The following is a 137,015-nucleotide window of genomic DNA, read 5'->3' as shown; positions in this document are numbered from 1 at the left end:
CACCTAAAAGTGTGGAAAAAAATTGACAGCCCGATCCGAGTAGAGGAACACCAATTTTATGACCATTAAAGCGATTTTCGTAAAAAAAAAATTTTCAAAAAAATTCAATTTTTCTTAGGCAGACTATTTTATTGCAATTTCTTGCACAAAATACACCTAATAGTGTGGAAAAAAATAGACAGCCCGATCCGAGTAGAGGAACACCAATTTTATGACCATTAAAGCGATTTTCGAAAAAAAAAATTTTCAAAAAAATTCAATTTTTCTTAGGCAGACTATTTTATTGCAATTTCTTGCACAAAATTCACCTAAAAGTGTGGAAAAAAATTGACAGCCCGATCCGAGTAGAGGAACACCAATTTTATGACCATTAAAGCGATTTTCGAAAAAAAAAAATTTTCAAAAAAATTCAATTTTTCTTAGGCAGACTATTTTATTGCAATTTCTTGCACAAAATTCACCTAAAAGTGTGGAAAAAAATTGACAGCCCGATCCGAGTAGAGGAACACCAATTTTATGACCATTAAAGCGATTTTCGAAAAAAAAAATTTTCAAAAAAATTCAATTTTTCTTAGGCAGACTATTTTATTGCAATTTCTTGCACAAAATTCACCTAAAAGTGTGGAAAAAAATTGACAGCCCGATCCGAGTAGAGGAACACCAATTTTATGACCATTAAAGCGATTTTCGAAAAAAAAAATTTTCAAAAAAATTCAATTTTTCTTAGGCAGACTATTTTATTGCAATTTCTTGCACAAAATTCACCTAAAAGTGTGGAAAAAAATTGACAGCCCGATCCGAGTAGAGGAACACCAATTTTATGACCATTAAAGCGATTTTCGAAAAAAAAAATTTTCAAAAAAATTCAATTTTTCTTAGGCAGACTATTTTATTGCAATTTCTTGCACAAAATTCACCTAAAAGTGTGGAAAAAAATTGACAGCCCGATCCGAGTAGAGGAACACCAATTTTATGACCATTAAAGCGATTTTCGTAAAAAAAAAATTTTCAAAAAAATTCAATTTTTCTTAGGCAGACTATTTTATTGCAATTTCTTGCACAAAATTCACCTAAAAGTGTGGAAAAAAATTGACAGCCCGATCCGAGTAGAGGAACACCAATTTTATGACCATTAAAGCGATTTTCGAAAAAAAAAATTTTCAAAAAAATTCAATTTTTCTTAGGCAGACTATTTTATTGCAATTTCTTGCACAAAATACACCTAAAAGTGTGGAAAAAAATTGACAGCCCGATCCGAGTAGAGGAACACCAATTTTATGACCATTAAAGCGATTTTCGAAAAAAAAAATTTTCAAAAAAATTCAATTTTTCTTAGGCAGACTATTTTATTGCAATTTCTTGCACAAAATTCACCTAAAAGTGTGGAAAAAAATTGACAGCCCGATCCGAGTAGAGGAACACCAATTTTATGACCATTAAAGCGATTTTCGTAAAAAAAAAATTTTCAAAAAAATTCAATTTTTCTTAGGCAGACTATTTTATTGCAATTTCTTGCACAAAATACACCTAAAAGTGTGGAAAAAAATTGACAGCCCGATCCGAGTAGAGGAACACCAATTTTATGACCATTAAAGCGATTTTCGAAAAAAAAAAATTTTCAAAAAAATTCAATTTTTCTTAGGCAGACTATTTTATTGCAATTTCTTGCACAAAATTCACCTAAAAGTGTGGAAAAAAATTGACAGCCCGATCCGAGTAGAGGAACACCAATTTTATGACCATTAAAGCGATTTTCGAAAAAAAAAATTTTCAAAAAAATTCAATTTTTCTTAGGCAGACTATTTTATTGCAATTTCTTGCACAAAATTCACCTAAAAGTGTGGAAAAAAATTGACAGCCCGATCCGAGTAGAGGAACACCAATTTTATGACCATTAAAGCGATTTTCGAAAAAAAAAAATTTTCAAAAAAATTCAATTTTTCTTAGGCAGACTATTTTATTGCAATTTCTTGCACAAAATTCACCTAAAAGTGTGGAAAAAAATTGACAGCCCGATCCGAGTAGAGGAACACCAATTTTATGACCATTAAAGCGATTTTCGTAAAAAAAAAATTTTCAAAAAAATTCAATTTTTCTTAGGCAGACTATTTTATTGCAATTTCTTGCACAAAATTCACCTAAAAGTGTGGAAAAAAATTGACAGCCCGATCCGAGTAGAGGAACACCAATTTTATGACCATTAAAGCGATTTTCGAAAAAAAAAATTTTCAAAAAAATTCAATTTTTCTTAGGCAGACTATTTTATTGCAATTTCTTGCACAAAATTCACCTAAAAGTGTGGAAAAAAATTGACAGCCCGATCCGAGTAGAGGAACACCAATTTTATGACCATTAAAGCGATTTTCGAAAAAAAAAATTTTCAAAAAAATTCAATTTTTCTTAGGCAGACTATTTTATTGCAATTTCTTGCACAAAATTCACCTAAAAGTGTGGAAAAAAATTGACAGCCCGATCCGAGTAGAGGAACACCAATTTTATGACCATTAAAGCGATTTTCGAAAAAAAAAATTTTCAAAAAAATTCAATTTTTCTTAGGCAGACTATTTTATTGCAATTTCTTGCACAAAATACACCTAAAAGTGTGGAAAAAAATTGACAGCCCGATCCGAGTAGAGGAACACCAATTTTATGACCATTAAAGCGATTTTCGAAAAAAAAAAATTTTCAAAAAAATTCAATTTTTCTTAGGCAGACTATTTTATTGCAATTTCTTGCACAAAATTCACCTAAAAGTGTGGAAAAAAATTGACAGCCCGATCCGAGTAGAGGAACACCAATTTTATGACCATTAAAGCGATTTTCGAAAAAAAAAATTTTCAAAAAAATTCAATTTTTCTTAGGCAGACTATTTTATTGCAATTTCTTGCACAAAATTCACCTAAAAGTGTGGAAAAAAATTGACAGCCCGATCCGAGTAGAGGAACACCAATTTTATGACCATTAAAGCGATTTTCGTAAAAAAAAAATTTTCAAAAAAATTCAATTTTTCTTAGGCAGACTATTTTATTGCAATTTCTTGCACAAAATTCACCTAAAAGTGTGGAAAAAAATTGACAGCCCGATCCGAGTAGAGGAACACCAATTTTATGACCATTAAAGCGATTTTCGTAAAAAAAAAATTTTCAAAAAAATTCAATTTTTCTTAGGCAGACTATTTTATTGCAATTTCTTGCACAAAATTCACCTAAAAGTGTGGAAAAAAATTGACAGCCCGATCCGAGTAGAGGAACACCAATTTTATGACCATTAAAGCGATTTTCGTAAAAAAAAAATTTTCAAAAAAATTCAATTTTTCTTAGGCAGACTATTTTATTGCAATTTCTTGCACAAAATTCACCTAAAAGTGTGGAAAAAAATTGACAGCCCGATCCGAGTAGAGGAACACCAATTTTATGACCATTAAAGCGATTTTCGAAAAAAAAAATTTTCAAAAAAATTCAATTTTTCTTAGGCAGACTATTTTATTGCAATTTCTTGCACAAAATTCACCTAAAAGTGTGGAAAAAAATTGACAGCCCGATCCGAGTAGAGGAACACCAATTTTATGACCATTAAAGCGATTTTCGAAAAAAAAAATTTTCAAAAAAATTCAATTTTTCTTAGGCAGACTATTTTATTGCAATTTCTTGCACAAAATTCACCTAAAAGTGTGGAAAAAAATTGACAGCCCGATCCGAGTAGAGGAACACCAATTTTATGACCATTAAAGCGATTTTCGTAAAAAAAAAATTTTCAAAAAAATTCAATTTTTCTTAGGCAGACTATTTTATTGCAATTTCTTGCACAAAATTCACCTAAAAGTGTGGAAAAAAATTGACAGCCCGATCCGAGTAGAGGAACACCAATTTTATGACCATTAAAGCGATTTTCGTAAAAAAAAAATTTTCAAAAAAATTCAATTTTTCTTAGGCAGACTATTTTATTGCAATTTCTTGCACAAAATTCACCTAAAAGTGTGGAAAAAAATTGACAGCCCGATCCGAGTAGAGGAACACCAATTTTATGACCATTAAAGCGATTTTCGAAAAAAAAAATTTTCAAAAAAATTCAATTTTTCTTAGGCAGACTATTTTATTGCAATTTCTTGCACAAAATTCACCTAAAAGTGTGGAAAAAAATTGACAGCCCGATCCGAGTAGAGGAACACCAATTTTATGACCATTAAAGCGATTTTCGTAAAAAAAAAATTTTCAAAAAAATTCAATTTTTCTTAGGCAGACTATTTTATTGCAATTTCTTGCACAAAATTCACCTAAAAGTGTGGAAAAAAATTGACAGCCCGATCCGAGTAGAGGAACACCAATTTTATGACCATTAAAGCGATTTTCGAAAAAAAAAAATTTTCAAAAAAATTCAATTTTTCTTAGGCAGACTATTTTATTGCAATTTCTTGCACAAAATACACCTAAAAGTGTGGAAAAAAATTGACAGCCCGATCCGAGTAGAGGAACACCAATTTTATGACCATTAAAGCGATTTTCGAAAAAAAAAAATTTTCAAAAAAATTCAATTTTTCTTAGGCAGACTATTTTATTGCAATTTCTTGCACAAAATTCACCTAAAAGTGTGGAAAAAAATTGACAGCCCGATCCGAGTAGAGGAACACCAATTTTATGACCATTAAAGCGATTTTCGTAAAAAAAAAATTTTCAAAAAAATTCAATTTTTCTTAGGCAGACTATTTTATTGCAATTTCTTGCACAAAATTCACCTAAAAGTGTGGAAAAAAATTGACAGCCCGATCCGAGTAGAGGAACACCAATTTTATGACCATTAAAGCGATTTTCGTAAAAAAAAAATTTTCAAAAAAATTCAATTTTTCTTAGGCAGACTATTTTATTGCAATTTCTTGCACAAAATTCACCTAAAAGTGTGGAAAAAAATTGACAGCCCGATCCGAGTAGAGGAACACCAATTTTATGACCATTAAAGCGATTTTCGAAAAAAAAAATTTTCAAAAAAATTCAATTTTTCTTAGGCAGACTATTTTATTGCAATTTCTTGCACAAAATTCACCTAAAAGTGTGGAAAAAAATTGACAGCCCGATCCGAGTAGAGGAACACCAATTTTATGACCATTAAAGCGATTTTCGTAAAAAAAAAATTTTCAAAAAAATTCAATTTTTCTTAGGCAGACTATTTTATTGCAATTTCTTGCACAAAATTCACCTAAAAGTGTGGAAAAAAATTGACAGCCCGATCCGAGTAGAGGAACACCAATTTTATGACCATTAAAGCGATTTTCGAAAAAAAAAAATTTTCAAAAAAATTCAATTTTTCTTAGGCAGACTATTTTATTGCAATTTCTTGCACAAAATTCACCTAAAAGTGTGGAAAAAAATTGACAGCCCGATCCGAGTAGAGGAACACCAATTTTATGACCATTAAAGCGATTTTCGAAAAAAAAAAATTTTCAAAAAAATTCAATTTTTCTTAGGCAGACTATTTTATTGCAATTTCTTGCACAAAATTCACCTAAAAGTGTGGAAAAAAATTGACAGCCCGATCCGAGTAGAGGAACACCAATTTTATGACCATTAAAGCGATTTTCGTAAAAAAAAAATTTTCAAAAAAATTCAATTTTTCTTAGGCAGACTATTTTATTGCAATTTCTTGCACAAAATTCACCTAAAAGTGTGGAAAAAAATTGACAGCCCGATCCGAGTAGAGGAACACCAATTTTATGACCATTAAAGCGATTTTCGTAAAAAAAAAATTTTCAAAAAAATTCAATTTTTCTTAGGCAGACTATTTTATTGCAATTTCTTGCACAAAATTCACCTAAAAGTGTGGAAAAAAATTGACAGCCCGATCCGAGTAGAGGAACACCAATTTTATGACCATTAAAGCGATTTTCGAAAAAAAAAATTTTCAAAAAAATTCAATTTTTCTTAGGCAGACTATTTTATTGCAATTTCTTGCACAAAATTCACCTAAAAGTGTGGAAAAAAATTGACAGCCCGATCCGAGTAGAGGAACACCAATTTTATGACCATTAAAGCGATTTTCGAAAAAAAAAATTTTCAAAAAAATTCAATTTTTCTTAGGCAGACTATTTTATTGCAATTTCTTGCACAAAATTCACCTAAAAGTGTGGAAAAAAATTGACAGCCCGATCCGAGTAGAGGAACACCAATTTTATGACCATTAAAGCGATTTTCGAAAAAAAAAATTTTCAAAAAAATTCAATTTTTCTTAGGCAGACTATTTTATTGCAATTTCTTGCACAAAATTCACCTAAAAGTGTGGAAAAAAATTGACAGCCCGATCCGAGTAGAGGAACACCAATTTTATGACCATTAAAGCGATTTTCGAAAAAAAAAATTTTCAAAAAAATTCAATTTTTCTTAGGCAGACTATTTTATTGCAATTTCTTGCACAAAATTCACCTAAAAGTGTGGAAAAAAATTGACAGCCCGATCCGAGTAGAGGAACACCAATTTTATGACCATTAAAGCGATTTTCGTAAAAAAAAAATTTTCAAAAAAATTCAATTTTTCTTAGGCAGACTATTTTATTGCAATTTCTTGCACAAAATACACCTAAAAGTGTGGAAAAAAATTGACAGCCCGATCCGAGTAGAGGAACACCAATTTTATGACCATTAAAGCGATTTTCGAAAAAAAAAATTTTCAAAAAAATTCAATTTTTCTTAGGCAGACTATTTTATTGCAATTTCTTGCACAAAATTCACCTAAAAGTGTGGAAAAAAATTGACAGCCCGATCCGAGTAGAGGAACACCAATTTTATGACCATTAAAGCGATTTTCGTAAAAAAAAAATTTTCAAAAAAATTCAATTTTTCTTAGGCAGACTATTTTATTGCAATTTCTTGCACAAAATTCACCTAAAAGTGTGGAAAAAAATTGACAGCCCGATCCGAGTAGAGGAACACCAATTTTATGACCATTAAAGCGATTTTCGTAAAAAAAAAATTTTCAAAAAAATTCAATTTTTCTTAGGCAGACTATTTTATTGCAATTTCTTGCACAAAATTCACCTAAAAGTGTGGAAAAAAATTGACAGCCCGATCCGAGTAGAGGAACACCAATTTTATGACCATTAAAGCGATTTTCGTAAAAAAAAAATTTTCAAAAAAATTCAATTTTTCTTAGGCAGACTATTTTATTGCAATTTCTTGCACAAAATACACCTAATAGTGTGGAAAAAAATAGACAGCCCGATCCGAGTAGAGGAACACCAATTTTATGACCATTAAAGCGATTTTCGAAAAAAAAAATTTTCAAAAAAATTCAGTTTTTCTTAGGCAGACTATTTTATTGCAATTTCTTGCACAAAATTCACCTAAAAGTGTGGAAAAAAATTGACAGCCCGATCCGAGTAGAGGAACACCAATTTTATGACCATTAAAGCGATTTTCGAAAAAAAAAATTTTCAAAAAAATTCAATTTTTCTTAGGCAGACTATTTTATTGCAATTTCTTGCACAAAATTCACCTAAAAGTGTGGAAAAAAATTGACAGCCCGATCCGAGTAGAGGAACACCAATTTTATGACCATTAAAGCGATTTTCGAAAAAAAAAATTTTCAAAAAAATTCAATTTTTCTTAGGCAGACTATTTTATTGCAATTTCTTGCACAAAATTCACCTAAAAGTGTGGAAAAAAATTGACAGCCCGATCCGAGTAGAGGAACACCAATTTTATGACCATTAAAGCGATTTTCGTAAAAAAAAAATTTTCAAAAAAATTCAATTTTTCTTAGGCAGACTATTTTATTGCAATTTCTTGCACAAAATTCACCTAAAAGTGTGGAAAAAAATTGACAGCCCGATCCGAGTAGAGGAACACCAATTTTATGACCATTAAAGCGATTTTCGAAAAAAAAAATTTTCAAAAAAATTCAATTTTTCTTAGGCAGACTATTTTATTGCAATTTCTTGCACAAAATTCACCTAAAAGTGTGGAAAAAAATTGACAGCCCGATCCGAGTAGAGGAACACCAATTTTATGACCATTAAAGCGATTTTCGTAAAAAAAAAATTTTCAAAAAAATTCAATTTTTCTTAGGCAGACTATTTTATTGCAATTTCTTGCACAAAATTCACCTAAAAGTGTGGAAAAAAATTGACAGCCCGATCCGAGTAGAGGAACACCAATTTTATGACCATTAAAGCGATTTTCGTAAAAAAAAAATTTTCAAAAAAATTCAATTTTTCTTAGGCAGACTATTTTATTGCAATTTCTTGCACAAAATTCACCTAAAAGTGTGGAAAAAAATTGACAGCCCGATCCGAGTAGAGGAACACCAATTTTATGACCATTAAAGCGATTTTCGTAAAAAAAAAATTTTCAAAAAAATTCAATTTTTCTTAGGCAGACTATTTTATTGCAATTTCTTGCACAAAATTCACCTAAAAGTGTGGAAAAAAATTGACAGCCCGATCCGAGTAGAGGAACACCAATTTTATGACCATTAAAGCGATTTTCGAAAAAAAAAATTTTCAAAAAAATTCAATTTTTCTTAGGCAGACTATTTTATTGCAATTTCTTGCACAAAATTCACCTAAAAGTGTGGAAAAAAATTGACAGCCCGATCCGAGTAGAGGAACACCAATTTTATGACCATTAAAGCGATTTTCGTAAAAAAAAAATTTTCAAAAAAATTCAATTTTTCTTAGGCAGACTATTTTATTGCAATTTCTTGCACAAAATTCACCTAAAAGTGTGGAAAAAAATTGACAGCCCGATCCGAGTAGAGGAACACCAATTTTATGACCATTAAAGCGATTTTCGAAAAAAAAAATTTTCAAAAAAATTCAATTTTTCTTAGGCAGACTATTTTATTGCAATTTCTTGCACAAAATTCACCTAAAAGTGTGGAAAAAAATTGACAGCCCGATCCGAGTAGAGGAACACCAATTTTATGACCATTAAAGCGATTTTCGTAAAAAAAAAATTTTCAAAAAAATTCAATTTTTCTTAGGCAGACTATTTTATTGCAATTTCTTGCACAAAATTCACCTAAAAGTGTGGAAAAAAATTGACAGCCCGATCCGAGTAGAGGAACACCAATTTTATGACCATTAAAGCGATTTTCGAAAAAAAAAATTTTCAAAAAAATTCAATTTTTCTTAGGCAGACTATTTTATTGCAATTTCTTGCACAAAATTCACCTAAAAGTGTGGAAAAAAATTGACAGCCCGATCCGAGTAGAGGAACACCAATTTTATGACCATTAAAGCGATTTTCGTAAAAAAAAAATTTTCAAAAAAATTCAATTTTTCTTAGGCAGACTATTTTATTGCAATTTCTTGCACAAAATTCACCTAAAAGTGTGGAAAAAAATTGACAGCCCGATCCGAGTAGAGGAACACCAATTTTATGACCATTAAAGCGATTTTCGAAAAAAAAAATTTTCAAAAAAATTCAATTTTTCTTAGGCAGACTATTTTATTGCAATTTCTTGCACAAAATTCACCTAAAAGTGTGGAAAAAAATTGACAGCCCGATCCGAGTAGAGGAACACCAATTTTATGACCATTAAAGCGATTTTCGTAAAAAAAAAATTTTCAAAAAAATTCAATTTTTCTTAGGCAGACTATTTTATTGCAATTTCTTGCACAAAATACACCTAAAAGTGTGGAAAAAAATTGACAGCCCGATCCGAGTAGAGGAACACCAATTTTATGACCATTAAAGCGATTTTCGAAAAAAAAAATTTTCAAAAAAATTCAATTTTTCTTAGGCAGACTATTTTATTGCAATTTCTTGCACAAAATTCACCTAAAAGTGTGGAAAAAAATTGACAGCCCGATCCGAGTAGAGGAACACCAATTTTATGACCATTAAAGCGATTTTCGTAAAAAAAAAATTTTCAAAAAAATTCAATTTTTCTTAGGCAGACTATTTTATTGCAATTTCTTGCACAAAATTCACCTAAAAGTGTGGAAAAAAATTGACAGCCCGATCCGAGTAGAGGAACACCAATTTTATGACCATTAAAGCGATTTTCGTAAAAAAAAAATTTTCAAAAAAATTCAATTTTTCTTAGGCAGACTATTTTATTGCAATTTCTTGCACAAAATTCACCTAAAAGTGTGGAAAAAAATTGACAGCCCGATCCGAGTAGAGGAACACCAATTTTATGACCATTAAAGCGATTTTCGAAAAAAAAAATTTTCAAAAAAATTCAATTTTTCTTAGGCAGACTATTTTATTGCAATTTCTTGCACAAAATTCACCTAAAAGTGTGGAAAAAAATTGACAGCCCGATCCGAGTAGAGGAACACCAATTTTATGACCATTAAAGCGATTTTCGTAAAAAAAAAATTTTCAAAAAAATTCAATTTTTCTTAGGCAGACTATTTTATTGCAATTTCTTGCACAAAATACACCTAAAAGTGTGGAAAAAAATTGACAGCCCGATCCGAGTAGAGGAACACCAATTTTATGACCATTAAAGCGATTTTCGTAAAAAAAAAATTTTCAAAAAAATTCAATTTTTCTTAGGCAGACTATTTTATTGCAATTTCTTGCACAAAATTCACCTAAAAGTGTGGAAAAAAATTGACAGCCCGATCCGAGTAGAGGAACACCAATTTTATGACCATTAAAGCGATTTTCGAAAAAAAAAAATTTTCAAAAAAATTCAATTTTTCTTAGGCAGACTATTTTATTGCAATTTCTTGCACAAAATTCACCTAAAAGTGTGGAAAAAAATTGACAGCCCGATCCGAGTAGAGGAACACCAATTTTATGACCATTAAAGCGATTTTCGAAAAAAAAAAATTTTCAAAAAAATTCAATTTTTCTTAGGCAGACTATTTTATTGCAATTTCTTGCACAAAATTCACCTAAAAGTGTGGAAAAAAATTGACAGCCCGATCCGAGTAGAGGAACACCAATTTTATGACCATTAAAGCGATTTTCGTAAAAAAAAAATTTTCAAAAAAATTCAATTTTTCTTAGGCAGACTATTTTATTGCAATTTCTTGCACAAAATACACCTAAAAGTGTGGAAAAAAATTGACAGCCCGATCCGAGTAGAGGAACACCAATTTTATGACCATTAAAGCGATTTTCGAAAAAAAAAAATTTTCAAAAAAATTCAATTTTTCTTAGGCAGACTATTTTATTGCAATTTCTTGCACAAAATTCACCTAAAAGTGTGGAAAAAAATTGACAGCCCGATCCGAGTAGAGGAACACCAATTTTATGACCATTAAAGCGATTTTCGTAAAAAAAAAATTTTCAAAAAAATTCAATTTTTCTTAGGCAGACTATTTTATTGCAATTTCTTGCACAAAATTCACCTAAAAGTGTGGAAAAAAATTGACAGCCCGATCCGAGTAGAGGAACACCAATTTTATGACCATTAAAGCGATTTTCGTAAAAAAAAAATTTTCAAAAAAATTCAATTTTTCTTAGGCAGACTATTTTATTGCAATTTCTTGCACAAAATACACCTAATAGTGTGGAAAAAAATAGACAGCCCGATCCGAGTAGAGGAACACCAATTTTATGACCATTAAAGCGATTTTCGAAAAAAAAAAATTTTCAAAAAAATTCAATTTTTCTTAGGCAGACTATTTTATTGCAATTTCTTGCACAAAATTCACCTAAAAGTGTGGAAAAAAATTGACAGCCCGATCCGAGTAGAGGAACACCAATTTTATGACCATTAAAGCGATTTTCGTAAAAAAAAAATTTTCAAAAAAATTCAATTTTTCTTAGGCAGACTATTTTATTGCAATTTCTTGCACAAAATTCACCTAAAAGTGTGGAAAAAAATTGACAGCCCGATCCGAGTAGAGGAACACCAATTTTATGACCATTAAAGCGATTTTCGAAAAAAAAAAATTTTCAAAAAAATTCAATTTTTCTTAGGCAGACTATTTTATTGCAATTTCTTGCACAAAATACACCTAAAAGTGTGGAAAAAAATTGACAGCCCGATCCGAGTAGAGGAACACCAATTTTATGACCATTAAAGCGATTTTCGTAAAAAAAAAATTTTCAAAAAAATTCAATTTTTCTTAGGCAGACTATTTTATTGCAATTTCTTGCACAAAATTCACCTAAAAGTGTGGAAAAAAATTGACAGCCCGATCCGAGTAGAGGAACACCAATTTTATGACCATTAAAGCGATTTTCGTAAAAAAAAAATTTTCAAAAAAATTCAATTTTTCTTAGGCAGACTATTTTATTGCAATTTCTTGCACAAAATTCACCTAAAAGTGTGGAAAAAAATTGACAGCCCGATCCGAGTAGAGGAACACCAATTTTATGACCATTAAAGCGATTTTCGAAAAAAAAAATTTTCAAAAAAATTCAATTTTTCTTAGGCAGACTATTTTATTGCAATTTCTTGCACAAAATTCACCTAAAAGTGTGGAAAAAAATTGACAGCCCGATCCGAGTAGAGGAACACCAATTTTATGACCATTAAAGCGATTTTCGAAAAAAAAAAATTTTCAAAAAAATTCAATTTTTCTTAGGCAGACTATTTTATTGCAATTTCTTGCACAAAATTCACCTAAAAGTGTGGAAAAAAATTGACAGCCCGATCCGAGTAGAGGAACACCAATTTTATGACCATTAAAGCGATTTTCGTAAAAAAAAAATTTTCAAAAAAATTCAATTTTTCTTAGGCAGACTATTTTATTGCAATTTCTTGCACAAAATACACCTAAAAGTGTGGAAAAAAATTGACAGCCCGATCCGAGTAGAGGAACACCAATTTTATGACCATTAAAGCGATTTTCGAAAAAAAAAAATTTTCAAAAAAATTCAATTTTTCTTAGGCAGACTATTTTATTGCAATTTCTTGCACAAAATTCACCTAAAAGTGTGGAAAAAAATTGACAGCCCGATCCGAGTAGAGGAACACCAATTTTATGACCATTAAAGCGATTTTCGAAAAAAAAAATTTTCAAAAAAATTCAATTTTTCTTAGGCAGACTATTTTATTGCAATTTCTTGCACAAAATTCACCTAAAAGTGTGGAAAAAAATTGACAGCCCGATCCGAGTAGAGGAACACCAATTTTATGACCATTAAAGCGATTTTCGTAAAAAAAAAATTTTCAAAAAAATTCAATTTTTCTTAGGCAGACTATTTTATTGCAATTTCTTGCACAAAATACACCTAAAAGTGTGGAAAAAAATTGACAGCCCGATCCGAGTAGAGGAACACCAATTTTATGACCATTAAAGCGATTTTCGAAAAAAAAAATTTTCAAAAAAATTCAATTTTTCTTAGGCAGACTATTTTATTGCAATTTCTTGCACAAAATTCACCTAAAAGTGTGGAAAAAAATTGACAGCCCGATCCGAGTAGAGGAACACCAATTTTATGACCATTAAAGCGATTTTCGTAAAAAAAAAATTTTCAAAAAAATTCAATTTTTCTTAGGCAGACTATTTTATTGCAATTTCTTGCACAAAATTCACCTAAAAGTGTGGAAAAAAATTGACAGCCCGATCCGAGTAGAGGAACACCAATTTTATGACCATTAAAGCGATTTTCGTAAAAAAAAAATTTTCAAAAAAATTCAATTTTTCTTAGGCAGACTATTTTATTGCAATTTCTTGCACAAAATTCACCTAAAAGTGTGGAAAAAAATTGACAGCCCGATCCGAGTAGAGGAACACCAATTTTATGACCATTAAAGCGATTTTCGTAAAAAAAAAATTTTCAAAAAAATTCAATTTTTCTTAGGCAGACTATTTTATTGCAATTTCTTGCACAAAATACACCTAAAAGTGTGGAAAAAAATTGACAGCCCGATCCGAGTAGAGGAACACCAATTTTATGACCATTAAAGCGATTTTCGAAAAAAAAAAATTTTCAAAAAAATTCAATTTTTCTTAGGCAGACTATTTTATTGCAATTTCTTGCACAAAATTCACCTAAAAGTGTGGAAAAAAATTGACAGCCCGATCCGAGTAGAGGAACACCAATTTTATGACCATTAAAGCGATTTTCGAAAAAAAAAAATTTTCAAAAAAATTCAATTTTTCTTAGGCAGACTATTTTATTGCAATTTCTTGCACAAAATACACCTAAAAGTGTGGAAAAAAATTGACAGCCCGATCCGAGTAGAGGAACACCAATTTTATGACCATTAAAGCGATTTTCGTAAAAAAAAAATTTTCAAAAAAATTCAATTTTTCTTAGGCAGACTATTTTATTGCAATTTCTTGCACAAAATACACCTAAAAGTGTGGAAAAAAATTGACAGCCCGATCCGAGTAGAGGAACACCAATTTTATGACCATTAAAGCGATTTTCGAAAAAAAAAATTTTCAAAAAAATTCAATTTTTCTTAGGCAGACTATTTTATTGCAATTTCTTGCACAAAATTCACCTAAAAGTGTGGAAAAAAATTGACAGCCCGATCCGAGTAGAGGAACACCAATTTTATGACCATTAAAGCGATTTTCGTAAAAAAAAAATTTTCAAAAAAATTCAATTTTTCTTAGGCAGACTATTTTATTGCAATTTCTTGCACAAAATTCACCTAAAAGTGTGGAAAAAAATTGACAGCCCGATCCGAGTAGAGGAACACCAATTTTATGACCATTAAAGCGATTTTCGTAAAAAAAAAATTTTCAAAAAAATTCAATTTTTCTTAGGCAGACTATTTTATTGCAATTTCTTGCACAAAATTCACCTAAAAGTGTGGAAAAAAATTGACAGCCCGATCCGAGTAGAGGAACACCAATTTTATGACCATTAAAGCGATTTTCGAAAAAAAAAATTTTCAAAAAAATTCAATTTTTCTTAGGCAGACTATTTTATTGCAATTTCTTGCACAAAATTCACCTAAAAGTGTGGAAAAAAATTGACAGCCCGATCCGAGTAGAGGAACACCAATTTTATGACCATTAAAGCGATTTTCGTAAAAAAAAAATTTTCAAAAAAATTCAATTTTTCTTAGGCAGACTATTTTATTGCAATTTCTTGCACAAAATTCACCTAAAAGTGTGGAAAAAAATTGACAGCCCGATCCGAGTAGAGGAACACCAATTTTATGACCATTAAAGCGATTTTCGTAAAAAAAAAATTTTCAAAAAAATTCAATTTTTCTTAGGCAGACTATTTTATTGCAATTTCTTGCACAAAATACACCTAAAAGTGTGGAAAAAAATTGACAGCCCGATCCGAGTAGAGGAACACCAATTTTATGACCATTAAAGCGATTTTCGTAAAAAAAAAATTTTCAAAAAAATTCAATTTTTCTTAGGCAGACTATTTTATTGCAATTTCTTGCACAAAATTCACCTAAAAGTGTGGAAAAAAATTGACAGCCCGATCCGAGTAGAGGAACACCAATTTTATGACCATTAAAGCGATTTTCGTAAAAAAAAAATTTTCAAAAAAATTCAATTTTTCTTAGGCAGACTATTTTATTGCAATTTCTTGCACAAAATACACCTAAAAGTGTGGAAAAAAATTGACAGCCCGATCCGAGTAGAGGAACACCAATTTTATGACCATTAAAGCGATTTTCGTAAAAAAAAAATTTTCAAAAAAATTCAATTTTTCTTAGGCAGACTATTTTATTGCAATTTCTTGCACAAAATACACCTAAAAGTGTGGAAAAAAATTGACAGCCCGATCCGAGTAGAGGAACACCAATTTTATGACCATTAAAGCGATTTTCGTAAAAAAAAAATTTTCAAAAAAATTCAATTTTTCTTAGGCAGACTATTTTATTGCAATTTCTTGCACAAAATACACCTAAAAGTGTGGAAAAAAATTGACAGCCCGATCCGAGTAGAGGAACACCAATTTTATGACCATTAAAGCGATTTTCGAAAAAAAAAATTTTCAAAAAAATTCAATTTTTCTTAGGCAGACTATTTTATTGCAATTTCTTGCACAAAATTCACCTAAAAGTGTGGAAAAAAATTGACAGCCCGATCCGAGTAGAGGAACACCAATTTTATGACCATTAAAGCGATTTTCGTAAAAAAAAAATTTTCAAAAAAATTCAATTTTTCTTAGGCAGACTATTTTATTGCAATTTCTTGCACAAAATACACCTAAAAGTGTGGAAAAAAATTGACAGCCCGATCCGAGTAGAGGAACACCAATTTTATGACCATTAAAGCGATTTTCGAAAAAAAAAATTTTCAAAAAAATTCAATTTTTCTTAGGCAGACTATTTTATTGCAATTTCTTGCACAAAATTCACCTAAAAGTGTGGAAAAAAATTGACAGCCCGATCCGAGTAGAGGAACACCAATTTTATGACCATTAAAGCGATTTTCGTAAAAAAAAAATTTTCAAAAAAATTCAATTTTTCTTAGGCAGACTATTTTATTGCAATTTCTTGCACAAAATTCACCTAAAAGTGTGGAAAAAAATTGACAGCCCGATCCGAGTAGAGGAACACCAATTTTATGACCATTAAAGCGATTTTCGTAAAAAAAAAATTTTCAAAAAAATTCAATTTTTCTTAGGCAGACTATTTTATTGCAATTTCTTGCACAAAATTCACCTAAAAGTGTGGAAAAAAATTGACAGCCCGATCCGAGTAGAGGAACACCAATTTTATGACCATTAAAGCGATTTTCGTAAAAAAAAAATTTTCAAAAAAATTCAATTTTTCTTAGGCAGACTATTTTATTGCAATTTCTTGCACAAAATTCACCTAAAAGTGTGGAAAAAAATTGACAGCCCGATCCGAGTAGAGGAACACCAATTTTATGACCATTAAAGCGATTTTCGAAAAAAAAAAATTTTCAAAAAAATTCAATTTTTCTTAGGCAGACTATTTTATTGCAATTTCTTGCACAAAATACACCTAAAAGTGTGGAAAAAAATTGACAGCCCGATCCGAGTAGAGGAACACCAATTTTATGACCATTAAAGCGATTTTCGAAAAAAAAAATTTTCAAAAAAATTCAATTTTTCTTAGGCAGACTATTTTATTGCAATTTCTTGCACAAAATACACCTAAAAGTGTGGAAAAAAATTGACAGCCCGATCCGAGTAGAGGAACACCAATTTTATGACCATTAAAGCGATTTTCGAAAAAAAAAAATTTTCAAAAAAATTCAATTTTTCTTAGGCAGACTATTTTATTGCAATTTCTTGCACAAAATTCACCTAAAAGTGTGGAAAAAAATTGACAGCCCGATCCGAGTAGAGGAACACCAATTTTATGACCATTAAAGCGATTTTCGTAAAAAAAAAATTTTCAAAAAAATTCAATTTTTCTTAGGCAGACTATTTTATTGCAATTTCTTGCACAAAATTCACCTAAAAGTGTGGAAAAAAATTGACAGCCCGATCCGAGTAGAGGAACACCAATTTTATGACCATTAAAGCGATTTTCGTAAAAAAAAAATTTTCAAAAAAATTCAATTTTTCTTAGGCAGACTATTTTATTGCAATTTCTTGCACAAAATACACCTAAAAGTGTGGAAAAAAATTGACAGCCCGATCCGAGTAGAGGAACACCAATTTTATGACCATTAAAGCGATTTTCGAAAAAAAAAAATTTTCAAAAAAATTCAATTTTTCTTAGGCAGACTATTTTATTGCAATTTCTTGCACAAAATTCACCTAAAAGTGTGGAAAAAAATTGACAGCCCGATCCGAGTAGAGGAACACCAATTTTATGACCATTAAAGCGATTTTCGTAAAAAAAAAATTTTCAAAAAAATTCAATTTTTCTTAGGCAGACTATTTTATTGCAATTTCTTGCACAAAATTCACCTAAAAGTGTGGAAAAAAATTGACAGCCCGATCCGAGTAGAGGAACACCAATTTTATGACCATTAAAGCGATTTTCGTAAAAAAAAAATTTTCAAAAAAATTCAATTTTTCTTAGGCAGACTATTTTATTGCAATTTCTTGCACAAAATTCACCTAAAAGTGTGGAAAAAAATTGACAGCCCGATCCGAGTAGAGGAACACCAATTTTATGACCATTAAAGCGATTTTCGTAAAAAAAAAATTTTCAAAAAAATTCAATTTTTCTTAGGCAGACTATTTTATTGCAATTTCTTGCACAAAATACACCTAAAAGTGTGGAAAAAAATTGACAGCCCGATCCGAGTAGAGGAACACCAATTTTATGACCATTAAAGCGATTTTCGAAAAAAAAAAATTTTCAAAAAAATTCAATTTTTCTTAGGCAGACTATTTTATTGCAATTTCTTGCACAAAATACACCTAAAAGTGTGGAAAAAAATTGACAGCCCGATCCGAGTAGAGGAACACCAATTTTATGACCATTAAAGCGATTTTCGAAAAAAAAAATTTTCAAAAAAATTCAATTTTTCTTAGGCAGACTATTTTATTGCAATTTCTTGCACAAAATTCACCTAAAAGTGTGGAAAAAAATTGACAGCCCGATCCGAGTAGAGGAACACCAATTTTATGACCATTAAAGCGATTTTCGAAAAAAAAAAATTTTCAAAAAAATTCAATTTTTCTTAGGCAGACTATTTTATTGCAATTTCTTGCACAAAATTCACCTAAAAGTGTGGAAAAAAATTGACAGCCCGATCCGAGTAGAGGAACACCAATTTTATGACCATTAAAGCGATTTTCGAAAAAAAAAAATTTTCAAAAAAATTCAATTTTTCTTAGGCAGACTATTTTATTGCAATTTCTTGCACAAAATTCACCTAAAAGTGTGGAAAAAAATTGACAGTCCGATCCGAGTAGAGGAACACCAATTTTATGACCATTAAAGCGGTTTTCGTAAAAAAAAATTTTTCAAAAAAATTCAATTTTTCTTAGGCAGACTATTTTATTGCAATTTCTTGCACAAAATACACCTAAAAGTGTGGAAAAAAATTGACAGCCCGATCCGAGTAGAGGAACACCAATTTTATGACCATTAAAGCGATTTTCGAAAAAAAAAATTTTCAAAAAAATTCAATTTTTCTTAGGCAGACTATTTTATTGCAATTTCTTGCACAAAATACACCTAAAAGTGTGGAAAAAAATTGACAGCCCGATCCGAGTAGAGGAACACCAATTTTATGACCATTAAAGCGATTTTCGAAAAAAAAAAATTTTCAAAAAAATTCAATTTTTCTTAGGCAGACTATTTTATTGCAATTTCTTGCACAAAATACACCTAATAGTGTGAAAAAAAATAGACAGCCCGATCCGAGTAGAGGAACACCAATTTTATGACCATTAAAGCCATTTTCGAAAAAAAAAAATTTTCAAAAAAATTTAATTTTTCTTAGGCAGACTATTTTATTGCAATTTCTTGCACAAAATTCACCTAAAAGTGTGGAAAAAAATTGACAGCCCGGTCCGAGTAGAGGAACACCAATTTTATGACCATTAAAGCCATTTTCGAAAAAAAAAATTTTCAAAAAAATTCAATTTTTCTTAGGCAGACTATTTTATTGCAATTTCTTGCACAAAAATTACCTGAAAGTGTGGAAAAAAATTGACAGCCCGATCCGAGTAGAGGAACACCAATTTTATGACCATTAAAGCGATTTTCGTAAAAAAAAAATTTTCAAAAAAATTCAATTTTTCTTAGGCAGACTATTTTATTGCAATTTCTTGTACAAAATACACCTAAAAGTGTGGAAAAAAATTGACAGCCCGATCCGAGTAGAGGAACACCAATTTTATGACCATTAAAGCGATTTTCGTAAATAAAAAAATTTTTACAATTATACAATTTTTCTTAGGCAGACTATTTTATTGCAATTTCTTGCTCAAAATACACCTAAAAGTGTGGAAAAAAATTGACAGCTTGATCCGAGTAGAGGAACACCAATTTTATGACCATTAAAGCGATTTTCGAAAAAAAAAAATTTTCAAAAAAATTCAGTTTTTCTTAGGCAGACTATTTTATTGCAATTTCTTGCACAAAATTCACCTAAAAGTGTGGAAAAAAATTGACAGCCCGATCCGAGTAGAGGAACACCAATTTTATGACCATTAAAGCGATTTTCGAAAAAAAAAAAATTTTTTTTAAAATTAAATTTTTCTTAGGCAGACTATTTTATTGCAATTTCTTGCACAAAATTCACCTAAAAGTGTGGAAAAAAATTGACAGCCCGATCCGAGTAGAGGAACACCAATTTTATGACCATTAAAGCGATTTTCGTAAAAAAAAATTTTCAAAAAAATTCAATTTTTCTTAGGCAGACTATTTTATTGCAATTTCTTGCACAAAATTCACCTAAAAGTGTGGAAAAAAATTGACAGCCCGATCCGTGTAGAGAAAGACCTCTATTACCACCAAAAAGACAATCATAATCGTAAAAAGTATTCTAAAAAAATCACTTTTTTTTAGGCAGACGATTTTATTGTAAATTCATGCAGAAAATACACTTAAAGGTGTAGAAAAAAATTGACACCCAGATCTGAGTAGAGTAAGACCCCTGTTACAACCAAAAAGTCTACCATAGCCGTAAAAAGTATTCTATAAAAATCACTTTTTCTTAGGCAGACGATTTTATTGTAAATTCTTACAGAAAATACACCCTAAAGTGTAGAAAAAAATTGAAATTTTTATAAACGAAAGGACAACAAAGTTTCCCTACGAGAAGGCAAAACATTCCTGCTTTCTTCTTCACTTAGATATAGCTTGTACAAAATTTTTGTCTGCGTTTCTATGGTGAAAACCCGGTAGTAAACTCTCAGAGAACCGGTGAAAATTATACATTTGCTTTGACAACGCTTTTTCTTTCAAAACGACAAAAAGTAGTTGATTGGTAATTCAGTTTGTAATATTTCTTAAATTTTTTCAGGTCCTTGAAGAAGAACAATCAAAAATGTAAATTGAAGTTATTTTAACAATAATGCAGCACAAATAATAAAAAATTGGAAAACAGGTGTCTAATATACTAAATTTTATCAGGGAGTAATTCAAGTATCGAGAATTGACATGTTAAAAATTATGTCAACATCAAAATCAAAAAGATAATGGAATCAGATATATTAAACAGAGCTAGTTAGAATGTGTTATAACTACGGAAGATTATTTTTTATTTGGTCGTCAACACGTTAATGAGAGGGAATTAAAATTCCGCCTAAGGTAAAAGGTCATTATTTCAATTTTTGTATCCTTTTTTTCATTTGTTATTTTTCTTCAATTAAAATTTTACAAATTTTTCTCCCTTTCTGAGGTGAAAACCCGGTAGAAATACCCTCAGAGAATCAGTGAAAGATGTACTTTTAGTTTGTACAAACATATTTCCTTGATAACTAGAAGAAAATATTTCTGCTTTTTTGTTTTCTTAGATATAACTTTTACACAATTTTTGTGTGCCTTTCTGAGGTGAAAGGACGGTAGAAATACCCTCAGAGATCCAGTAAAAAAAATACTTTTTAGTTTTAAGTGTCTAACCAGAAAATGCGAGCACTCAGAAACCATGACTTCTGGTTTCTGAGTGCTTGTTTAGTTATTTTATCTTTCGAAATATTTAACTTTCGATTATTTTACAATTCGCCTAAATACACATTCGTCCAATTTCATAATATGACAAATCAAAATTCGATTATAATACAATTCGTTCAAATGAACATTAGGTTGTATTGAAGGAGCTTCTACAACAAATTGTATCATTACTTGTATCTGCACTTGCTTTGCATTTGATCTTGTATGTGAGCGCGCACATCAATTACCAGATATCGAATATAGAATTAATTAATTAATTACTAATTAATTAAATGCTATTAATTAGTAATTAATTATTTAATTTAATATATAATAGGATTACTAATTAATTACATGTAATTAATTAGTAATTCATTAATTAATTTAATATTCGATAACTGAAAATTGATGCGCACATGCAGTAGCAAATGCAAAGTAAGTACAGATACAAGTACCGATGCAAGTTGTTGTAGAAGCTCCTTCATATTCGTCAAAAATACTTTTCGTCCAATTTAATGTTTTTTCAAATTAACTTTAGCTCTTTTTGATATTCGGCGTTTGTAAATTCGCCATAATGCACTTTCGACTTTTTAACTTTGGGGAAAAAGATTCCATCTCAGATTGCCGACTAATGGAAAAATAGACCTTTTTCTTATTCCACAATCAAAAAAATAAGAATCTTAAAGAAAGTTTTATTACTATTTATTTAAATATTTTAATAATATTTTGATATTCAATTTTTGAGTATGTATAACAATTTTTTTTTTTTTGAATTTTTCAATATACGTATTAAGGGTATGTGGGCAAAGGACGTTTTTTTGTGGTTTGAAATTTACTCTGAAATAAAAAATGATTTTGGGTTAAAATTTTGGAGAAATGATTTTGTTTGGTACAAGGAATCTCGCTGTTCTACTCATTTACCATAACTTAACGCAAAAATAATAAAAATAAAGCAATGAATAGTAAAATAATGTATTATATCATAGTTCATTCAGCGGCCATTCGCTCGAATTGGCGCTGTTTGCTGGAGCACTGACACACTTCAAGCAACGTCTGTGTATGCGCCGCCATTTTTGTTTTCATTTTCGTTTAAAAATGCCACTTTTTAAACTTCATTTTTTAATAATTTTACTCAAAATTATGTATTTTTCGGAGAACAGCGAGATTCCTTGTACCCTAATCTATCATCCCTCAAAATTTTAGACAAAAATCTTTTCTCATTTTAGAGTGAAACGTATACTACCAAAACACATTTTCCCATACTAGGTCACGTGGGAGGTTCCCACATAACATTAATGATTAAAAAACTAATCAACATTTTAATTTAATTTTTTTTCAAGACGATTATTGCATTAAAGACAAATTTGTTTTATTTTTGTGTTTAGATTTTTTTCTGATTTAATTCAACTGGAATCGATAATAATTTTTTTTTAAAGTCTTGTGACAAACAAAAAAAGCTAATTATTTATAAATCAAATTTGTCTTTTTATACATATTAATGTTTCTTTTCAATTACTATAAAATATAGTATAGTAAATATACAATCATTAAATTTTTCAATTTAATATAGTATAGTTATTATTAATTTAACATAATCTTTTATAGACAAAAAATATTTTGATTTATTTTTTAACATTCTATTACAAATATGTAAATAATTACAATTTTTCTTTTTTTTATACATAAATATTTTTTATTTCATATTTTATTAATATATAAATTAATATATAAATAATAATATATTAATATATAAATTGATAAACGATAAATTTTATGTACGTAAATATAGTTTACAAAATATTTTATATTAAATAATAATTCAACATTTTTAAAACGAATATATGAATATATATTTCTGTAATTGAAATATTCATAAATTTTCAAGTAACCGACATCATATCATCTGATAATAATGTTATATTTACATCTCGTGTATTTTTTTTATGAGTCGAATGAATCATAGGAACTGTATTTCTCACTTTTTGCCTTTATCCATTTAAAAAAATAGATATTTTAAAAATTAAAATTCTTTTTACATGAAATATTTAGATATTTTAATTAATAAATAATTAATTAAATTTTTTTGCAGAATATACATAAGGATTTAAAAAAAAAAAAGCTTACAATTATTTAGGTTCTTCTGTTCCATTTTTAATTTTCCCAGGGAAATTTTCACCATCATTAACATCATTATCATTATCAGTATAGATAATTCTTCGTCGTTTCCTTAATGCATACAAATGAGATCTGCGAGTATTCTGTAAAAAAAAAAGAATACAGTAATTATTTTATTCAAATTAAAACAATAATTAAATTATTCAACGTACAATAGTTTTCGTTTTTTCATCTTTGCTTTCGTCTGATTCAAATTTTAATTTTCGCGCGACTTTATTTTTAGCGTTTCGATCATTTGCTAAATTTAAAACATCTTTCTCTGTTTCATTAGTAGTTACAACTTTTTCCGGTGATTTCTGTAAGTACAATATATTTTAATCATTAATAGGAACAAAAACTAAAATTAATGTTTCTTTTGTCTTTTGTTGTGAAATAAACTTTTGTTTGGGATAATTTTTTTTAGACCTAAATTTTGACTTTCTGTATAAAAAGAAAAAAAAAAGAAATAAAGGTAAAAAAGAGAATTGATCATCGATCGTTTAATAAGAAATATTTTTTTTCAAACGTATGTATTGAATAATCGTAATTTTTAAAGAATTTTTAAATTCACCCGACATTTACTGGGACTACCAACCATTGAAGTTACAAATTTTTCCTTAAGATTGCCTGATTTAAAAACAGTATCTCCGTCTTTCATTATAACTCGTTCATCGTCTTTGGAAAAAAAAAATCATTTTTATAATTACCATTTTATGATTTTTTAAATGAAATAAATTAAAATTAAAAGAAAAAAAAATAGAAAAAGGTAGATTTTAAAGAAAAAAAAAAAAAATTAAATTATTGTAAATTTATCCTTTACAAAATATTAATTTAAATTAAAATAATTGATCTAGAAAAAAAAATATTTTTATTAATTAAAATTAAAAAATTAATTAATAATAATAATAATAATAAATATTTTTACCTCCTTTTAGTTTCAACCAAGTTGCACAGAACTCATCAATATTTACTGGACAACCGGTTCTGCATTGAGGCAAAAGTTCTTTAGGCACAACTAAAACAAAATAATTACTAATAATTAATAAATTATAAGTTAAAAAAAAAAAAAAAAATTCTAATTATTTTTTTTCCTTACCATGTTTTTTAATATTTATCTCTCCAACTAATTTATAAAATTTATAATCTGCAGTCTTGATAACAAAAGATGAAATTCTTTTTATAATTTGACTCGTGGTGAATTTCTTTTTCATTAGTTGGCCAGCCGTTCTAAAAGTTTTCTAAATTTTAATATTAACTAATAATATAATTTATTAATTATCTCTAATTGATAAATAAATATAGTCATTTAATAATAATTAATAAAAATTTTACTTCAACAAAGTTCCCTCGAAGGTGAGATAACATTTTTTCCCACCAAATGTGACAAGTGGATTCCAATTTTTTAAGAATTTTGGATTCTCCTGTGAACCAAATGAATCTTGATTCGAATTTTCTCCTCTAAATTTTGATCAATTATTTGTGAATTCGTTGCTTTACTAGATTGATCTACTTTTTGTTTACTGCTTGAAAAATGATTAAGAGATTTCCTGAAATTAGAGAAATTTACTATTTCTGTGTTAATAATTCTTGGCTTTTGTTGTAATTTATCTTTATTTAAATCATTTGCTGGCAAATTTTGTTGTTGTACAGCATTAATTTTCTTCTGTTGAAAAATATCCGTAAATTCATTATTATTGTCATTAATATTTTTCTTATTGATAATTGTTGATTTTCTATTCTCATTATTTTGTATTGTATTTGATGGTAATTCAGAGAAAATGGAAATTTTAGTTGAACTTTCATTATCATTGATAATGCATCGATTTTCCTTGAGTAAATCTATTCTTCTTTCGATTAAAAAATCATCAATGATTTTTGTTTTAGGAAGATGTTCCTTTGGTTTTGAATCTATTCGTAATATTCGATCATTATCTGATGAAATTTTATTAATTTCATCATTGAAACTTGAATCATTGAGTAAATCTTTTTTACGATTTTGACTTTTATTTTGTGTTCTATTTTTTTCATTAGTATCATGTCTTCTGTATTGTTTCTGATAAATTTTTGACTTTAATATTTTCTCCAATATTTTAGGCATACCGGCATATATTTCACTTCCTGAATTTGTTTCTTTCATTTCGTTGCTTTCAGAATTTTTATCAAATTTCAAATTTATCGATTTTTCATTGTTAATTTTTGGTTTTTTCATCAATTTCTCATTAATTTTATTTTCACTATTTCTTTGTACAATTTTATCGATTGTTATTTGTCTCATTAATTTTTTATTAATTTCGTTGGAATCATTTTTTTCATTACTGTCGACAGCATTGATTGTTGATAAAGAAAAGGATGTTGAACATTTTCTCTTTAAATTAGATGGTTGATCATATTTTAATTCACTTTCATCTAATTCGTCAATTTTTACAGAAATAATATTATTTAAATACTCAATTGTTTTACTAACACGTTGAACATATTTTTTGGGACATTTTTCATGTAATAAATTTTGTGTGATAATTGTAAGTTTATCTTGGAAAATAATATCTTTTAATATTAGAGCATAATTTAATGCCGTGTACAAATTACCAGAATATGAACGATCGGCAGTGACATTAAATTGATTTTGATTTTCATGTAAATTTTTATTTTCTTTTTCGCTAAATTGTTGGGAATCACTATTTATTTGAATTGATTGATTTTTTTTCATTTTTATATTATTTCGATGATTTTCGACAATTTTTTTATTTCCCTCGTGTTGAAAATCAGAATTATAATCAGATGATTGTTGTGATGTTGATTTCTCCATGAAATTTAATTCTTGAAATTTCTTCTCTCTTTTTTGCATTTGTTTATTATCTGTTATTTCACTATTGTGATTGATATAATTAACGTTCATTAGCCAGTGAAAATTTTCTTTGCTTCCTTGAGCAATGTAATTTTTCCATATTGCATGAACGTTACGCCAATCGTCAGGAAAACCGTTATAGAATTTTTGATAAATATATTTTGGTAATTCTGAAAAGAAATATATATTTTTTTAAAATGTTTCCTCAAAATTACATTTTTTTTTTTTTTTGAATTACTAAAATGAAAAATAAAAAAAATCACCATTCTTTTCGTCGATAATACATCCATGAAGATGATAAATGTGTTGATATTTTGATTTAAGTTTTTTTGATGACAACATTTCTGCAACTGGTTTACTCCGAGACCATATTTCACTAAAATAATAAATTAATTAAAAAAAAAAATTTTTTTTTCCAATATTAAATAATAAAAATTTATTTACTTATTGAGTGATCCTTTAATCAATAATTCTCCCCTATCATTGAGAAAGACTCTCCATTGATAAAAATGTCGTTCGACAATTTTCTCTTTTTCCATATCTGAATCGAAGGAAAAATGTTCCGAAAAATTGTTATATATGATTACAATCTATGAGAATTTATTTTTCTCGAGAAAAATAATTATTTTCGTTAGTTGATTGTCGATGAAATTTAACTCGTTTTTGTTGAGAATCAGCGGATGCAAATCTTTTATTTTGAATCGCATAAAAAACTAGGTGGTGTCATTAATTGCCTTATCATTTGTATTTGTTTTAGAAAACTTTTTTTTACACGTCTTAACGTTGCTTTTGATACATGCGATGATGTGTAATTTAAATCTGATGGACTTTCATTTATACTGAAACAATTGAACCATCGAATAATTGTTTGTTTATTTTCATTTGCTTTCAAACCTTTTCCTAAATTCTTAAATCGTTCTTTCTTTTGTAAATCGCCAAAATCATTCTAAAAAATAGAATTTCTTAATTTTCTGTTCATTTATGAAATAAAAAAAAATATTTAAAAATTGCATATATTAAATGTAAATTTATTTCCATGGTAACGTAAACAGACGTCACTGACATGACCCGCGGCAATAGAAAAACTGTCATAAAAAAAAATTCAAATGTAATTCTAATTAATTAATAACGATAAGTATTATTCAATGTTGTATTCACAAATATTCTAGTTTTTATATAAAATGATTATACAAACTTGATCTGTTTGATCCATTTTTCTAACATAAACATAACCTCAATTCATTCATAACGATCGCCAATCAAATTGTAAATAATTATTTGAAACTTCAGCATTAAAACTATTTTTTAATATTAAATAATTTTATAATTTACATTCGAAATATAGTAGAAGAATTTACTGTTTTTATATCAAAATTAGAAAACTACTTTATATATTGAACTAAATTCATTGTGATTGGCTGACAGTAGGTGATTGTTAAGAATAACTTGTCCATTAAAATTTCCATTCATTTGAAAAATTGTTTCTATAAACAAAGCAGACGATATACAAATCTCATTGGTGAAACGTCAACCTGGAGCACATTGTGACATGTGTTTATCAAAAATAGAACATAAATATATATATTCTAATCGCGCTAATTTTACAATTTAAGTAAATTACAATAATAAGAAATAAATGTTAATTATTATTAATGTGTTTTAACTTTTAACCTCAAATCTGTACTTTCTCGATGTATATACGTTGATGAAACTTTGGGTTACATTTTCATATATATACAAAAAAGAAATTAAATGTCTTTGGTTATTTATTATTTTAATAATCTTTTTAAATAAGACTTCAAAATGAGTTATATTTTAAGAGTTTATCAGAAATTATTATCCCGGTTTCCTCTGGGAATGCAAGCCGTTCAAGCAGGTGATTTAATAATTATTTTTATATAATAATTTATTTAAATTACTTATTAAAAATTATTTACATATTATATAAATATTAATAATTTATTATCAATAAATTTTTTAGGCACTTTAATGGCACTTGGAGATCAAATAGCGCAAAATTTAGTTGAAAAACGAACATTTGATTCTTTGGATTTTAAACGTACAGCAGGATTCGCAGGAATAGGTTTTTTTCTTGCTGTAGGTAAACTTTTAATTTTGAAATCTACGAGGATAATTTTTTTTTTAAACAATTCAAATTAAAAACTTGCTTTAGAATTTAATAGAAGAATAATTATGCGAAAATAAAATATTGATTTTTTCTATACTATTTTCAGGGGCCAGCTACTAGAACTTGGTATGGAATTCTCGATAAATATATCGGTTCCAAAGGGGGAATAGTAACATTAAAAAAAGTTGCATTCGATCAATTACTTTTTGCACCTGTTTTCCTTTGTGCTTTAATTGTAGTAATTGGAATTTTACAGGGGAACGAAATCGATAATATTAAATTGAAACTGAAAAATGAATATCCCGATATTCTTGTTAGCAATTATAAGGTAACAATTTTAATATCAATTTTATTTACTATATTTTTTTCACTCTTTTTTTTTTATTAATACTAGGAAAATATTATTTCAGTTATGGCCTGCAGTACAATTATTAAATTTTGGCATTGTTCCACTACAGTATCAAGTATTAGTTGTTCAAACAGTAGCTCTTTTGTGGAACACTTATATTTCTTACAGGACCAATAGAGATAAAAATTAATCTTTTAAATCGTCATATTAACTATTCAAAATAAAAGTTTTGCCATATATTTTTAACTGTCTTCCTACATTTGAATTGTAAGTGTACAATAAAATAGTATTTTTTTTTTCAATTTTGGAAATTAAATTTCCCAAAAGAAAAGCGATTTGAAAATTAATTTACAAATACAAGAACCTTTTTTTATTAATAATAATTCAATTATCACTAACAACCTCTGTTTTCGAATAATAATCATTTTAACGGGGGACTCTTTCACTTTTTACAATTATAAATATTGATAAATATGGAATGTTCTTTACAGATTCAATTATAATTTACTATAGATTAATAAAGTATGAAGAAGCACCCGTTCGTTATTTATATATATATATATATATATATACTGAATAAGTACAATTTGTGGTATTTCATTTTTTTTTAAAAATAATTATACACAATTCAAAAAATTTGCTACTCTAATTAATACGTGACTCAATTACAACACATTTCGGCTTTCGCTACTGCCGTTGGAACACTCTCAGTGGTTTTAGATGTAATACAAGGTCCAAGTAATTCCGGACATGATAATTTGTTGCTTTCAATGTCGTGCACTTTTTTGAGCAAATCGTAATTGATAAGTTGAGTGATTTTCGAGTCTTTTCTGTAATTAGACATTGAATTAGTTTAAAAAAAAAAAGAACTGAACATGCAATTGTAACTAAATAATTATTATAATTATAATCCTTAAAATTAGGGTAAATTTTCGATTTTTAACTGCAAAAATGAAATTTTTGAAAATAATTGAATTTCAAAAGATTGTGTTAAATTTCAGACAATAATATTATAATCAGAGAAATTTCTAGTGATTTCTCTTGATGAATAATTTTATTAGAAATCACATAAAAAAAAATTGAATTCCAAAAGTTTTTAATTGAAAAATAGTTTCAGATAATTGAATTTTCAAAGAATATTATAAAAAATCATTGAAAATAATTGAAAATTTTGCAAATAATTAAATTTCAAGTGATTATGAATTAAATTTTTTTTTGTAATTTTACTTGTTAATTTTTTTTCAAATTATAAACAATTATTAAATTTCATATATTTTATTATTAATTTCTTATTTAAATGAATATTGGAAAATTACATTGAATTATTTTTAAATTTTATAAAAATTTTAATTGAAAAATAGTTTAAGATAATTGAATTTGTGAAGAATTTCATTAAAATTATTAAAAATAATTTAGTGAAGAATTTTTTAGTTAAAAATTTGTTAAATAATTGAAATAAAGAAGATCTGCAAAGAAATATAAAAAAAAGTCGCATTTTATTAAAATAATTAGGAAAAACTCGAAAAAAATCGTATAATTTTAGGCCTGAACACTTTATCATCGGGGACAAGAAACTTTAGTTCATTAGTTTTCCAGAGAAATTTGTTTAAAAATATATAAAATTTAGTTTTTTTTTTTTTTTTTAAGAAAAAAGATAATCCCGAAAGAGTTAAAAGAAATTTAAAATACTAACTTATACTCGGGATGAGTGGTGACTTCTTTTCGAAGCCAGGCAGCAGTGGTTAAAAGCTCTCCAGAAGCTCGCCTTTGTATCAATTTCAAGTATCTTTGAACTGTACAATGTGTGTCAGCATCCGTATCCATACTCGCGAGATAAGAATTTACCAAAGGAATCAATCCAGGAAATATTCCCTCCTATAAATAAAAAATTTCAATAAATTTTTTTCTTAAAAATTGCTAATTAACATTTCTTTTTGGTAAGAATAATTCTAATAATGAAAAATTTATTATTATTATAAGAAATAATATTTGTGAATAGAAAAGAAACTAACTTTTCCATTGATAATTTCATTGATTGTAAATTCTGTGTACTCTTCTTTATTGTTTTCATCTTGTTTACTCGAAACAATATCACGACGGAACCAAAATTTCTCATTTTTCACAGCGTCTCTTTTTTGCGCTTTAATCATATTCTCATCGACTTTACTAATTGGAATCAATAAATTGAGTTTGTAACTTAAAATCACTCTCGTCAAGAGTACAACAAAACAAACAATAGCTGCATTTTCAAAATCAGTTATTTGCACTTCACATGGTCGAAATTCAACTCTCCATCCAATTGAAGAATTTGGCGGTGGCGGTTTAAAACGCATCGTTTGCCAATTTGTCGACTGAATATTCTGCAATTATCACAATTTATTGATAATGTAATAATTTTATTTAAAAAATTTTAAAATAGATTATTATATCTCACCTCAAAGTGATCGGTGTCTTCTAAATCATTTTGATAGACTTTTTCTGAAAAAAGAGAAACCGTGTCTCTAATAAATAAATGTGCTACGTGTTGTGCAAGTAATTTGTCGATTCCATTTTCCAATAATTGCTTGTAAATCTCGTTGTCATAAGTTAAAGGCACATCATTATAATTTTCCCCCTGTTCACTAAGATAAGAATCAATGGAATCGTATCGGGATTTACTAATTCTAAATTTATTCTCCTTCAACGATTTAAATCCACGTTCTTCTTGGGTACGACAATCAACGGAGCAGGATATTACATTCCATCTTGAATCCACTTCCGTTATGTAACCGCGATAAAACGGCGACGCTGCAGTTAATGCCAACTGAAAATCATTCAACATTTATTTCATTCTCTTCAAATTTATAAAGTTAAGAAAAATATTTCCTAAATTCAGTTAGTTTTCTTCTAATTAAAAATTTCATTATTATTTTATTAATTAATTTTTCATTTAATTAATTATTTTTAAGTAATATTGAGATATTTTTGTTTTCTTACCATAATGGGACAAAGTGGAGTAAGTTGATCATATAATGTTCGAGCTTCTTGAATGTTACAAGCTTGAAATGTTAATTGTAAACAACAACAGCCCATTCCAAATCCCATAGCATCCATGTAAATGTGATCTTCTTTTGCTGCTTTCTCACTTGAACCATCATCGCCTAATGCAGCTAAATTTTCCTTAAATGGCGTAGGAACATTTTCATCCTTGTAAACTGAAAATAATTTCAAATTTTTTAATTTAATAAAAATTGGTTAACTTTATTTTTTCATCTCTTGTAAAAATTATAATTACTCGGAATGTTAATAGCAACTTTTTCTCCTCTTCTATGACGAATATTTCTTGTGAGAGTTTTAAATCGTGGATGACCACCAAAAATTGCTTCATCGGGGAAAAATAAGCTTCTTGATGCTCCTGAATTAGGTGTTGGTTGTGCAGGTGGATCAGTGAAATCAGGTGAGCCCAATCTATAGTGTAATTGAAAAATTTAATTTCAATAAAATAATAATTTAAGAAATTTAGTGAAATTCAAAAAGAAGAGAAATAGGTAAATTATGTAATGATGATATTAGCATAACTAAAGAATATAATGAATAATATAAAAAATCGAACCTGGGGAAGTTTGTTATTTTCATTAAAACCTCGCCGGGTAGAAGTAATTTTGCTGCTTCTTGCCTTCTGTACTGCATATTTGCCTCGACGACATTAAAATGTGCTAGCAGTCCTCCATAAGGTTTTCCTGGAGTTCCTTCAATCATATAAGCTCCATATTCTGGCCGCCAAAGAGATTTGACTTTGCTAAAGAAAAATTTCAAAAAATTATTCAATACAAAAATATGAATCTTAATAATACAAATTTGTTAAAAATTCATAAAATACAAAAGATTCTCTTTACATTGTTTATTTTTATTCAAAAAATTTGAAACATTAACTAAAATTAATTTTTCAAGGTGTTCAGATTAAAAATTGTGAATAAAATTTAAGATTTTCTCCTGATTTCTTTCCGCTTTATAAAAAAAAAAATTTTCTAGATTTTTTTTAAATACAGAAAAATAAAGAAAAGTAAAATTAAATACGAAAAAAAAACTTTTTGGGCAAGGAAAACCATTTTATTTGAACATAAAATCAAATAAGGTGCTCTAGCTATATAATAATGTGCTTCAAGAAAATTAAGAATTAAATTTTCAACAATGTTTGAGAAATCCTTGGAATAAGACAATCGCCCAATTTTCAAATAAAACAAAATTTTTTTTTAAATTCAAACTTTAAATTTAATTTTAAAATAAATTAAAGAATTTATCATGTAACTAATATTTATAATTATATTAATTAACTTTTAAAATTAAAACAACATTTTTAAATAATTTATCTTCTTTTTTTAACAAAATAAATAAATAAAATAAAAATAAAATCAATAAATTTTTTTTACAAAATTTAAAAACTAATTAACGCTATAAATTTATTAGCAATAAAATTCACTTATTTAAAAATTCAATGTTTTGTTTACATTTAATTACATATTTTCAAATATCAATTATTCAATTATTATTATCTTAAATTTAATTTTGTTTAAAATTAAAATTTTTTTATAAACTCAATAATTTTTATGTAAATTCAATTTTTTTTTCAATTTTTATTATAAATTAAATTATATTATAAATTTTGTAACTTCAATTATTTTTATTGAATGTAAAAAAAATGGTGAAATTATCGTCTTGCGATTATGACCGCGAAATCGGTTTAACATTGTTTCTTAACTTAGAAAGTGTTAAAATTTTTTTTTTTTTTTTTTTAAACAAAACTCTTTTTCCTATGTACAAAATAGACAAAAAAAAGGAGGGAACGTCTTAATTTAGAGAAAATAATTTATAAAAAATTGTATTATAAAAGTTATTAAATTTAAAAATATTAAATTTTACAATAAACCTAAATTTTTTAAATAGGTAAATGAATTTTTTTTGTACATTTAAAAAATTTTTTAAAATAATTATATACGAATTAAGAACTGTATTAATCATAAACTTTTGTAAATGAAAAATAATAATTATTTATTATCCGTACAACACATTTTTGTTCATTATTTTTTGGAATTTAATGTATTTGACTAAATTTTAATTTTCATTCTTAAGGTTTGCATTTTCAACAAATTAGATTTATAGAACACAAAAATTTATACATTAGTGCTCATTTTTTCAATGTAGCATCTGCAGCTTCACCTGTACATTTCCAATTTTAAAATACGTTTCGGCCCTTTATTGAGATTTTATATTCTCAATGTTTAAAATAGTTCAATTTATATTGAGAGTATTTTTTTTAGAAAAGGATAATATTTAAAATAAATTTTTTTTAGTTTGTTCAAAAAATAATTGTGAGAATCTCTGAAATTTGAATTGAGTTAATTATTTTTTTTTTTTAACAGAGAAACGTTTTTGTCTTTCAATATGTAAAAAAAAAAAAAACTTATCAATTGTGCTATAATTGAAATTTGACCAAAAATCGCAAAGAATTGTTGAAAACTTATTTAATAAAATTATTTATCAGAATTAAATTAAATTTGCCTTAGATAAAAAGTCAATGATTATTGTGAAAAATATTGATATTTTTCAAAAATTTAAGACTTTTGTTTAAAAAATTAATTCTAAAATTTCTAATTACAATTCTTTTTAATTGTATACAAAAAAAACTTACTTTGGATTTTTTCGCTCTTCTTCAGTAAGTTGATCAAGTACTTCTTGTGCTCGTAATGAAACTTTTGCTGTTTTTGCTTCATCATCGAATTTCACTAAAATATACTCGACCTTGAATAAAAAAAAAAATAAATAAATAAATAATTTTTTTTTCAATTTTAACTGTAAAGTTAAACTCAAGTTATGTATATGAAAGAGTTTGAAAATCGATTGCTGTGTCGCTATATTGTTATTGTTAAGTCCATTCAATTGTACTCTAATTAATGGTCATAGTTGATCTTTTAATATTTAAGTAAAAAGGAATGTAAAGCTTATGAGTCAGCAATAATGAAATTTTTATTGGGGATTGACATTAATATCAATCTTTGTTTCAAATTCTTTACTATGTTCAAACACTTATAACAGCCGCACCAACAGCGTTAAACGAATAGTCAATAGATTTTTATAGCCCCTTGTATATATATATATATATATATATATATATATATGATATATCATATTACCTATGCCAATTTGATAAACTTTTATGACTGTAAAAGAAATCGATTTTATTTATTCTCATTTTAAACTCTTATCTTATCGTTTTTAATTATCAACATAATTTTTTAATTGAATCATCTCTTTACTACTGAGTAATACACAATAAATAATTTTGATTTTAAATTTTATTATTGTAATAAACAAAGAATAAAATTTCAATTTTCTATTAGTTATTGGTGTTATTTTTATATATATATTTTTTTTTTTAAATCAAAATAACAAATCGCTAAGGTAGAAATTAAAAATAAATAATAAGTAGAAAGTAATAATAAAATAACTTTAAAAAAAATTAATTTAATTAAATAAAAATCTGTAAAATTTAAAAATAAATTTAAAATAATTATGACAATTCATTTTTAATTTTTTAATCAGCAGTTTCAGAAATATGCAAAATAAAAAAAAAGGATTTAAGTGGTGCGAAAAAAAAGGAAGTTCTAGGAAAATGTTAACAAGTATACAATAAGAGATGGTAATAAAAGGAAAAAAAAAAAAAAGAAAATACAAGTCATATTTTGTTTATGCAATATTACCTCATCACCCCATTTGAGAACGTCACCTTGTCTATCGCGAAGTCTTTTGTATAGGTTAATAAATTGAATAACTCCATGCTTTCTCACGTGATCAGCAAGATTTTTTGTTTCTTCCCAGCTGAGTGGACTACCCTCAGACAGTAGGCCCATTATATATTATTTTTCACAAAATTATTTCAATTTTACCGCAGACAAGTAAAATTCTTGCTAAAACGATCCGATCCGATCGAATCCAATTATTTTTTTCGATGAACATGCGAGAATATAACTGCAATATAGACAGACAAAAAGAAAATATAGAAAAAAAAAAAAAAATTCAATAAGCAATAAGAAAAAAAAAAGAAAAAAAAATCAAAATAATTAACACTAAAATAAATTTTTATCTTTTAATATAATATTTTTATTTACCTTTCACTGAGATTTTCGTGTAGAATTTCCTTGAATTTTTCACAATGTAAATTTATATTCTCTTGATATTTATATACTTTTTCAACAATAACAATTTATAATGATAAAATTGACACAATATTAAATGTGTCAACAATTATCAAATTTCAATTATATATCTTTTCTAATTAAAGACAAATATAATGATGTAAATTGAAAAATTCCAGTGTAATTGTACTTTCGAGTATTGCGGTTACCAATGTTGTGAATGGTATAAGAGCAGACTAATTTCTATATGAGACGTTCGACAGTAAAAAAACAGGAGCGGCTCTTTAAGAATTTCTAAAAGGTGCATGAATTCAACTCTATATAGTCTTAAATAATGAAACGATCTCTCTTTTGTCTTCATTTAAATAATCAAAATATTTTATAGATTATCAGATAAGAATTTTTTCAAAATATTTCATTTGAAAAATTGTTACACCAAAAAAAAAATTTTTTTTTCAAATTTTAATTATTAAAAATATATATTGAATATTGCAAATGTATTATATTTAATTTATTTCACAATAATTAAAATTATTTATTAAAAAATTAATTTTTTAAATATTTTTTATAAGCACGGTAAAAAAAATCAAAAATCTTAGTTTTTATCTAAATTTTCTTCTTTTTACTTAGTGATAAACATTTTTTTTTCTTTTTTTTTTGTATATAAATAGCGTTCATGCGAAAGAAAAATGATTTATCTTTTATTGATTATCCTTGCGTAGTTTCGTTTCATAAAAATCGATTTTTTCTAATGATAAGGCAAAATTTTCAATGATCTTTTGTGTTATATACTAATATTATGTATATATGAAATTATGTTTACTTCTTTTTTTTTTCTTTATGGTTTAAATTAAGAGTTTGTTATATTAATTGCTTTACAATGAAACGAATAATTTTATGATGACTAAGCGGAATTTTTTGTCACCCAAACCTATAATTTTCAAAAACTGGTTTTCAAGTAAATTCATGCAGCTACACTTTAAAGACTTTAATTTCTCAAGGTTAACGGAGCTTTTTTTTTTTTTTTTTTTTTTTTTTTTTTGAAAAAAAATATATTACCGTCAACCGGGGAAATTACAGAACTAAAAACGCGATTTTTTTTCTTCACCAAAAATCTAATTATTAAATTTTTTTTTTTAATTATTCAAATATATTGCAAAAATTCTTCCGAAGGTTTCCTCAAAGTTTCATTAAAAAAAAATTAATTTTTTGACAGAGCTATTTAAACTTAAACATGGTTCCATAATTGTCTCGTAGTACGGAACAAATTATTTTTAAAAATAACAATAGCAAGTATAACATATTTTCTTTGTCAGTATAAAAATAGAAACATTTAAGTTACTTTGTAACAATTTACTATTAAAAAAATTTTACATAAAAAAGAATTACGCGTTCCATAATTACCCCTATCGACGGTATGTAAATTTACCAAGAAACACTTTGCTTCAAAAATTACTAATTTAAATTATTTTACTAATAATAATTTAACCCTTTCAAAGATTTAAAAAATCTTTCATCAATACCAGAATTTACAGTATTTATGGAATTTCAAAACAGTATGAATTTTTGTTCCACTTTTATTTTTTTAAAAAATAAAATTGATCATAATTTCAATTAATTAAAATCATGGAAAAAAATCCATTCCAATAATAAAATAATTTCTAATATTTATTTTTTATCGTCAATTTTAAAGTTTTTTTCTTTTTTTCATTTCTAAATAATAAAAAACTAATAATTTTAGATCCTAAAAAAAAAATTCAGAAATAAATTGGTTCCTATCAACAATTTGAATTATTAAAAGAAATAAAAAATTTGCTTTACTTTAACATTTAAAGAAGCAAATTAATAATTTAGAATTATTTCAAGTCTTGAAATTATTAATTTTAAATTAAAGTAACTTGAGAAATGTAATTTATTGTAAAATTTCACTTTACTTAATATATATATATATATGTACCTACTTAAAAATAATAAAAAAGGAATTGGATTGAGTGAAAAAACATGAATTATCATCACAACTGTACTTTATTTGGACGTCGGTTAAGAACATTAACAGCAAAATACAGTCATTGTTTTCTGCAACAGAAAAATAATATTTCCCGTTTAATTTCATAAAATTATTAAAAATATTTGTGTTTTATTAATTTTAAATTCAGACAGCATTTTTATGCTCTATTTCAACTGAGAGCCCGACGTATCAGTGGGTTCAGCTATTTCTAGCTCTGACACGTGGATCGGGTCTTTAGACGCGTTATATTTTCATCATTATAATCATATTAAAAGCATTAAATAAAAGTTTCTAAAATTAGAATTATTAAATTGCTTTCTTAATTTAATCAGAACATGTCCCTGAAGTTCTGAACGTTCAAATGAACAAAAAATTTATTTACTACTTTTTTAATTTCAAATTTTATTCTAAAATATTGCTTTCTGTACTCAAAAATACATTCATAATTTATTAAATGTTTAATATACTTTTTTATTTTTCGTTGTTGTATTAATTTTTAAAAAATTTATAAACCAAAAAAATTATTTCGTTCATTTGAACGTTCGAAACTTCAGACACATACCAGAACATAAACTCAAACTAAAAATGTTGTTCTACATTATTTTGTTGAAAATAATTTCTTTAAAAAAAAAAATATTAAATATAACAAAAATTTGTCACTTTTACGTTTAATATTTTTTTAAAAATAATTTTCAGTAACATTCGATCAATAGAATTTATTATTTATAAAATTCAAATAAAATGAAAAATTCTTTATAAAGGTTAAAGAAAAATTTCAAAATATGGAATAATTCTATTCATATTTGAAATTATATAATAATAATCCATATTGTAACAAATTGTTTGGATTTTTTCAAAAAATATTAAAATTATTGACCGAATATTTCCAAAATTTTTTTTTTCCCCTAATTTTAAGATAAACGACTATTCCGACTTGGAAAATTAAATTCGTTGTAATTTCGTGAAATAAATTTTTTCAGATAAAAAAAAAAAAATACTTGTCTAAAAAGCTTTAAAAAACATTTCGGAGAAAAAATTAATTTTCAGCTCCTATAATTAAAAAAAAATAAGTTAAAAATATTTTTTTAGATTGTAAAATAATTTATGTATTTTTTTTTTTTTTTTAGGGTCAATCCATTATATTTCGACTGAAGTCGTCGCTGACTAATTTTTAAAAATTATAATACTTTGCAGGAATGATTTTGAAGTTATCAAGATCACGAAATGAAAAGAATTTTATTAAAATTTTAATTATTTATTGCAAAATATGAATTTAAAGTATATGAGGTGCTGAAAACTGTCAATTTTTTAGCCATTAGAAAATATGCAAAAATACGTAGAATTCACCATAAAAATAAAAAATTTTTTTTGTAATTTACTAAGAATGAATAAATTTATCATTATCAATTGATGTAATTATTTAAATATGTGAAATAATATATAAAATATGATTTTCAAGTTCGCCTGTCAAATAACCTAAATTTGCAAATTTCATCTATTAAGTGTGAGAAAGAGAAGTCATTAAATTGAAAAAAACCTTACCAAATATAAAGTACCTGTGACTAACTTTTAGTTTTTCTTAGCACTTTTTTCCTTTTTTCTTCATAAATGTGAAATAAAAAGCAATAAAAATTGGCACTTGGCTTATTTTCACTATTTTCAAATGTAAATAACTTTCTTGGAGAGAACTGAAAAATTACAAAACTTGGGCAATATCTAATTGATCACTAACTACACATACTGGAAAAAAATTCGCTTTGGTCCCGAAGATACTTTTTGAGATAATTATGTTTAAATTTTTCACAATTTTTATCAGGTTAATACATGTGATTTTTATAAAATTGAAGTTAGTTCAAAATGTTTAACCAATAAAACCTAACTTCGTCCTTAAAAAACTACATGTATTAACCTGATAAAAATTGTGAAAAATTTAAACATAATTATCTCAAAAAGTATCTTCGGGACCAAAGCGAATTTTTTTCCAGTATGTGTAGTTAGTGATCAATTAGATATTGCCCAAGTTTTGTAATTTTTCAGTTCTCTCCAAGAAAGTTATTTACATTTGAAAATAGTGAAAATAAGCAAAGTGCCAATTTTTATTGCTTTTTATTTCACATTTATTAAGAAAAAAGGAAAAAAGTGCTAAGAAAAACTAAAAGTTAGTCACAGGTACTTTATATTTGGTAATGTTTTTTTCAATTTAATGACTTCTCTTTCTCACATTTAATAGATGAAATTTGCAAATTTAGGTTATTTGACAGGCGAACTTGAAAATCATATTTTATATATTATTTCACATATTTAAATAATTACATCAATTGATAATGATAAATTTATTCATTCTTAGTAAATTACAAAAAAAATTTTTTATTTTATGGTAAATTCTACGTATTTTTGCATATTTTCTAATGGCTAAAAAATTGACAGTTTTCAGCACCTCATATACTTTAAATTCATATTTTGCAATAAATAATTAAAATTTTAATAAAATTCTTTTCATTTCGTGATCTTGATAACTTCAAAATCATTCCTGCAAAGTATTATAATTTTTAAAAATTAGTCAGCGACGACTTCATTCGAAATATAATGGATTGACCCTTTAATGACCAAATTAACTTACAAATTTAGTCAAAAAGACCGAATCCCATGTCGTCATCTTCTGATTCCGACTCTTCTTTCTTTTCCTCCTTCTTCTCTGCTGCGGGTGCGGCAGCGGCAGCAGCAACTGGAGCAGCGGCGGCAGCGAATTTACTTGGGTCCTATAAAAATATAAAACAATTTTCTTTTTTAATCAAACTAAAATTCCTCTCCTTTCAATAAAGCAAATATGTGAAAAAATCATTAAATTCAGACAGCATTTTTATGCTATTTTTCAACTGAGAGCCCGACAAATCAGTGGGTTCAGCTATTTCTAGCTCTGATTTGTGAACCGGGTCTTCAGACGCGTTATGCTTTCATCATTATGAAAAAAAAAAAATTATCATCTAAAAATTATTATAATCAAATAGAAAAAAGTAACAAAAACAATAATTTTCGATAATATACCTTGATGTATTCCTTGATGGTCTTGGCTTCAGCGAATTCAACTTCAGTCACAGCAGCAATAGCCAATAAGTTCTTGAAACCATTGGCAATGCTGTGCGGTGCACTGGCAATTGTTGGATAACCAATAGCCAAACAAACTGATGCCAAATTAGCAACTCCAGCCAAGAATTTCTCACGAAGATCCTCAGGCTTGATGTCCAAAATTTCTGGCGCAAAAATAGTGCCAGAGTCATAAACTTGTTCAACCAACAAACCATATGAGAATGGAGAGATGTTCAACATATTCAAAAGAGTTGCTTCTGAAGCACCAACTTTGTCGCCAGGTTTTAAGATGTGCACATCGTTCTGAAAAAACAAAATTCAATTAAATTTCTCATTTTCTTCTTCTTCTTTAAATAAAATGAAATATACATACGATAATTTCAATGGTACCCTTGGAAATTTTTGTTGGAATGCTGAGAGCTTGGAAGAAGGAAGTTTTTTCAGGTCCCAATCCAGTGTTTTGAGCGGGAATAATAACACTCAATGGAGCAATAGCTCCAGCTCTGGCGGGTGCACGAACTTTATTTTCAACAAGTTTGTCACGGACCTCAACTAAATCTCCACGTGTGAAGACAAAGCCAACATTTCCTTTGATGTGCATAAGAAGTTTTTCTAATGCGGGATTGCGCTCAATATGGCCACGAATGGCTTTGCGCATCATGGTATTTTTTCCCATAAGGACGATGGCACTTCCTCGTAATGACATACGAATTTGTTGCATTTGTTTTGAACCGACATTGTCCGCGCCCACAATAAAGCACTTGGGGTAGTCGTCCAAAAGTTGCTAAAATGTGAGAATTTTTTTTTTTTTCATTAAAACAAAATTCTTCTAATAAATGAAATATTTAAAAAAAAACATTGGATTCAGACAGCATTTTTTATGCAATTTTTCAACTGAGAGCCCGACGAACCAGTGGGTTCAGCTATTTCTAGCTCTGGTCCGTGAACCGGGTCTTCAGACGTGTTATGTTTTCATCATTATTAATTTTTTAAATAAAGCCTAATATAATTAAGGGGAGGGACCGGTGAAATTTCAGCCTACTGAAGTTATTATTGTTAAAGAGTGTCAATTTTTTTTCTGGCATAATTTAGGATCCAAAATTATTATAAATTATTAAAATTTAAAAAAAAAATTTTTTAGCCATTTTAGAAAATTTATTTTTTGGAAAAATTAAATTTCTTTAAATTCCATACGATTGATTGTTTAAAATCGTGAAAAAAGCGTAAAAAAAATTCGACAATAAAAAATAATGAAAATTGTGGAAGTAGTTGAATTTTTTCAAAATTACCACTAAAATTGAAAGCAATCAAAATTGATCTTGTTTAGGGGTAATAATTTTTTTCAACATTTTTTTTCAACCAAAAATCTTATTCTACTGAGAAAAACAACAAATAGTAATTTTTAACAATTTTACAAATATTTTTATTTTTCAAAATTTTCCTTTTTTTTAAAAAAATTGAAATTTTTCAAAATCCATACGCTTGATTGTTTAGAATCATGAAACAAGCGTATAAAAAAATCGGCAGTCAAAAATAATTAAAATTGTGAGAGAAGTTTAAATTTTAAATTTTCGAGAATTTTGAATTTGATTTTAAAAATTATTAACAAATTTATAGTTTTTCAATTTTTCATGATATATTATACATTTAAATAATTAATATTGTCAGAAAAAAAATTGACCACCCTTAAACAGCTTTAATTTTGATGTGTTAAAATTTCAGCGGTCCCTCCCCTTAAATAATAAAGAAATTTATTGTGAAAAATTGGAATATTTATTTTCACAGGTCTTGGATCGACTTTAAGAAGCAAAAAAAAAAAGTCGTTTTAGTCGATTTACAATTTCAAAAAAAAAAAAAATCGAAAAAGTCGACTTTTTAACCTCCATGAAGTTGGCGTCGAAAATTATTTTTAACGGGACCAAAACTATCAAATTATTTTTTAAAAAGGTTTTGGGTTCATATAATCCATTTTAGAAGTATTTTTAAAGGTATTATTTGAAATGAAAAACTTTAAAAAAAATAATTTGAAATTTTTGATCCTGTGAAAAACAATTTTCGGCGCTGAGCGTCGAAGCCAACTTCATGGAGGTACTTTTTACTTTAAATAACTACTGTTATTAGATATTAAATCCATTTTATTATTTCCTCAATTTTAAATGAGAGAAATTAAAAAAAAATTCTGAAAATAATTCAATTTTAGAGTTATTTGAAACTTTTTTTTAAATAATTGAATTTTTGAAGAAATTGAACTTTGGATGAGTTATAGTTGAAATTTTAAGAAATAATTAAATTTCAAAAGATTTTGTTAATTTTTAGACAATAATTAAATTTTACAGAATTGATATTAATTTATTAAATAATTTTAGATAACATTTTTTTTAAATTAATTGAATTTTCAAAGATTTATAATTCAAATTTTTGAAATTAATTGAACCTCAAGTGATTTTTAATTGAAATTTTTGTCAATTTCAGTTGATAAAGAATTTATTATAAATTACAGTCAGAAAATTTAATTTCAAAACTTTTTAATTGAAAAATTGCTTTCAAATAATTGAATTTTTGAAGAATATTATAAAAATTATTATTATAAAAATAATTTAAAATTATTAAATTTTGTAAGAGTTACAGTTGATATTTTTAAAAATACTTAAATTTTAGAAGGTTTTAAATGAACCAAAATTTCTGAACGTTCAAATGAACGAAATATTTTTTTGAATCTATAAATTATCAAAAATTATGATGTCAATGTAAAATAAAACAGTAAATTAAACAAGTATTAAAATAATAATTTCTTTTTAAATATTTAAAACAAACTTTTGTAATAAAATTTCTACTTAAAGAAGTTGCAAAAAAAATTTCCTTCATTTGAACGTTCAAAACTTTTGGCTCATGTTTTTAAATTGAAATTTTTGAAAATAATTGAAGTCAAGTGAATTTTAATTAGAATTTTTTAAAGGTAATTTCTGTTGCTGAAGAATTTATCAAAAATTAAAGCCAAAATTTGTATTTTTAAATTTTTTAATTGAAAAATACTTTCAGATAGTTGAATTTTTGAAGAATACTATAAAAATCATTCGAAAAAATTGAAAATTCCGAAGAGTTATAATTGAAATTATTAAATTACAAAAAGTTTTAGATAAAAAATTTTAAAAATAATTAAATTTTAAGAGGTTTTAAATTAAATTTTTTTTAAAATTTTTAACAATTATTGAATTTCATAAAATTTTTAATTAAAAAATTATTTAAGATAAGGTCAGTTGGGGTAAATGGGGACAAAATTGTTCTTTTTCACAATTTACGTAAGTAATATACGAAGCTGAAGTACGCAACGTTTATATAAACGATTTTTAAAGAAATAATTTTTTAAAATAAAAAATTCTATAATTTTTTGCCTAAAAATTATTTTTTTATAATTTGTTGATTAATAAAAACTACAAGAAATATTTTTTAAACAAAAAATTATAGAATTTTTCATTTTAAAAAATTATTTCTATAAAAATCGTTTATATAAACGTTGCGTACTTCAGCTTCGTGTAATATTTGCGGGTTTATATTTTTTTAAATTGTTATTTACGTTCCCAGGATTAATTTTATGCATCAGAAAAAATTTTTGATAAGCTTTAAACTCATGAAACTGACTGTCCCCATTTACCCCAAAATTTAGAAAATTTCATAAAATTCGGGGTAAATGGGGTTAGCATAGTTTCTAAGAAAGTTTTAAGAAAAAAGATTCCATAAGTATATTACTGTATTAAGGAATGAAAAAACTTGAAAAAATTTGTAGTAGATAGATAGTTAACTCAATTAAAATTTTTTTATTTTTTTTTATTTTCAGTATTTTGAAAACACAGGGTAAATCGGGACAGCTTGTTATTATTAACCAAATGGACAAAAATAAAAAATTCAAGTGAATTTCTGTTATAGGAGTCATAAGGAATTAGAAAAAGATTTGATATGATTTTTAAGTCTGTTTTCTTTGAAATGCTCGACAAAATACTGAAACAGTTTGACTTTGATTTTCAAGTTTTTATGCATTGAACGATAATTTTTTAAATTTGTTAAATAATTTAAGTGAAGAAGATTCAAGATCTGCATTGTATACTAAAAAAGACGTACATATTTTGTTTAACAATTTTGTAAAAAAATGTAAAAAAAAAATCGAAAAAGTCGGATCTTATTAAAATAAGTCGAAAAAAGTTGTATTTTCGAAAAAAAAAGTCAGAAAAAGTCGTATAATGCGAGGTATGTTTTTATAATGGAAAATCTTTTTTTTTTTTTTTTTTTTGTGGATCGAAAGTGATATTTTTGAACAAAAAAAAAAAATTAATAATTAAAATTCTAAATACAAAAAAAAATAAATTTAATTGAAGAATAAAAATAAAGTTTTTCTAATCTTAATTTTTTCATTTTCAGATCAAAAGTGATAATTTTTGAAGAAAAAAAATCAGTTGAGGTACAAAAATAACTTACGATGAGTTTGGTGAAGTAGCTTGACTTCCAGGTAGCTTTGTCCTCTCTACCCATCTTTGTGACAGTAGAGACCTAAATTGAGATTTAAGGACTGAAACAAAATTTTTGCATATTTAATTATTTAAATATTTACAATGTCTAGAAATAAATTATTTTCTTTTATTGTAAATTACAAAAAAAAAAGAATGCTGCAGATAATGTAAAAGCTTGTCAATTTTAAGTAGGGTTATGTTCCACGTGTTTGCTTATAGTTGACAAAAAAAAATTCACAAAAATAATCATAATAACAAATTTGTCAATTTAAGCTTTTTTTTTTTGATAAAAGACTTACTTAATTGTAATTAAATAATGTTTTTAACCAAAAGACGCTTAACGGGTTGGATAAAGCACATGTCAACATAACCTAACTTTAAAATTTTCGCAAAAAAATGGTTGAAAATAATGTTATAAAATAATGAAAATTAGAAAATAATAAAATACCTTCTTTACTAATAATATTAACAATGTTTTATATTGAAAAATATTAGTATTTAATGGTTTAAATTTATTTCGAATCACAGAAATAGAACACTCACCTTAGCACAATTGTGGCAGAATGGAAAAAGAAACGGATGTTAGTAACTGGCAACGTTTACAACTTTCTAACCGGAAGTAATTAAACGCGCTTGCGCGATCGCCATTTTGGAGTATTTAAATTCAAATTTGACAAGTTTTTTGATAATATATTTCAATGTTGATTCATACATCAAATATATTATTTTATGAAAATTTACAATTTCAATATAGTGTAAAATACTCTAAATTTGCAATAAATAAATTAATTAAATGTTATAGATCATTTTTTTAAGTTGCAAGTAGCTAATACAAATTGCTATGCTTCTACGTACATACAGTAATCTATAAACAGGGGCAACTTTGTAACTAGTCTGTTTAAATTTCTTTTGTTAATAAAATTATTACTACTTTTTCTCTGTAAAAAATAAATTATAACGGTTTTGTTTGATGAAATAATAAACAAAGTAAAGAACGATAAAGTCTCAAATAAAATTGAAATAAGATCAAATAAAAAATAATTAAATAAATTTGAAATAATTAGTGCTTAAAGAAATGTTTAATTTTATGATTAAAATTAGTTCCTATTATTTCATTCATTTATGGCAATTTTTTATTAATAAACTAATGAATTTATTATTTTTAGTTTAAAATTTTTTTTAATAATTTTAAATTTTAATGGAGTAAACTTTTATTAAAACAACAATGGTCCGAATGTTATCGTTTTTATTCATACGAAACCTTCTAATTAAATTTTAATAAATTTAAAAGTTTTGAAAAATCTAATTATTTAATTAAATAGGTATGCCCCAGAGAAAAAAAATATATTTTTATTTAAAGATAAATATTTATTTGGTTTATTAAATAAAAAATTTTATTTCCTTCAATTAAAGTTTTTATTTGAACAAAGTATAATTTATCTGAAAAAATAAAAATTTTTAAAAATAAAATAAAAGATTTTTTAAAACACTCAGTAAAAAGGAAATAAGTCTTATTTTAAGATGAGTCCTATATAAATTCAGTACTGCTAATCAGCATGCAAAATCAATTGCGTAAATTCAGCAACAACTGAAAATGTTGCATCTTAAAATAAGAATTCTTTTCTACTTTTGGGTTAAGTAAATAATTAATTGAATCTAATAAATAATTTTTTAGACAAAATAATTAATTTTTTCATATAATTTATTTATTTTATGAAATTATTTTGTTCTTTGGTATGTAATTAAAAATTATTTCACACTTAACAATTTTATTTTATTGATTCAAATAAACTAAATTATTTAATGAAAATAATGTATTATTCAATGTTATTATATTAAATTTTTAAAATAAATAAAAAAAATATTTCGATCAAATAAATAATTGATTTTAACCAATATAATGAATTATTTCAAAAAATTTATTTATTTCACTTAAATAAATGGTTATTTTTGTGATATTCAAAGTTAATTACATATATAGAATAACTTTATTTTATTGATTTAAGTAAATTAAATTATTTAATACAAGAGATGAATGTTTTTAATGTTAATAAATTTATTTTTTGAAACAAATAAAAAATATTTCAATCGAAATTGTCAGAAAAAAGTTAAATTTTATATTAAATTGAAAATTTCCATCAATTTATTATATTATTATTTACATTTTACTCTTCATAAAATATTAGTTTAAAAAAGTTTAATATATATGTACAAGAAGTTTTAAATAACTATAGACCTTTAAACAACAATTAATTAATTAATGTAACTTAATTAAAATAAAAAAATTTAATTTTATACTGTAAAATAATAAAAAAAATTTTTTTGTAATAAAAAGGTAAGAAAAAACATTATTTTACATTAATTAATTTATTAAATAGTCATGTTAATTATGGTATAACTTAAAGAAATAAATAAACTAATTAAAGGTTTTTTAAAGGCAATAAAGACAGTAATATAAAAATGTTTATAATAATAATAATAAAGTAATCTTTTCAATAAAATAGAAAAAAAAAATTTCACGTTTCCATCATTTATTACACTTCGAAACTGTTTTCTAAGAAACAAACAGTTTGTATTACTTCCGCGGTGACCTCGGATCATTAAGGTACCTGCAGGTATACTTCCTCGAGTCTCTGCATGCGCACTTATGCGTCCGTAGTTCTCAGGTGCAAGGTACGTGCCAGAGTAAATAAGGTGCGTATTGTGCTTACACTAGGCTTATATACCTATATATATATAATAGTTTAAAAAAATACTTAGAGTACGTGAGTATTGATGTGCGCACACCATGCTTATCTATGAAACAGGAAAAAAAGCATTACACGAATTAGCACCTTCCTTATATGTATGTGTGTAGTCAATACGGAACAAGTAAATATATATATAGAAATAGGAATTGAAAGATCAATTGGCAATGAAAGAAAAAGAAAAAAGGGACTAGAACAAAGAGGAGGAGAAAGAGGAGGATAAAAAATTGATAATGGACAAAAAAAAATATTAATAGGGTCAGTTGGGGTAAATCACAAAAAAAAGGTGGGTAAAAAGTTGTAAACATAGAGGATAAAAGTCGTTAGGATACAGGGTAAAGGATAAATTTGTGATGGATAAAAATGTTACTAAAATATTACTACAAAAATGGATGTCATATTTGAGTAAACTGTCTAATTTTAATAAAAATATTAGACAAACTTTTTATAAATAAATAATTGCATGTGGAAATATTTTGCCTATAATTATTGTCTATTAATAAAAATATCTTTGATTAATACAACTGACAGCTGACGACAGTGCGTAAATAATCAGAACTGGGAAATTACAACTCAACGTCTATATTGCACGAAAGCAGAGTTGGGTAGTAACTGAATTTTTTGTGCATATTAGGCTGTGTCAGTTCATCGAGATATTTCGAGTTCAAGATATGACGTCAGAGGCCTGGAGGGACAACAAACAGACGACACAATGTTATTCTTACGGGGAAGAAAATTTGTTTCCACTATCATCAATTTTATTCATACTTTAAACACATGCAATTACTTATTTATAAAAAATTTGTGGATTTAATAAGTTAAGTGTAAAATTACTAATATTTTTATTAAAATTAGACAGTTTACTCAAATATGACATCCATTTTTCTAGTAATATTTTAGTAACATTTTTATCCATCACAAATTTATCCTTTACCCTGTATCCTAACGACTTTTATCCTCTATCTTTACAACTTTTTACCCACCTTTTTTTCTGTGTGATATGAGGACAGGGGGTAAATGGGAACAAGAGGTTTTGGAGCTTAATTTAAAGTTTTAAAATGAAGTTCAACGTCAATATTTTAACCTTAGATCACTTGCAAGAGTTTTTGAGTATTGCCAAGCTTTTATCTTGACAATTGACAGCAAGATAAAAAAAGTTATCGCTCAATGCATAAAATCTTGAAAATCAAAGTCAAACTGTTTCAATATTTTGTCGAGCATTTCAAAGAAAACAGACTTAAAAATCATAACAAATTTTTTTCTTATTCCTTATGACTCCCATAACAGAAATTCACTTGAATTTTTGATTTTTGTCAATTTGGTTAATAATAACAAGCTATCCCCATTTATCCTGAGTTTTCAAATTTTTGGGGTAAATGGAGACAGCTTGTCATTATTAACCAAATTAACAACAATCAAAAATTCAAGTGAATTTCTGTTATGGAAGTCATAGGGAATAAGAAAAAAATTTGCTATGATTTTTAAGTCTGTTTTTTTTCAAATGCAAGACAAAATACTGAAATAAAAATAAATAAATAAAAAAATTTCAATTGGGTCAACTATTATGTGTCTACTACAAATTTTTTTCAAGTTTTTTCACCCCTTAATACAGTAATGTACTTAAGGAAACTTTTTTCTTAAAACTTTCTTAGAAACTATGCTATCCCCATTTACCCCAAATTTTAAATAACAACTTAAAAAAAAAAAACCTGCAAATATTACGTTTTAAAGGAAGAAACTTACGTAATTTGTTAAAAAATAGCGATTTTATCCCTATTTACCCAAACTGACCCTATACTGACAAAAAATTTATTTGATTCAAATAATCTGTTACTTGACTATTATCAAATAAAAATTTACTTGAACAAAATAATTTTTATTTGAATTAAATAAACATGTATTTGAAACAAATACAAATACATTAATTGAATCGCAAATAATAAGTATATTTGAGACAAATAATTATTTGATAATACCCAAGTAACAGATTATTTCCCTGGCGGATTCGATTTGCGTAATGTCTACTTAACTAAGTGGAGTTTAGGTAGACATTAGGTAAACATGTAAAAAAACGTATAGAAAAGCTATTAATCGACTTATTATGATAAAAAAAAGTTGATAAAAGGGTAAATGAATGTTTATAGAGTAAATTCGTACAAAATTTGTAATTAATAAAGCATTAAATAATTAATAATGAATGGAAATGTGCGCGAGGTACCTGATCAGTTCAGCTGTACAATTATTGTCGTGCTATTTTCATGAAAAGAATATAAATTAACGGCAAAAACAATTGATATTTATAAAAAAGTGTAAAATTGATTTAATTTGAGTGTTTGCAATACGAATTATTAAATAATAATTAAGTTTTTATCAAATGTGAATAGTGTTGTAAAAACCTGTGAAAACTAATGAGTTACTACATTACCGATCGCATATGATAATAAAAAGTTCTCGATGAGTGTAACAAAAAAGCTCCAATTTAACCAAGTACATAATTTCCGAGATTGCCAGAGATGGCGCCACCAGTTTTTACAATACAGTGCGAGCATGTTTTCTTCCAAGCTTTTGCTTTGAAAGAAAATAAAAAGTGAATTTTAAAATGCAGAATAAAGTTATACAAATAATTATTGATTTCATAATTGTTTCTCGTCCAAAATTACGGACATGATTGCAGCTTTTTTGTTACACTCATCGAGAACTTTTTATTATCATATGCGATCGGTAATGTAGTAACTCATTAGTTTTCACAGGTTTTCACAACACTATTCACATTTGATAAAAACTTAATTATTATTTAATAATTCGTATTGCAAACACTCAAATTAAATCAATTTTACACTTTTTTATAAATATCAATTGTTTTTGCCGTTAATTTATATTCTTTTCATGAAAATAGCACGACAATAATTGTACAGCTGAACTGATCAGGTACCTCGCGCACATTTCCATTCATTATTAATTATTTAATGCTTTATTAATTACAAATTTTGTACGAATTTACTCTATAAACATTCATTTACCCTTTCATCAACTTTTTTTATCATAATAAGTCGATTAATAGCTTTTCTATACGATTTTTTACATGTTTACCTAATGTCTACCTAAAGTCCACTTAGTTAAGTAGACATTACGCAAATCGAATCCGCCAGGGATTTAATCAAATAAATTTTTTTTCATTGTAAACACCCTATGGGAAATTGCTGATGGTTACGATTGGCATAAAATAATGGGCCAAGGATGGTTCAATATCTTTGTAGCTAGATTGATATTTTAAGGCGAATAATTTAGTTTTAGAATTCTATATTAAAATTTAAATATTGAGTACTAGGATTTTGTATTGAGTCCTAAAAGTCTGTGAATACGAATTCAGGATGAAATTTGATCAAGTATTCTAAAACTGTTTGGGATTCAGTCCAAAAGTTTTCGAAACAGTATAATCGACACTTGTTTACGTTCATAATTTTTTGTTAATAAAGTCTAAAGCTACTGGTTTATTACGTTCCAAATTTCTACTTCTAAATACAAAACTTTAGGACTCTTCTCCTAAAATTCATCGTGGATTCGCATTCCTCAATTATTAGGACTGAATTGATAATTTTCAAATTTCATTTTTTTCCGTGAAAGAATTGGATTTTTAAATAATCTCAAAGTTTTAGGTATATTTTTAAAAATAGTATCAACCCTATATTTACAACGAAAAATAAAGTATTATTATAACATCAAAAAATGGTGTTAAAACATTATAAAACACTTTTAAGCTATATGTTCTTATGATAATAAAAATCTATTGTTTTCTTATGTTATGTTTAACATATAAGTAATATAGAAAAAGAATCTATTGAGGACTTAACACCAATTGAATAGGCGCCACTGTCTGATGGTTATAAAATAACAAAAAGAACACATTTTTTCCTATGTATAAGAATATTAAGAAAATATTTTTGGTATTCTCAACATTGCATTAACAACTTTTATTCTTCCACTAATAGATTCTAAAAATTGCCAGAAACCGATTAAAATCAATTGACCCATTTTTAGAATCATCATTATGGGTCTGATTCATTCAATATATTTTGGATTTAATTTATCTAAACTGAAATGGATTGAATCACAGTTTCAATGAGATTTCATAAGGTTTTACAGAATTCTATTGATTATTTTTATGCTACCAAATTATTTAGTTTACCATATGCACATATAGTATAAAAATATTAAAAACATTTTAAGTGGTATATACCAAAATAAATTGGTCCTTTTAAATGGCTTAGTACTGAGCTTAGTATTTTACAAGAAAAGTGCTCGAAAAAATTAACATTGTGGACCTAACAATCATATGCTGTTAAGTGATACCAAAACATTTAATTTTTTAAAGGATTCCAATAAGTATATACGTAAATGACATCCAATATTTTGGTACTATTATTATACTCAGTACCATCAAAGATAGTACTCCGTACAATCTGGATTGTATAACTAATAGAATCTAATAAGATCAAATATGGTACCTCTGATACTATCTAGATGGTACCCCCGCGTACCATCAATTTCTCTCCGTATTTTGGGACTTTTAACCCATGCGTGGCTGAGCTGGATCACTCGGACCCAGACAATTTTCTTTTTTATCTACTTTTATTTAAGAAAATATTTTTTCAAAATCGTTATCAAATTGGATAAGCTGATGCAATAACGTACATTTAAAAAAAGAATATTTTTTATGAAAAACTCTTTCTAATACATTATTTTATAGCTCTTTTTAAATGTATAATCATTTTTTTGTACAACTCGGTGTAATATACATATTATATTGTCCCTCACAACACAAGGATATTCAGGATATCCCTGGGACGTCCTGGGGATATCCATTTGCTTTTGGCGATTCGGATATCCCTAAGATATCCTCTGGATATCCTTGGACATCTCTAAGATATCCCAGGGATATCCAAACCGCCGAAAAAAAATCGATATCCCCAGGACGTCCCAAGGATATCCTGAATATCCTTTTGTTGTGAGGGGTAGTTCTGGTATTCGTGGTATTTAGAATTTTAAAAAATTCGTCTGCCATATTAGATCCTTCATTTTGAATTTTAAAAACGGACACCGGACTTTTCATCAGCGACTCCAAAAACCCCCGTCGAGTAATGATTTTCAAGCGAATATGTTTAATTTTTGAAAATTCGTCCACCATATTGGATCTGCCATTTTGAATTTTCCAAATCTGATGTCTGATTTGTAATCAGCGACCTCAACAACCTTAGAATACCCAGTAATACTCAAATTAAATTAATTATTTCTTTTTGGTGTACACTCAAATTCGCCCTGTTGAAAAAGCTGACACGCGACGCGACTTTTTGTGTGCCATTTATGTATACCCTAGACTGTCAAAAGATTAAATATTTTTTGCAATCATATTTGCAAAATATTACAATTATAATTTAAAATTAAAACATTGAATATCCTGCTATTAAATCTTGTTTTTTATGGAATTTAAGCAGCTGGGTCTCTCGCGCACGTCAAAAAATAAACTCAGGCCTGCGATAGGGTTAAACGGTTCCAAAATATTAGGTACCACCAAAAATACTGTATTTAGTTTATTTACTTTATTTATTATACATATTATTCCCCCACAGCACCGAAACTTTCTTAAAGATTTCCTAAAGATTTATTTGAAATGTTCGAAATATTTAATTGCAAAAGTTTAGTGAAAATTGTGTAAAGATTTAAATGTCCCAATAAAATAAATGTTTAGCGAGAAACTTTCCTGAACATTATTATTTAATCGGGACATTTAAATCTTTACACAATTTTCACTAAACTTTGCAATTAAATATTTTGAAAAATTTCATAAAAATCTTTAGAAAATCTTTAGGAAAGTTTCGGTGCGCTGTATAGGGGTTTTGGTAAGAAATTATTAGGAAAAATAATTTAATGGAAAATTTGTAATATAACATTAAATTGGTGAGAATTTTAAGACCAGAGTTTTTGTTAACAATCTTTTGGTTCACAAAGTACCAACATATTAGTATAGTACCAATGTATATACCATATACATATATAGTACCAAAGAGTATAACAGATCTTTATTAAAAATTCCTCCTAACATATCACACATTTTCATTTTTTTCAACATTCCTCTATACTTCATCTTCATCATTTTGCGGTTAGATATCCATACTATTGTTGATCATCAAAACAAAACAATTTCATTTCCCTGGAAATTTATCAAAAAGCATAATCACTTGATGTAAAAATTACAAATGTCACATAAATTCCGTCGCTTAATCAGCAAATCACAACTTCCGTCAAAGACAGCTCTCGAGAAATATATAATCTAAAAGGGTAAAAAGAGTATTGCTTCGACGAAACAGGTGATGCATATGTGATCATCAGAGAAAAAGAGAGAGAGAGAGACTGGTATATCAGAGACCACCAGATGCCCATTTCTTATCCCGCCCCTAAAGCCGGACCTGCCCATACTCTCACAAGTTGTAGCCAAAGGAGGATGGATGCTACTACTGGTGAGAAGAGTAGGGAAAGAGAAGGCCGCGGTAGTCCTACTCTCCTATACAAGTTGGTGAGATAAGGACAAACGGACAAACGGACTGACGGAATCAAAGGTAGGGGATTCAGTCTTGCAGCCACGTGCTACATGAGCGCACGCCCTGCTCACGTATACCGGCCGGCTCCATACAGGTCCGGAATCTGTTCCGTTTCCTCTTTTGATGCCAATTCCGCATCTATATATTATGATTATTTAACCACGACAATAATTATTTATTTAATATTATTTTGAATTTTATATAAAAAATAGAACTGTTTGTGTTTCATATATATATACATGAAAAATTTTTAAAATCGCGTTGTGAAACAGACATATTGGTTAGTGATAAAATTTAGTAAATCTTGATTGATTCAAGATCTATATATAAGCAGTGGACATTTGAATATCATTTGTTAAATGATAAAATTAATAAAAAAAGAAGAAGGAATAGTGTTTCTTTGGTGTTGATTCAGTGAACATGATGGATTATTGATATACATATTGGATTAAGTGAGTAGAGCTTTTCGTAGATTGTTATGCGGTTTTAATATCCATCAATAATTATTGATAATATTTTGAAACGGTATAAATGTTATTGTTTTTTATATTAATGTTGCCTTTTATCTATATTGGTAACTGAGGGAAATCAATCCAATCCACATCAGTGGAAGATACAAATTTTGATGTGTACCAATGTTGTTAAATTTGGTACCAATAATGTTGTTACATATATATATCAATATTCTTGGTACCAATGTTTCTATGTATTTTCCTGGTACTAATTTTACTAATATTCAAGATTCTAATCTTTTCCTAGTTGTTGCAATATGTTCTGTCTTATAGCTTTTCTAAATGGTACCAATATTAACCACAAATGTTAAATGTTGTGTATATGAATATTTCTTGTCAGCATCAAAATTATACTGCAGCAACACACTGCGCTGTTTTGAAGTATCATTCTTATAAAAAATTCTAAAATATGTGTGTCCAACCTCATGAAAAGGGACTATACTTTAGTTTCTTTCATAAGAGCTATATATTCGCACTAATTTCACACAAAAATAATCCTTACAGAAAAGTCAACAAAGTTGATCCTTTTCATGAGGACGGCCACATATTATATATAGGCTTAATTCTTATATTGATATTTAACACAATTTGTTAAATGACTATATTGTTATTCCATTATTGTGTTAAAATACTACAGTAGTTTACCATAATTGTTTAAAATTAACATAGTTATTTGTACCAACAATGTTGTTGTACTCTATAAATTTGAATCAGCTAAAATCCGCTGTTTCGCAGCGAATAGTCGCTGATTGAAAAAGCTATAAGTATGCAGCTGCGAATCAGCGACTAACAACTATTTCAATCAGCGGAATACTCCATTTTAAAATAAATTTATCTTCCGACGAAAATGACCGACGTTCGCCGATTCGTGATTCGCTATTTTATTAGCTGTAACCGCTGATTTGCAGTAAAAACTTTATTCGCTGATTCAAACAGTGAAATTTTCGCTAATTCAAATTTAGAGAGTACAGGGAAAGAAATCTTGTTAGAATATTTAATATTTTGACACTCATATTTAGTATATTAAGTTACAATTGCGGAAGATTTTGCAGATTTTGGGGTGTTTATAGATTTCATTACTATTTTTTAAGAATGCCTAAAATAAAAATAATAAAGTTTAATATATTTAGAAACAGAAATTAGAATAGTTTTTGCGAAATTCATGTTTGCATTATGAAAACTCCAAATGTTAAATTCTAATACGCCCTGTAACAATAAGTATTAGAATAAAATATTTCCTTTTCTGTATTTAGAATTCCGTTAACTGGTATAATCATTTTACATTTTGATATAGTCGATAAGAAAGTGGATTGGTGTTAAATCCTCATATTTACATATAATACTAATAGAAACTTTTTCTTTCAAAAAATGATAGAAAAATATTAAAAATCACCCAACTTTGACGAAGTTAAGCGAGTGAGTCCGACCGGGTTTGACCGATCACTAACGAGTATAGTCACGAAAGAAAGACTCCCACTACCCTCGAATAGAAAAGGAGAGAAAATCTTAGAAAAGAGCCATTGGTGGTTCCGACGTTCTTCTTTTTTTAACGGCTCCTGTTTTTTCCTATAGTTTTTTCAATATTCGAAAATTGTAGATTTGAAATAAGAAATAATAATTTCAATTTTCGTAAAATGTTTTCAGTTAAAGGAATTCGTAAAACTATACCAACACTTTTATTATCAAACCAGAATGTTTCGCAATTGAAAAACAAAAATATCAAAATTTCTATTCAGATTTATTAAATATTCTAACAAGATTTCTTTTCGTGTACCGTTACATTATTATTATTATTTTTGTGATAAGCCATCATTATTGTATATGGTACCATCATATGGTACCAATAACGTCGTTCTTTTCACCATTGTTATTACCACTGTTATTTTGATCAATACTATTGATATTTTAGTGGTGCCAACATTATATTTCAATGGTACCATCATTATTATAAAATAGTACTATGATTATTCTGATGATAATCTAATGTTTTTCAATAATTTATTAATTTGATATTCATTTTAATAAATTATGCTAAAGGTATACGTCATGCCGTTATTCGAATGGTTATCGATATTTTAATATTTGTCGAATGGTACTATATATACTATATGTTTCAATGGTACCATATAGACACACTATTATAATGATATAATTATTGTCATTCCATTGGTATACAATCGCCTATTTTCTTGTACTATTGTTATATTTAAAACCCATTGTTTATTCTATGGTATCAGCATTAATTTAATGGTATTGTCGATTTTCTAATATGGTATATCATTGCTATATTAAATGACGCAATTGGTTTTCTATACCATTACCACTTTATTGATACAATTTATAATACAATACAGCTATTTCAATGACATATATATATTTAAAAAATATTCTATTACTATTTTCTGATACCGTCGTTATTACTTGATGATACTATAGTTATTTTTAAGTTTCATTAACTTGTAACACTATATCATTAGTTTATGCTAATATCGTTTCTGTATACAGTATCATCATCCTCATCATAATTATTATTGTATAAAATATACTGCCTCCTTATTCTCTTCGACCATGATCAATTTTAAGATATATCATATATATATATATACTTATTCTTTGGTATATAATTGTTGCTTTATGGTGTCATCATTATTATTCTATATGGTACCATTGTCATTTTATGGTATATATCATTATTATTTTATGATACCATTGTTATTCTGTAATACATACAATTGTTGTGGTACTACCTGCGGTAACATCATCATCATCCTCAGAATATATTTAAGTGATCTATTAACATTTCCAAAACGAAATTAAGTATTCAAATTGATCAAAATTCAAAGCATAAATATATATAGTTATTCTTTATGAATGTTGTAAAAGAGCCAATGTTTATAGTTTTACCGCATCAATGAAACATATATATATATATATATATGGTGTACCATCTTCTTTGCATCATTGTTATACAGCAAGTCGTATAATTATAAAAACTTCTCTTATATTGTTACTTTAAAATTTACATATATATATATATATAATTGCATATATTATAGCCAAAAGATCGGGAAATATACACGGAAAAAAAATGTCTTGTATTATCTATATAGGATCTCATGTGTTATCTACAAACTGGAGTTGCAGTCTCCACAAAACACCTGATTTTGGGAAATACACAAATTGGAATATTGTGAACAAAACAAAATTTTTTGGCGCACTCGAAAATTATTTGTAAAAAAAAACAGATTGTTTTGTAATTTACACAAATCTGCCGTGTTGGAAACACTATTTTCTTTGTACACTGATTTCCTAAAAAAATAACATGAGAAACATGAAATAAGTAGGATTCTATACTGATTGAAATAGTCAAATCTGTTTTACCAATTAATGATAATGCAGATTTGACTGTATAAATAATTAATAATTAGATTGATTTTTAAGTCAAATTTTTGTTACTCTATTATGTCAATAAGTGCACTTCATTAATTGGAGTCTTCATATATAACTGGAGAATTAATGATGATGTACCGTCGCATAGATTGTTTCTTTTTGAATAAATGAATGTTCTGATTGTTTTTAAGTTATTCGACTTATGTAAATATATATCTTTTAGTTTTCCTGATATGTCTTATTGACGCAGATAGATCTATTGCTTTAAACACAATAATGTATAGTCACGTTTCATGTCAAAAACAAAAGCGTTAAAAACGACAAATAGTTGAATAACAATTTGTCAGCAAAAAAAACAAAATACGATTATAGTTTCAGTTTGAGTGATTTTTCTCAGTTAATTTTTTCTTCGTATTCTTTTTTTTTAAATTTATTTAATATATTATGCATATTTCAATCTATGGCGTTCTTTTTAATATCAAAATTAGTCTATGCTAATTAATAAATATATTTGTTGGTAATAATTTCTACTAATTTGAATTAATGAACGAATTGTTATTAATTTAAATTTAGAGAGTGCAAAAATTTTTTCTGTGACTTTATGAAACTGAAAATAAGTTTAGAGTTATAAAAATTTCCTCAACTGAAATATATATCATTAAGAACCGATCGCGATTAACAAAGACCTATTGAGAATCGAAATATATACGTGATTAACTACAATGAAAATTCGACAGGAATAAGAGTCGAATAATATTTCTGACACCTTAACTCTTTGATGATTTTGATTTTGACAGATCCACTTTATTCTTCTTTTATATGAATTGCCATTGGTTTTTAATATATATAGCAGGAATGAGATCGCTTTCGGAAGATGAGATAAATTATATATATTATATATCCTATATATATATATATATATATGGATTCGAATTATTCTACATGGAATGCATTGAAAGTTTTGTTAAAGTTTAACGAACTAGCGATAGAGGAGTTTATGGTTTAAAAAAAAAATATATATATACATGTATTCTATTCGCGCGCCAACGATTAATTTGTCACGGAGCCGTGAACAACAATTTTAACTGTCAGCCGTCGATGATATCTGAGTGACGTGCCGTTCACAACCGGTTCATTAAGTTGCAGTCGCCATTCGATCGCTTGTCACTCATTGAATTCTGCAAACGATCACAAGAGAGAAGCTCACAAAATCGATTCGCATTTTTCTCTTTTCCGTCAGCTTCTTTTTTTTAAAAAATTACTTTACAAAACGTTCAATCATTATATGCAATCTTACAAGATATTCATACAACTAACATGTATATACAATGCAAGAGAGGTTATACTTTCTGTCAGGTGACTCAGCCTGGTATCATTATATTTTTGTAAATTAAACTAAAAAAAAAAAGTATTTCCCTCAATATATAAACGAAAAAAGAATTTTTTATTTAAATATAAAGATCAGTTTGAACGAATTATATATATATCAATCATTTAAAAATATTATTTAGTTTATGACTTTATTGAGGCTATCTAGGTTGATAATATATGAGCTAATAGCCGGTCTTCTTAGAGGTTATGTTAAACTTTAATGAATTAGCCAAATTAATATCTAACAGAAGGAGGATTTAGGAAGTTAATGATAACGATAAAAACTAATCAATTAATATATATATATATATATATATATTTCTCTTTTTATATCACAGTAATGGTACACTCCAATTAACACAACCACACACGTTCCAGTCTGAGTTAGATCTAATCTCATACATCTACGTTCCCTAGCGTCACCAGGTTCAGTGCGCGGGAGAATCCATTTTTGGTGCGTTTACTATATACTAGTGCGAATTAACATTTCTTACGTTGACTTACGACGGATTCCCCACAGTTTGAATGAAAAATTTTAATTATAATTGGGATCAGAAATCACGCGAAACTGACCCATCCCTGAGCTTTCTTGTGACAACCATTTTGGTTTTTTATCTCTTTCTTTTGCATATGTTAGAGAAAGACGTAATGAAAACATGGCCACCACAACAAGGCTCTCACCAGATGGCGTATCGCAGTATTTCAGATCCCAATATGCTTGAAGTTTGATTAAAACTTAAGGGTTACTTTAAGGCGCTTGTACACCACACAAATTCTAAGTATACTCGGAATTTGTCAAAAGTTATACTAATTTTGATTGGCCCTGCTCATGAAGAATTTCCAAAAGATAGAAAAATTTCGAAATTCTCTATGAGCAAAGCCAATCAAAGTTAGTGAAACTTCTGACAAATTCCGTGGATACTCAGAATTTGTGAGGTGTACAAACGCCTTTAGAATGAACGCATGTAAATTTCTACTATGGGAATCCAGTAAAACGTTCGAAATATGTCATGTATTTATATTTTTTATACCTACCTCGCCCTGCTTATCTCTATTCGGATGGTTTCCATTGTCCCCACTGGCGAAAATCTTCACTCGTCATTTGTCATAATTCTCGTCAACTAACGCACTCTGCTCTAGTGAAAATTTTAGTAACTTTTACTTTTAACAATAAAGTCACTAAATTTTCACTATAGCAGGGTGCGGTAGTTGATGGAATTCTAGTTTCTTGCCATGTAATGAAAAAAGGCTACCATTCCCTGCAAAGTGTCACAATACAGATGTTGACATGATTTTTAGCATAAAAAAAAAAAATATTATTCGGAGATGATTTTTAATTCAACAAGTTTATTTTGTTTATAATAAATTTATTATATTTTTATCCAGTGCATGAATTATTTTTCAATTAAACTTAATATATTTAACTGTACCGTGGATGTCCCAGTTACCGTCCACCTAAGACCTAGTTTCCGTCCAGTTTAATTTTCAAAATAACATTTATAAAAAAATTATTTTCTTTTATTTGTTTACTTAAACTAATAAGTCGATTGTGTGACAAAAGGAATAAATTATTGTTAAAAAATAATTTAAATTACTATACGAGATATTTGTAAAATGGACGGAAACTGGGACATGGACAGTAACTGGTACATCCACGGTATATCAAGAATATAACTTGAAATATAAATCCAAAATTAAAATTTTTTTAGAAAAAATATTCACACTTTTTTTGCAAAACTTTTCATTTCTTGAAAAAACATTGATTAAAATCAATAAAAATATAAATTAACACTCAAGATATAGTAATTTTACCTTCGGAGTAATTAAATATTGCAATTTACTCTCATTAGTGTTTCAGTAGTATGTATCGATAATAAATTTTCCTTATCTCAAACCACTATCGAGGAATTAAAATTATTTCTTTTCCTATTTCAATTATTTGTGTATATAGATTTAATAACTTAATTTCTCAATTACATTAATTTGTTATTATTAAGAAAATAATGGTTAACATCTTTACCACAGGGATTTTTAAACAAATGCACTGTTTTTTAAATTTTATTGTTATTTATTTAAGAAAAATGAAAATTATTTTTTAAATATAAATTTCAACAAAAGGTGCATGCTGTTTAAAAATCCTTGTGGTGAAGATGTTAACAATTATTTTCTGAAGAAAACCCGATTCATTCAAAACGGATAATTTATCAAAAATTTAAAAAAAAAAAAAACAATTTGAAGAAAACTTTTATAATATGCAAAATGTATAAATAAATAATTTTTGTAAATTTTAAATTGTTTTCTTAAAATTTAGTATCTGTTCTTTCAGAGGATATTATTAATTATAATTTTTTAAATATCAAATAAATATTGTTTTCTCGAAATCTGCATTCCCGGGTATATAAACGTCCTTAAAAAAAAAAAAAAATTCTAAATGCTTTCACAATTTCACAATCTAAAAATTATTTGCAAATTAACAATAATAAATCTAAATAAAAAGTAAGAGTTACAAAATTTTATATATTTCATATACACTGGATCTCAAACAACTTTATACGTTAATTGATTTCCATTTAATTAAACTTACGCATACAAATTAGTTGTATTTTAGTTTACTTTGTATAGAATTATATATTAATTAACCTTCCTCTACATAATATACTACATAGTTTTGTAAGAATTAAAAATGAATTTCAAACATTGTGTTTACTATTTTTTGTAATTAGGGAAGAAAATTACCACCGCTGGCAGGATAGCGCTAGTGTTTCACAACAAATATGGCCGAACTGGGTGTATAAATTTAAAAAAAAAAACTTTATAATAACGTCTTGTTTTTAATGTTAAGTAGTTTTTTTTTCATAAAAATGTAAATAATGTCCGAAAAACTTAGAAACTTTTTCTTTAAAATGTTAATATTTCAAATGTAAACCCATGGTGGCCATGTTTTTTAGTTCACTTTGTTATCACTAGTGTCACATTGCAATTTTAAATCCCGAATAATTTAATTTTCTATGTGCTTGAAGCTCTAAACTTTTTCTTTTTCAGGTCAATAAATTTATTAAAAATTACTACAACAATGAAAAATAAAAAAGTACATATTAAATATTTAATAAATTATTATTAATTAATTTTAAAAAAAATTATTTCGTTTTATTTGAAATGAAATAATTTCATTATTTCATGATATAATTTCATTTCATAATTTTACTTGACTGTTATAAAATAAATATTTATTTGTATTAAACAATTATTATTTGAGTCAATTATTTGTGTTTGTTAATATCTCTATATTTATTTTAAATACAGAAATATTATTGATTCAAATGCAGTTTATTAAATTCAAATAAAAATTATTTGGTTCAAGTTAATATTTATTTGATAATAATCAAGTAACCAATTATTATTTGAATCAAATAAAATCTTTTTCAATATATATATATATATAGTAAATAAAATTAAATAAAATTTTAGCCAAAGCATATACATATAAATTTGCGAATCCTATAACAGTAAATTTATTATTAAACTATTTTTAATAAGATAAAAATAAACTCATCTGTATAGCTATTAATAAATAAATTAAAAAAAATCCCGATATAATCAAGGAAGCTCTTATTCTTTGCGCGCGAGGTCACGTGAAAGAATGTTATGTTCAACCTTTTAGAACGACAATAAATAAAAGCTAGGAGCCTCACGTCACGAAAGCAACTCCCACACGTTTACAAAAAAGCGCTAGGAATTTCACTTTGCAAAATACAAATCAGTCCACGATAATTATTGGTCATTTAATATAAATTATTGCCGAATATGGTGATTATTATTTGCTTCCTGTCATGTTTTATTGCTGCGCATTTGCCAATAACTTTTTTTCTCTCTCCCGCAGCTATATGTTTAAAATTTCAAAAGCACATCTTTGGTGTTTCGACTAAAGACATCCTTAATATTTAAGATGATTATTAGTCAAGAGATGACTTTGAGTGATATGAGATCTACATCTTCACACGTAAATCTTTTTTGTGCAAAATAAAAAAAAAAAACTGAAATAAAACGGATATTACACATTATATGTATATATAGAAAAACAAGATTAAAAATCTCATCAATTTTTGAAAGAAATTTTTTTCTTTTTACATCATAATATATATAGAACAGCAATATAAATATCACTGTTGTCTTTTATTTTTAATGTTATTCTGTTATTTTTATATTAATAATAATTTTTGAAATATTTTTAAATAAATTAAAAAAAAAAATTATGTAATGTTAATATTGTAATATTTAATTATTTCATTTACATTTTTTTGCATGAACCTAAATTTATGATTCACGATTAGATACATAGTTATTCTTATCACATGAATATTTCTTTGTGAACCAATTTCATTGTAAGTAAATATTTACATTTATATATAATTCGATTAAATTAGGCAAATTTGTTTTCTCAGTTGACATTGAATTAATACTCTAATTTACTGTTCATAATCATTTCTTTTCTCGATTTTAAATTAACTCATATCATTAAAATATTCGAAATTAATCGAAAACAGTTTAAATATTATATAATTTAAATTTGACATTAAATTATTTCAATTTTTTCCTCTTGATATGTATAACATTTTTTAAAATAATTTATTAATTATAGTTTATATATGTAAATAATATAGTGTTTTACTTATTTTTTTTCCGCAATATTGAAAATATTGGTAAATTCAATTTAAATATTTGTTAATTTTTTTTTTTTATTTTTTCAATACTCCCACTGAGAATATGATATATATAACTTTAAATCAAAATCGAATCTCGCAGTATGATTATAATCCAAATATGAAAATTATGCTTATAGAGTCAATTTTTTTATTTTTGAAAAATAAGATAACATAAGTAACTTAAATTATGTAAAATCATACATAATTATTTTTAGAAACATAAAATGTCGAATTAAGAATCGATTATTTTTTTCTCTTCCTAAATATATGTATCTCAACGTTGCTTTAAATTTTAATAAATAAATAATACGACATAAACCTATTTGTTTGCGTCATATTTTGTCTTTCATCCATGGGTCGAATTTGAATTTTTTCAATTTTAATTTTTTGTATAAAAATTAAAATTTCCTTGTGACAACATTAATCAAAAAACAAAATTGTGTAATTTTGAAATATTTAGAGAGAAATAGATATAAAAAAAACAATTTTTCGAAAATTAAGTTTTATTCTGAAAAAAAATGTATTTTTTCTTGTTAATATTTTCGAAATTAAAACACCCGGACAATTTTGATATTTATATCCGCTAGATCCGAGTATAAAAAAATTGTTTTTTCTGTTCAATTTATATTTGATATTGATAAAAAAATAATGGAGATAATTAACCTTAGTTTTATATATCTTTTTATACATTAGTGACATTTAATACATTTGTTTTTATATGATTAAAAATTATTAGAGTGGTTTTTGTCCGACTTTTTTTTTCGAGACTGTAAAATATCAAGTGCACCATTTTTTAGAAAGTCGAGATATTATAATGGATGGCTCGATTACTAATTTCCTCGCACATTATTCCCATTTCTTTTTTTCTCATCTCACAAATTTATTTCGGAAATTCGTTTCATAATTATATAAATATACGATAAGTTTAAATATTTTTATTTTTTACTCTTTTTTTTAATAATACAGAAAAAAGTTAGACTGAAATAAAATAATTCTCGTACGATACTAATTTTTAGATAAAAAGGTTTAAGGTAAAAAGTTTAATTTTTAAAATTTTAAGATTAAAGTAAAAGTTATCATGGAAAAATAAATAATTATATCTTAAACAAAATAAATAATAACTAAAGTAATAATTATTTTCAATAAACAGGGACGGACCGATGTACATTTTCTATCCGGGCAAAATACATTTTTGTGCACCCCTCCTCTTTTATTTTAATGTTAAATATAATATAAAAAATTAATTGTGTATATAATGAAATATAGTGTATACTGAAAAAACAAAAAAAACTTCCTATTACATATATTTTTTACTTATCTAAAAGCTTTTGACGAACACAGTTTTGCTCATGATAAAATGATACAATTGCAAGCTACAAATATGTAGCAGCATTATTCTAAATTAAATAGGCTCATTAAATTAACAATATGTAATTAAGTATTTTTCAGGTAAAAATGTAATTAAATTTAATTAACCTCTGATGATTCAAGCGATTTTTGATTTGTAACATTGAATAATGAATAACTCTGGGTGTTTTCGACGTCGACGCTCTGAGTGTTCTGAAAGTGTTAAGTGGTTCTCAACCAATATTAAAAATTAATGATTAAACGAACTTACAAGTGAAGTTCGATCATAATTATATGAATTACTTGTTCGAAGATACTTAGTTACTTGTAGTACCGCAACTTGTTGCCAGATGACGCCACCTTTTAGAGATAGAAGCGAAAAAGTCGGATGCTCTACCCTCTCCTTCTATCTTTGCCCCTTGACTTCATTTAGTTCAGAGTGTTATGAAATTTAAAAAAGGGGTTGGGTTTAGTTATTTTTATAACTATCTTAAAGAATAAAAAATTATTTTGTTATCTTTATATTTACCTATTTTATTTTTAGTTATTTATCTTTATTTTATTTATCTATTATTATTTATTTATTTTTAATTAGGGTGGGAAATTAGTATCTTCGAACAAGTAATTCATATAATTATGATCGAACTTCACTTGTAAGTTCGTTTAATCATTAATTATATTTCATTCTACTTGTTCGAAGATACTTAGTTACTTGTAGATGTTTAGAGAAAAAAATTTTTAAGAATATAAAAAATTTTATTAATTAATCAAACATTCTTACAATCTTAGCTTATAATATTACTGTTTAAACTTTGATTCTAACAGTCTTTTTCATTTTAAACGATTAAATTAACATTTTTTTTTTTTTTTTTACAGAAATTAAGACAAAACCGTATTGCTAAAATTCTTCTCTGAGCAGGCTACTGGTCTGTTATAAAATTTACTAAAAACTTTCGAGGATTCAGACCATCCTGCGGCCTTTTTAATACTATTAATATCAAGTCCTTTGGCTAAGGCTCTGGAGGTTGAAGCGTGCCTAGTGCTATGAGCCTTAAATTCTTTCTCCAGGCCTGACCTATTCATCACAAACTTTAACCAGCGGCTAATAGTTTGTGTACCTACTTCCTTATGAGGCTTTTTAAAAGAAATTAAAAGTTGCTCTGCTTGACCTCTCAGGTTTTTGGTTTCCTTTATATAATGTAATAAAATTCTGGCCAAACATAAATCACGATCATTAAAGTAAGGAAAAAATGCATATGGTTGCTCAGCACCGGGTTTGGAAGTTTTTACCAACTTAGAAACTCTGATTTCTACTCCGCCAGTGAGAGTTTTAATATTGTCCAAACTGATTAAAGATAGGGTTTGAACCCTGAAAGCTGAGCCCAATGCTAACAGCATTACTAATTTTAATGTTAGAGTTTGCAAATCTAAAGTATCCGTAGGACTCCATTCCTTTAACTTAATTAAAACCTTGTCTACGTCCCATGTTGAGTCGTATCTGGGGATTGTTGGACGAAGCTTGAATACTCCTCGAAAAAAGCGGTTAATGAGTTGGCTATCCTTATTTTCGTATATATTAATCAGATTAATTGCTGATCTTAAGGAATTTAAAGTTCCGTAATTAGCTCTCTCGTTGAATTTTTTCGTTAAGCACCTGAGAATAATTTTTTCATTAGCGTGAAAAGGGTCCTGCTTTTCCAGCATGCAAAAATTCCACCAATAGTTCAGTGCTGTATTATATTGTTTTTTCGTACCTGGAGCCAAGGATGCCAACATTATTTCGATTGTGTCTTCGTCCAAGTTCTTTTTCTGGAAAGCCTCCCGGATACAATTCCCGAAACCAGGATAAGATCTGCTGCTAGCGGATGAGTGAGTGTCCTGCAAGGAGAAAGTAACAAATTATTACTTGGATTGAATTCAATTAATTCGGAAATAAGTAATTGTTTAAAAATTGGAAACCAAGGTTGCCCTGTCCAAAATGGTACAACTAAAATGCCTTGAGAACCCTCTTCCCGGATCTTTTTTAAAATTCTGCTTATTAAAGCGAATGGAGGAAAGGCATACCAAAAATCATTTTTCCAGGAGATCGTAAACGCGTTAATTGCTAGGGCATCAGGGTCTCGGTCCCATGAGCAGTATCTAGCGCATTTTTTGTTAATTCGAGAAGCGAATAAATCAATAGATGGGTTTCCTAGTTTTTTGACTAACAACTTAAAAGCAAAATCGGATAATTCCCACTCAGTATCCGGATTTGAAATTCTGGACCCTTCATCGGCTGGATTTTCTTTGGATGCAATATATTCAGCGAATAACCAAATTTCTCGAGTTTTACTCCATTCCCAAATTCTTTTTGACATTATGTGCAAGTCCCTATGTTTAATTCCTCCCATTTTGTTAATATAAGCCAATGCCGTGAGATTGTCTATTCTTAAGAGGATCTGTTTGTTAAAAAGTGAAGAGGCAAAACATTTTAACGCTAAAAATGCTGCTTTGATTTCGAGATAATTAATGTGCATCATTCTTTCTTCCTTACTCCATAAACCCCTGGCCTTCTCATTTCCACAAGTGGCTCCCCAGCCAGACTTGGATGCATCGGAAAATATCTCGAGATCAAAAGTGCTAGTTCTAATTTTGTTTTTAGTTACAAAAATCTGAGAGTCCCACCATTTTAAATCACTAATTGCACTGTCCGATAAATTTGTAATCTTATTAGGGTTATTGTCAAAAAGATTTAGCGCTTTTCTTTTAACTAACTCGAGTTCCTTATAATACAACCAGCCATAAGCCACGGCAGGACAAGCTGCGACCAAGACACCTATGCTTTCAGCTAAATTTTGAATTTTTATTTTCCTGTCTGATAACAGCCTGGACAACATGTTTTTAATCTTTTGTCGTTTTTCTATGGGTAATTCCAAAGTCATATCGACCGAATTAATAATCATACCCAGGAAAATACAAGATCTTTTTGGAATCAAGTCGCTTTTTTCCCAATTGATGAGTAGACCGAGAAAGGATAATAATTCAATTAATTGATTTGTGTTTTCTATACATTCCTGTCTAGATTTACCAAAAATTAGAAAATCATCGAGATAAGCTACAATTCTAATCCCTCTTTGTCTCATCAAATTCAAAATTGGTTTAACTAATTTTGTAAAAACAAACGGAGCGGAAGTTAAGCCAAACGGAAGCGCATTAAATTGATATAAGATACCTCGATATCTAAACTTGAGATATTTCTTGTGATCCTCGTGAATCGGCACAAGTAAATATGCATCCTTCAGGTCTAATCTACACAAAAAATCACCCTCGTCAAGTAAATTGACAGCTGTTCGGATGTCCTCAATTTTAAAATGCTCTTTTTTGATAAAAAAATTTAGCCCTTTTAAATTTAATATGAACCTGTGAGATCCGTCTGGCTTATCTACCAAAAAATACGGGGACAAAAATTGATCAACCTCCTTTTTGCATTTTTGTATGGCACCGGAATTTTCTAATTTTTCGATTGAAATGTCCAAACTATTATTTGGACTTAGAGAATGAAGTTCATCATTTTGAAAAACTATTTGTTCAAAATTTAGCCGGTAACCTTTAATGATTCCCAAAACAAAAGTATCTTGAGTGATTTGTGACCAATTTTTAAAAAAATATTTTAATCTAGCAGCAGAACTTACTTTGTCGATTACTTCCTGCTTCTCTGTGGTTGAGATTGGGAGTAATATTTCTTTGCCGGATTTTTCTGGCTGCCGGAACTGCTCTGTTGATTCCTGGAGGTGCTGTATCGCTGGTTGTAGTTTGAGCTCCCCCGATTTCCCTCCTTTTTGATCGTGGGGCTGCGCCAGTTTAAAGACCTGCTCGGCGGGTTTTTAAAAGTTGGTTTGGATTTCGGTTTTAGCTCCTTAGAGACTTTTTCCATAGCTTTTGAAGTCTCTATTAGAGCTTTTAGATTGTCGCCGAATAAGAGAGTAGTGGGTTCGACATTTCTGAGAATTTTTTGAATTCTCTCTTCGTATCTGCCGAGAAGGAAAGTTTTGCGAGCGAGTGTCAAAGCAGAGTATAATTCTGATAACAATTTTAAAGAGTTCGAGAGATTTTTTAAAACTTCATCGTGATCGAGATGAACCTTCGCATCGTCAAGAATAGCACTGAAAACTGATGCACATCCTGATAAGGCTGCTCCTGTTAGGTTTTGATAACCTTTGAAGTAATCATCTCTTGCTAAAACTCTCGGAAGAACGTCGACAGTAACCTCATCGTTAAGCGCAGGCGCTATTAAATTTAATGCTCCCTTTCGTGGAACTGATGCTATCAAATTTTCTTTTACTTCTTTTTTTCCGATTCCGTCCTTAATCCAGGCTTTAATTCTGTTTGAAATGTCCTCTCTTAGCTTCAGTTCCTCTGGTGATTTGACGGGTTCACTTCCCAAGAACAATTCAACCTCATTTTCTGACTCGCTTTCCTCCATTGGCGATTCAACTCCGTCCGCCATATTTTGTTGGTCGTGTTGCAACACGTCTGAAGGGGAAAATGAAAATTCGTTTATTTTATGAAAAGAGTTATAAGAGTCAGAAAATAATTTGCATTCCGTCCTTAATTCATGATTAAGGATCAGAGTTTTATTTTGACCCACGGCAACAGTTCCAGACTGAAGCTCGGTCTTTTTGTCAGGAGAACTTGTCTGTGACCTGGATCTGAATTCTAAAAAATTACCTTCGTAAGCTAATTCCTCTCCGGATTCCTCCATTTCCGCTAACTCTCCATATACAGCATTCATCTGTTTCTCTAATTCCCTCAATTGTTGCTGTTTTTGTTCCCTCGATGTTCCTGCGTCCGCGTTCATCTTGAAAAAGTTTTTAAAACAAGTGGTCGTCACCAACGCCAAGAAACGAATGAAGTCAAGGGGCAAAGATAGAAGGAGAGGGTAGAGCATCCGACTTTTTCGCTTCTATCTCTAAAAGGTGGCGTCATCTGGCAACAAGTTGCGGTACTACAAGTAACTAAGTATCTTCGAACAAGTAGAATGAAATATAATTATGATTAGCCATAACTTATTATGATTGGCTAAAGCATGCTAAAAGTGACATGTTTGTGATACGAGCTGCAGTTTTAGGTGATGTGCACAAAAAAGGGTGTGTTATTTGCATGCTTTATTTGAAATTGGATGCGTTCCGGCTGTGCTCGTGCTCTGGTTTCTCAATCTTGTTTAATAAACCGAGCGTATTTTCTGAGTGCGAAAGTAAATAACGGAAAATTTTCAAAAATGGCAAATTTAAACCCTGAAGTCAATTACGTTAACGCTATAGGAATTGTACAAAATCTTGTTGAAATATAAATAAAATAAATAATAAATAAAATAAATAAAATAAATAAAATAAATAAAATAAATAAAATAAATAAAATAAATAAAATAAATAAAATAAATAAAATAAATAAAATAAATAAAATAAATAAAATAAATAAAATAAATAAAATAAATAAAATAAATAAAATAAATAAAATAAATAAAATAAATAAAATAAATAAAATAAATAAAATAAATAAAATAAATAAAATAAATAAAATAAATAAAATAAATAAAATAAATAAAGTAAATAAAATAAATAAAATAAATAAAATAAATAAAATAACTAAAATAAATAAAATAAATAAAATAAATAAAATAAATAAAGTAAATAAAATAAATAAAATAAATAAAATAAATAAAATAAATAAAATAAATAAAATAAATAAAATAAATAAAATAAATAAAATAAATAAAATAAATAAATAAAAAATATAAATATTACATTAAAATTAATACTTACTCGTATCAACGTTCGTTACGTCGCATAACATGCGACCATTATTCTTGAATAATGTTTTATTGTTCTTTAAAACTAAACCATTTAAAATTATTCTTTCCTCCATGATGCAACAGCGTGGTCTTTACCGGTCTTGAAAGCGTAATGAGAAAATTGCATTGGATTAGGTTAGGTTAAATTAGGTTAAATACACTAAAATAATAAAATGCGGTTGAGAACCTTTTCGAGCGCTCAGAGTGCCAACGTCGAAAATACCCTATGGCTAGAACCAACTTGAAAAAAATACGTTTGAAAGCAGAAGTTTGCATTTGCAACTCTGCAGTTTCTTGCAATTTTCTTTTTCTGTAGTAGGACCCAGAATGCTTTTTATTTTCTGACATATCTTATTACGAAACAGTTCTTTTAAAAATATCAAACAAAATCAATACTTGAAACAATTCGAATTCTATTAACTGTCAACGCTGTCAACAGTCATGTTAAGTTGGAATCCAATGTATTTCAGGGTTGCGTGACATTAATAAATTCAGAAGCTCAAGTCAGGGTACGGACACAATTTACATAGGATGGTTTCTATTGTCTCCACTCGTCAAACTTTGGCGATGTAAATTGTGTCCGTATCTTGACTTGAGCTTCTCAATTTATTAATGTTACGTAACCCTGAAATACATTGGATTCCAACTTAGGGTACGGTCACACGACTTTTGGAAAAACCATTCTTGTTTTTCTCTCTCCTAAGACAGACGCATAAGTTTGTCTCACTCTGCATTTTACGTCTTTGGGAAATGTAAGAAAATGCAGAGTGAGACAATCTTATGCCTCTGTCTTAGGAGAGAGAAAGACAAGAATGGTTTTTCCAAAAGTCGTGTGTGACCGTACCTTTAACATGACCGGCCAAAGTCCCCTCAAAAGTTACTAAATTTTTACTACCCTATTGAAAATCCCCACATGGGAAACCACATGGGATCCTATGTCAAAAACTATGTAAAACCCCATTCCCCATATGGGAAACCACATGGGATCCCATATAAAAACTCATGGGAAATTGGGACAGGAATTGGCATAGGAAAATATCAAAACGAGGTTCCTCCATGTCATTTCCTATGTCAAATCCCATGTCAAATATCATGTTAAATACCATGTTAAATACTAATTGAGATCCTTTATCACTTTTTTGAAAAATTTTCCCATGTCAAACCCCATGTCATTTCCCAAGTAAAAACCTTTATCATTTTTTTGAAGTATTATTATTTGATATTTAATCAAATAATTAATTTTTTTTGTAAACTGCCGCCTGCATAAAGCAGCCAACTAAAAAATTCCCGAATAAAATCCTATATCGTTTCCTATATGTAAATCCATGTGAAATCTTAGGTTGAAATTTCAAAATCTATATGAAATCTTATATGATTTCCTATGCTTAAATCTATTTGTTTTATCATTTGGAAGAATGCACATGAAATCGTATTCCATTTCCCATAGGGATTCCAATATGGTGTCCCATGTGGATTCCCATATGCTTTCCTATGTGGGTATTTTCGATAAGGCGAAAGAGGATTTGACATGGGAAAATTTTTCAAAAAAATGATAAAAGATTTCACATGGGAAATGACATTGGAAAATTTATCAAAAAAATGATAAAGGTTTTTACTTGGGAAATGACATGGGGTTTGACATGGGAAAATTTTTCAAAAAAGTGATAAAGGATCTCAATTAGTATTTAACATGGTATTTAACATGATATTTGACATGGGATTTGACATAGGAAATGACATGGAGGAACCTCGTTTTGATATTTTCCTATGCCAATTCCTGTCCCAATTTCCCATGAGTTTTTATATGGGATCCCATGTGGTTTCCCATATGGGGAATGGGGTTTTACATAGTTTTTGACATAGGATCCCATGTGGTTTCCCATGTGGTTTCCCATGTGGGGATTTTCAATAGGGTAGAGCAGGGTGCGGTAGTTGACGAGAATTATGACAAATGGCGAGTGGGGAAGAAAAATTAGAAAAGCTGTTGAAAAAATGTAAAAAAAATTTTTGCATTATAAAAATTTTGGCCACATGCGCAAGATAAAAAAAATTTTGAAAAAAATGGGGGTAATGACCCCAATAAACTTAAAGGGTAACTTGAATCTAATTTTTTTTTTAAATTTCAAAATTTTGTTTATCTTGCGCATATGGTTTTCGGAGACTTTACTCCCACTTTACTCAAAATCCTGATGTGTTACGCAATTTTGGAATCTGGGATCGTGTTCAGCACACAAAAATACATTGGAAACCACCATATATCAAAAGAAAAAAAAATCTTGTAGACCTGTGTCCTTTCTTAAATCCTTTATTTAAAAAGACAGTGCATGCAAAGCACATGAAAATCACCTTAAATTATTGTTCCACATATATATTTTGCATAACTTATTTAATTGCAATAAATATACACTTGCAAAGCATTTATTTGTTGTAAATGATTGCAGCTGTTATGAATCAGAAACGAACATAACCTAAATGTAGTTGAAATCACCTTAGGGTAGGGTCACACTATCACAATCATGCACTGTGCATGCATGCAGAAACATTTAGCTGGTCACACTTCAACGAAATCTAGTGAATGTTTAGTAACTTTCTAGTAATTTTCCAAAAATTTCGGTTGTAACTAGAAAGTTACTAAACATTCACTAGATTTTGTTGAAGTGTGACCAGTCAAATGTTTCTGCATGCATGAGATAGTGTGACCGTACCCTTACTGGCCCAAGATAAAATAACGCGCGCTTTTTAAAAATAATAAAATTTATTAAATTATAATAAAATAATTGTTAATAAAATAAATTATTACAAAAATAATATTACCTTGAATAAAAAAAAAATTTTCAGTTTACAAAAAAAATTATTCAACAATTATTATTATTTTCAAACTAATTTTACAAATATAATAGATTATTATTTTTCTGTTTGAAACTTTTTCTATAATTACATGCCATTTTGCATTTTATCAACAATATTATTAAATATTTAATAAAATAATTGTAATAAATTATGAAACATAAATTGAAAATTAAATTGAATAGACAAAGAATAGAAGTAACGGAGACAGCCAAAGGCCATCGGAGGTGCTATTTATTGAAATAAAGTTAGACATTTTATTCTACCAGAATAAGATACATAAATAAATAAAAAAAATTAATACAAAGGACCCCGCACTAAATACACAGAAAATAGCTTACGGTTAAATTTGGCTATATTTTGAGAATTTTTAGTTGACAGTGTCCTGATTGAAAAAAAATTGTCCGGAAGTCACTGAATAAATAGTTTAGCTAAAAAAAAAATGTCGAATCAACGAACTTGCGTATCTAAGTGGGCAAATCACTTGTTCGAAAGTCTTTGTTTCATCGAATATTATAAAAAACTATTATTAAAAAAATTAATTCAGTGACCTCCGGACAATTTTTTTTCAATCAGGACACTTTCAACTAAAAATTCTCAAAATATAGCCTAAAATTAAATCGTAAGCCATTTTCTGTGTATTTAGTGCGGAGTCCTTTCTAAATAATAAAAATTATAAATTTCTTACAATAATAAACAAAGTCGTATCTACAAAGTATTTTATATATACTTTCTAAATAACTTTCTATACATACTAGCAAAAACAAAAATGGTTTTTGAGAATAATTCTTGAAGATGATGATAATAAAAAAAAGACGTAATTCAAGGTAAATTGTCATTATTTGCGTTGGTTTTTTTTTACAACTAGCTGGGCAATTCTGTGAAATTAATTTGTGTCCGACAAAGTAATTAGTGGTTGTATTTATGTGCCCCAACAAGTGGTGATCTTCGTTAAGTTGCTAATGGTGCGCTGTATTACCGTAAACACGAGTGTTACGAGAGAGGAGGGAGGGAGACCTTTGGAGACGAGTCGATAAGTCTCACGCGGCAAAAAGATCGCGACCACTCGCAGTCCTTACTTCTTTGAGATGGATTTTATCCTCATTTAGCTTCACTCATGTTATGTTGTATATGTTTGACCGTGGAACGTGGCTTTCCACTGTAAACATCCACATCCATAATGAAGCGCGTATTCTTTGTGAAAAACGTTTTATATTATTATTACTCTCATAATCATGTATAACGTGACGCTTCACGAAAAAAGGGACCTTAGAAGCAAACAATTTTAGGTTATATTGTTTATTTTTAATTATGTAAAATCAAAATCGATTTTTAGTCAATTATCTTTTTGTAGCAGCATCACTTTAAAAAACACAAACATAACCGACAATTTGTTTACAGCTAAGGTCCGTTTCACCGTGGAGCATCACGTTGGCTGTTTTCGGCGTTCACCCTGGGTTAACCCAGAGTTAACGATGGTCCAATCATCATTAACATTCTGTTAGATCTACCAATCACAATTAACTCAGAGTTAACCAAGGGCGGACGCCGAAAACAGCCATATTTATAAAGGAGAGTAGGCCGTCGGGTTAGCGCAATAAGGTGCCTATTCAGAAAACAAAGCAAGAACGTCCCAATTCAGAAACAGAAGCAAAAAGGTGCCTATTCAGAAAAAGAGGCAAGAACGTCCCAACTCAGAAGTCATATTTTCCTGTCAATTTTTCAGTTGGCAACACTGTCAATAATTCAATATTGACATTCATACAAGCCACAATTATAATTCTGTACAATTTACCGAATAAGATCCAATTGAACATTTTCAAATCACATTTTACCTATTGCTTCCTCATGGAGGAAGCTTTGTTTTCGTGAAATTTTTGGAATTTGATTTTTTGATGTATTTTTATGTTTTGCGACCTCAGGAGTCCAAAAATCACATTTTTAAAAAATGTCATTCCGTGTGTGTGTGTGTGTGTGTGTGTGGACGAAAATGTGATGTTTATACACACACACACACACACGGAATGACATTTTTTAAAAATGTGATTTTTGGACTCCTGAAGTCGCAAAACATAAAAATACATCAAAAAATCAAAATCCAAAAATTTCACGAAAACAAAGCTTCCTCCATGAGGAAGCAATAGGTAAAATGTCATTTGAAAATGTTCAATTGGATCTTATTCGGTAAATTGTACAGAATTATAATTGTGGCTTGTTTGAATGTCAATATTGAATTATTGACAGTGTTGCCAACTGAAAAATTGACAGGAAAATATGACTTCTGAGTTGGGACGTTCTTGCCTCTTTTTCTGAATAGGCACCTTTTTGCTTCTGTTTCTGAATTGGGACGTTCTTGCTTTGTTTTCTGAATAGGCACCTTATTGCGCTAACCCGACGAGGCGATCTAACATAACCTCAAACTAAAAAATAATTTTTAATGGAAACAATAATATTGAAAATATATATATATATACTGTTTTCGAACTATAATAATCTAAGAGAATAATATTATAAATATTGAGTTCTTTATTAAATTAATTGGAAAATAATTTGTTTTTGTCACAGAAGAATCAGTGGAATTAGGGGCCACTCAATTGATGGAATGTCAACGAGGATGTAAATAGTTTGCAAAAAAAGAAAAATAGGTTGTAAGGTTTTTGATAGAGTTAGGGAAAAAATGAGGGAGATTCTGTGGAAGATGAGAACTCAACGAAGAGAGAGGAAAATGTTACCACAAAGTAAATAAACAAGATCGGATGGACGTGGGCGAATTGTCGAACGTGGCTGGATTGGCTGGAACTGGCAACCACTGTTCACCAGGAGTTGGTACTACTGGCTGGTGGACATCTCCTCCAACAATTGCAACGACCCCGGCCAATACTGACGTGGTGAGTCGTCTTTTTTTTTTTTTTTTTTTTTTTAAATTTTTTCTTTTTACGTCTGCATTTTTTTTTTCAAAGTAAGCTTATTTGGCAACCTTGCACCAACCTTGCTACAAGTTTACCGTGCAAGCTTACTGAGCAATCATGCAATAATCTTATTGTGCAATCTTGCAGTAATCTTACACTGCAATCTTTCGGTAAGCTTACCATGCAAGCTTGGGTCAGGTGGGACATTTGAAGCTTGCAGTAAGCTTGTGGTAAGTTTGCCATGCAAGGTTGGCAAAATTGCGCGGCAACCTTGCCGCAAGGTTGCTGCAAGCTTACGTGCTATCTGGGAAGGTTAAATTTTTACGTTAAACTAAGATTTCCAATACTTATAATTTGTTTTTAAAATTGGGAAAACATTTGAATTGGGGTTCAACTTGAATTGAATGTGTGAAGTCTTCGTTGTGGGTTGTCAGAATCAGCTGCTTTGATCTAATTTACACTAACACATTTAATTAACACCCTTTATATCATTGCTACTAGATCGCATCACCTGGTTTAAAAATATTGCAAACTCACCGTTTTGCTCCATATGTTGCCCTAAAAATTTTTTATACAAAAAGTGAATATTTTATAATAAATTTTGAATTTAAATTAGTAAACAAATTTTTTGTTCATATAAACGTTCAGAAGTTAAAGAAGATTTTTTTTACATTGATTTAAAATATAAAGATAAAATAGTAAAATCGGTTTTTTTATTTGGAACTTTTAAAATTCTATTGCAATTTTAAATATGATAATGCAATAATAAGTTAATGTATAAATGTTTTAAGGAAGTGTTTAAGAGATTTAATTTTAAGACCTGTACAACACTCTAAATATAATATTTAATTAAATCTCACACGAGAGACCTATTATTTTAAAGACCTTGACCTTTGTATATATATATATATATATATATATATATAGTTCTTTGACAGTACTTTGCTTGGAAATATTATGTTAATTATTTATATAGAGGCACTTAACTCACATGCGAATGAGTAATTAATGTCTTGTTAAGAATTATAATTATTATTTGCTGTGTATTGTTCATTCAGATATTACTTACGTTAACTATAGTAAACTTTATATAGACAATCTTGATGCACAATGGAATGCAATAAATAATATTAAAAAAAAAATGTTTTTTCACATTTGTCATTTAATTGCATTTCACTTATAATTAGTGAAATTTAATGACTTTTGGATTCATTTATTTACAATTTTTTCCTAAAACTATTTTTCTAAGTTAAAAGTATATAATTAAAATTAATTATAAAATTAAATAAAGTGTTTAAATTTTATTATTATTTAACGAACATTTTTTAAGTTTCTTTATCAAGTAATATTATCGAATAATTTGAATGCTTTTATTTTTTTTTTTTTTTAATAATTTCTAGTTCGCTTTTAGATTTTTGAGTTAAAATTTATATAATAAATTGCTGTCTCATATAGCAAACACGCTTTAGATATTTGAAATTCAATCTCCAACAGTGTTTCCCACAATTATTAAACACTCTAAGAACATATCAAGCCGTTATGATCCCGAAATGTGTTTTAAGCGCAGAAAATCTTGTTATATATGCTTTTACGAGCCAGTATATTCCAAGGATCACGCTTGCACTTGAAACATTTACAAATTCTCATTCCTAATGCAATCCACCTTGGTAAGGATGGGAACTTTCAACCATCATCTTTGTTAATCGCATCTGTGTGGGACTTAAGTTTATGATTCTTAAACCCATGTCCACTTGCCGTTATTTCTTGCTTTCAATCCTCGCGCTCTTTCTCAGAGTCGCGTAGATTATAAGGGAGGTCAATATAGTTTTGCGTTTAAAATATAAAAATCCCTTTTGAAATCTTGCAACATGCGAACAATAAGGAAACGAAGAAAAACTACGCATTTCAAATGAAATAATATATACATCTTTTGCCCTCACTGTGGAATATGAAGTATCTTCTTCTCATAAAGTCTTTCATCAGTGGAAAAAGACATTCGCGGTCAGACAAATTATTCAAGAGCTATACAAAAATTTTACGACGCAAGCTCAATAGAAAATTCTTGCATATTAGATTTAATAATTATATACATATTATAAAGGTATGTAATAAATGAATAATAAATGCTTTATAAATATGTTGTAAAGAATTAAATAAATCAAAATTTATAACAAGATTGTGTGTGGAACTTTTTTATGAGTTTAGTGTACTAGAAAAATATTTTCATGGTCACTTAAGTACAGTACTACCTGTGTTTTTTAATTTGCAAAATGTAAGCAATAAATTAATAAACGTTTTTGTTTCATTTAATTAAAATTTTTTTAATTGTTTCCCACAGAAACTGACTAATATCGGCACAAAAAGTCTTTGCCCCTGAGAATTGGTCGACATTGCAGAATGATAACTCGAAAAAAAATCGTACAAATTTAAGACGGAGAAAAAAGAATTGTTGTGGTTACTAAAAATTAAGTCCACACAACAATTCCAGATTGTAAATATAGAACCAGCAGTTCTATTTGTTTTTGGGACAAAAATAATTGTTGAAATGGGATATTGATATTAAAACTATTCGGATTGTTCGGTAAACAAACAGAATTGTTTGATGAACAAAGAAAATTGTTATGGAACAGTTGAAATAACAAAACTAAATTGTTAAATCGGCAATACAATTTGTTGTATTAACAAAACTTTCATCCGTCTAATACAATTTGTTCAGTTTCTTCGCCTTCTAAAATAATCAATAGCAGATTTCCGAATAATATACATTTTGTATTTTTCAAAGTGAGGTTATGTTCAATAGTAACTGAGTATAACTTACCGATAAACGATGAAATTGTCTCTTCATCCATTCACTACACTTGCAATAGAACAACATACATTTTTATTGACAACAATTCGAATTGTAATATTAACATTTCGAATTGTAATATCAACAAATCTACTAACAATCCAATTTTTCTCCGTGTTAAGATAATCAATGAAATAAGTCTTGTTTATCTGCGCGTAAATTGATATATGTAATTCATGTAATGAACATTTTTTTTTTCTAATTTATTAAGTAATTTGCATAAAAATGTCACCTAAAAATTGGACTTTTTAAAATCAATGCACTTTCACCTGTTCCTTCAATAATAATTATACTCATAAAAAATTGTAAATTTTATAGCAAAATTGTCAACTTCTTCCCTATACACAGAAGTTTATTAAACTTAAAAACATTAATCCAATTATCACAGAAAAAAAGGTGGGTAAAAAGTTGTAAAGATAGAGAATAAAAGTCGTTAGGATACAGGGTAAAGGATAAATTTGTGATGGATAAAAATGTTACTAAAATATTACTAGAAAAATGGATGTCATATTTGAGTAAACTGTCTAATTTTAATAAAAATATTAGTAATTTTACACTTAATTTATTAAATCCACAAATTTTATATAAATAAGTAATTGCACGTGGAAATATTTTTCCTATAATTATTGTCTATTAATAAAAATATCTTTGACTAATACAACTGACAGCTGACGACAGTACGTAAATAATCAGAACTGGGAAATTACAACTCAACGTCTGTATTGTTGCACGAAAGCAGAGTTGGGTAGTAACTGAACTTTTTTTGCATATTAGGCTCTGTCACTTGTGACGTCAGAGTCGATTCCAGGTGTGACGTCAGAGGCCTGGAGGGACAACAAACAGATGACACAATGTTATTCTTATGGGGAAGAAAATTTGTTTCCACTTTCATCAATTTTATTCATATTTTGAACATGGAAAACGCTTGTTGACAAATAATAAAATTAAAATGTGTGTTGATAATTAATTTTGTTATATATTTGATTCAATTGCATTGATAGATTCTTGGAATTCGTGATAAAATATAAATATTGAGGTTAGAAAAGTTTGTTTACTATTCAGATTTTACATTTTAACATTATTAAACAATATACAGTATGCATGTTATTAAAAAAGATATAAAATATATATTTTAAGTGGAAATTACCGCAGCAGTAAAAGATTTCAAGTTAGTAAACAAACTTTTCTAAGCTCAATATTTATATTTTATCACGAATTCAGAGAATCTATAAATGCAATTGAATCAAATATATAACAAAATTAATTATCAACACACATTTTAATTTTATTATTTGTCAACAAGCGTTTTCCATGTTCAAAATATGAATAAAATTGATGAAAGTGGAAACAAATTTTCTTCCCCGTAAGAATAATATTCTGTCGTCTGTTTGTTGTCCCTCCAGGCCTCTGACGTCACACATAGAATCGACTCTGACGTCACAAGTGACAGAGCCTAATATGCAAAAAAAGTTCAGTTACTACCCAACTCTGCTTTCGTGCAACAATACAGACGTTGAGTTGTAATTTCCCAGTTTTGATTATTTACGTACTGTCGTCAGCTGTCAGTTGTATTAGTCAAAGATATTTTTATTAATAGACAATAATTATAGGAAAAATATTTCCCTGTGCAATTACTTATTTATATAAAATTTGTGGATTTAATAAATTAAGTGTAAAATTACTAATATTTTTATTAAAATTAGACAGTCTACTCAAATATGACATCCATTTTTCTAGTAATATTTTAGTAATATTTTTATCCATTACAAATTTATCCTTTACCCTGTATCCTAACGACTTTTAACCTCTATCTTTACAACTTTTTACCCATCTTTTTTTCTGTGTAATTGTTTCAGAAATATTAATGTTTAAAAAATAATTGTAAAAAAATTCAATATGGCGTAACTTTTACAATTTTGAAAATTTTCAAAAATCCTTTGGGACTTTTTTTTTTATATCCAATACTACAATTTTACCAAATTATAAACGAATTCAAAGACCCCTTGCAAATCGTGATATTTCTGACGGAGTCTTACTATATCTATATTTTCTATATATCTCGACCTTTCTCATAGTAAGTCGTATTCCCCCTCCCCTTTTTTTTCTTATTGTGTGAGGCATTGCAACCTGGTACACACCGGTCGTCCGTAATCACTGACTAAATAGGTTTTAATAGGAACTCGGGTCTCGCAACCGAATCTCATCATTCTTATACAAGTGACAGGTGAAGAGAGTGTGTAAATTTTTTTTTTTTTAAAGTACAATTTCATTTCTTGAGAACACAGTCAACGGTATCTAATGTATCATCAAAGTATAGAATTTTAATAATCACAAATTACACTCAAATAGGATAATGTTTAAATAGATCTGCTTATACTATATATATATGATAAATTATGTTATGTGTCTAATAGCACGTTCCTTTCTACACAAAGCTAATTTTATTATTTTCTATTTTTCTTCTTGTTTTTATTATAATTTCTTCAATTTTTTTTTGTTGCACACGCAGATGAATCAACTCTGCAGGGTTTGCGGAGAACCGGCTGCCGGCTTCCATTTTGGTGCTTTTACCTGCGAGGGATGTAAGGTAAGAATTTATTTAAATATATATTATATTAAGATCATTAAATTTCACTAATTAATGACTTCCTGGTTTTTTTCTCGTTTTAAGTGCGTTTTTTTTATATCATCAGTCACTTTTAATTATCGAGAATATTCTTAAATGGCTCTCTTCGAGGTTGAAGACGTTGAACTTATTGTAATAAAAACAAAGACCGAAAAAATTAATATTTTTTTTTCATTTCTTATATTTATGTTATTTATTTTTTTAAATAAAACTTGTATTATATAATACTTTATATAATAAGTCCATATAAAAAGTCTCAGGCATGGGAAACATAATCTCTTAACTACATGAGTCAAAAGTAATCGTGTTAAGGTGCTTCTACAACTTGAAATTTGCAAAACTTGTACAGATTGTAAGTTATTGTAAAAGCACCTTTAAAAAACTAGTTTCTTATAAAAGTATTAAATAAAGTAACTAACATTTTATAAAAAGTACTAGAAGTTATTTGCGCATGCGCGGTAGTATTTATAACATTGTTTGCTATAAAATGCAATTTTTGGCACGTTTTTCAAGTAGATTCCACAATAACTTGCTTTTAAATTGCATTGGCTTTGACTAACTGGGTTATGTAAAAATGGTGCGCGCGCAACTTCCGAAATTGTCCGAGAGTTTCACGTTCAGTTATTCGAGAGTTGCGCGCGCATCTATTTAATATACTTAAGTAAGTTAAAGCTAAAGCAATGCAGAAGCAAGTTATTGTGGAATCTCCTTTATGCCTCAAAATTGAGACTTTTTATGAACGTATTATATAAACTTTCTTAAAATTCTTTAAAAAAATTTTCAACTTATGCAAAATTGAATTTTCTTTAAATTTCCACTGCTCTTTTTATATGGTATTTTAACAAAATGTACTTTTTCATCTTCTAATTACAGTCCTTCTTTGGAAGAACCTACAACAACTTGAGCAGTATATCAGAATGCAAAAATGGAGGTGTTTGTGTTATAAACAAAAAAAATCGAACAGCCTGTAAAGCTTGCAGATTAAGAAAATGTCTAATGGTAGGAATGTCCAAATCGGGTTCACGTTATGGCCGTCGTTCAAATTGGTTTAAAATTCATTGTCTCCTACAGGAGCAAGCACATCAGCCACTATCACGTTATAAGGAACAAAAATCCCTTTATGAAAAGCCCTTCTCGTCTCTTGATGCGGCAAATAACAATAATAATAATAATACAACAACATCGAATAATAGTTCAATAATAAACAATTTCCCGGAAAGAATGACAAAACGCGATGAAAGTTCATTGAGGCCACAGGATATACCAGTACTTCGACAATCGGACATTCCAACTAGACCTCAGGAGATGTTGAGGCCACCATCGGATCTTGTGAGACCTCACGAGTTACTTAGGCCGGAAGCAGCAAGATTTCCAATGTGGCGTGGACCTCCTTTGTTTCATCCAGCTCTCAATCACATGCAATTGTTGAACACACCCTTCTTTTTGCAACAACGATTTATAGTGCCTTATGTGAATCAAGTGGGTGCAGCACAAGCTGCAACTAGTTTATCGAGTTCCTCCAGTGACAGCATTAGTTCGAGGACCACTCCATCTCCCAAGCATGAGGTGGAAGAGGAAGAAGAAGAAGAGGAGGATGATGACGAGACGGCTAATAATGAAAATAAAGACACCAATAATGGAGAAAATAATAGTAGACAGGAAATATCATATGACAAAAGTATTGCTTTTCTTCGATCATTAGGTCCCGAGCAAGAAGAACCAATTGATTTGAGTTTTAAAAGTCATCAAAAAGACATTGAATCACATCATCTTGTTCTCAGTGATGAGGAAAGATCGTCCGAAAGTGAGGATAATGACATGGAACTTGAACCAGAAACTGGTCCACCACTTGATCTCACTCGGAAAACTTGACCTTAAACGATTAATTGCGAAAAATTTTGTTTTCTAGACACTTTTTTTCTTCTTCCGTGAAGTGCCTTTTTCTGCAAATTTTGTGCCTTCTTTTTTTTGTCGTGAAGAAACAAAAAAAAATATATATATGCGAGTGATATCGTATATTACTATTTTGGGAGAATAGTGACAAATACTTTTTAGAACTTTTTAGAAACGAAGAAAATTGCTCAAACCTTCAGATATGTAGTTGGCAAAAAAATTGTTTTTTTTTTTGAAAGGGATTAACTCTGATATATATATATATTTTTAAAACTTATATACAACGAACAATTTTGCATGATTTTTTTATTACATAGTGTGAAAAAAATATCATCGCGCGTGCAATTTCGAACGGTGCCTTTTAAAAAGATTCTTGTACCGCAGTGCCAGTAAAAAAAAATTCGTGATTTATTTGTTTGTGAGTATTTCTATATACATATATACTTTCATAGAAAAAGTGAAATTATATAAATGTTAAAAAATCACGATAATAGTGTAAATATTTATATATATACAATATATATATATATATACATAATATATGCTGATGCGATTTATCAGCAACAACCAAGGCCAGTCTTGCAATAATTTTGTCTATTTTCATTTTTCTTTTTTTCATTTTTTTTTTTTTTTTTTATTAAGTTGACAAAACGTTCAATGGAGGTCTTCTTCTTGTAAAATTCATTGATTCTTTAGGTTGGTTTCCATTGTCCTCACTCTCCATTTGTCATAATTCTCGTCAACTACCGCACCCTGCTCTAGTGAAAATTTAGTAACTTTTAATTTTTACTAGAGCTTTTAAAAAAAATTTTAATGTTAAAATTAAAAGTTACTATAAAGTTACTAAATTTTCACTGGAGCAGGGTGCGGTAGTTGAGGAGAATTATGACAAATGGAGAGTAGGGACAATGGAAACCAACCCTTTAGAAATTAGAAATTTTATATGCTTGTGCATATAAAACAAAATCTTGAACATGACAATATAATATAATTATATTTTTGAAATTTCAACGCGTTGGTGAAGTTATAATCTACGATTGTAAAAAAAAATTTTTTGCCTACAAATTATTTTTTCTTAAAAATTGTTAATCGAGAAACGTTATAAAAATTTTTTTCAACAAAAAATTATAATTATTTTGCATAGAAGAATATTTTTTCTTCTAAATCATTGATTATAAACGTTGAGAACTTTACCGACGTGACAATCATTAAAAATTTCTGTAAATTTATTATTTGTAAGTAAATTTACGATTTTTCTTTTTTATATAAAATATATGAAAGTATTTATTTATATAAAGTATTTGATATTTAAATATTTAAAGATATTTATATATAAATTTTTTTTTTAAAACTTGAAAATATACTTATTTTTTGTTTATTATATTATTTTAAATTCATGTTTCAATTGAATGCAAATATTATATTAAAATAAAATGTTCTAAATTACTCTCAAAATTTAATTCAGTGAGAGTTTACTAATGAAATTTGTTTAGTGTAAATAAAACTAGAATAAAAAATGACGTTTTTGTGATTTTTTAATTGAAAACTACATAAAAAAATTTGAGGGTCCAGTTTTATTATTGTTTCAAACAATCAAATCTGCTTTACCGATTACCGTTAAACCAGAATTATCACGGATTTAGAAAGAAAATCTGTTTTACCGATTGATGATAAAACAGAACAATCACTGATTTAATTAGACGAATCTGTTTTATCTATTGTTACTAAAACAGAATATTTACTGATTTAGTCTAATATGTTTTTACCGATTTTCGATGAAATAGATTTTATTGTTTAAATTTGTAACAATTGTACTTTTCAGTTGCTAAATTTCAATTATTTCATAAGTAAAATCTTACTAATTAAAAATTAACTGAGTATTGAATTAAAATTTTATACGATTTGTTTTAGAAGAACTTTAAAAAAGTTTTCTTTCCTATAATTTCATGAGTCAAATCTGTTTTACCGATTATCGTTAAAAACATAATCATCAAGGATTAAAAAAAAAAAACTTTACTGATTTTCAGTGAAAATTATTACCAAATTTTAGTGAAAATCTTACTGAAATACTTTTCAATTGCTAAATTTCGATTATTTCATCAGTAAAATTTCACTAATTAAAAATTAAGTGAGTGACTGCATTGAAATTATATACGATTTGTTTTGGAAGAACTTTTAAAAAAGTTTTATTTCCATAGTTTTTCTTGTCAACATTATTTATTAATGCAGCAAATTATATAATTAATTTGAGCATTTTCGGAAAAATAATTTTATTTTCTTGCATAATTTTGGTTTATAAAAGAACTTTATCTGAATTGCATATAAAATACACCCTCCAATGAACGTTTGAGTAATGTATGGATTTTGAGATCTATTATAAATAAAATGTGCGTTCACAAATATGGGCCAGTACAAAGATTATAATGAGAAAATAAATTAAACCCGAAAGATGTGATTTCATGATGCCAGCTGATTTGTAAATATTGATAAAGTGGTTGACAATTTACATTTAATAAATATGGTGTATCTTATTTGACTTTTTTTCCTTTTTCTTTTAACAATAATTCCCTATAATAATATGCATTTTTTTTTATAAGTTTCAGTAATAAAAATATTTATATTAATTTACAGTTTTTCAACTATAATTTTTTTTTTTATATAATTAATAAATATATTCATCCTTTAGTTAAGAATATAATATTTTGTATATGTATATAAATATTTTATCTTGTAAATTTATTAGTCTTTCTTGTACATTGATATAGGACAGTGAATAATTTTAAACCAATCGTTTTTAACGAGCGCGTACGAATAAATTATATTGGAAACATTTATTTCTTTTCATTTAAGTCCTTAAGACTTCTTTTTTTTTATAATGTAAGTCATATTTTAAAAGATTTATAATTTTCAAGCTTTGACTTTAAGAGCGTATATCAGAAAATGGGGATAATTAAATTGAAATCGACCAAAAAAAAAGGGACATGATGAAAGATTTTCTGCATTGTAACACATCCTCTATTATATAAAAGATACATTTCAATGATAAAAGTTATATTCTATTGCAAAATATATTAACTATGAACTGGGAGTTATAATTCTATCATGAATAATCATCACCTTTCTCTCATTTTCTTGAATATGACCTTGTCAAGAACAATTGTGAATAAATTAAATCAAGTTTCACCCCCGCTGATAAACTATTAGATTCTGATAAAAGAATACGTTCGTTTCACTTGCCATTTGAAGAAACATTTATCAAGGATTCACTGTCGACCATTTGATACGTATCTGTTTATATATTTTTTTTCAATCTTAAGTAGTATCTCTCAATGCGCCTTGTTTTAAGATAATTGTATTTATGTGTATATATATATATACAAAAGGAGAATAATTGAATTACGCACACCTTGACATTTATACACAGTCTCTTTCCGATGGAACACGTTCAATAATAATTGTTTGCATCGAGAGACACATCTTCGTGTGCGCAAAGAGCGGATCTTCTTACCAGTCGTTATGTTTTTATCTCCGACAGCAATTAGAAGATGATTTTCTCGTTACAATATATGCAAAACTAGTTCGTGACGCAGACATATACTTGACTAGTTCTTCAAGACCTCCTTCGTATAATAAATTGCTCGTAATTTAGAAAAGGAAATCATTCAGGGATTTGTACGACAATAAATTTTCTTTAGATGTCTCAGTTTTTTCATCTCTACGAATGAAGGACATGAAAATATTGCACGTTTATTTTATACTGTATATATATATACGTTTTATATTATATATATATATATACATATATATATACTGGGGATCGTTGTCTAAATAGAAATTAACAATATATATTTCAGTTGTAAAATAGTAAAAAGGTATTGGGATCTGAAATCATAGGGAATTATGGGGAAACTGACCCCGTTGCGTCAGCCATCTTGATTTTTTATCTCTTTCTTCTACTATTTTAAAAAGGATGAAACGAAAAATGGCTTACCTGCATTATCTTCTGTTTTTTTGAATAATTTATTTAATTATTTTTTTTACTTTCTTTTCTTTTCATACTTTATTTTACTTTTAAATAAGTAGAGGAATAGTGTCAGGGTTGGGCACAGTTTTGGTTTTTTGTTTATAAATATTTTGTTTAGATAAATTCAGTCAATTGTGGTATATGGGTGGAAAGATCTACAAAAGAGGAACACTTTTGCTGTGGACCCTAAATTGATTGGTCCAATATTAAAAAAGTTATAAACATTTAAAAAAAAAAATCTAGTCAGGGTTGGACTTTTCAGTCAGGGTTGGACACTTTTTGAAAATCGAAACGCATTATTGGTAAAAACGTAAAATAACATTTGTAATGTTTTTTATTCTTATTTTTTCATTTTTATCTTTACTTATTCCCAAGAAGCACGTAATATATCCTCAATATCAAGGTAATATTACACGTGAGATTCGTAATATAACGCTGTAATATTACAGTAATCTTACAGTGATCTTAAAATGTCCGCCTCAAGGTAATATTACCGGGAATGTTACTGTAATATTAACGGTAATATTACAGTAATATTACAGTAATATTACAGACTGATTTGAGTTATTCATAAAGCATAAAAAACGTAAATATATTATAAGTCAATTTGGCTTGTTGGTAAAACTCTGGACTCGTGTGCTTTGAGTTCGGGGTTCGATTCCCTGGATGGGTAGATTTTTTTCGTAAAGAAATGTTCCCATAATATTACTGTAATATTCTCTTGTAATATTACCTTAATATTACGGTATAATATGACTGCAATATTACCTTAATATTAGCGCGTAATATTACAGTAACATTACCGGTAATATTACCTTGAGGCGGATATTTTAAGATCACTGTAAGATTACTGTAATATTACTACGTTATATTACGAATCTTACATGTAATATTACCTTGATATTGAGGTTATATTACGTGCTTCTTGGGTTGTTTACAAATTGTAAAGCTTCATGGGTTTACAAAAGGAATGAACTCAAATAACAAAAAAAATAACGCTTTATTGTTCCAAATAATTCAATGAAATGATGAACAAAATTTATACAATTTAATTATTATTTTTCTAATACCTTTGGCACAATTTTGCACTGAAATATCAATAAAATAAAATTTATTTGTATATTTATTTACAAATTGTGTCAAATTCATAATTAATATGGGTGTCCAACCCTAACTAGAAGCATCATTTTCGAATTGTGCTAACCATAACCAGACATGTGTCACGATTCGATTTTTCACTTTTTTTCTTCTTAAATTATGTAGGTACCCCACAATACATTCAATAAGCTTACCTTGCCGAATTCTTGCTTTTTTCCATGAAGTAGGATAAGGAGAGGTAACGGCGTATATTCATTGGCCCTCAGATAGACGGACCACAGTAGTAGGCTTTCTTTTTTCCTAATGTCGCGAGCGCTCCTTTGGGGAAAGCGAAGAATTAAAATTTATCGTCAGCAACATGGCTGCAAGTCAGCTGTTTACAGAAAATGTAAATACTTTAATATTAAAGGGTAATTTAATTTTATATTTTGCAGCAGTAATTTTTCCATTCGTAGAAGCAAATCACGTTAAAGAAAAACAGCAATGGACCAAATCAAAGGAATATGTACATTTGAAGAGTACAAAAGCTGCTTACAGGAGATAAAAATGCCTTCAGACAAGTGGTGCTTTGTAAAAGGTTCTGAACGTTACTTTGGTTTTCTAAAAGTAGAAAATTTAAATGTAACAAAGAAATTAATAATATTAAGTGATTTAAGTGTCAAAATTGTTATTGGTGATAGAGTTAGTTTGTTATCGAAATTTATAAAAATTTCAAGTGTTGATGAACTGATAAGTCTTTTAGAAAGTGTGGACGAAATGTAATTAATTATTCAATTTTGAATAAGTTATTGTAATTTAATTAATTTAATTAATTATAGATTATATATATATATATATATATATATTTATTTATTTATTTTAATTTTTTATTCAATTGTGTATATTAATAAAATATTCTTGATTAAATTAGAAATTGTCATTATTGATTCAAATCTTCGAATAGCCTCTGACCATGTTGCTAACATTTTCTATCGAAATAAGAAATATAATTAACATTATTTATTATTTACATAATAATATCATGAGTAATAAAAAAATAATAAACAATTTCATTCTACTTACCATGGAAGGTTTAAAAAAACTTCGAACACAACCATCTCTTTTTATTTGGGTTTTCGAACCCGAATCGCAATGCTTTATAAAACAACTCTTCATTTTTCAAAACACTAACACATTACTGAAATACTTCATGTGTAAAACAAACGACTGAATTTTAACAACAAAAACACCATGTGAAACATTCAGGTTATGTTTCTCTTTTCGCGGTAGGTCACGTGATAAAATATAATTCAAATATTTCCCACCGCAAGCGCTGTCAACAGTAGGAAAATAGAAAGTCGTACTACTGTGGTCCCCCCTATATGGTGTCAAGTTTTCTAGCGATTGGCTACAGGCGTTACCTCTCCTTATCCTACTTCATGCTTTTTTCATACATTTTTTAGGTTTATTCACAAGTCAAACAAAACTTTTTTTGTCTCTTCGATTGCACCGAAGTCACAGGAGACGCTACTTTTGATTCTCCAAAAATGTAATGCCACAAAAAGTTAGGTTACACTACTAGAAGATTCGTTACGTACGTACACAGGTGGCGCTAGTATTCTTATTTAAAAAAAAGCCAAGTGTCCAACCCTGACACTATTCCCCTACGTTCATGAAGTTGGCGTTGACGCTCAGCGTCGAAAATTATTTTTCACGGGACCAAAAATATCAAATCATTTTTAAAAAAGTTTTAGGTTTACATAATACCTTAAAAAGTATTTTTCAAGGTATTATTTGGACCGAAAATCTTAAAAAAAAATAATTTGACATTTTTGGTCCTGTGAAAAATAATTTTTGGCGCTGAGCGTCGACATCAACTTTATGAAGGTAAATAATAGTGTAAAAATCACTGATTTCAAATTCAGCGATTCTCATTAAAAATTACTGTTCGAAAACAATGAAATGTGAGTTATTACTGAATTGAAATAATTATATGAATCTTTTTTGTTTTTTATTTCTTTTTTTTCCATTTTATTGAACTAATAAATAAATGTAGATTTTTTTTAAACGTTTGCTAAAAACATATTCTTGAATTAAAAAGAAATTTCTTTGAATTTTTTGTTTATAAAATAAAAATATGTATCCAATATTTTTCACGACGATAGAAAATTCATGGAAATAAAAAATAATGATCGTAAAAGAAAGTTTTGAATAATAATAGTAATGTAAAATATACAAGAAATATTATTAATTAGATATATCATTTTTTTTTATTAAAATGACGATTTATAAATATAAACATAACCTAAAAAATTTTGTTTAACGTCTCTTGTACCGTGATGAAATGAATTGGCAACAATGCCATATATCTAGCTTGATTAATTGTTGAATTCACTTTCAATTAATTAGTTATTATTTTTATAAATTGACTATATGTCAGGCCATTTGGAGCGCATTTAGAGGAATAGAAAATATGGAGAATAAATGAGGCATTTCTATATGTATTACAATTGACTGCGTCAGGTTGTTAAGAGGAATATATATATATATAATTTAGAGTATAAATTTTGTACAAGTCAATTAAGAAGAATACATTTTTCTACTTTTTTTGCTTCATCGAGGAATTAAATAAAAACGTAAATTCACCCATTCAAAAGAATTGGAACTCTGAATTCTTTACAATTATTCGCTTCTTACCAGGAATACATAAAAAAAAATATTTGTTTGACATAAACCATGAACCGGAAGACAAGATACAATATGAAGTTAGTCGAAAAGGTTGGGTAGTGAAAATTATCTTATGGAGATTCCACAATAGGTGCAAAAAACATACACTCGTGGTCATTGATGCCTTCCCCTTTTCTGTCCTTATCTTACACACGTGTTGCCATGACAACAAGCTATTGTGCGTTGGCCCTTAGTCAAGTCTAAAGGCGCTCTCACACCTTTTTGGCTGCTTGCAGGTTACCATGGCAACGCACGAGAGTGAGTGCGACAGAAAATTTAAAAAGAACCCCGCTCTATTTACATGGGAATTTGGGGTCCTGTGAAATTTTCTGCAACTTTGTAATTTTGTAGTTTTTGACCTCCTGAACAAAAATGTAAATGTCAAATTTCCAAAAAATGGACAGATTTTTTTAAAATTGACGTTTAAGTTTTAAAAAATAGTGTTAAAAGCGAAAAAAATTCAAAAATGAGTAAAACCAAAAGAACTTAATAAACTTTCTTAAAACTCGTTACTCGGAGGTTTTCGGGGTCGCTGATTACGAACCCGAGGTCAGTTTTTAAAAATTCAAAATGACGGAATTTTTTTTTAAATCGTTTGGATTTGCTTGAAACTCTCTACTCGGGGGTTTTTGGGGTAGCTGATTAAGAATCCGAGGTCAGTTTTTTAAAATTCAAAATGGCGGATCCAATATGGCGGAATTTTTTTAAAAAAATCGTTCGAATTTGCTTGAAACTCTCTACTCGGGGGTTTTTGGGGTCGCTGAAAATGAATCCGGAGTCAGTTTTTCAAAATTCAAAATGGCGGATGCAACATGGCGGACAAATATTAAAAATCACTGGCAACTACTTACTTCAGACGAATATATTAAGTTTTTTCAAAATTTGTCCGCCATATTGGATCCGCCATTTTGAATTTTGAAAAACTGACGTCGGATTCTTAATCAGCGACCCCGAAAACCCCCAAGTAAAGAATTTTACAAGGATATCTTAAAAATTTAGTGAGGATTATTGGAAGTTGTTGCAATACATAAGCCTATAAAAGAATCAAAAAATAATATTTTTTTCAAAAAAATAGATGCCAGCCGAATGAGAATTTGTCTGGTCACAACGCAATTTTGGTCACAAATTGAGAAATCTTGGTTAATAGAATAACAAATTAAATAAAAGGCGCGTGGTATTACATTTAGTTTAGTTTAATTAACAACAATAACGAACTGTAACTTCATTAGAATGTTGATTTTTAATAATTTTAACGTGTTTTCAACTGTCAGACGAATGATGACAAAATTCAGGGACAAAATTCAAGAAGATATTTTATAAATAAGGTATAGAGTAATGTCATAATTATTTCCACATTAATAATCTACAACTATTCAAAATTACTAATCCAGTATGGATTTTCCGCTAAATACTTGAAAAATAATAGTTTTTCACAATATGAACTGTCGTTTACACTGCGGGACATGCCATACGAATGAGAATTTAGCACTTTGATGTGTATTTTTTTCAAGAAATATTTTTTTTTCATCGACTGCTTTTTAGTGCCACAATAGAAACCATTAAGATTTACAATTTTTTTAAAAAAAATAGTTATTTATGATACAAATGCGTAAAGTGAGTGATTATACAAGTGTGTATCATACAACATTTTTTGCAACACCCACCTCTAAAATTAAGTACCTATTATGAAGAATTTCAACTCTCTATTAGAATAATTTCGATTGTATAGAATTAAAAAAATCAATTGAAGATCAGGAAAAATATTAGGGGCCATCCATAAACTACGTGGCTCGCTTGGGGGGAGGGGGGGGTTGGTAAAACGCTACGTTAGACCACATGGGGGTAGGGGGGGGGGTTTGAGTTCCGACTACGTAGCTTTTTATTTTAATTTTACAAATACCTTTTTGAAATAGCGCGGGAAAAAGCAACGTGTAAGAAAAATCATCTTGAAGCGAGAAACAGAAGTTTTGTGCGAATTAGAAGCACTAACGCCAGTGATAGAGTGGATAGAAGAAGAAGACTTAGATATTTTGGATAGTGATGTTGTGCCTGAAGTAGTCACTAATAATAATTTTCCCGTGATTGAAAATTTAAATGAGTGGCTTATTTCGCCATTTCAAGATTTGGATAACTGCGACTGAGTATTAAAAAAGACGTTTAAAATGTTACCAAAGAAGCATCAGTATCAGTAGAAATAAGTGAAACATTATAATAATTAATAAAAAAATTATGTTGATTATTTTTACAACAGGTATTTCATTCCTTGATTTATTTTTAAAAAAAGGCTACGTTCCAATTGACGGGGGGGAGGGGGGTCTGTAATGTGCTACGGTAAGCTACGTGGGGGTGGGAGGGGGTCAAAAATGGCCAAAATAAGGGCTACGTAGTTTATGGATGGCCCCTTATTAAGCAGGAGTGTATAAATTTAAAAGTAAAGTTCGTTTTTTAATTTTGTGGTTTTGTTTGGTATAAAACAATTCTTATATTATGTGAAAGAAATTTCGGTGCGTAAAGTAAATTTCAGTGCGTAAAGTGAATCACTTTACACAACGTTTTAAAAAGAGCTTATTTACACACACTTTTCGGTGTGTAAAATTTAACTTTAGAGGTTAGTGTTGCAAAAAAATTATTTTTTTCAAAATTAATATACAAAATAAGCTTGACCGCTCATAATTCCCTCGTTTGTAGAATCACCCATATATATATATTTAAATTTGATGCGTTTGAGTTAAAATTTTGATTTATGCGTAAGGAAATACTAAAGTATACTAAGTGTTCGTTGCAGTATGGATAAGTGATTCATTTTGAGTCTCGCTTTCTTATACATTAGTCCACTTTGTATAAGAGAGCGTTCTTAAAGTCTTTGTCAATATACCCTTGGAAACCAGTTGGTCCATCTTTGAATATGCTCAGAGTCCTCAAACACCCGTTCATATTGCTATATGACCACAAATATGTGAATTGATCAAAGAACTTGTGCCACAACGTTAAGATTAGACGTTACATTTCCAACATTTTTATGTCTTCTTTTTTTTTACTTGATTTAACATTCTTCCATTTTATGAGAGTACTCTGTTTTCTTAATATATATAATAAGCTTTCATCCACAAATATACAACATATTGACGCGTTCCAAAAAGAAAATCATTGCAGCCTTGCTAACATTTTCTTGTAAATTATCGTTTAAAATTTTTCTCGTATTTATTATTAAATCAGACAAGATTATACATTTATATAGACGTGCACTGTCTATAGCGTGCGAAAAACATTCCCTTTATTAGGAATGAAAATTCACCATCCGCGAAATATTTCATTTATCAAGATTATTAATGATACTTAATTTTTTACAGGTATGTAAAATGCATTTTCAAGTCGTTTTTTCTAAAAAAAAAATTTCTTACTTTAATATTCTAGGAAACGTTAATAATAATTAAACGAGAATTAATCAATCAATTTTTTTTTTTTTGATTTTATATATCAGTATTTTGTTTTTTCTACACGCATAGAAAAAATTTACTGTGGTAGCGAATTATTTGCTGTCAAATATCAAATAACGTTATAGCTAATATATAGGGACAGTGAACAAATTTTGCTGTGGGATTAAAAAAGTTTGCTGTGTCAGTAAATTTTTAAAAATTAAGACTGATATTGTTTTTATTACAGCAAACTTTTTCGTTGTCATAGCAAAAAATTTAGTTGTGGTTAATAATTTTGATAGATCTGATAGCAAACATCAGTTAGCATCTGTAAGCAATTTCTTTTTTTCCTTGTATTGATTAAAAATTATAGACACACTGTAAAAAGAAAGTTCTAAAATAGTACCGATTTTAGGTATCAAAATAGAACTAAATGACAATTTAGTACCTAAAGTCGGTATTAAATTAATACCTTTCGTTTTACAGTGCAGCAAATATTTCTACAATAAATATTAGTTTAAAAATAATAATAATAATGATAATAATAATAAGCAATAATAATATTAAAAAAAATTTTCAATTAAAAATTGAAAAACAAATAAAAAATACAAATTTATTTTTATATAATGAAAGTTTAACAATAATTATTCATCAATTTCTTGAAGAAAATTTTTTTTTTGTAAATTAATTGTTTTATGGAAATATATTTTTTTGTTTATTGACGTTATATGTGCTTTTTAAAAGATCATATTGTAATAGCGCGAGAAACACTCGACAGCTTCTGGTTCCAAGAATCAGTGAAGGATATACATATATATATATATATATGCGAGAGAGACGTTTTGCTTCAGTTCCAAGACTCTTGGGTAAAATTATGGATTCCAATTGATATTTGTAGATGGAGAATTTAAACTTGAACCTCGCGCAACGATCTGACAGAAAAGCACTCGAGTTCGTTTGCTGGCCTCGAAAGTCCCCTCGTTTCCTCTTGTCCTACCTAAGTCAACATATTGTAAATGTATTTAAAGTATAGATGTAGACGCAGGTGCAGGCAATAAACTGCGTGAAGAGAATAAAAGAGAGAGAATAAGATTCTCGCTTTCCGACGTATCTTTTCGCGGTATATGAACAGACGGAAATAATGACTGAAGATGCAGTAGCTTGATGTCATAAACACGGAACTGCACCCAACGTGGGTGGTACAAATGTCATTCAGTCATTACTCATATAGGCACAACAATTCTACCTATTAATTCAACTTTTACTTATTTTTAAAAAATAATTTTACAGATTTAAAAAAAAAAATTTAAAGATTAAAAAAATTTCAAATTTTATTTTAGTACTATATTGCTTTTTAACTGAATTTATAAAAACAATGTTGAGTATTAATTTTATGTTAATTTAGTTTGATACTGATTTAACGAAGCTATTTGCACAAAAGGAAGTATAGTGAAAAAAAAAAAATTTATTCGATTCAAATAATCGGTTACTTGACTATTATAATAAATTGTTCGGAATATATTTTCAAATATTAACGATTTACGCGCGACACTTAATTCGATAATTATCCGCTCTGTCAATGAGCGCCCTCTTTAATATCTTTATATGGTTGGTTTCCATTGTCCCCACTCGCCATTTGTCACACGGAAAAAAATAAATCTCTGAACTTGAAAAAAACATTAATCTTATATCCAGTGAAATATAAGTATGTCTAAATTAGACATTATAGTCATAATTACGGTGATAAGTTGTGTTTTATTTTGTCAAACTTTATACCTAAAAACGCCATAAATTCACATCTCTAATTTAGAGATTTGTTTATTTCACAACTCTTCTATAATATGGATTACATTGTATTTCCCATTTTGAGTCAGTTTTCACTTTACGTATTTGTTATCACGTGGGAGATATTTTCTTTATGTTTATTAAATTTATTTATCACAATGGCTGTCGATTTTTTCAAAAACTGTTTAATTAGATGGAATTTAACAGAGTATTTGCAGGTAATAACCTAACCTAACCTATAAAAAGTTGTATTGAACCGTGTTTTTTTATTATTAAGAAATGAGAGGCTGATAGTAAAAATGATTTAAAATAACATTGGGAGCAAAAGTGGGATAAGTGACTTGGGAGCAAAAACGGGTTAAAATGATTCGTGTAATTTATTGATAAATTCATTATATTATGGATTAAAAAATATTAATTATAATAAAATATGCATTTTTTCCTATTGTTAATATTTTTTAATCGATAATATAATGAATTTATCAATAAATTACACGAATCATTTTAACCCGTTTTTGCTCCCAAGTCACTTATCCCACTTTTGCTCCCAATGTTATTTTAAATCATTTTTACTATCAGCCTCTCAAATATATGTTCGATATCATAAAATCAGAGATTTCTAATATTATGATTTTTAGCCATAAGAAATATGTGTTCTTCATATTACTAATATTCCGATTAGATATAATCCCAAATTTCAGTTCTAGAAATCTTCTCAAATCCGACGTCCGATTCCAGAGATAGTTTATGCCTAAATCTCATATTAAATCTCTAATTTAGAGATTAATTTTTTTCCGTGCATAATTCTCATCAACTACCGCACCCTGCTCTAGTGAAAATTTAGTAACTTTATTGTTAAAATTAAAAGTTACTATAAAGTTCGTCGGTTGGATGCAGAAACGTGCCACTTCAGAGCAGTCTTGAAAATCGAGTCATTTCATAAAACATTTGAGAAACCTGCCATTCCAGCTGAGATTTGGAAAACATGCCAATTCAGAATTGATGTTCGTTTTTTTTTTAACTTTAGGTTGACACTACTGAAAGGTTATAAACTTGTACGAAAATGACTTTTCGTGTTGTATTTTACATGTTTGTTATTATTGTTTGAAAAAAGAGTATTTTAATGAATTTATTAAATAAATTTGTTAATTATTCATTATTTGATTAATAATTTCTAAAATCACAAAAATATACAAAGAAATTTATCTCAAGAATAATTTTATAGTTACTCGTAAAGCAAATTGAATGAAATGAATTGTAAGTATTACGTAAATTTTAATTATGTATATTTAAAAAAAAGTTATAACACTCTCAATAAAATTAAAAAATGTCCTAAGAAGTGTTTACAAAATAATAAATAATCTAATTAAATAATCCGTAATTCAAAATGTTTAAAAATATTATATTTTCAAAAAAAAAGTAATAACTAATAAAATTAATAAAGAATAATTATAATAGAAAAAAGTTAATTAATTATAATACAATTAAAATAAATAAAACAAAGAAATAAATAAAATAATTATTAAAAATAGTAATGAAAAAATTTTTTTGTAAAAATTTATAACCATTCAATACTGCCAATCTAAAGAAAAAAAAACGAACGTCAATTCTGAATTGGCATGTTTTCCAAATCTCAGATGGAATGGCAGGTTTCTCAAATGTTTTTTGAAATGACTCGTTTTTCAAGACTACTCTGAAGTGGCACGTTTCTGCATCTAACCGACGAGTTACTAAATTTTCACTAGAGCAGGGTGCGGCAGTTGACGAGAATTATGACAAATGGCGAGTTGTGACAATGGAAACCAACTATATATTTCTATTGGAATCAATTAGTATAAAAAATTTAGTTTGAAGATTAAACTTCTAAATATCTTAAAATTTGTCTGAATTCTCATTCAACAGAATTTTAAATGATGCGAATTTCCATTTGTCCAAAACTGTAAATATGGACGAAAAATAATTGGGATCTGAAATACTGCGATACGCCATCTGGTGAGAGCCTTGTTGTGGTGGCCATGTTTTCATTCCGTGTTTCTCTAACATATACAAAAGAAAGAGATAAAAAACCAAGATGGTTGTCACAAGAAGGCTCAGGGGTGGGTCAGTTTCGCGTGATTTCTGATCCCAATTGACAGAAAGATTTTGGCGTGCGATTCTTAAAATGCACCAATCACAAAATTATTAAAAAAATTGTAATTGGTTAATTTTTCAAATTCGCGCCAAAATATTTATGTCCATATTGTTTGTCGGACATTTGCAGCTTATCGAACAAATGGAAATTCGTCGTTTTAATAATTCTATTAAATAATAATAATTCGTGAATATAAAAATTCTAACAAATAAAGATTCGATGAATTGAAAATTTTGAAATTGAAAAATTCTAAAAATTCTGTTAAAGCAAAAAATTTGTTTATAGAAATCGTTGAAAAAAGATTATTTTATCAATGAAGAAAGAGAAGAAGAAAAAGCGATACGATTTATTTCTTCAGTCCGATATTTTTGCGTCTCATCTTTATCATAATAGAACAATAAAAATGAAGTCATGTTTTTGGTTATTTTAGCAATGATGACACGTTTCGTTGTGAATACATATATTTTAATGCTTAGCAGCCACACGAAGATGATAATAATTTGTCGAACGTCTCTGATTTTAAAATCATATTTGTAGGATTCTGATTCACGGCGTGTAAATATGAGCGTGATTCTTTGGGTAGTAGACATTCGTCAAATAAACTTCACGCACATATGTTGGGAAAGATATGTATATGTCTGTTGACATTATGCAAAGTGGACAGTAGAACTGTCCACGTAATACATATGCTATAAGTATACATATATATAGTGGAACATCTCATTTGAAGATACGAGTTAGTCTAAAGAATAGACAGATCTTTTTTCCGCGTATAAGTGCACTTATACATATACATTAGGCTAATATGTCTACTCGAGAAACGACTTTGTTGTTGAAGCGTTCGACCCATTAATCATTTCCGCACCTTATAGCAGTTTTCGAAGCGATCGTTTCGTCGCCATTATCTACGTCTTTTCCTCTACTCGTAGGAGGTTTTGTAATGGGTGAAACCACAATTTTTTTTTTCAACTTTTTATAGAGGCAAAAATTTTATATTTATGACAAATCAGTTAACTAGTTCGAACTCTGTTATCTTGTTTAATGATATAAAATATGTATTTCAAAATTTCTTCTTTTTTAAATCTTCAAATATTTTGTGCGTCCCTGCATACGAAAATATAATGAGGTCGTATTTTATTTTGATGATAAAATGCAATTTTAACAAATTTATAATTTAATAATTTAATTTCAAAATTTTTCAAAAATATATGTTAGATCAAAAAAAATTTATTGTAAATACAAAAAAAAGGGAAAAAAATTCCAAAACGTTATTTATATAAGTACTTTTTATTATAATTTCGTATAATATTAAAAATACTATTACAAAAATAAATTATCATAATTTTTTTTTTTATCTCAAAAAAACATTATAATGCACTAAGCAATTTAAAGAAAATGATTTTGTAACATGAAATAATGATTAAAGTTAGATCTAAATGTTCACATTTCTCTTTTTAATATATCTCCAGAATTTTTGAGATGCCTTTGATTCTAATAGCTATAAATTTTATAAAATCACATAAAGATAAAGTGTGTGCCTTGATTTAACTGACTCACATCTATTTTTCATTCATCCTCATACACCTTTATCTCATCTTATTTTTTTTCCTCTCTCACTCTCTTTTTCTCATCGAGTATGCTAATATCGAAAACATCATCCGATGTGCGTGGATGTGGTCGTCAAAAGTCACTACGTCGTCATAAATTAATAAAGGTATATCTTTTCTGTGACCGAAAGAAAAAAAAAGGACCGGTTCATTGATACGGAAAGAGAAACTTATTGAATGGTTGTTAGTTGTTTGGATTATTGTCACGGGATTCAAATTTCACTCTCTACCGTTTATATATATTTTGAGGACGTTTATTCACGGAAATTCAGATCTCCAGAAAAAAAATAATTAATTAACATTTAAATAATAAAAATAATATTATATTAATTGTACTTTCTGAAAGAATAAATATCAATTTTCAAGAAAAAAAATTTTAAACCTACAAAATTTATTTGTTTATATAATTTACATATAGGATAAAAATTTTCTGTCATATCGCTTCTACCGAATTTTTAAAAAAAATTATTCGATTTAATGTAATATGCCTTATACAAATAAATTTTGTAGTTTTTAAATTGTTTTCTTGAAAATTAATATTTTTTCCTTTCAGAAAGTACAATTAATAAAATTATTTTAATTATTTAAATCAAATAAATTTTTTTTCAGTGCATTTATTTTATATAGTTCATATAATTGAGTTAATTTAATTTTTAAAGTTTTCTTCCACGTTGATAAAGAATACATTTTACGAGCAGTGCATATTTTGTTGTAGTAGAGATTATAATTTTCCTTTGTTTTCTTTCCCTAGGAAAAATCAATAATATTGTTAGCTATATTTGCAAGGAACCCTGGAGATATATATATATATTTATATATCCAGGGTAATATTGATTACTTTATTTCTATAAGTTGTATGTTTCAAGTAAATTTTGCTCAAATTTAGAATTTCGTTTGTTAAAATTCTGCATTTTACCATTTTTTTTTTTGCTTGTTTTTAAATTACTTAGGAAAAAAATAATTTATTATACTTACAATTTAATTTCAATGAGTTCTTCTATCCTTCATTTAATTGTTGATCTCGTTAATGAAGAAATTTAAAAAATTTCGTTTAATTTACTTTTGACGCCGGGATCTTAAAAAAATAATATTCAAATATATTTTATGTAATAATTAGAATAATAAATATATTTCATTATATAAAAGTATAAAATAAAATTATAAAAGTTATTATATATCTCCTTTCTGTCATTAACTTTATTAAATACTTTACCTTTGTAAATATTTAGCCATCTTGAAATTACGAGCAATATATTTCAATCTGTAGAGTACGAACATTTCCAAAAAAAATGTAAAAATAGATAACGAATATCCAATGATGAGAATAAAAAATATCTTCCAAAAAATTTCTTGTAATTCCATACTTCTGTTCAAGCAGTTAAAATCCGAAACTTTATTTCTAGACAATTTTCTCTCATACCAGAGCTTCCATTTTTCAATAACACCAGACTGGATTAATCTTAGTAATAAAATGTTTACTCTTCCAACGTATGGCGATCTTGCTCCCATAACTGTACCACTTATTGTTCGAGCTATGTAATCATTTTCCAATATTTTAGCAATTGGCATATCACATCGATCCCTTTGATTTTGTAATACAAATTTAGCATTCCTTGAAAATACTATACATGTTATGTTTTTCATTGTATAAACTTGTTGTATCAAACTTGTGGGATCATTTGTAACTACTAATAGCTTTTGCAATAACAAATTGCTCATATTGCTGATAAAATTTTTCAATAAATTTAGAAAGACCAGAGGTATTACAATTGAAAAGTTTGATGATAAAACATCATCGATTGTTTCAAATGAATAAGTTGTCTGCTTATTTAAACCAACATCTGTAAGAGCTGTGTATATCATTGAAGAATATAATGTAGATGTAATAAAAAGAACAGCGAAAATAATTCTGTCCCTTGATTTTTGAGGCTCTCGAGGTACAACAAACCCTAGCATAATTTGGATTAAAGACAATAATTGTAGATTTTTAGATTGTAAGCGACATAAACGCAAAATTAACCAGATAATAAATGGAAAACCAGCGGTAGAAATAAATCTAAAAATAGCCCACTTATCATTAAATACGTAGCTTTCTTTGGCCAAGACTGGAACAACTAAAGCTAAATTCGTTTCTATTATGCCAACGGCCCATTCGGAAAATAATCCATCGCATGCTCCATTTCTTTGGAATTCTAAAGCATGAAATTCAATTTTTCTATGAAATAATGCCGAAAAATCTCCTGTACTATTATCTATATTTAAACAATCTAAACGTGATGAAACATTACCTAAATTAATGATAATTCTGAAATTCATAGCTTTCGATAAAGATTCAATTTTTAACCAATTTATTCCTGAAATTTTTTTGCTTTCTAATGGGTTTGTTGGTAAAAAGATTTCAGGAGGATAATGATCAAAAAGTACATTTATCGGATATTTTTGTAAATTTTGTGATTTGTCTGGGAACAATTGAAATTTTAATTTACGCATTTTTTTCGTCACATTTGTATGTGGATTATAATGATAAATGGCTCTTATCTGATGATCATGTTCTGACAAATAATAATTTGTTTTTACTGACAAAATGGAAATTACAGTGACATCCAAAAAATCATAAGACCACATTCGACGTAATAATTTTCCATATTTGACGGAATTGCCATTTTCAAAACATATAATAAGACATTTTGGACGAGTTCTAGCTTTGGAAATGTTACTCACGAAATTTATTGGCTCTGAAAGTTGTGAAAAATCTTGATTTTCATTTTGATAATGTATCAGAACAAATAAGGCTGTTTGAGGTTCATCTATTGATAATTTTGAAAGTTGGTCTTGTACACTTTCCGACTGGAAATTGATAACTCTGCTAGGATAATTTGTCAGCATGTCAAACAGTATATCCTCGATTTTCCATTTTTCGTTCTTCCCATGAACAGATTGTATGATAACAATCTGGTTCACCAATTTTGCTTCGTTTTCAATAAGTTTTGACAAATTTTGCATCCAATTAAAACTTTTGTTCAACGCAGTTGGGAGTAGAAAAAAAATTATTATACTCTTTAAAAGCATTTTCTAAACTTTGAAACTAAAGTTATTATTTTTAAATTTTGTAGCTATAGTTAATTTTTTTTAAATTAGAAAATCAATTTGAAAAATTTGTTAAGTTTTTTTAATTATGTAGATCTTTATATTTGAACATAGTCTAACAATTTTTTTTTATAAAATGTAAGTAACTAAAAATGTCAACAACAACTGTGTCAGAATAAAGAATAAATCGAAGAAATATGAAATTTCAAACTTTTCAAATATTTTGAAACAATTTTCATGATTATAATATATCGTACGAAGAATTCTAATATAAATTACACTAAATCACAGACATTGTGGGAAGGTAGTGCATATTTTTCAAACTCGTCCTTCTATAGAAAATAATTTAAATTCAGAATTTTTGTAAATATATTTTACATATATACCACTCATATATATATATTTAAATTTACAATTTTTTTAATTTTCTCGCAAAAACCTTGACACATTTAGCTAAAATTTTATTTTATAATTTTAATTATTGTTTTATTAATTATTACATTTCATCGCAATAATTATACAATAATAAATAGTTTTAAAGGTAAAAATCATCTCGCACAATTTTAAATAATCTCCAATGGAAAAAAAAACAAAATTATACGAAACATTATGTTCGCGAAAAAATTTTTAATATAAAAAACAATAAATAACAAAATAGAATTATTTTTCACACTACATTAAATTTTATGTCACCATTTAAAATTTTATCGTGAATAACTTCTCAGAAATTTATATTGTTCCTCATATAACGCACATACTTCTCTCTAAATGGAAAATCTATTTTATCCCCAACAATATGTGAACTTTTACCTAATTTATATATATATATATATATACGAAGTGAAATATTGCCATGAAAGATAAAAAGGATAATACGGGCACGAATCTTGTCGTGGAAGCAATTTTCATTAAACCGCGAGCGCTCACCGTTTATACGCCGATCGGTGTGAAATTTACGATCAGAGGCGCCATGATTGTACTTATTCTTATGGAAAGAAACGAAGAGCACATTTTAATCGATATATTTTACATAGAAGTATAGACGAAGAAAAATGGTATATAATAGATAAAATGTAATAACGGTTGACGCGCGGCCATACACTATTGCTAAATATAATAATATATTCATCATCAGAGACCAGATTTTATATATAGCAAAATGGGCATTCGACCCAACAACCCCAAAGATAATATGTCATATTATATATACACTGTTAGAAAAATCTGTATTAAATTTAATATTTTGTATATAAAGCAAATATGCATAACCAGTATTGAAAATTTAATATATAAATTTTTATTAAATTTAATATACATCTATAGGGGAAAGGTGGGTAAGTTCGCCCAAAAAAAGTTTAGAGTATAAAAAAAGTTACTTAATTTTAATGTTTGAGTATAAAAACTCTTTCATAGTACAAAGACAACTTTCAGAAATAAAACAGAATAGTTATTTGAATTGTCTTTTAATGAAAATATTGAATAAATTGTAATTAAAATATCGATGATAAAAATGAAGAATTGATCTGAGGTGCGGGTAAGTTTGACTACGGAGAATGGTAAGTCTATTTCTTCCAAAAAGTATGAATAAATTGAAGTAAATTGTGTCAAATTTTTTTGTATTTGTTTTTATTAATCAATAATCTTATGAATGTCTTAAAAATTAATACTGTATTATAATGAAATATACATTTTTTTTGTCAAATTTAATTTTTCAATCAAAACTAGTTTTTAAAGGAGGAGAAAGTAGCCACGTAAAGTACGTAACTCTCAGAGACAAATGCGCATGCGCGCTTATTTCAAATGTTTTTCTTTCTCAAAAAATTCTAATAATTATTTGTTATTATAAATTTATTGAATTATGCATTTTTTCTATTAAAAGATTTTTAGACATGAAAGGAAAAATGAATGCGAATGACAGTGAAAAAGATAATTTATTTATTAATATTTAACAATGTGTAAATAAAATTTTTAGTATTGGACGAAAAATCAGATTTAACAATCATCTATTCTGAAACCCGATTAAAAATCAGATTTAACATTTTTCTATTCGGTATAAAATCTTTTAAAACTTTAAAATATCACATTTTAGATAGGTATTGTATATGTATATAATTGAGGTTATGCATAATAGTAATTTTCTTGATTCTGCTACAATAAATGAAAATCAAAAGCGAAACAAAAATTTAAATAATAAAGTATAAATAAAAATATACTTGTTATTGCAGCATTAAATTAAACTATTATTAAATAATTACCTGCATTTGTAGAAATCTATCAGTTCGTCTTCTGCAGCATGTCTCTATATATATATATATACATTCTGAGCAATTGCGCATGTCCCGTACCTAACTTACGTATCTTGCTTGCGCGACTTGTGATTTGACGAACTTAACCGCACGAACTTACCCGACATTAATAGTTTAAACATTTTATTACTTATTTAATTTTACAACTTATTTTTAATTTTCAAAACATGATTTTCATAAAGTGTAATGTTCCAGAATTATAATTAAAAAAAAAAATTACCAATTTCTATGAATAATAAATACGTTTTTCAAAAATTCAAAATTGAAAAAATTTACAATTAGAAGCATCTTTTTCATACTTGTTTAATATTTTTGTTAATAACAAACCAATTACAATAAAACTTTTTAGACATTATCGTTACCATACAATACTCCATTCTTAAAAACGGTTATACGTAATATTTATTTTTAAAAAAGTTATTAAGAAAAACGAACTTATCCGCCGCGCGAACTTACCCACCTTTCCCCTACATTAAATTTAATTTAATAAAAAATTTAATGTGTACCTATATTAAATTTAATAAAAATGTATATTAAATTTCAATATTGGTTATGCATATTTGCTTCATATACAAAATATTAAATTTAGTACAGATTTTTCTAACAGTGTAGAGAGGCTGTACATACATATATATGTATATAATTATATAAAAACAAGTTCTATTAATCCCAAATAGAATTAAGTTTGTCGATAAAATGTTTATTGATCTGTGAGGTATATTTTTATTCGCGTTCTTCAGCATTTTCCCACCGACACAGTAGAAATTATATTAATTGTATCGATATTGAAAAAGGATTCTTTACACTTTCTGATATGACAGGCCATTCGATATAACGCCTTTGAAAGTGAGTAAATAGATTCTCAGTTTTATTATTATTATAAGAAATTCATTTTTATATATCATGTATCTACTTATGCAATAATTTAATGTCGTTTTGATATGACAACCTTATCTATATATTCAAATATAAACTTTGTCTGACTCTGTCTCTTCTACTTAAAAAGTTATGTCTTAGCGACACAAATTTATCTCCTTAAAAATAAATGTTTGTCTGACAAAAACTGTACTATTTCTACTTAAAAAGTAAATCTTAACTTCACTAGATGCAACTGTATCTTATTTAAAAATTTTACCTACTTCAAAACTGCTTTTACAACATAAAACGTAAATGTTAACTTGACAAAATAATATTATCTATACTTAATGATATAAATATTCAATTGTCAAAACAATTTTATTAACTAAAAACAAGAAAGTTTGTTTGGAGAAATTATATCACGAATTTTACGAAAGTAAGTGGTGGGGGATTTTGCGGAATTAGATCACGGAATCCACAAAATTAGATCACGAATTATGCGAAAGTATGCCATGAATTTGGAGAAATTATATCACGGATTTAGAGGAACTAAGGCATGAAATCCGCGAAATTAGATCACAGTTTTCACGAAATTTACGAAATTAGATCACGGATTTCTCGTATTATTTCAGGAATTGCGCGCAAGTAGATAATAGATTTTGCTAAATTTGGTCACGGAATATGCGAAACCAGGTCACGAATTCCGACAGAATTGATCACGGAATCCGCGTAACTAGATGATAAATTTTACGAAATTAGGTCACGGATTTCGCGAAAGAATTATTCTGCCGAATTTGGAGGAATTATATCACGAATTTAGAGAAACTACTTCACAGATTCCACGAAATTAAATCACAGTTTTCACGGAATTTACAAAATTAAGTCACGGATTCCTCGCATTATTTTACGAATTTCGCGCAAGTAGGTAGCAGATTTCGCTAAATTCGGTCACGGAATACGCGTAACCAGGTCACAAATTCCGACAAAATAAAACACAGAATCCGCGTAACTAGATCATAAATTTCACGAAACAAAACGAAAAAAAAAAACAAATATAAAATTATATCACGGAATTTGCGAAGCTAGGTCACAGATTCAGCGAAATTAGGTCCCAGAATTTGCAAAAGAATTCTACTGAATTTGGAGGAATTATATCACGAATTTAGCGAAACTAGGTCACGGATTCCGTAAAATATAGCTTTAGAATTTTATTAGCATGATTCTGTAGAATTTATTCACAAATTTCTATTAAATATTGTATGTATATTTTCATATCTGAAATTTAATGATCAATATAATGTTTCTGACGTGCTCTGATAGGGACTTTAGAAGCAAACAAATTATAGGTTATGTTTACGATAATTTTAGCTTGATTAAAAGTTTCTTTTTATTTATATAAAATTATAAAACCAGTTTTTCATTGAATATTTTGTATGTAATAAAAAAGATCAATAATTTGTATTGAGATAGTTAATCCACTTTGTGTATTATCATTTAAAAATTTTAAAACATAACCTATAATTTTTATCTTCTAAGGTCCCCTTCTACATAGCGTGCGTCACATATACATATAATATAAAAATTAAAATTAGGAAAATGAAAATATGCTGTGAAAATACTTTCAAGTAAAATTTAATGGGAATAACTCAAGGAAGGTTAAGTTTAAAATTTAAATATGCGAAGAGATGAATAGAAATAAGGAGGTTTACAGCACCTGTGGTGAGTGGACTTGACCAATAAAGAGGTACAAGGTTGACAGTTCGGGTCACTGAGTAAATGTAAACGTCCTATTGGATTGGTCGACAGGAAATTCATAATAAGTTTACGATCATTTGACCCTCACAACTTTTAAGAGCCTGGGACACATTTCCTCTAAGTATAATACCATCGCGTGAATATGACGATGCCTCAAGTTTCATATTCGAAGAGGCCTTTGCAATTGAGGAAAGAAGTTGCATGTATATATATATATATATGTATACACACTATATATGTATAAAGAACAAGTAGAAGAGGTCAGTCTTGGGAAGGCTAATTGGGTGCGTTGCTCGCATAAGAGGATACCCAATATCGTACATGGATGAGTTGAAACAAAATTGCCCAATGCCTTTCACACCTTCATATCACAGAAAGATAAATCAAGTTTCTTATCTTCCTAGGTTAGTTAGATTTTATGTTGAATTTATGACTATACGCAAAGTAGGGTCGTTTTTCAAAACAGGGCTCCATCAATGAAAATTGTTTGCACTCTGAGGAAGTGAATTTCAATTTTTTTCAGAATAACATTTTCATGACACAACAGCTGCGTTTATAATAGAAAATTTCGCATTTTCATATAGTTGTAAATAAAATTAATCTTTTAAGTCTGTTGCAGGGTGACAAATTATTATATTTTATCGTTATATAAATTATGATTTACGTATTTTTCTGAGTATACTCAAAAAAAAAATCTTATCTCTTAAAACAGTAAAAGTACACTGAGAAAAAAATTTACTGTTTGCAACAAAATTGTTTGGTTAGGGAATTTTGGTTCTTGTAACCAAATTTTGGTTGGCTGAAACAAAGTCGTAGAGTTATCTCAACCAAACATATAGTTAGGCCAACAAAATTATATGGTTGAAAATTTTTAAATTTCAACCAAAATTTGGTTACGAAAACAAAATAATTTGGTTAACACAACGAAATAGTTTGGTCTAAGAAACCAAATGATCGTTTGTTGGCCCAACCAAATTTTGGTTGCTCTGACTAAACATTTTTCTCAGTGTACTTTATTGAATTATTAATTTATAAGATTTAAATTTTTTAATTCGAATTTATTCGAAAGAAATAAAATATTTCTCACAAAATGCGAAAATTTATTAAAAATATTTCTTTTGAATTTGAAATTTTCTTAACTTGTTATTATATTTATTTTGAAAAAGTTCCATTGACTAATATGTTTTAAAAAGATATGTTGAAAAGTTTATATATATATATCTTCCTATATTACAAAAAGATATCGCCGCCGCCTCCGCCGCCGCCGCTGTTTCAAGAATTCTTGACCTAGGAGGGGGGAGTCCCCCCTCCTAAATTTTGAGGTTATGTTCGTTTCAGGCTTTGAATATAGCCGCAAGTCCCCTCCCCTCCCCCGCTAGAAATGACCTAAATTTTGAGGTTATGTTCGTTTCAAGGCTCTGAATATAGCCGCAAGTCCCCCCCTTCCTCTCATTTCCCTCCTCGGTCAAAAATGACCTAAATTTTGAGGTTATGTTTGTTTTGAGAATCTGAATAAAGCAGTAAGTTCTTCCCCCTTCCCTCATCTCTCTCTGTATTTCCCGCCAAAAATGCCATAAATTTTAAGGTTATGTTAATACAAGACTTTCAATATAGCCGCAAGTGAAGATGAAGTTTCCGCCAAAAATGACTTGAATTTAAAGGTTATGTTCGTTTCAAGATTTTTTAATAATTTATTGGTTGTTAGGCAATTTCACTGAAATTATTTTTGTAAATAATTTCTTAATGTCGATTTTAATTTATTTAATTATTTATTTATTATTAATTTAATTAATTTATTAATTAAAATTTAATAATTTTAATAATATTTATTCAGATATCAATGAATTTGTAATAGTAATGTTTTGAAATAGGTGGTTCATTTGGAAAAATAAGATCAATGGAAAATTAAAAAAAAAATGATTAAAATAGGGGGGTTGGCGCGCGAAGCGCGCAGGGGGGCGTAGCCCCTCTAGTATATATATATATATATACAAATGTACATAAATACTCGTGTTCCTTTTATTGCATTACATTCTTAATATCGTTTAATTATTCAGCCAATGTAACACGATATTTGACATTTAAATAACCTTTCACCTCTTCATTTTTTTTAAGTTAACGTGTAAAATTTATTCATATTCTGAAATACTATATTATCAATCATTCAATTCAGTGCAATATTTGACTTTTAGTTTTTTTTATTTGAGTATCATTTTAAATTCAATTACTTTAATTTTGTTTATTTGAGGCACATGATTGCTCCTAAATTTTAGTTTGTCATAATTGCTTTTTTTTAAATCGAATTTCAAACTGTATAATAAAAATTTGAATATCAATCTTGGGAATTTCATTTTGACATAATTTTTTTTACCCTCGAATAAATATTTAACCGAATTTATTTTTCTGTGAATTTTCTTTTTATCGATTTTCTCATTATTATAAACATAAATTAGTTTAATTTTTATTTTCCGAAATCGAAAGTAATATAATTTTAATTTATTATATCCAAAAAAAAATTTCTATAAAAAAATATTTCGCTGTTTTAAATATTTTAGAATTCTATGAAATTATAATTATTTTTAAAAATAATTTAATTTAATTAAAATTATAACAAAAATATATTTTATTTTTTTATTTTATTTTAAAATAAATTCGGTTAAATATTTATTCGAGGGAAAACAAATTATGTCAAAATGAAATTCGCAAGATTGATAATCATAAAAAATTTTATTAAATCAATTAGATGACAAATTAAAATTTGGGAGCAATCATTGGGTTTTTGGATCGTAAAATCCGAATGTCAAATTTAAAAAAATTAAAAATATCGGAAAAATTGAACAATTAATGCTTTTCTTTTAAGGGGGAACTCGGAGTTGTAGCGCCAAAAAATAGACATTTTTCATGAGCCAAAAGTTTTGAACGTTCAAATGAACAAAATTTTTTTCGCAACTTCTTTAAGTATAAATTTTATTACAAAATATTGTTTTAAATACCTAAAAAGAAGTTATTAATTTAATAATTGTGTTACGTATGAATTTCGTAACTTCTTATTAATAAATTATTAAACATTATTAATAATTCCTTAATACAATACTTTAAAAAGAGGGACACAAATATGCAACTCAAGCGAATAACACTTTATAAACATTACAAGAAATGCCTTTGGAATCTCTAAACGATGTCCAAATAATTATATATTAAATATTAACTTTCAATCAATAACCTAAATTATAAAGAAGACCTATTTAAATTCATGACAAAATTGAGAAACTAAGTGAACTAAATTAACTCAAGTAACAAAGGATGGCGCAATAAAGATTGCTGCATCCAAAGTATGTCAGTACAGAAAGAACTGGAATACTACCCCAATATTGCAAGGTTGCAATAAAGAACATTGGCAACAATAAGTTACCAAATAAAACATACTTTTTTCCCACCAAAGATCAACTCAATAAAACCAGTGGACACAGGGAGTGTCGGGGAGTTAGGAGTCGAGTGAGCTCAGAGTGGAGCTTGGAGTTTGTGAGAGTTTTGAGTTGGAGTTTGAGTCTCTGAGTTGAGAGACTTCTGAAACAAACCTCTAGTTCGAGGTTGTTTCCATTTGGAGTTTTATTGAGTTTTATCTGAGTTTGATTTTTGAGTTGAGATTATTTAAAGTATTTATTTTTTGAGTTGAGATTATTTAAAGTATTTATTTTTGAGTTGAGAATTTTTGACAAGAAGAGTATTTAATATTGAATTGTGAATTGATTTAAGAATATTGAGTTTTACAAAGAATTGATAATTGAAGTAGTTGAATAAAGAGAACCTGATTTTTGAGTTTGATTTAAAGAGTATATAAAGGAGTTTCTTTTGAGATCACTTAGTTTTGAGATTTAGAGTGAAAATAAATAGTAATAGAGTTTATGTTTTCTATTGAGGTTTGTTTACCATTAATTGATTTGAGATAAAGAGAATACTAAATAATTGTAATAAGTTGGAGAATTGAATTGAGACACGAGGAATTCCAAAAGGTAAATATACGTAAGAGTTCAGAGACTCTTGACACAATACACACACAACATTATTACACATACATACATTCACACGTAAATTGTATTAGAATACAGAATACTATAATATTGTATCATTTGAGCTATTACACAATATATATTTATATACTATTAATTAAATATTTGTTTGATCTTTTATTTAAATCATTCCTAACCAATTGTTCTGATTAATATGGATTCTCAACCAACTCACTGAATAATAGTGAGGTAAGGAAGGGATCCACTACCTTTTACAATATAATTTGTCCGAAGGGCAACGTGTGTTAAAGTACCAAAGTCTTTTAGAGTTTTAGAAAATATCAATCTTTGATTGATATTGAATAATTTTCTAATTTCCAAAATTCAGCTTTAACAAACTGGTGGCAGCGGTGGGATTCTTTCCTTATATTTTTGAGAATAGTTGGTTTCGAAAATAAAAATAAAATTAAATTTTTTTCTTACACATAAATTTTTACACAAAACATTTACACAAATAATTTTTATGTGAATTGATATGAGTATATGATTTATTTAAAAACATGTTTAGTTACAAGTGCGGGTATATCAGATAGATTTTTTTTTTGTTCGCTAACGTCGAACATAGGGCAAAGTAACTACCCTTGAATGCCGTCAAGCTCTGGTTCCTTCAAAAAACGTGAAATTTCCTCGAATAACCTTGCCGGAAGTGTGTAGCCACTTGGGCAAGTGAGAGGATTAATACGACGAAATCGTTCAAACAACAGAAATAAAATTTTAAATTAGGCTTTTACCTCGGAAAAAATTTGTGTTTAAAAAAAAAAAAAAAAAAAAATTTTATATTTGAGTTATGCACGGTCGAAATAATAAAGAAAAATTATAAGTTGTTATGTCGTAATTTTGACGCGAAATATATAAAAGAATGGTTTAGTATAAAGAAGAGACCTAGTTAGTATAAAAAGAAATTATTTGAGAAAAAATGATGCGCGAAAATACAATCGTGAGGAAAAGTTGATTTTTTTTTACGAAATAAAAATTGAATTATTAGTCAAGTAAAAAGAAATAATTCAGCGGATTAAATTAATGACTGACATTGCGAAACAATCACTGAACTGGACATATGTGCAATCGAGTACGCGTTTAGGTTACAAAGCAGGTTATTAGGTCATTAGGCAACATGCGCTAAAAGAAGAACAGTGTAATTGAGGTTTAAAAAAAAAAATAATAATAAATTTTTTTTTTGTAATTAAATTTTGTCGATTTTTGTGAAAGCGATAGAAAAACGGTACTAAAAAATACTAAATACTAATTCACCCTTATATATATAAGCGTTTTTCGCTAGTTTCAATTTATAAATTCAGCTAAAAAAAAAAAGGGGACAATTTAACATTCGTGCCAAACTGCTGACATCCGAACAGCCCAACGCTAAAAAAAAAAAAGGGGGAGAGGGTAATTTTTTTTTTATATGAAAAAAAAACATAACACAAAATAAAAAAAAAAAAAATTTTTTTTTTCCTTTAAAAAAAAAATATAAAATATCTAATAATGAAACAAGGAAAATTTAGAAACAAACTCACCACTTCCCACCTACTCTTGACGAGTGAGATCTCTTCCCACTCTGACCCATAAACCTGAACGAAAACAATCTCAAGAGCAGGGTCCAATACACGGGGACCGTACTCCTGAGGGTAGGCCGGCAAATTAGAATAAGGACTGAAAAAAAAAGGGAGTGAATGAAATCTTTGATAATAAATAAAATTCTTCTTGTTTTGACATATAGAAAAAAAAAAAAACGAAACATACAAACAAAATTCTTTTTTAGTTTTTTTTAATAGTTTCTAATACTTACTAAGAAAAAACGTTAACCCCAAGCACACCACGAATTTCCTCCACCACCAGAGTGTCCGGCACCACACAACGGGCAGGATGTATGAAGGAAGCAGGAGCCCAATAACCCCTACTTTCATATTTTTTAGACTCCCACGACCAACGGTACTCCTGATGCCAACAAGGATCAGGTACGTCACAACGTACCTGTTCATTCATGAAAACCTCGGCTAGTGGCCATCGGAAAGAAAGATCGGATCGAATAACAGCTTCCTCCCATTCGGAAATCATAATTTGCACACTAAAAAAAAAAAAAAAATTTTTTTGAAATAAAGAATGAATTTAAAAAAAAAAAAAAAAAAAAATATACGTAATAATAGCAAACTGGGTAGGAAAATATGAATAATAAAATAGACTTACCCGCGGCAACCTCCAAACACTTTATCTAATTGCAACTTCTCCAGTTGGAACCGTTTCCAAACCAAAAAGGAAACAACCGAATCCACACCACTAATTGCCAGTTCCATGGCAAGCGCGTAAGAGGAATAATCAAAATTTTGAGACATAATAAATAGGAGAGATGATTTTTTTTTTTAAATAGAAAATTGCCTTTTTGTCAAAACAAACAGAATATCGACTATTACAAAGAACGCGAAACGAGTGACTAACAAAAGAAAGAACACACCTAAAGGAAACCGTTTCTGCCAATTTGCAGAAAACAGAACAATATAAAAATATATATGTATATAATAAAACTATGGAGTAGAAAAGTAAAGAAAAGACAATTCAGCAAAAATAAAATAAATATCAAACAGGGAACTAACACTAATATAAAATATCATACTACAAAAAAAAAAAATATATAGATATATATATAAGAATAAAAAGGAAAATTAATAATATTACTAGTATAAATATTACACTCTTGATATTACCAATAAACACACACGGAAAGGGGCTTTATAACAAAGAAGATTCAACACAACTATTTAGTGAAGTAACCAAATAAAGCATTACTAAACATAAAATAAATAAAGCAATAATTTAATAACAAAAGGGGTAAACATGTATGATAAAAATACAAATTACTCATTTACAATTAGAGACATGTAAATTATAGAAAATTAATAAACCATGATACCTTATAATATATAGACTTACAAAATAATAATAATGACATTTTGTGGGAACATATCTTAGAAAAATATATAAATAAGAAAAAAAACTAAAATAAAAAAAAAATTTTTTTTTTTAACAAATAAAAAAAAAAAACGGTAAAGTTCATTAACCGAAACAATCTTAATACATTAATCACAATTTAAATATAAGAAGGGCATACAATACATATATAATCTATTGGGTCACTAACAAGTTAAAAAAATACATCTTATAAATAAAGCTTTTATACAAACGGAATCCCCATTATTAATCTCATATTATATAGACTGTCAAGGGACGACAGCCCATAAAAAGGGGGGCATGAAATACCACATTTATAAATATTTTTTTTTCTGGTATTTCCTATAAAAAATAAATTTTTATTGTATTTTTTTTCTCCCAATATTTTTTCTGTTTAAATATTGAGAAGCCTAAAAAAAAAAAAAAAAAAAAAAAAAAAAAATTTTGTTTTATTTCAGTTAATATATTAAATTTTTTTTACATATACACATATATTCTTAATAATAAAATTTGATTATTTATATCTCATATACATACATATGAAAAGAAATTAAACATTTTTTTATTATTGCTTTTAAACACTTAATTTTTTTTATATATTATTTTGCATTTTTCAAAATCTTGGAACTCTCTACTTTTACTACGGTTCTAATTTGAGAACAGTAATTAATAGAGAATTCCAAATTTTAACCAATTTATTTACAGAAAAACTAGGATTGGAAAACATAATACCAAAAAAAAAAGAAACATACAACACCAGCAACATCCAAGAAACAACACAAGACCAAAACAACGAAAACAATGTAATCAAGAGGAATTTATGTAACTTTTTCGAAACAACTATTACAATAGACTGTCAAGGGACGACAGCGCTTAGAAGGGGGGTATTTGTTACGTATGAATTTCGTAACTTCTTATTAATAAATTATTAAACATTATTAATAATTCCTTAATACAATACTTTAAAAAGAGGGACACAAATATGCAACTCAAGCGAATAACACTTTATAAACATTACAAGAAATGCCTTTGGAATCTCTAAACGATGTCCAAATAATTATATATTAAATATTAACTTTCAATCAATAACCTAAATTATAAAGAAGACCTATTTAAATTCATGACAAAATTGAGAAACTAAGTGAACTAAATTAACTCAAGTAACAAAGGATGGCGCAATAAAGATTGCTGCATCCAAAGTATGTCAGTACAGAAAGAACTGGAATACTACCCCAATATTGCAAGGTTGCAATAAAGAACATTGGCAACAATAAGTTACCAAATAAAACATACTTTTTTCCCACCAAAGATCAACTCAATAAAACCAGTGGACACAGGGAGTGTCGGGGAGTTAGGAGTCGAGTGAGCTCAGAGTGGAGCTTGGAGTTTGTGAGAGTTTTGAGTTGGAGTTTGAGTCTCTGAGTTGAGAGACTTCTGAAACAAACCTCTAGTTCGAGGTTGTTTCCATTTGGAGTTTTATTGAGTTTTATCTGAGTTTGATTTTTGAGTTGAGATTATTTAAAGTATTTATTTTTTGAGTTGAGATTATTTAAAGTATTTATTTTTGAGTTGAGAATTTTTGACAAGAAGAGTATTTAATATTGAATTGTGAATTGATTTAAGAATATTGAGTTTTACAAAGAATTGATAATTGAAGTAGTTGAATAAAGAGAACCTGATTTTTGAGTTTGATTTAAAGAGTATATAAAGGAGTTTCTTTTGAGATCACTTAGTTTTGAGATTTAGAGTGAAAATAAATAGTAATAGAGTTTATGTTTTCTATTGAGGTTTGTTTACCATTAATTGATTTGAGATAAAGAGAATACTAAATAATTGTAATAAGTTGGAGAATTGAATTGAGACACGAGGAATTCCAAAAGGTAAATATACGTAAGAGTTCAGAGACTCTTGACACAATACACACACAACATTATTACACATACATACATTCACACGTAAATTGTATTAGAATACAGAATACTATAATATTGTATCATTTGAGCTATTACACAATATATATTTATATACTATTAATTAAATATTTGTTTGATCTTTTATTTAAATCATTCCTAACCAATTGTTCTGATTAATATGGATTCTCAACCAACTCACTGAATAATAGTGAGGTAAGGAAGGGATCCACTACCTTTTACAATATAATTTGTCCGAAGGGCAACGTGTGTTAAAGTACCAAAGTCTTTTAGAGTTTTAGAAAATATCAATCTTTGATTGATATTGAATAATTTTCTAATTTCCAAAATTCAGCTTTAACAAATTGTTTAATTAACTGTTTTATTTTACATTGCCGTTATAATTTTTAATAATTTATAGATTGAAAAAAATATTTTGTTCATTTGAACGTTCAAAACTTTTGGCTCATTATTTTTCATGAATTTTTTTCTCCTAAACCATTAAATTTTTTCAAAATATCGATTTATTTTATAAAAGTACATAATTTAAACTTGAATTAAAAAAAAAAAGTTAAAAATATTAAATAGTTCCAAAGTTATGTCCTGTCGAAGTGACGTCATTCTGAAAAACGTGGTTTGCGGTGACCTAACACTATATGAAAATCAGATTCGTCTAAAATCAAAAATTAAAACGGATTTACATTTATTGAAAGATTATCTAGTATTTAATCGAAGGATTTAAAAAGAAAAAAATTGTCACATAAAAAAATTAAAAAACCAAAAAAAAAAAAAAAAGAATCATTTTGTCACACGTAAGAAATGGACTTTAATCCAAAAAATAATCCCCCTCCATCCATTAACAAATTATCAAAAATTGTTTGTTAAAAAAAAAATTACAGATCTCTTATATGCAAGACTCGTGGCGCGAGTCAAAGACTGTATAATAAATTATCGTAATTATTCTTAATTAATATAAGTATAACCAGTTGGCCGAGATGGAGTGGGGGAAGAGAGACAGCGTGAATTTAATGTTGGTTCACGGTTAAACATATCTTTAGGTGAGGTGCCCGTTCTGCTGTACTCGCATGACTGTAAAGCTCAATCTTTATTGGTGAGGCCGCGAAACGCATATTCCGAATGGCACTTTTATTGCCCGTCTTCTAATTGCTCGCCATTAGGAAAAATGAACGCCTCGTAATCTGTGCTCACGCATTATTGTCGCCCGCCATGTTTAATCTCAAACGAAGAGTCACTAAACTAACTTATCCATATATATGTATATAGTATACACAAAAATCGTGCGCCGATTCAATATTTACATTTTAATTTGAGTCCACATTTTTTTTCAGTCTTAATACGCCCGGTATTATATGCGAATACTCCCAATATCTGATGATTCAATAATTTCTCTACATTATTGTCTCGATGAAGCATATGCGTTCCCCGTGAGAACAAGTTCTATATATATGAATAAATGGCTCTTTAAAACTCGCAAAAAAAAGTTTTAAATCATATTTGATATTAATTACCACCACAAAAAGAATTTGAATTTCACATTTTAATAATAATACTTTAACACAGTTTTCTTGTGTGTATCAAATTGATACAAGAATTAAGATCAACTCATGCAACGTTTTGATTCGATATAAGGTATCAAATTGATCCAAATATTTGAATCATTTTCAAGAAATGATCCAGAATATGGGATCATTTTTTGATACCTAAATTGGTATCAAAGTATAACTGTCATGGCTGGCATGCTCTTATTGACAAGTTTATTAATTAATAAACAGGGTTGGGAAACAAGAGCCCAAAATATATTCGTCCAAAGCAGAGTTGGGGAGGATTGAAATTCGCTTTGGACAAATATATTTTGGGCTCTTATTTCCCAACCCTGTTTGTTTACAAATGTCATATATGTCGATTATGATATTGTGTAATAGGAAATTATTAATTGCATTAATTGACAACGCATTAGAAATATTTATCAAGCGTGCATTGCTTAAATTTTGTTCATTTATAATAAATAAATTATTGATAATTATTTGAAACACAAAAATAATTAAAATTTTTCAAGTGTTGTGATTGTGAACTTAATTTAAATCTTATGTGATAAATATAAATAAAGGTTAGTGTATTTCATTTTATTTCGAAATAAATTTTTTCTTATTTAATTGCTCGCAATTTATAAGTTTTCGCTTCTCTCTTTCTTAAAATTCATAATAAAATTATTTTTAATGTCTGAATATTCAGTGCAGTGAATAAATTAATTAATAAACTTGTCAATAAGAGCATGCCAGCCATGACAGTTATACTTTGATACCAATTCAGGTATCAAAAAATGATCCCATATTCTGGATCATTTCTTAAAAATGATTCAAATATTTGGATCAATTTGATACCTTATATCGAATCAAAACGTTGCATTCCAAAATGATACCATTAAGTTTACAGTGTTATGTATCAAAAAATGGCTAAAAAAATCCGTATTTTTAAAAAATAATTTTTGAATTTTAATTCTTAAATAAATGACGTGATTCTCTTTTTGACGTAAACTTCTATTTTCTTGGGAGGGAAAAATATATGGATCGTATCATTTAGCACGATTAACGCCAAATTCGTTTATATCCATGTGACAAAATATTCTCAATCGTTTGCAGTTTTTTCCCACCTTCGAAAATGGCAAAAGTCCCATTTTCAAAGAATCGTAGAAATTACCATTAATTTTCGGTTCATTCAGATTTCTGAGAGTTTCAGCGAACAAGCTCTAGTCTAACTATATATATATATATATATATATATATATAGTATTATATACGAGTGTGGCCCGAATAATCAAGCATCGACGAGACTTTGGCTCCTATACTGTCACTCATTGAAATTCAAATGTCATTTCTGAGAGGCCACATACTTTTAAGAGTAGAGAGACTAGAGAAAAAAAAATCAGAAGAAACTTCACATGAATGCGTCGCGCCATGTCGAAATATTAGACTCGCAACGCGCCCATGTTTACTCATGAATTTTTTACATACGCGCTCAACTAAAGAAGCATCACTGTTTTTCTTTCTTCTCTTCATTATAAATATTATGAGGAAAAAAAAACAAATAGAAAATATAAATGAATTATTTCAAGGACAATGATGAAATGAAATTCCATATTTATATAAATTTTATGAACTGGATGAATCTTAATTGACAAAAAAAAAAAAAAAAATCACACATAAGTACCCCATTCAATGCATGAGACGTATAATAAAATGAAAATTATTATTAAACTTTGTATGCGCAATTAAATTGCAGAAATTATTGCACGATTATGTATAGTGGACAGAATTTACCTTAATGAAGGCCACACGGAAACAGACTTTATGCTCTGGAACAAAGTTGGCCTAAGTTTAATTATAAATTAAATAATGGTCTCTGCGTCCTTAAAGAGAAGACATAACGACTCAGCGAGTGCATATAACGATAGTTTAAATACTCTCCGAGGGTCGAATGAAAGCCTATATATTTATTTCACCCTTACGATTAAAATTAGCTTATATCTTTTTTTGAACTAACGTATAAAACAGAAATTATAATTTATATTAATGTTTCTCGATAAAATTTTTGTTCACTGTTAAATTTAGTTTTACTGTTAATTTGATGGTATCATTTTGAAATGCTTTTGATTCGATATTAGGTATAAAATTAATACAAATATATTGGAATCAGTTTTTAGAAATAATCTGAAAATTGAGATCATTTTTTGATACCTTAATTGGTATCAAAGTATAAGTGTCATGGCTACCATGCTCTTATTGACAAGTTTATTAATCAATTTCTTCACTGCACTGAATTTTTAAGTATTAAAATTAATTTTATTATGAATTTAAAGAATGAGAGAAGCGAAAATTTATTTAGAGTGAGCAGTTGAATAAGAAAAATTTGTTTAGAGATGCAGTGAAATACACTAACCTTTATTTATGTTGATTACAGCAGATTTAAGGTTAGTTCACAATCACAAAACTTGAAGATTTTTAATTATTTTTTATTCAAATGATTATCAACAATTTAATAATTTATAATTATAAATGAACATTTAAACATTGTAGTACTTGATACATATTTTTCATATGTTGTCAAAATAATTACCTGTCACACAATATCTTAATTTAATTTCCAGATGACATTTGGGTTGATTTCCATTGTCCACAATCGTCAAAATCCCAGTCGCCATTTGTCATAATTCTCGTTAATTACCGCACACTGCTCTAGTGAAAATTTAGTAACTTTTAATTTTAACAATAAAGTCACTAAATTTTTACTAGAGCAGGGTGCGGTAGTTGACGATAATTATGACAAATGGCTAGTGGGGATTTTGGCGAGTGGGGACAATGGAAACCAACCATGTTCGTCCAAAGCAAAGTTGGGTAGGATTGAAATTTTGTCCAACAATAATTGTTGGAAAGTGCATTCATTATTATGAAAACATAAGGAGCCTATTGTGAACACAGCCTAAACAGTTAAATACACTTTCCGAAAATTATGGTTGGACAAAATTTCAATCCTACCCAACTTTGCTTTAGATGAACATATTTTGAGCTCTTGCTTCCCAACCCTGTTTGTTTACAAATGTTATTTGGCAATTAAGATATTGTGTGACAGGAAATTATTAATTTCATTAATTGACAAAGCATGAAAAATATTTATCAAGTGTGCAATGTTTAAATTTTGTTCATTTATAATTAAATTCTTGATATAATTATTTGAATCCTAAAAATAATTAAAAATTTTTAAGTGTTGTAATTATGAACTTACCTTAAATCTGCTGTGACGAACATAAAGGATGGTTTCCATTGTCCCCACTCGCCATTTGTCATAATTCTCGTCGACTACCGCACCCTGCTCTAGTAAAAACTTAGTAACTTTATTGTTAAAATTTAAAGTTACTATAAAGTTACTAAATTATCACTAGAGCAGGGTGCGATAGTTGACGAGAATTATGACAAATGGCGAGTGGGGACAATGGAAACAAACCATAAATAAAGGTTAGTGTATTTCACTGTATTAGGCACTTGTGACGTCAGAGGCCTGGAGGGACAACAAACAGACGATACAATGTTATTCTTATGGGGAAGAAAATTAGTTTCCACTTTCATCAATTTTATTCATACTTTAAATATGGAAAACGCTTATTGACATGTAATAAAATTAAAATGTGTGTTGATAATTAACTTTGTTATATATTGGATTTAATTGCATTGATAGATTCTCTGAATTCGTGATAAAATAAAAATTTTGAGGTTAGGGGTGCTGGTTTACTAACTTGAAATCTTTTACTGCTGCGGTAATTCCCACTTAAAATATATATTTTATATCTTTTTTAATAACATGCATACTGGATATTGTTTAATAATGTTGTTAAAATGTAATTAGTAAACAAACACCCATAACCTCAAAATTGATATTTTATCACGAATTCAGAGAATCTATCAATGCAATTGAATCAAATATATAACAAAATTAATTATCAACACACATTTTAATTTTATTATATGACAACAAGCGTTTTCTATGTTTAAAATATGAATAAAATTGATGAAAATGGAAACTAATTTTCTTCCCCATAAGAATAACATTGTGTCGTCTGTTTGTTGTCCCTCTAGGCTACCAATTTAGGTATCAAAAAAACCTACAAGAAAAATGTGTTGATTTAATTCATTTAATTATTCAAATTAGATTAAATTCCAATATTTAGATATTATTTTTACAGTAGATTATTTAAATAGTAATTGTTTGGAAATTATTAAATGATTGAATATCTCATTTATAGTTGTTGTTTGTGTAAAGAATTGTATAATTGTCCCTATATGTACTTATACATTTATATGGGTCGTGATACTTAAAAATGAAAGGAGTGCAATATAATATGTCAGAATGGCTCACTATTCATGTTGGGTTAGATGGCATAGCTCGATATTATTTAGCGTCTTGAGGTCACACCCACTTAACCCTTGTGAAGCGGTCGCGTGTGCAAAAAGCCTCCACAAAGACAGAGAATAAGTTACCTTAGTCTGCAAGAAGAAGAAGAAGAAGAAGCCCCGCATTCCCAGCGAGCAAAGAGCCGCGTGTGCCACACCGCACATCGGTCGCATCCTTATTCCTTATCGTGTTATTAATGTCCGCGTTTCTTGACCATGGTATGCACAATTCCAAACACAAAACTTCAATTCTTTCTATAAAAGAAATTCCATTCTATTTATCTATTCTCTTTCCACAACAATGCCATTAATAATAATCTGAGAAATTTCCCATATAATATAATCAATACTTGTATTTTTACAATTTTTTTTTTCAATAAAATTTTTTTATATTTTTATTTAACTCTGCATCGAAATAAATTTGTTCTATAATTAATGCAAATCGAAATTTTTTTTTGTTTAATATCAAACTATGTTTTTATGAACAAAATAAATAAAATGGCACACACTAACACAGAAAATTAAAAGGCATTAAAATAAGCTGCAACGCTTATTATTTTAATCCAATTTTGCTTATTTTAATCCATTTTGGTACTAAAATAAGCAAAATTGGATTAAAATAATAAGCGTCGCAGCTTATATTTTAATACCTTTTAATTTTCTGTGAATAGTTGAAAATATTAAAATAATATACAATTGGTTCAAGAAATCCACTGAAGATGTCTCAATTATCATTCTAATATATCTAAATATAAAATTTAAAAGTTATGTGATTGTTGTGATTTTACATGTAAATATTTTCCTGCACGTTTACACGCAAAATATTTAACAAATTAAGATAAAATATTGTGGTAAGCTCAAAAATTGTATAAGGAATATCGCTTATAGGCTTCTTCCACAATAGCTGAATTGCAACGTCTTGATAAAAGCAAATAAAAATTTTATATCCTCCCAAGTGAAATCCTTCTTTTAATTTTTAGTACACACGTGATGATGCGAAGATTCAGCTATTGTGAAAGCAACTTAAAAGCGATTTTTTATATAATATTTTTTAACTCACCACAAAATTTTATCTTAAGAGCATTTGAACCTTCGTGACGTCACAAATCATGGCGCATGACACGCAAACTTCTCAGGTATGTGAAAAACACAATTTAAATATTTTTTAAAAAAACCTTTTGAAAAATGTTCAGAGAAACATAGACTATGTCTGTTATGTGCGAAAAATTCAAAATTTTGCGTATAAAACGTTTTTTAAACAATGTTTAAGTTGGTTGTCACAAGTAAGGAAAAATACACGAATTGCTTATATGTAGGCATTGTTTAAAAAACGTTTTAAACGCAAAATTTTGAATTTTTCGCACATAACAGACAGAGTCTGTGTTATTCTGAATATTTTCCAAAAGGTTTTTTTAAAAAATATTCAAAATTGTACTTTTCACATACCTGAGAAGTTTGCGTGTCATGCGCCATAATTTGTGACCTTAACATTGTTTAAAAAACGTTTTAAACGCAAAATTTTGAATTTTCCGCACATAACAGACAGAGTCTATGTTATTCTGAACATTTTCCAAAAGGTTTTTTTAAAAAATATTCAAAATTGTGCTTTTCACATACCTGAGAAGTTTGCGTGTCATACGCCATGATTTGTGACGTCACGAAGGTTCAAATCCTCTTAATTTGTTAAATATTTTGCGCAAAAACCTACGGAAAATATTTACATGTAAAATTATGTCAATCACATAACTTCTAATTCGCCTAATTAGACGAATTTAATAAAATTTTGTCGATAATGTTTCTTAGTAAAAAATGTTATTATTCACGAGGGGCTGTTCACTCTCAAATACCCGATTTGTAATGTAGAGAATATACTAGGTATCTTCCGAATATTCATCAATTAACATAAGAAAATATAAATTTCTTGATTCTGAATAAATTGTATTTTAAGTGGAGATTACCGGCGATTACTGAAAAGGACGTTCGAATTTGTCGAATACTATGCGAATCCAACAAATCTCGTCGATTACAGTAAAATCCTAAGTCATGCAGTAAGAATTGTTGCGAGTCACGAATGGTTACGGAGAAATACGAGCGAATTCGGCGGCAGCCGATTATTATTATTATTATTATTATTATTATCTAGTCTGCAACACGAAGCAGCGCAAAGAAGGAATTTGTGAAAATACTGTGAATATCAACGAGTCCGTGCGATTCCATTCGAATCCGAAGCCGAATACGTACGAGTCCTAAAAATCTTTAATGAATTCTCCAATATTGTTCAATTGGATTTTCAGTGAACAGCCCCTCGATTATTCATCTTGTTTGTAAAAACACAGTTTAAATGCGAACAAGAGATAATTGTAATTTTAGACTATTAATGGGTTAAGAATTCCTATTATATATTGAGTAATTAAAATATTTAAAATTTTCATTGAAATATGAATATAATGTTTCAAAACTGAAAATTACGAACAAGAAAGTTTCGAGCAGATAAAAATATATATTCAAAAAGAAGACAGGAGTGAAGATTGTTTTCTTGAAAAGTGAAAACGATAGAAATCAGCGTGGGTGTTCAGCGAGTGAATCGGATGATTTGTTTTTGGGTTGTTTGGTATCGTGCTCTGTTGGAAGGGTACAGAGAGAGAAAGAGAGAGAGAGAGAGGGTTCGAATCATAATTTTCCCGACGATAGGATCGAGGTTCAAAGCACATGTACGCGAATGGTTTCAAAAGCTGTTATCGTGAATTGAGTGCGCGCGCGACGTTCACGAATGGCGCATATAAGCAGCAACGGCAGCAGAATCAGCAGCAACCCGTACACCTGTAACTCCTCGGTACAGGGTATCAGTTGCTGATCGATTCAACCCGTGGGTGGTCTCAACCACGGTATACAACGTGCTGTAACCTTACTCTCGCTGCTGCTGTTGCTGCCTACCTGGTGTCTTGAATCGAATGCAGCCGATGTACGTATACAATACATCGGCCCACCATACGATCAGTAAGATCGATCGTCGGCCAGGACTCATGACACTGGTCTCAGTTCAGAGGATCCTTGAAGCATTGGAACTTTATGTTCTCGATCTAAAGACTTTATATACAAACTCTTCAAAGAGCATTCGAGAATATATCGCGCGTCTCTTTGAATATTAATGATTAATTCATTTCCAGTCGTTATTTCCGTTTAGGATTATATAATCTTTTTCTCTATTGTTCTTTTCTTGTATTAATTATTCTTCTTTTTTATTTATAATTCTTTAAATTTGTTGATGTTGATCTCTTCTTTTTATTTCTACTGATTGATTCTTTTAGATTGATATGTTGCACAGAAAAAACCTGAATTCAAATTGAGTATAGATTCTATACTCAATTTGATTCGCAACAAAAATGAAACTGGTTGTCTCATTTCGAGTTCTAAGGTAAAAGTATCAAAATGAAACAGGCAAGTTTCATTTTGAGAAAAAGAAAACATGAAATATAATAATTACAAAGAAGTAAATAACACGCTAGACTTAATATATTTGATTAAAAATTGCTTGTAATCGCGTAATAAAATAATAAAGGAAATATGTTTTTAGGTTAGAAAAATGAAAACATGTGTTTTGACAACAGGAACGGTACTGCCAACTTAAATAATAGCGGTAAATTTAAAAACTTATGAAATTAATTATTATCTACGTAAATAATAATAAATAATTTTTATTTAAAAACTTCTAAATATTCGTACTGGTCAAAATAATCTTTCTGGTGTTGTTGAAATATTAGAAACAATAATTGAAATACAAAATTACTCTGCTTATGATGCCAACTTAGAAATCTGAAATTCCAGCCAATATCATTTTGAATAACATGAAGTTTGTCCCATACTCATTTCGATACCCAAAAGAAAATGAGTTGCAACAAAAATGAGTCCAAGTTTTTTCTGTGTGAGTACAAACTGTATGTCTAAAAAATCTAAAGAAACTATTAGAATAGATTAAATATAACAAAACGACAATATTCGGACAAATAGATTTTAATAAAATTTCCCCCAACGTTTCGAAATCACACTGATTTACACTTCAGGGAGTCAAATACTAATACAATGAAAAAAATTAGTAAACAGTCATTCTCACAATCTTCATAAAATATACATCCAAAACACCCATACGTTGGAGAAATTTTAATGACGATTGTAAGAATGACTGATTGCTAATTTTATTCATCGTATTATTTGACTCCCTGAAGAGGAAATCAGTGTGATTTCGAAATGTTGGGGGAAATTTTATTAAAATCTATTTGTCCGAATGTTATCGTTTTATTATTTAACCTATTCTAATATATTCTACTCGAACATTAGTTATAATTAATCTAAAGAAACTAGTTTATCAGATAGCGCCGAGAGGTGGACAACTCTTGAATTAATAAGGTACAGTCGAACCTCGCTAAGTGAGAATCCAAGGGACCGAAAATTTCTTCTCTCTTATAGAGGTTTCTCAGTTACACAGGTTCTCACTTATGAAGGTCGAAGAGGGAATTCTCTCACTTACAGAGGTTATTGTACTGATAGAGGTTCAAGTGCGGTTTTTTCAGTAATAGAGTGTCACTTTTGCGTATTTAATTTCCCCAACTATTTTTTTAAAAACTAAAGAATTTCGTTTTTTAAAACCTTCAAACCAACCATTACTTGCTGTAAATTCCTTCATTCCTAATTTTTTCGCAAAATCTAGAGCCTTTCCTTTCAACAACGGTCCATCTAGAGGGATACTTTTATCTAAAGTTTGTTTAATCCACTCCACAAGGCAATTTTCAAGATCTTCAAATTCAGCTGAACGTTTTCTTTTCATATTTCCACGACCTTCAAAACACTGAGATTTTATAAAATCCCTTTCTTTAATTATGCGATAAAAGGTGGCAGTTGATACATGAAATTCACTTTCTATAACATTTCGTTTCTTACCACTTTCAAATTCACTTATAATTTTTAATTTTTCACTTAACGAAAGAGCTTTAAGTTTTTGCTTAGACATTTTGAATATTAATAAATATTAAAATTCACAAACGCTTCTTATTACAGTCGTTTTGAAACTAAATTTTATTTTATGAGATAGGTATAATTGTAGTTTGAACAAAGAACCTTTGTTCTTATATGTCCATTCAAATTTTAATGACTGTTTATTGATTTCTATTGACTTTTAGAAAAATTTAATATAGAAAAAATTCTCAGTTGTAGAGGTTTGACAGACGCGCTTTTCTCACTTACAGAGGTCTAATCAAGAAAAATGATTCTCACTTACAGATTCTCACATAAAGAGGTTTTTACATGTAAGAATGACGGGACCTGAAAATCATTCTCACTTATAGAGGTTTCTCAGTTATCCAGTTCTCAGTTAGCGAGGTTCGAGTGTATATATATATATACTTGTGTTGAATTATCTTGAAACATATGTGGAAGTATCGTGAATTATCTGAAGTATCATCAAGTATCCGGAAATACCTAGAAGTACTGTGAATTATTTTGAATTATATCTTGAAGCATTTTAAATCATCTGAGATTTCATAAATTATCTAAAGTATCGTGAAATATCTTGAAGTACATTGAAGTACATTGAATCACTATGAATTATCTTGAAATATTTTGATATGTCCCGCATTATCTTGAAGTATTTGAATTATCTAAAGTGTCGTGTAGCCAGTGAAATATTTTTAAGTATTAAAGTAGGTGTACATCGAAATTTTGAGTTTTTCAGGATTTCGTGGCTCACTTAGGCCCGAAAGCCTTATAGTTTTGCTTTGGCGTCCGTCGCCCTGTCAGATTGCATGATACGAATGCTCCACGAAATTAACGGAGCATTCGTGGAACACGAAATTAAGATTGAAATTTTGTCTCAAACATATAAAAGATGATGAAATATATAGTTAAATGATTAAAACAATAAGATTTATGTTTTTTATGATAATTATTGTTAAATAGTTATAAAAATTCAATGTTTTTATGAATTTTAATGTATTACAGTTTATTATGAACATTTGTCGATAAAATCAATATAGCGGCACTTTTTAGAAGGTAGATGGCAGCACTCGTTTTTTCTTTTCCTTAAATAATTCCAGTAATTTTTAAATCAAAAGCAAATCTTTTATTTGTTACACTGAAATCACCAAAGTCTAAACCCGGAAGTTCCGAACAAAAAATGTATGGCGCACTTTTTAATTGGTCCAGCGGATGCTGAGCTACACTCAAATCAAGTTCCGAAAAATTTTCGAAAAAATAAATTTCCGAGATAATCGCTCCGGAAAACCATAAAAGTCATAAGAAGAAAGTTCTGAACAAAAAATGTATGGCGAACTATTTTATTGGTCCAGCGGATGCTGAGCTACACTAGAAAACAATTTTGGAAAAAATTTCGAAAAATTAAATTTGTGAGATAATCGTTACGGAATACCACCAAAGTCTAAACCCGGGAGTCTCGAACAAAAAAGGTATGGGGCACTTTTTTATTGGTCCAGCGGATGCTGAGCTACATTTAAATAAAGTTGGGAAAAAATATCGAAAAATTAAATTATCGAGATTATCGTTCTGGAATACCACCAAAGTCTTTAGAAAAAAATTCCGAACAGAAAATGTATTGCGCACATTTTGATTGGTCCAGCGGATGCTGAGCTACACTAGAAAATAATTTCAGAAAAAAAATTCGAACAATTCAATTTGTGAGATAATCGTTCCGGAATACAACCAATGTCTCAACCTGGGAGTTCCGAATAAAAAATGTATGGCGCCCTTTTCGATTGGTCCAGCGGATGCTGAGCTACATTTAAATAAAGTTGAGAAAAAATATCGAAAAATTAAATTTTCGAGATAACCGTTCGGAAATACCGCCACAGTCTAAACCCAGGAGTCTCGAGCAAAAAATTTATGTCGCACTTTTTGATTCGTCCAGCGGATGCTGAGCATAAATAAATATAATAAAAACAAACTCTCTTAAATATCGAAACAATTTTAATATCAAGGTCAAAAAAAAGAAAAATTATAGATTTTTTTTGTATTTATCATTTGCCTTAATAAAGCCAAGAAATATTGTAATTCAAAAATATTTATAAGATCCTGTAAATCATTGCCTACGCAGTCGTGTTGAAATTGAACCATGATAAATAATTGATTAGATCTAATTTTTATTTACGATCACACGCATGTGACAAAAAAAAAAGAATTAGAAATATATAAATTACAAAAATCTAAAAGATAATGAGTTACAAGAAACGAGATGGAGTGCAACATCATTGTCCCAAGTCTAAAATTAATTTGTACATATCTTGAGGGTTTAGATGTAGCTTATATAAAAACAATTTCTGGAGGATATTGCGTAGGAAAAATGAGAAATTGGTTGCTTCAATAGGATACGATATCTGATCAGTACCACCGGGAACGTTTGACACCGTTCACTGTAACGATACGATATAATATGTAAAAGGTTCGAGGAGACAAATAACGTACAGGAGTGGCAACTAACAGCCTTCTGGTGATATCGGATCTGCCTCTCCATTTGTGAATAAATCTCATAGAGATCATTATTGTACTTCTCTTTCAATATGTATTACTTCTTCTTGGTATTACTATAACAAAATCAACTAATAGTTTTTAATTATTTAAAATCAAATAATTTCCTTAAATTTAAAGTATTATTATAAATTATTTTTGAAACTGACGAACAAAATTTTTAATCAAATTTCAATTTATTGACAAATAAATTCCTAGTTAATTCTGATAATAACTGAAGAGTAGAATAACGAAAAGGGTTAAGTGCAAATTTTTCAAAATTAAGGTTGTTTCATAAAACAAAAACTTAATTTTGATAAATTAGCGCTTGACTCCTTTTGTCATTCTACCCTTCAAAAATTCGTAATTTTATATACGTTTAAAGTTTATATTATTCAAGTAAATCATTAATTTTAAATTAACATGTTATGCATGATGATTAAATATAGAAACTATTGCGGAATTGAAAAATCCATCGATTCAATTTCCTCGTAGGGAAAAAAGTTCCGAAACAATTAATCATATCAGTTGTTGTTGAGAGGTTTATTCATATATATATATAAACCTATACGTAGTCGTGAGGATATATAGCTGAACGTGTTGTTGCATAAGAGTGTTGATGGCATATGTGAAAGAAAAGTAGAAGATGCAAAAAGCGTTGCTAAACATGCGTTTACATGAATTAACAAACGGTGCTTGTTACTTGGCATGTAACATATGCACATATAAAGAGCATGCGACTCCGCCCAGTCGCATGTGGTGAATGTTTTGCTAACCATTCGGTTCTAATTGGTTCGTTGCACGTATTAGCATCTCCTTCTGATCAACTTCTGTTCGTATACATGTACTTCTGGTGGGAAATTCGCTCCACCTACTCTCAACAGTTTCATGTTATTATTATTATTATTATTCATGAAAGTTCAACTTTCCACTTGTTCTTATTTTTGTTTCCATTTTCCAGGCGCAGAATCCTCAAATTTTACACATATTATTTAGAATCTTTTCATTTCTTCTTGTTCTATAATTTATCTTTTACCCTCGATTTGATCTTTTTCATTGAGTTTAAGATATTTTTTTTAAATTGTGTTATTCTAATTCATCTTATCTACTTTTAATTAGTCTTGCTTACAGTTAAAATATTTTTGTAATATTATTACGATATTTGTTCAACAAACTGTTCTTATAAGTCATAACTTTCATCATTACTGTGAGAAATGTGAAATAAGACATCTTGTGGCAACTTTTAGTACTGTTTAAAATGGCGCTAAAATTCAAATTATTATAAATAGGGATTTCATAATTAAATAAGTTAAATAAATTCATTAAGTACAATAAAATAAGTTATTTAATTTGGCTTATTTATTATAATATAGGAGTTTTAAAAAAACAGTTAATTTTGTAGTAAAATATTTGGTAGACTTTATTTTCTATTAATTTTACAGTAATTTACTTGAGATATACAGACGATATAGACCCTTTGAATCGAAATACTATACATTTCAGTTGAAAATCATAAATGCGATCCTTTTTCAGCTTCTTTAAAAAAAACTTTTAGTTTTGTTAAATTTTCATCTTATGTCTCCTCATTTCTAAAAATAGTTTAGTCCTCATAATAAAATATTTAAGCTTTTCAAAATAGTTCTAATATAATATTATCAGACATATGATTCCAAATATAATTTTCAATATACAATGTTTTATATATGCAAGCTATATATTTATAATCCGTATTACTTATCTAATTTCCATATAAAATCCCAAAATGAATGTCAACCTACGAGAGTGTGATCGTAAATCTTTGACTTAGATGATCTTAAAAACTGGAATTATCTCGAGATTCACGATTGCGGGTGGTCGTGGTAAGAGGTGCAACCTCGACGTTGAAATATTGTAGATTAAAATATAACGAGACTGGTAGCATTATAAATTAAAGTCGAGAATAAGGTGCTGTGTGCGATGCATTGTATGAGATCTTTGCGTTCAAGGACAAAACGCGTTCGCTTGAGGCTTTATCGGGTTTAGATCACGCGTAATGTCCGGTTATGACGCATGCAACTCATTAATTTGCATTTACGCGACACACTTGGTTATGCTTCTTGAGATCTCACTTTGATACTAAAATTTCTGTTGCATATATATATATTTATGTATGTGATACTTTTCTAATTCAAAAACAGATTAAAAATTATGATTTTCTTTTTTTTTTCTCATCTTAAAAATTTTTTTTTTTTAATTATACCCGTGTAGAAATTTGAGTTAGATTTTAATAGGGACCTCGCTGTGCGTCCCTTTTTTCAGATGGGTTCCGGAAGGGAAACTCTAGGCGGGACCCGGCATTTTTCGTCACGATCGACGCAAGCGAGGAATGTTGATAGGGATCTAGCAGGGATATCCCTGCGATTTCCCTACCAGAAGTAAAGGGTTCTCGCTAGAACCCCATTAGCTCCCTTTAATCGATTATTATTAAATAAAAATTAATAAATATTTAATAAATCCAAAAAACATATTTATATAAAAATCCAACGTCCTTTCTTTCGTGTGTGTTTTTGAAATTGTAGAGTTAAAAACGCCCGTTATGCTATTTATTATAACCGTGAAGTTTAATTGAACTTCTTAACCTCCAAACAGTACTAACACAAATTTTAACCAGAATTTTAAATAAAAAAGTTAGAAATCATAATATTACCTGAAGAAATTGGAATAATCATAGTAAAAATTAAAAATTTGCAATAATTATATTTACATAAAGACAAAATTTGAGGTTAGAAAACCAATCAATATATTTTTTACTTTTAATATTCTAAGTACATATTTCATATTTGTTGGCTTAATATTAAATATTCTTAAATTGATAATATTATGTTAATATTTACCTTCTGATAAAGAAGATGAGTGATTTGAGTCATCTAAATTGTCAATATCCATAATTTGCTCTTGAACATATTGCATTCTATTTAATTCAGTGCGTACGGATTTCACCTCACGATATTGTTTGTTACGCATTCGCGATTGCTTTTTTTCCACTCATTATTTTCCATTATTAATTAACAAAAGAACAATAAAATTCAGGTTCACACAAAATGACATGTGCACTTACACCATTCATGTCATCATTCTCGACGATGGAACATCGATATATTGAAAACTTCGATACATTGATTTCGATATTTTTGATTTAAATTTAAATATTATTTTCAAATTAAATAAAAAGTGAAACTATATATAATAATGTAATTTATTAATAATATTATTTTGATTCTATCACTCGGTGTTATTTGATAATAAATTTAATTTATTTAATAATTTTATTATTATAATTTATTATTATTAATATTTATTCTTTTTATTATTATTTCTAAAACGAACATTTTAAAAATATTTGTGTCCCTTATTGAACGTAATTAAATTCATATTTTAAATAAAGAAAACATCGAAAAATAATCTAAGTCCAATTCGAGGTATTTCTGACTAGAATTTAGTAAGGGCTTAATCAGATTTTTCTAGTTTGAATTGCCTTTCTATAATTCAAACGGTATCTCAACAGATATTTCTAGTCTGAATTTCTCACAAGAATCTAATCAGGTTCGAGTACGACTTTTCTAGGCTAGATTTTCTAGCGCGGTTCTAGTCGGAATCCATTATCACGTTGGGAAGATTAGGGACATTTCTACACGGGTAGCATTAACTCCTTTTGCTTCAATAATAAAAGGTTGGGACTTTTATAGAGTCCCGTTGAGAGTTAAAATTTAACTCCTTTTTTACAGTCTTTACCATATAATATTAAAAAGATTTTTAGATTTAAATGGAATTCTAAAAATTGTGTTTAAAAGAAACTTTTTTTTTTAACAAAGGTTGAAATTTTCTTAATATTTTTGTAGTTTGAACTTGAATATGAATTATCAACGTTCCTGACTCTTGCGTAACTATATACATGCATTGTATATAGTCATTTTGCATGCATTGTCTAAATATATATGAAGAGTGTGAAAGAATATTTGTCGATAGAGAAAAGAGAAAAGAAAATACATATGCCAATATATAAAGTTGGTGAGGTCTGGCCTCTCCTTTAGACCACCCCCATAGTATTTATGCTTATATATATATGCGCGTAACATGGATATGTAATGTACATTATGACCAAAGTGTCATACTCTCGCTGTATCTCATTCGCGTATCACTGTTACTTGTGAGATGAGAGTCTTCGCCCCGTCTCTCATCCATACAGGTGAGAAAACAACCGAAGACTCAAACCAACCGGTGCGAAATTACCTTCCATCATCAAAATGACAAGCGAGTCGGTTTCTCCAAGTCACTTTCTTTCTTTCCATACGAGCCACACACTGATTGACGATTATTCACTATATATATATAAATTCTTGCGTAAAAATATCCAAGGTTAATAGGGAAATATTGTTCATTCTTCGGTGGGTGATTATTGTCAACATAGAAAATTGTGTTTTCCATAACAAAATAATCGACGTACTTCAAACAACCAATTAAAATTGGTCGTAGATTCATATGTTTCTCTGAGGATTTAAAGCCAAAGTTTGGGCATAATATACAAAATTTTCCTGATGCATATATACTAAAATGCCGGATTGAGAATAATTTCTAAAATTCATAT

The 137,015-nt window shown here is 27.9% G+C and overlaps 6 protein-coding genes across 9 annotated transcripts; 2 read left to right on the top strand and 4 right to left on the bottom strand.

Annotated features, from left to right (window-relative positions):
* Nucleotides 1-23,143: 23,143 nt before the first annotated feature.
* On the bottom strand, nt 23,144-24,982 carry LOC127280354 (uncharacterized). The gene is made up of 6 exons (XM_051303308.1): nt 24,846-24,982; nt 24,610-24,740; nt 24,439-24,528; nt 24,109-24,188; nt 23,687-23,830; nt 23,144-23,617 (listed from the first exon to the last, which is right to left on the bottom strand). Exons 2-6 carry the CDS (start codon nt 24,722-24,724, stop codon nt 23,486-23,488), a joined length of 561 nt encoding a protein of 186 aa, XP_051159265.1. The 5' UTR covers nt 24,725-24,740; nt 24,846-24,982; the 3' UTR covers nt 23,144-23,485.
* Nucleotides 24,983-27,873: 2,891 nt separating this feature from the next.
* On the top strand, nt 27,874-29,074 carry LOC127280355 (protein Mpv17). Its single transcript, XM_051303309.1, has 5 exons — nt 27,874-28,064; nt 28,155-28,234; nt 28,340-28,455; nt 28,593-28,814; nt 28,897-29,074. The coding sequence occupies exons 2-5, from the start codon at nt 28,162-28,164 to the stop codon at nt 29,023-29,025; spliced, it is 540 nt and encodes a 179-aa protein (XP_051159266.1). The 5' UTR covers nt 27,874-28,064; nt 28,155-28,161; the 3' UTR covers nt 29,026-29,074.
* Nucleotides 29,075-29,178: 104 nt separating this feature from the next.
* Nucleotides 29,179-36,243, bottom strand: LOC127280353 (glutamate--cysteine ligase catalytic subunit). Its single transcript, XM_051303307.1, has 10 exons — nt 35,981-36,243; nt 35,573-35,840; nt 34,504-34,613; nt 32,428-32,613; nt 32,110-32,282; nt 31,812-32,029; nt 31,270-31,638; nt 30,848-31,195; nt 30,529-30,710; nt 29,179-29,665 (listed from the first exon to the last, which is right to left on the bottom strand). The coding sequence occupies exons 2-10, from the start codon at nt 35,720-35,722 to the stop codon at nt 29,497-29,499; spliced, it is 1,905 nt and encodes a 634-aa protein (XP_051159264.1). The 5' UTR covers nt 35,723-35,840; nt 35,981-36,243; the 3' UTR covers nt 29,179-29,496.
* A 1,770-nt stretch (nt 36,244-38,013) lies between these two features.
* On the bottom strand, nt 38,014-46,289 carry LOC127280352 (60S acidic ribosomal protein P0). Of its 2 annotated transcripts, none has more exons than XM_051303305.1 (6): nt 46,148-46,289; nt 45,573-45,663; nt 41,476-41,886; nt 41,061-41,405; nt 40,636-40,774; nt 38,014-38,083 (listed from the first exon to the last, which is right to left on the bottom strand). In XM_051303305.1, exons 2-5 carry the CDS (start codon nt 45,624-45,626, stop codon nt 40,640-40,642), a joined length of 945 nt encoding a protein of 314 aa, XP_051159262.1. In that variant the 5' UTR covers nt 45,627-45,663; nt 46,148-46,289; the 3' UTR covers nt 38,014-38,083; nt 40,636-40,639. The 2 variants fall into 2 exon arrangements, with proteins under 2 accessions (XP_051159262.1, XP_051159263.1); XM_051303306.1 differs by lacking the exon at nt 46,148-46,289 and adding an exon at nt 46,053-46,076.
* An 8,529-nt stretch (nt 46,290-54,818) lies between these two features.
* Nucleotides 54,819-87,754, top strand: LOC127280309 (nuclear receptor subfamily 6 group A member 1-like). 3 transcript variants are annotated; one of them, XM_051303219.1, is made up of 5 exons: nt 55,021-55,041; nt 55,220-55,399; nt 77,513-77,835; nt 83,214-83,291; nt 84,204-87,754. In XM_051303219.1, exons 3-5 carry the CDS (start codon nt 77,704-77,706, stop codon nt 85,200-85,202), a joined length of 1,209 nt encoding a protein of 402 aa, XP_051159176.1. In that variant the 5' UTR covers nt 55,021-55,041; nt 55,220-55,399; nt 77,513-77,703; the 3' UTR covers nt 85,203-87,754. The 3 variants fall into 3 exon arrangements, with proteins under 3 accessions (XP_051159177.1, XP_051159175.1, XP_051159176.1); XM_051303220.1 differs by lacking the exons at nt 55,021-55,041; nt 55,220-55,399 and adding an exon at nt 54,819-54,965; XM_051303218.1 differs by having other exon boundaries at nt 54,972-55,399.
* LOC127280329 (uncharacterized) lies at nt 68,046-69,191 on the bottom strand. Its single transcript, XM_051303244.1, has one exon. It carries the CDS (start codon nt 69,189-69,191, stop codon nt 68,046-68,048), a length of 1,146 nt encoding a protein of 381 aa, XP_051159201.1.
* Nucleotides 87,755-137,015: the final 49,261 nt, after the last annotated feature.

Source organism: Leptopilina boulardi, unplaced genomic scaffold (assembly GCF_019393585.1).
Source record: "Leptopilina boulardi isolate dan_hultmark-lab unplaced genomic scaffold, ZJU_Lbou_2.1 LbouV2_237, whole genome shotgun sequence".
NCBI classification, from domain to species: domain Eukaryota; kingdom Metazoa; phylum Arthropoda; class Insecta; order Hymenoptera; family Figitidae; genus Leptopilina; species Leptopilina boulardi.
Note: the sequence above shows the minus strand (reverse complement) of the source record. Positions and strands in the feature narration are given on the sequence as shown.

Coding starts and splice junctions, on each gene's coding strand:
- LOC127280355 (XM_051303309.1), top strand. CDS start 28,162: ATGAGTTATATTTTAAGAGTTTATCAGAAATTATTATCCCGGTTTCCT. Junction 28,235..28,339: donor AATGCAAGCCGTTCAAGCAG/GTGATTTAATAA, acceptor TAAATTTTTTAG/GCACTTTAATGGCACTTGGA. Junction 28,456..28,592: donor GAATAGGTTTTTTTCTTGCT/GTAGGTAAACTT, acceptor TACTATTTTCAG/GGGCCAGCTACTAGAACTTG.
- LOC127280352 (XM_051303305.1), bottom strand. CDS start 45,626: ATGGGTAGAGAGGACAAAGCTACCTGGAAGTCAAGCTACTTCACCAAA. Junction 41,887..45,572: donor GCTACTTCACCAAACTCATC/GTAAGTTATTTT, acceptor CTCACATTTTAG/CAACTTTTGGACGACTACCC. Junction 41,406..41,475: donor AGGGTACCATTGAAATTATC/GTATGTATATTT, acceptor TTGTTTTTTCAG/AACGATGTGCACATCTTAAA.
- LOC127280353 (XM_051303307.1), bottom strand. CDS start 35,722: ATGGGCCTACTGTCTGAGGGTAGTCCACTCAGCTGGGAAGAAACAAAA. Junction 34,614..35,572: donor TTCTCAAATGGGGTGATGAG/GTAATATTGCAT, acceptor TTTTTATTCAAG/GTCGAGTATATTTTAGTGAA. Junction 31,639..31,811: donor CTCCACTTTGTCCCATTATG/GTAAGAAAACAA, acceptor AATGATTTTCAG/TTGGCATTAACTGCAGCGTC.
- LOC127280354 (XM_051303308.1), bottom strand. CDS start 24,724: ATGAAAAAGAAATTCACCACGAGTCAAATTATAAAAAGAATTTCATCT. Junction 23,831..24,108: donor AAAAATTTGTAACTTCAATG/GTTGGTAGTCCC, acceptor TTGTACTTACAG/AAATCACCGGAAAAAGTTGT. Junction 23,618..23,686: donor ATGAAAAAACGAAAACTATT/GTACGTTGAATA, acceptor TTTTTTTTACAG/AATACTCGCAGATCTCATTT.
- LOC127280309 (XM_051303220.1), top strand. CDS start 77,704: ATGGACGTGGGCGAATTGTCGAACGTGGCTGGATTGGCTGGAACTGGC. Junction 77,836..83,213: donor CCCCGGCCAATACTGACGTG/GTGAGTCGTCTT, acceptor TTGCACACGCAG/ATGAATCAACTCTGCAGGGT. Junction 83,292..84,203: donor TTACCTGCGAGGGATGTAAG/GTAAGAATTTAT, acceptor TTCTAATTACAG/TCCTTCTTTGGAAGAACCTA.
- LOC127280329 (XM_051303244.1), bottom strand. CDS start 69,191: ATGACTTTGGAATTACCCATAGAAAAACGACAAAAGATTAAAAACATG.